This window comes from Martes martes (genome assembly GCF_963455335.1).
Source record: "Martes martes genome assembly, chromosome: 6".
Lineage (NCBI taxonomy): Eukaryota > Metazoa > Chordata > Mammalia > Carnivora > Mustelidae > Martes > Martes martes.
The window spans coordinates 114,961,548-115,065,089 of NC_137893.1; the positions used below are offsets into that span (position 1 = coordinate 114,961,548).

The following is a 103,542-nucleotide window of genomic DNA, read 5'->3' on the forward strand; positions in this document are numbered from 1 at the left end:
CTGAAGGCAGACACTTAACCGACAGAGCCACCCAAGTGCCCTGACTTGTATTTCTATATACTGATGACCAACTTTCACAAAGACATTAGGAAAGCATTGCCACGGACAACTACATCAAGAAAAAAAAAAAAATCTAGGAATAAAGGTAACCAAGAATGAGGAAGACCTGGTATACTGAACACATGGTGGAAAAGGAAGGAAAGATATGTGCGTGTTGGTGGGTGAATGTACAGGCCAAAGATTTGGAAGATGACACAAATAAATGGCAATATACACCATGCTCATTAACTGGAAGAGTTAACATGTACACTGTACGCAAAGCAATCTGGAGAAAGAAGAAGAAGAGAGAGAGAGTCCAAGATGGCAGAGGAGTAGGACACCTTCATTTTATCTGGCACAAGGAATTTAGCTAGATACCTATCAAACCATTCTGAACACCAGCAAATTCAAGCATAGATCCAAGAAAAGGATAGCAGCAATGCTACAAGCAGAAAAGCGACAACTTTCCACAAGGTAGGAAGTAGAGAAAAATGAGTCTAAGCTGATAGATGGGACGATAAACCACAGGGGGAGGGAGCCTTTGTCAGCTGACTACTGCCAAGTGCTAGGGGCAGCAGAGCACAAAATCAGAACTTTTAGAAGTCTGCTCTGGTGAGGGATGTCACTCTGGCAGCTAAGCAGGGGTGGAAACCTCAATGGGACAGTGTAGTCTCAGGACCCTCGGCATCCCAGGAAGACCAGGGATGCTTGAGGGCAGCAGAGCTCCCAGGTATTGAAGCAAGGAAGCCAGCTGCAAAGAGTGAGCCCCGAAGTGGGCTCTAAGCTGGACATTTCCATAAACTGCGATCCACAGAAGATTCTGGCCACTGCTCTTTGAGAAGGGGCCCAAGAAGTGGCACACCTGGACAGAGCCCCCTTCTTCCCCAAGGAGAAGTGGTTCCTGAGCATGCTGCAGGAGTCTGCTGGGTCTGTAGACTCCAAACAGGATCATGTGCCAGAGACAGAAATGCTTGATCCCAGGTCCAGTGAGCACAGAGTGCAGACAGACACCAGGGAGACATGAAGGATTGACCACTTTTCTGTGAGGGCACACTGAGGAGTGGGTCTGCAAGCTCTCAGCTCCAGGGCCAGAGATAGGGAGGCCACATCTTCATCCCATTCCAAAAGATTGGGATCATTCCACGCATATTTTCAGACCACAATGCTTTGAAAATGAAACTCAATTACAAGAGGAAAGTGGAAGGAACTCAAATACATGGAGGCTAGAGAGCATCCTACTAAAGAATGTATGGGTCAACCAGTCAATTCAAGATGAATTATAAAAATTCCTGGAAACACAGGAGAATGAAAACACAACCATTCAATATCTTTGGGATGCAGCAAAGGCGGTCCTCGGAGGGAAGTATATAGCACTACAAGTGTTTCTCAAGAACCAAGAAAGGTCTCAAATACACAAGCTAACCCTACACCTAAAGGAGCTGGAGAAAGAGGAGCACAGAAAACCTAAACCCAGAAGGAGAAGAGAAATAATAAAGATTAGAGCAGAAATCAATGAAGTAGAAACCAAAAGAATAGTAGAACAAATCAACGAAACTAGGAGATGCTTCCTTGAAAGAATTACTAAGATTGATACTCCCCTAATCAGATTCCTCAAAAGGAACACAGAAAGGACCCAAATAAATAAAATCATGAATCAAGGAGAGATCACACCCAACACCAAGGAAATACAAACAATTATAAGAACACAGGATGGCAACACTATGTCAACCAATCAAGCAGTCTTGAAAAAATGGAGGCATTCCCAGAAACATAGAAACGACCAAAACGGAACGGGGAAGAAAAGGAAACCTGAAAAGACTCATAATCAGCAACAAAATTGAAGCAGTCATCACAAATCCTCCAGAAAACAAGAGCCCAGCACCAGATGGCTTCCCAGGGGAATTCTAACAAACATTTAAAGAAGATTTAGCACCTCTTCTGAAACTTCCAAAAAAATAGAACTGGAAGGAAACTTCCAAAACTTTTTGATGAGGCCAGCATTACCTTCCTCCCAAAACCAGACAAAGACCCCACCCAAAAGGAGAATTATGGACCACGACCCAGATGAATATGGATGCAAAAATTCTCACCAACATACTAGCCAATGGGATCCAACAGCCCATTAAAAGGTTGATTCACCACGACCAAATCAAATTTATGCCTGGGCTGCAAGGATGGTTCGACAACTGCAAATCTATCAATGGAACCCACTACCTTAAGAGAAGAAAGAACAAGAACCATAGGATCCTCACGAAAGATGTAGAAAAAGCATTCAACAAATTAATGCATCTCTTCTTGATCAAAACTCTTCACCGTGGAGGGATAGAGGATACCCCCACATCATAAAGGTCATCTATGGGAAACCCACAGAGAATATCACTCCCAATGGGGAAAAACTGAGAGCTTTTCCCTTCAGGTCAGGAACATGACAGGGATACCCATTCTCACCACTATTGTTCGACATAGTACTAGAATTTTTAGCCTCAGCCACCAGAGAACAAAAAGAAATAAAAGGTGTCGGAATCAGCAAAGAAGAGTCAAACTCTCACCCTTTGCAGACAATAGGATACTTTCTGTGGGAAACCCCAAAGACTCCACCCCCAAATTGCTAGAAATCATCCAGGAATTCTGTAAAGTGGTAGGATATAAAATCAATACACAGAAATCACTTGCATTTGTCTGCAGCAACAATGCAACAGAAAAAAAAGAAATTAAGGAGTCCATCCCATGTATAATCACACCCCAAACCATAAGATACTTAGGACTCCATCTAACCAAAAAGGCAAAGGATTTGTACTCAGAAAACTATACCATAGTCATGAACGAAATGGAGGAAGGCACAAAGAAATGGAAAAAAGTTCCATGGTCATGGATTGGAAGAACAAATATTATGAAAATGTCTATGCTACCCAGAACAATCCACAGATTCAATGCAGTCTCTATCAAAATACCATCCACATTTTTCACAGAACTAGAATGAATAGTCCCCAAACCCAAAAGACCCCGAATAGCCAAAGGGATGTTGAAAAAGAAAACGCTGATGGCAACACAACTGCAGACTTCAAGCTCCACTACAAAGCTGTGATATCAAGAGAGTATGGTCCTGGCACAAAAACAGACACACAGATCAATGGAACAGAATAGAGAAACCAGAAATGGACCCTCAGCTCTAGGGTCAACTTATCTTCCTCAAAGCAGGAAAGAATATCCAACAGGAAAAAAAAAAAAGTGTCTTCAATAAATGGTGCTGGGAACACGGGACAGCCACTATGCTGTCTACCATAAAAAAGGAAATATAGATATCCATCATCACAATGGAGAACATCACAAAAGAAGACAATCAGACACAATGTGGTGTCTGGTGGAAGAACAGAATACTACTTAAGTAGTTCTGTCCAAATGTTCAACCTGGTGGGAGCTATAGATCAAGCTACTCATTTACAGAATAATGAAACTGGATCATTTCCTTATATTATACACAAAAAATAGACCCCAAGTGGATGAAAAACCTTAGTGTGAGACAGGAATTCATCCAAATCCTTGAGGAGAACAGAGGCAGCAACCTCTTTGACCTCAACCATAGCAACTTCTTGCTACACACGTCTCCAAAGGTGAGGGAAACAAAAGCAAAAGTTAACTGTTGGGATTTCATTAAGATAGAAAGCTTTTACACAGCAAAGGAAATAGCCAACAAAACCAAAGACAACAAAAAGAATGAGAGAAGATATTTTCAAATGACATATCAGATAAAGGGCTCATATCCAAAATCTAGAAAGAACTTACCAAACTCAACACCCACAGAACAAATAATCCAATCAAGAAATAGGCCAAAGACAGGAACAGACATTTCTCCAAAGAAGACATCCAAATGGCCAATAGACACTTAAAAAAGTGCTCAACAGGGGCACATGGGTGGCTCAGTTGTTAAGCCTCTGCCTTTGGCTCAGGTCATGATCCCAGAGTCCTGGGATGGAACCCCACATCAGGCTGCCTCCTCAGCAGGAAGCCTGCTTCTCTCTCTCCTGCTACCCAGCTTGTATTCCATCTCTCGCTGCCTCTCTCTCTGTCAAATAAATAAAATTGTTTTTTAAAAAGTGCTCAACATCCCTCAATATTAGGAAAATACATATCAAATCCATAATGAGATACCACCTTACACCAGTCAGAATGGCTAAAATGAACAAGTCAGGAAAAGACAGGTGTTGGTGAGGATGTGGAGAAAGGGGAACCCTATATACTGTTGGTGGGAATGCAAGCTGGTGAAGTCACCCTGGAAAACAGTGTGGAGGTTCCTTAAGAAGTTGAAAATAAAGCTACCCTGCAACCCCGCAATTGCACTGCTGAGTATAAGATACCAATGTAGTAATCAGAAGGGTCACCTGCACCCTAATGTCTATAGCAGCAATGCCCACAAGAGCCAAAGTACGCAAAAAGCCCAGAGGTCCATTGACACATGAATGGATATATATGGGTATGTATACCATTGTGTATTATGCAGCCATCAAAAAATGAAATCTTGCCATTTGCAATGACATGGATGGAACTAGAGGGTATTATGCTAAGTGAAATCAGTCCATCAGAGAAGGACAATTATCATATGATCTCACTGATAAGTGGAACTTAAGAAACAAGACAGAGGATCATAAGGGAAAAGGAAAAAATAAAAAAGGAAGCAAGAGGAAGCCAGAGAGGGAGTCAAAGCAATCTCGGGAAACAAACTGAGGGTTTCTGAAGGAGAGGAAGGTGAGGGAATGGGGTGGCTGGTGATGGGCATGAGGAGGGTATGTGCTGTGGTGAGTACTGTGTGGTGTGTGAAACAGAAGGATCCCACCTGTACCCCTGAAACAAATAACGCATTATATGATCATAATAAAAAAGAAGTGAAAGAAAAACGTTTAGAATACAAATGTAAACTACATAAAAATAAATAAATAATCTCACTGATGAGAAAGTAAGCAAGCAAGCAAGCAAAGCAAACAAGTGACTAAGCCACCTGGAGTCACCACACTCCAATTTCAAGCTAGATTACAAAGCTGTTGTCATCAAAACAGTATGGTACTGGCAAGAAACAGACACGCAGGACAATGGAACACAAGAGAAATCTCAGAAACTGATAATAATATTACTTTTGGCAAAGTTTATTCTTTCATATATTAAAGGTATATTTAAACTTAGCTCTGATAGAATTATTAACTCGGAATGGGAATGTATAATATTGATGTCCTGTTCCAACGTTTGCTACTGATAAATGCATTCTTAAAACATGTTGTTTTATATACATATCTATTATAAAATAAGGATGATTTAGAATCCACACTTTTAGGAAAAGTTAAATTCCCTTTCGTAAACCTACCACGGAAAAGGAAACATAGATATGCATCATCACAACGGAGAACATGACAAAAGAAGACAATCAGACACAATCTGGTGTCTGATGGAAGAATAGAATATTACTTAAGTAGTTCTGCCCAAATGTTCAACCTAGTGGGAGCTATAGATCCAGCTACTCATTTACAAAAACACAGATGTCAGAGAGAAGTCCTACCAAAGAGTATGAAGACATCATCAGTGAAGTCCACGCTGCATATATTCTGGCAAGAAAAATATTTTCCCGACAAATACACTGTAAGACAAGAAGGAAGGAAGGAAGGAAGGAAGGAAGGAAGGAAGGAAGGAAGGAAGGAAGGGAGAGATAGAAACCTCAGAAACGAACCCATACATATATTATGACAGAGCAGCAGAAAATATACAATGGGGAAAGGACTGTCCCTTCAGTGAACGGTACTGGGAAATCCGGACACTAAATGCGGAAGAATGTGACTGGATCCCTTTCTTACACCGCACATACAAATCGTGATTGGATGAATGACTTGAACATAAGAACTGAATCCATAAACCTCCAAAAAGAAAACACAGATAGTAAGTTTCTCGGTACTGGTTTTAGGGAAAAGACTTTCACATCAGACACCAAAAGCAAAGGCAACAAAAGCAAAAACAAACAAGTGGAAGGACAGCAAACTGAGATTCCTGCGTGACCAAGGAAACCACCAAACCCTTAAAGGCAACCTCCCCAAGGAGAAAAAATAGCTGCGTATCCTATGTGTGAGAAGAGGCTAATATCCAAAATACACAAAACACTCCTTCAAATCCAAACAAAACTGAATGAAAACCGAGGAGAATATGTGAACAGACACTTTCCAAGGATGGCATACAGGTGGCCTGCAGAACGGGTGAATGTAGCCAAAGGTGTCATGTTTGAGTGATAAAATCCACAAGTCCTGGAATATTCTGTGCAGCATGGAGACGAAAGCTAACCCTGCAGGATGGGGTACAAGCGCCCCCCCCCCCGCTACTTGAAAATTTAATTTTTTTTATTTATTTATTTGAGAGACAGACAGAGTGAGAGAGCATGAGAGGGGAGGTCAGAGGGAGAAGCAGACTTCCCATAGAGCTGGGAGCCTGATGTGGGACTCGATCCCATGACTCCGGGATCATGACCTGAGCTGAAGGCAGTCGCCCAACCAACTGAGCCACCCAGGTGCCCCCCGCTACTTGAAAGTACAGTGTTCCTAGGAAACATTTCCTAGCAGAAGTGGCATAAACGGAAAAGGGCATGACCATTCATTTCTACAGAAAAATGAGTGAGCATGCTCAGACACCAAAAGTTCCTTCCCTGTGGCTCTTCTTAGGCCTCAGGACACAGCATACTCATGGATGCCCAAAATAAATGGAGATAAAGCACAGCAGATGCTCACACACACGATTCAAAGCGCTAGTGGCTGGACACACAGAGCAGTGCCCAGGAAGGAGCTGGTTGGGGTGCTACCGCCTCTGTAGCACAAAACAGGTGCTGAAGGCGATGCCCACTTTTTGAATTTTTTCACAAGAAGGAAATCTTCTTCAGGTTTCTTCCTGCTACTGAAGCTGGGTAATAACAGAGGTCTCTCCAAAAAGTCAAGTGTCTTACCATGAACTTTGAGAAAAGTGGGGAAGACTTTTATGCGAAAGTTGCTGAGGGGGTAGAATTTCAGAGTTCTCCCGGACACAAACATCAGCAGGTCCACTGTGAAAGGCCCCTTCCTCAGCAGGTGGAACACGGAGTACCTCCTTCCCCCAGAAACATCCTCCTTCGCCTCGCTCGGGACAACCCACAAGAGCTGGGAGTTCCCTCAATTCCTCCTTTCTCCCATTCCAATATCAAACCCATTAGTCAATCCTGTGATTTACTGTGACTTACTCAGAATAGTACTAACCCCTCATTCCAAGGCTGCCTGTGTGGTCCACACTGGAGCCCATCTATTGCCCGAGTTCCTGGAAAAGCTTCATCATTGACCTCCCTTGCCCATCCTCAACCCTGTGCCATCTGTTCTTAACACTGGACCCAGAGTCCCATGGGGTCACAGCCCTGCCATGGATTTCTGTCACCCCAATGTCACCTTCCTGAGGTCATATCATAAGCTGTCTCCTGTGGCCACAGGGCTTGTTACTCCTGGACATACCTGGTATGCTCCTGACCCAAGGCCATTGCATAAGCACCACTGTCACCTCCCCTTCAGCACCCACCCCTGTCTCCTGCTTTCTATTTCCAGACCAGTTATCACAGTCACCAGGCCATCTCAGCAAGGGGGAAACGGAGGCCTACTCAGTCGTTTCACCACTGACTCCCTCTGATTTCCTAGTCCAGAGCCCTGGGGGAAAAGGTGACCAGAGCTCTTGCAGAACCAAAATGCCTGGGACAATGGGTCCCCCGCCAGCACCCTGAAGACCATCAGGAAAATGAGCCATAAGAGGAATCCATTTGCACATGAACCTGAAACCAGACACCTTCCTTGATTCCAGGTGAGCACACACACGTCCTCCCCTTGCCTGATGTGCTCATCTGGCATCCCGGAGTCCAAACCTCCCCATGACCAAGGTCGTGGGAAACAGACATCTCTCCTCCCTGCACCAACCACCTGTGACTGATGTCTGGCATCCTCCTGTGCTGGGGCAAAACGGTGCACCTGTCCCTCTTTCCTGGACGTCATCACAAACCAGGCTTTGCTGCACACTTTTCAGGAAGGAACCTGTAGCAGCAGCACCAGCAGCACCAGCAGCAGCAGCAGGCCTCCCAGGTTCCATCTCAGATTTGCACGTCAGGCCCCCTGTGGAACTAGAGCTTCAAGGAGACAGATGTGCCCTGTGGTCTTGGAACCTAATGGTAGGGGTTGCTATTTCAGTATGGAACTGAAATGGAATGAAAACTGGCCTCTTCCGCACAGCACGGGAAAGTGGAGGATTTCTCAGGGGTGTGGCTCCGCAAGAAGTGCTTCTGCCAGCTGAATTCACGGATGCCAGCAGAGGACACCTGAGGTGACTTGTCTGAGGAAGCGAGGGGCACACTGGGCAAGAATCCAGACTGCTGCCTGTGGGCTGCTTCCCACCAAGCCCCCTGCTGAGACGAGGGCTAGAGAACCCAGCAGGAAGCAAGTTTCCTATCACATCTGCAGCAGGAGGGCTGGCTGGGGAGCAGGGCCCTGTCCCTGGAGCAAGCTGACCCGGGCATCGAGAACGAAGGCCCACCGCCGGGGCCTCCCAGTCTCTCAGCTATCTGATATGACCCCACTGCCAGACTCACACCTGCTGACACGGTGACTCCTAACACCCAGAGACTGCTCTCTTCCCCAGCTCAGTGCTGCTCACAGAGAAGCGAACTCCGGTCTCAAAAACGTGTTCGTTGTTAGTTCTGGAATTCCCTGGGTTTGTCCACACTGGCCCACCCAGGTGTCCCTTCCAGATCATTCCTCCAGTGCCCTAGGGTTTCGAGCCACCTTCAAGATGCCCTTCAAAAGGCAGGAACGGGTCCGTATAGACGGGCCAGCCGAGCGACTCTGTGTGTGGGAAACTCTGGCCACATCCTCCCCGAACAGCAACACTTCCAAGTCCAAGCTTCAAACTCTCACTCACGGGGCACGGAGCACCACGTCGGCATGAGCACTGCTCTTTCAGATCTCTTGTCTCCCATTTCTTCAAATCAGACACCAAGCTCCAGTCACCGCTGTTTTCCCTTCAGAGAAGTAAGGAAAGGATAGAACAAAGCACTCCGTGGGCACAGCACACTTCTGTCCAAATAGAATTCCGCGTTCTTTCTCATCCGGGCAGCCATACACTGCCCATACTAATGAGAGGTGCCACAAGTTCAGTCCTCATATATATAGATGACCTTGTGTTTTTCCTTTTGATCTCGAAGTCAATGTCTATATTGTTTGCTTAAAATAACAAGAATAAGAATGACGTGGTCATGGAAAGGTCTGGGTCTCCATAACCAGACAACACGGCTCTGGTACAGATGAGGGTGAAGACACAACCTCTTCCCAGGAAGCAAAGCCCACACCCTACGGGATCCTGACACGCTTCATGGATGATGAGCTCCTTTGCTCCATGGAGTAGTCCGAGTGCTAAGATGCAGGCCCCCTCCAGGGCTCATTCTGTTTTCTTCATCAGTTCCCAAGTTCAAGGCACAAGGGATTCACTGGGTCAGGTTTCAGAGCCCAGGATGAGCCACCAGGTGAGCAGCCACCCCCCACCCCCAGGGAGGGGAGATTTTCTCAGGGAGGACAAGGAGTCCCTCCCTGAGCTACTCAACAACCTACACTCCATCTCCATGTGTCCTCCTCACAAAGGCCACTGTGCCCTGTTAGAGCCCCACACCTGTGCTTTACTACAAAAAAATATTTTCTAATATTGGAATGTGGTTCATGGAAGAGAAAAGCATGAACACCCAAATAGAATTCTTGAAACATTTCAGATTTGTTTCCCGTTGTTTAACTAAAACAGGAAATAAAAATGCACCGATCGCCCCTTCCACTGGCATGTACGATTCACAGTGGTGACTTAAAGGAGAGCAGGAAATCCAAGAGGAACAGATGTTCTGATGACCCGTCATTTCATCATCGAGGTTGTGAAACTCCACAGACAGAGAAAGAACCCAAACCAACGTCTCGGCCTGGCAACGCGGAGAAGTCTGAACCGGAGGGACAGGGACAGACGAGGAGCTCGTGTGTTGGCTGAAGCTGGTGGCACACAAGAAGGGGCCCTGCCGGCTCTCCACCGGGCCTCACCTGTCCTCAGCCAGGAACCTGCTCACAGCCCTGACCTGTCACAACTGTCACACGGGAACACACGGCCACCCCTGGAGCCAGTCCTGCCCACACCCTCCAGCAGATCGCACTCTGTACCCCTCCGGGACCCCTGGCAGCTCTGCCCAGACCTGGAACTGCCCTGTCTGCTGCAAAGCTCTTTTCAAAATGACACTGGCCCAAGGCTTTCATAAATGTGTCGTATTTCTCTCCACTTACCTTCCTACCTGGGCAAACTGACAGTCACATATCAATGGAACGTGAACGTGCTCGGAGATCTGAGTCTCACTGCAGCCTTCTGAGGACTCCTTGTGCAGTAAATACCATGGCCTATGATGGGGTTATGAAACTATTATTTACAGAATAATACAGCCCAAATCACCTCATTTTTAGTTGCTCTTCGTTAGGTCGAAAGTTTCTGTGTAAAAAGCCTTCCCATAGATATTACCTTCCAGCCATTTCATGAGGAGAAACAAACTTTGTGGGATAAGCTGATTGCCCAGCATCAGGCAAGCAGTTCCAGAATTCACCCCAGGGCTCCTGGAGTCTGCCAAGCCCCTTGATGCCACCAGCGCGTGGCCTCTATCCAGGAGAATTTCCAGAGACTCTCCTTCTGACTCCACCACCAAAGAAACTACAGAGAAAATACAGCACGTTGAAATATCTAGAGGATACACTGAGTCAGACTAGAAAGTCAGGCTTTACTTTTAGAAGATTTTTTTTAAGATTTTTTATTAATTTATTTGACAGACAGAGATCACAAGTAGGCAGAGAGGCAGACTGAGAGAGGAGGAAGCAGGCTCCCAGATGAGCAGAGAGCCAGATGTGGGGCTCGATCCCAGGACCCGGGGGTCATGACCTGAGCTGAAGGCAGAGGCTTTAACCCACTGAGCCACCCAGGTGCCCCAGTCAGGCTTTACTTTTAAACGGTAAAAGCCTACTTTGGATCATTTTGAATTTTCCCTCTACCTTAATTGGAACTCTTGTGATGAAAACACTAATCAGTTATGAAACATCCCCTTTGACAAATGACAGGACATCATCCGTGTCTCTATCTGACCACAAAAAGCCACCTAACTCTAGATGGTGGCCTTTCGACCGTACCCCAGGCCCAAGGGAATAAACGCTGTTAGATGAAGGATCCAATTCTATGCTAAAAACGCACTAAATCTCATCTCCCTTCTCTGATACAAGTGACTTTCTAGGAAAGCAGTAAATGAACAGAGAAAGTGGTATTCCCAGCAATGTCCTACCTGCAGGGAAACTAAGTACTTTTGCACCAAATCCAGAATGCGGACAGCTACTTCAGTTTTACTTCGTGGCTCAACAAGAGAAAAGAGAAAAGCCTAGGGGGTTTTGATTAAAAAGTTTTACCTCCAGTCCTGACACATAAGTGACATTGTGCCCAATGTACCTGCTGCTTTCTCGGAACACTTGACGTCCTGTGATGAGCTGCATGACTGACTCAGATGCTGTTGTTCAAAACCTCAGGTCTCGTGGAGCCAGATCAGAGAAGTGTTGTCAGGTGGGGATGAGAAGGCACCTCTGGCCTAAGGCCGGCACACCTGCTTCTGTTCCTGGGAGAAGGGAAAGCACATACTTGTTTCTTTTCTTTTCTCTTCTTTTTCTTTTCTTTTCTTCTCTTTCTGGAAACACATACTAGTTTCTTAAGTAATAATTATCAACACTCTAAAGTAGACCAATGACTTTGTCTTTTTTGGAAAAGTAAAATTATCCTTCCAAATGAACACCATGACTCACCTGTTCCTCATGCAACTTGAGTGGGGTCTGGTTTCCTCCAGCTTCGAGCCCCCCACCTGGAGGATGCTCCTGCAGGATCCTGACAGCCCATTACCACCATTCCTGGGGAACACAGGGCACAATACTGAAGCTGGGGGATGGCTCTGGGGCTTTTTAGGGCCATGCCTGTGCCTGGGGGGGACGGGAACCTGGAGGGCCCTCATGCACAACCCTGACAGCCCATTACCACCAACCCCGCAGACAAGCTGCAAAATGCTGAAGCTGGGGAACTGTTCTGGGGCTTCTACTGCCACACCTGTGGGGGGTATGTAACAGTGGACAAACTTCTGAACTTGGGGTACTGCTCAAGGTCCATTACCTGCACTGTGCCAGGGGACAGAAGGCACCCCAATGAAGTTGGGGATTGTGTGCTGTCTTTACATGCACTTGTCCTAGGGAACATGGGAAACCCTGAAATGTCTCCAACCCATCCCACAAAAGCCTAGGTGAGCAGGCGCCCTGGAATTCAGGGGTGTGGGGGATAGGTCCGGTTGATGGACATCGGGCAGTAGAGCTTTCAAGGGAAAAAGAAAACCCATCTGAGTCCCCACAATGAACTCACTTCATGCGCCCTTCGAGGACCCTACCCCAGCGACTCCCACACCAGCATACAGCCAGCACTCACCAAGCCAGGACCCTGACCCGGGATCTCTCCCATGGACCCTTTGCCTGCCCTGCCTCTGCATCCTAAGGCAGCTCTAGGCCCACCCACAGATGACTTAGCTCCACCCCCACGTGCTGATCAGTGGAGGAGGGTGGTGCCCTGAGCCCTTGGATGCCACACCTGCCTGTACCAGGTGTCCCGCCCTTAGGCCCACACCTCCCTGCTTTTGAAAGGACTCCTAGAGGTGGCGACCCCTCCATCAAGCTCCGTGGGGCAGGCATGGGCAGGTCGTGGGCAGGACTCCCCTTCCCTGAGACATCTGGCCCCTTCTGGGGACCCCCCTAGCTGCAGACCACTGTCAGAGCCCTGCCGCTTCCCTTCCTGAACCAGCCCTGCCTGCGAAGCTGTTTCTGGCTCCTGGCTAGGTCAGCTGCTCTCAGACCTTCCTAGGCTTGGGCTTTAGGAAATGCAATGGTTGGGGTGCCTGCGTGGCTCAGTCCTCAAGCATCTGCCTTCAGCTCAGGTCATGATCCCAGGGTGCTGGGATCAGGCCCCGCATCTGGCTCCCTGCTCAGCAGGATGCCTGCTTCTCCTTCTCACACTCCCCCTGCCTGTGTTCCCTCTCTCACTGTGTCTCTCTCGGTCAAATAATAAATAAAGTCTTAGGGGGGAAAAAAAGGAAATGCAATGGTTTCCCACATTTCCAAGGCTATTTTAAGACACAATAAGTAATGCTCTAAGTGGAAGGAGCTTCATCTTCTGGTCTCAACCATAGAGTTGATAGTGCTTCTTAGGCCTTCCGAGCATCCTTCTAGGATGAGCCCACTTGTGTTGGAAAATATACACATATGCTTGGTTCTGCAGCGAAGCTCCAGGATGAACAAGAACAGCCGCCCTCCTGTGCTGTTGGAGGTGTGAACCAGGAACATGGATTTTTCACTTAAAAAGAAAGCATATTGTTATTGTAGACACTAAAGGAGAAAGCCCTTTTAAATATTTTAGAGAGAAAGGAAGAGAGTTTTACTCAAACCCAAGACAAGACAGCTGTCTGGGAGACATAATCTTCACAAGGAAGGGAGTGCTCCGGGGGAGGAACATTTGGGGCAGGTTTCTATATTCTTTCTGTCTTGTTTTTCATACAGAGTTACACATCATCATGAGGAAGAAAATTCCCGAAAGTTACAGACTTTTTCTTATGTTTTCAGTATGTGCAAGTCAGTATGACTTTAATCTAATGGGAGCAGGAGAGGTTCTTTTGTTTTTCTTATCTTTATGTTTGCAATGGCATTTTTTGGTTATCTTTTTCTTCTCGAAGCAGATGTACAACATGTCCTTGGGGCAGAAATAGGGCCCATGCTCTGAGGTTTTGCCCAGTCATTTTGAGCTTGGTAAAATGTTAAAGGATAGCTTCCCTGGGAGCCCAGGATCCTGGCCCATGGATGGTAAAGGACAAAAATTTCCATTGTCATTCTAATTACTACTAAAGAGAGGAACTTGGGACAAAAGCACCTTTAACAATCCTACTAAGAAATGAAAATGATGCCTACAGAAGGTTACCTGTTCCATGGTCAACACAGGTAAGAGAGGTGTTCACAGAAGCTGAGCTCCTCCCTTTCTCCTGCCCAAATCTCTGAACCACACAGATAATTTAAAGTCGGAATTTTAGAACCTCCTGACATCTTAGAGATGTCTGGTACCATTCCCTTCGACTACAGAATAAAACAGAGTAGCTCATTGTCACAACACTAATTGAAACATGAAGCCCCCCTAATTTGGATACACTGTCCTGGTTCTTTCCCTGAAGATTCTGACTAATGTTACATCATAGTCATACCATATGAACACTACTATGGTTGCAAAATAAGTCATGGTGGGTAAGGGAATACTTTAATAATGTTTATAAACATTGTCTCACTTTGTAGAAGAAGCTGAGTTGAGTGTTTTAAAATACTGTTTCAGACCTCTTACAGCACACTCTGAACATACCAGAGCCTGAATCAATTTTAAAAAGATAGTTCTTCCAGTAACTTTAATATCAGAAAAATATTATAATGTTTCTATTCATAAGTTCTTTGAGTATCTTACTCCAAGGTCCTCCATGCTTAATGGTCGTGATGGGCGGAGGTAAAAACGCCAGCTGAATTCATTCCAGTTGACCGCACAACAAGAAAATCCTGAGACCTGAGATGTTTCCAGATCGAGAAGACCAGGGATAAGAGGGCAATAGAACCATGTATGGAATAACAAGGGATTTGGAGTCAGTTTGGGGATCCCACTTAGGTTTCTGACACTGAAATCCTCTGTGACTCAAATAATCTCTGAGCCCCTGTCTAACCATCTAGAAAATGTGACTGATAATATCTACATCAAAGCCTGGATGTTTAAGAGGGAGAATTCCACAAAGAGCCAGTGTGATGGCTCTCAAGAGCAGGTGCTCAGGAAGCCATGATTACTATTTGGGTCTATTTCTTTTCCAGAAGAAAGAACACTTGTTGAATCTGTATTTCTAATAGATGACTCCCAAGATGATTCCCAACCCTTAAGGAACATCAAGAACCTGCTATTTTGTCATATTTCACTCAGAAAACATGCTGTTGGACTGGTGAGGACAATACAATAGCACTGTTGTCACTAGGGGTATGCAACTTCCCATTTCCATACAGCCATGTTGTCTGCCTTAACTCAGGGCCACCAGAAAGGGCAGCCTGGGCAGGGGGCCCCATTTCATCACTAAAAGTGGGAAGCTTCCCATTTCCACATGGCCATGTTTTCCCCCTTAGCTCAGGGCCACCAGAAAGGGCAGCTCTGGGGGGTGGGGCAGGGACCACAGGACAAGGCTGCCGGGTGTGGCTGGGACAGGCAGAACTCTGACTTAAGGCTCAACTCCTGTCTAGCTAATTACACTGCTCTTCACACATAGAGTGCCATTGTCTGCAAGCTCTGATGTAGGAAAGCTTGAGGATTTCCCTTGTGATTCCCTCTCTGACCCTTAGGATAAGTTACATTTAATTTTCAAACATTGGGGTACTTCCTGGGTTTCTTTTCATTTTGATTATGGCTCAATTCCCCTGTGGTCTAAGAATATAATCTAGTTAATTTCAGGCTTTAAAATGTGTAGACTTGCTTCATGACCCAACATTTTTTCTACTTGGGTAAACGTCCTAGGACCACTTGAAAATAATATATTCTGTACTTAATGGGTAATGTACTTAATGGGTCACATTTGTTACCAATGTTTCATCTGCTTTTTCTATCAGATATTGAGAAAGGTATATTAAAATCTTCAAACAATGCTACTCCAGTCAACATTGTATTGGAGAATCTCCCAAGTGTTATAAAGCAAGAGAAATAAAAAGAATAAGAATCGAGGGGATAATTGTGACTATTCACAGATAATACAAGGGTGTACACAGAAAATATAAAATAGTCTATAAAGATACTATTAGAATTCAAAATGGAAAACTTGCAAATCTTAAAACCAAGAAAGAAATCCAGAAAGCAGCCAAGGGGAAGAGATTTCTTATGGTTGGAGGCAGGAACATCAGAATAATGTCAGACCTGTCCACAGAGACCTGGCAAGCCAGAAAGAGCTGGCAAGACATATTCCGGATAGTAAATGAGAAGAACATGCAGCCAAGGATACTTTATCCAGCAAGGCTGTCATTCACAAAAGAAATAATACCTATTCTTCTGAAGCTGTTTCAAAAAATAGAAACAGAAGGAAAACTTCCAAACTCATTCTATGAGGCCAGCATTACCTTGATCCCCAAACCAGGCAAAGACCCCATCAAAAAGGAGAATTGCAGAACACTATCCCTGATGAACATGGATGCCAAAATACTCGACAAGATCCTAGCCAATAGGATCCAACAGTACATTAAAAGGATTATCCATCCCAACCAGCTGAAATTTATTCCTGGGGTACAAGGGTGGTTCAACATTCGCAAATGAATCAACATGATAGAGCACATTAATAAAAGAGAAGACGAGAACCATAGGATCCTGTCAATTAATGCAGAAAAAGTATTTGACAAAATACAACACCATTTCCTGATTAAAACTCTTCAAAGTGTAGGAATAGAGGGGACATTCCTCAGTTTCATAAAAACCATCTATGAAAAGACCACAGTAAATACCACTCTCAATGGGGAAAAGCTGAGGGCTTTTTCCTTAAGATCAGGAACACAACAGGATGCCCACTCTCACCATTAATGTTCATATAGGACTCGAAGTCCTAGACTCAGCAATCAGACTACAAAAAGAAAGAAAAGGCATTCAAATTGGCAAAGAAGTCAAACTCTCTCTTCACAGATGATATGATACTTTATGTGGAAAACCCAAAAGACTCCACTCCCAAATTACTAGAACTCATACAGCAATTCAGTCATGTGGCAGGATGCAAACTCAATGCACAGAAATCTGTTGGTTTTCTATACACTAACAGTGTAACTGTCAAGAAAGAGAAATTAGGGAACCGATTCCATTTACAGGAGCACCAAAAACTGTAAGATACATTGGAATAAACCTAACCAAAGAGATAAAGGACCTATACTCTAGAAATTACAGAACACTTATGAAAGAAATGGAGGAAGACACAAAAAGATGGAAAACCATTCCATGGTCATGGATTGGAAGAATAAACATGGTTAAAAAGTCTATGCTGCCCAGAGCAATCTACACTTTCAACTCCATCCCTATTAAGATACCATTGGCATTTTTCATTGAGCTGGAACAAACAATCCTAAAACTTGTATGGAACCAGAAAAGACCCCACAAAGCCAGGGACATGTTCAAAAAGAAAACCAAAGCTGGGGCCATCACAATGCCTGACTTCAAGCTATATTACAAAACAGTGACAGCAGTTTTTCACACAAAACAGCAGGTATTCACACAAAAACAGACATATAGATTAATGGAACAGAATAGAGACCCCAGAAATGGTCAACTCATCTTTGACAAAGCAGGAATGAATATCCAATGGAAAAAATACGGTCTCTCCAATTAATGGTGCTGGGGAAATCAGACAGCCACACGCAGAAGATTGAAACTCAACCATTCTCTTAAATCACACATAAAGATAAACTCAAAATGGTTGAAAGACCTCAATGTGAGGCAGGAATCCATCAAAATCCTAGAGGAGAACATAGGCAGTCACTTCTTCGACTTTAGCCACAGCAACTTCTTCCTAGACATATCACCAAAGGCCAGGGAAACAAAAGCAAAAATGAACTATTGGGACTTCATCAAGATAAAACGCTTCTGCATATCAAAGGAAACAGTCAGCAAAACAAAGAGGCAACCCATGGAATGGGAGAAGATGTTTGGAAATGACATTTCATATAAAGGGCTGGTATCCAAGATCTATAAAGAATTTCTCAAACTCAACACCCAGAAATCAAATAACCCAATCAAGACATGGGCAGAAGACATGCAAACGGCTAACAGACACATGGCAAAATGTTCAACATCACTAGCCATCAGGGAAATAACCTTACACCAGTCAGAATGGCCAAAATTAACAATTCAGGAAATGACAGATACTGGCGAGGATGGGGAAAAAGGGGAACCCTCCTACACTATTGGTGGGAAAGCAAGTTGGTGCAGCCACTCTGAAAAACAGTTTGGAGGTTCCTCAAGATGTTAAAAATAGAACTGCCCTACCACCCAGCAATTTCACTACTCAGTACTCCAAAGATACAGACGTAGTAGGTAGAAGGGGATCTGCACCCCAATGTTCATAGCAGCAATGTCCACAATAGCCACACTGTGGAAGGAGCCAAGATGAGCTTCAACACAAGAATGGATAAAGATGTGGTTCATATATGCAAAGGAATATTCCTCAGCCATCAGGAAGGATGAATACCTACCATTTGTATCGATAGGGATGGAACTGGAGGGGATCATGCTGAATGAAAGAAGTCAAGCAGAGAAGGACAATTACCACGTGGTTTCACTCATATGTGGAATGTAAGGAATAGCGTGGAGGACCACAGGGGAAATGAGGGAAAACTGAATGGGAAGAAATCAGAGAGGGAGACAAACCATGAGAGACTCTGGACCCTGGGAGCCAAACTGAGGGTTACAGAAGGGAGGGGGATGGGGTAACAGGGTGATAGGTATTAAGGAGGGCACGTGTTGTGATGAGAACTGGGTGATACACACAACTAATTAATCATTGAACACTACAACGAAAACTAATGTACTGTATGATGGCTAACTGAACATAATAAAATTAATTAATTAATGGATTAGTTAATTAATTAATATGCTTTCTACATGATAAACATATAATAATCGGGGGCGCCGGGGTGGCTCAGTGGGTTAAAGCCTCTGCCTTCGGCTCAGGTCATGATCCCAGGGTCCTGATATCGAGCCGCACATATGGCTCTCTGCTCAGCAGGGAGCCTGCTTCCTCCTCTCTCTGCCTGCTTCTCTGCGATCTCCGTCTGTCAAATAAATAAATAAAATCTTTAAAAAAAAAAAAAGAAACATATAATAATCGGAAAAGAATTTCAGATTTGCATGATGAAATATTATCAAGATATGTTTCACAACAGTGTAAATATAGTTAACACATCCGGACTTTATACTGAAAATGTTTAAAATGGCAAAATCAATGTTAGGATATTTTACAATTTTATAAAAGTACATTGTGTATGACTCCATTTTTGTAAAGATTTTATTAATTTATTTTAGAGGAGAGTGTGGCACGAGAGTGGTGAGAGAGGCAGGAGGGGAAGAGAGGATCGTGAACCCACACTGCACTGAGCACAGACGCTACATGGAGCTCGATCACACACCATGAGATCACTTCCTGAGCCAAAATCAAGAGTCAGTGGCTTAACTGAGTGAGCCACCGTCCATCTCCCTGGGCATTAGCATTTGTGCATTCCCTGCTCTCTCCACCACCTCTGTTCTGAACACTCCTCAAAACGCATCTATGAAAAATTGTGCCAGAGTTTCCTGGGGTGAGTCTGAGTATGAGCACCCGCTAGGTGATGGGTGCCCCTGCAGCCTGGAATGGGAACTGCTCACTGTTCCCTCAGACAGGGGTGCCCATCATCCTTCTCTCCAGGGACCCCCATGTCCTCAGGCACCTGAGGGCCACCCAGCCCAGGAATTTACCTTCTCTAGCAGATGACAGATAGAACTTCTTTCTCTGTCCAGGAATATGAACCCTGATCCTGGGAAAGGAGAGCTCTCCTGGGACTCCTGGCCCAGCCAGGCAGCTGTGGCCACCATGTATGTGACAGAGCCAGAGCAGCTGGGGCTGGGAGGGAATGAGTGCCTCAAACCAGCCTTGTGTGGGGCATGTGGGAGCAGCATCCCCTGCTTCTTGGGGAGTGTGTGCAGAAGTGATGTGCGCAGAAGTCCTGCCTTTCATCCTGAAACCAGCAGGAAGGGAGCTCTGAGGACAGACTCCAGGAAGAGTTCCATCAAGAAAAGGGGCCTGCTGGAGGGCACTGAAGCCACCAGCTCCCGTGGCTGCAGGCCATTTGCACAGGATCACTTCCGGTGCTTCCTTAGCACATTGTCCATGTTTGTGTGTGGACAGTGATTAGCCCACTCAATGCTTGTGCACTTCCAGAGATGGACTAGCAACCCTTCCAGGGCCTGCTTGTGGGCCAGAGGACTCCCTCCCAGAGAAGCAGAGGATGTCCCTCTTCCTCTGGTGCTGGAGAAGGCAGCCACGATCCTGGGACAGGACCTGAGCCAGGCGTGTGTTCTTTCTGAAGTCCCCTCATTACGTGGGCATTGCTGTGCCTGAGAAAGGCCCTCTCGGCCCCAGGATCGGGAGCCATGAGGGGCTGTCTCCCATCCTGATCCAGGATCGTGACCTGAAACGATCCTGTCTTTGAGAGCACGGGTCTCCTTCAGGAGCCAGGGAGGGGCAGGCCCTGCAAGAGCTCTTCATTCGAGGAGGAGTCATGGAGAGAGTGTGTGTCTCCTTCGCCCAGCAAAAAACCAAAACCAAGCCAAACCAAACCAACAAACAAACAGAAAACCCAAAACCCAATCCTCAGATTCTAACAGAAGCAGAATTTCAATGTCCTGTTTGGGGGCAAGCACATCCCCCTCTTACATGGCCTTGGGGGACCCCAGGGAAAGTCTTCTTTGTTCTCGTGCCCTCAGAGGTAGCACCTGGCCCCGTTTTCTGGGGTCCCCACCCTGCCCCACTGCTGATGAGGTGCCACACACACAGGGACCTAGTGTCAGGAGTGTGGTCTCCCAGGGGCCTGGTGGATGCATGGAAGGACTGGGAGTCTTTTGGGGGGAGGGGTGCTCACTGGTGACACGGCTCACCATCCACCACTGCACTCTGCAGTCCAGGCTCTGTGCCCAGCTTAGGTCAGTCACCAGCACCCCACATGCTCCTGCCCTGGGAGCGATCACTCAGCATCATCGCATTGCACAGAAGCAGAGAGCAAGGCCCAGAGAAGGAAGGCAAATGGCTCCAGCGACAGGACCGGTCAGTGGAGGGGCCGGAAGACCACGCCTCTCAAGCCCCCGTTGGCCCAGCTAGGGACTCCCTAAGCCCAGAGCGAGCCCCCCGCCACCTGCCCAGCCACACACTGGCCCCTGAGCTGGATGATGGACTGTTCTTCTTGGTCCTGGGGGTGATGCTGGCTGACTAGGAAAGGGAGTGCAGCTGGCAGGACGGGCTGTAGCTAGGGGACAGACTGACAGGTCTGAGTTAGGAGGAGCCACACTCTGGTTTCCCTCCCAGATCCTGCCTGGGAGCTGGGGTCTGGGTGCCCTAGGGGCCGGCACACAACAGGGCCTGCGCTGACCAGGGAGCCATGGCCCCCAGGGAGAGTCCACTCTGCCTTCTCCCCTCTCCTGCCCCGCATAACCTCTCCTCACTGCGGGAATCCAGGACCCAGAACCAGGCCCCATCGGGCTGGCTTGTCTCCAGCTCATAATGAGTTTGCAGCCTCCGGAGCAGCTGGATTTCCTGGGGCTGGAGGGAGGACTGGATGCAGACAAGGACTGCGCTGGGGGAGATGCGGGGCCTCATGGAGGGTGAAGGATGGGGCAGGGGCCGAATCCTGGGGCCACTGCTCATGTCTAAAAGGGGCTGAAATCCCTGAATGCCCATCGGGTCCCTCACTACAGTAACAACCCTCTCGCACTCGGGCATCCTGGTGGTGGGCCCCTCCTCCCTGGCCTCCATCCCACACCTCTGACTCCAGCCAGGGCTCCAGCCAGGGACAGGCTGGATCTCTGTCCCAGGGTCCTACCAGGAAGATGAGGAAGGAAGAGAAGAGAAGGGGCGTGGGGTGGACTGCTCTCCCTGCCCTGAGTCGGCCTCCACTGCTGCCTCCAGGTCCTCTGGCCCAGCCCTGCACTTAGCTGGACCCTTGGAGGCAGTCTGCATTCCTGGCCAGCTGGGTGGGGGGTATTCAGTGACCTTTGTGTCCCCAGATGTCCAACCTACCTGGCCTTACACCCTGAGGCTTGCATCCCAGGATGGGCATGGTTCCAGTTTTAAGCAGACTTTGGGCCACAGAGCCCTTGGTGGTGGTGAGGAAACACGGGGGACAGGTCCGGTGTGGAGCCATGGGTGTCATGCACATCTGCCGCAGGGCTGGGTCATGGTACAGGTGCTGTGTGCAGGTCCCCTGTGCACATCTGGCCCTCTCAGAAGGGAGGCCTGTGTGCCTGGTGCACCTGTCCTCCACCTACCCCTGGAAGAGTGGCCAAGTTCAAGCATTTCCATGTTCAACCCTCAGGGACAGTTGGGAACCTGGGGTCAAGAGAGGCAGTGACTGGCCCAGGACAAATGTGGGGTACAGAGGCCAAGGAGGGGGGCTGCTCTCCAGTCCTAGGCCAGCCCCAACCCTCCCTTGAGGTTCTCTTTGGGGGTGAGAGCCCCTCAGATCCTCAGGGACAGCTACCCAACCTGTCCCATGTGGGCACATGACTTTGGGCATCCCCAGACAAGTAGAGGCATGTGCGCCTGCACACACACACCACTCTGACTGCCCAGCCCAGGTTCAAAAGGGGTGGACACTCTGGGGGCAAGGTGGGTGACAAGGGGGAAAGAAGAAAGAGGTCAGAGACAGCTGGGCAATGGGGCAGGGACATCAGGACCCCTGGCAAGAACCCAGATCCATAGCATGGGGATGGGAGACAGGACAAGCTGACGGTCAGGGGGTCCCCAAGGAGCCAAGGGGTTGGCCAGGGCACTGGGAGAGGACAGGGTCTGGGTTCTGGTGTCCATCACCATCCTGAGCTACTGGAAGTAGGAAGAGACACCCCCCAAGTCCAGATGGGGCTACAGCACAAAAGACCTCAGCTTACTCTTCTGTCATTTGGGCTACAGAGATGGGGTGTCCCTAGGGTCCCACAGGCTTGTAGAAAATTCTGTTTGCCTTGGATCTCCATCCCTGACCCACTGTGCTCCCATTCCTGGGAAAATGCTTTGTACTCCCTCGAGGTCCTTCTGAGCAGAGTACAGCCTGGGGGATTGGGGGGCTGAGGACCTGGGTTTGCAGAACGTGGCAGACCACTGGGCCACTGGTCTGGGGACCAAGGTCAGGACCCTCCTTGTTGCAGCCTCAGGGTCCCCATTTGGAAGATGTTCCAGAGTCAGTTCTCTGGTCAGGGTGAGGAGGACTTAGGAGGGAACAAAGCACCAGGACAGGAGACGGAAACAGGGAGCAGGTAGGCCTCTGAGGTTTCTTATATCACCCCCAGAGCCTACAGATTCTGCTCCTGGGAGAGACACAGAGACACACAGGTAAGACAGAGACAGAGAATGAACACAGAGAGGGAACCAGGAGAAGTCACAGACTTTGTTCCATCAGGTTGGAAACAATATCCCATCATTGTGCTCCAGTCTATTCCTTAGAGCGCAGTCACACAGGCCATCCACCCTGTAGGGGAGAGAATTCCACAGGGATGTGTGACCAGGATTTGGGAATGCCAGGAGCCACTGTGGGGACTGCCCAGCTCATGCTCACAGATGAGGCCCTGGGACCTGAGCCCAAAACTAATGGGAGCCCCTGGAAGTCTGTGGCACAAGAGGACAAGGCCGGCATCAGTTCACTGCAACCTTCCCACAGGGGCTAGGAGACAAGCAGACAGAGGGTAGCTTTGCCTGCACCCCAGAGCAGACCCAGGCCCTGCTGAGCTGTGTTCTATGCCCCGCCCAGCCTACAGCTCATCCTTGCATTGCCATGTGTGTGTCCCAGGCTCCTGTGATAGCAGGAACGTATGTAGAGGTCCTACCCCTGATGGCGTCCCTAGAAGTAGAAGCCAGAAGACCCCACTGTGCCAACGGGGAGCCTGTGGAGGCCCTGAGAGGCACAGAGTCTGTCCAGGGTCACAGTCCTGGGCATGAACAGGAGCCCAGTCTGAACCCAGCTCTATCCCCTCACCGTGGGAACACTGTCCACACCCAGGCCTCGAAGGGGCTGTGGGTAGGCTGTGTGGGTGTCACTGTATGGACAGGGTATGGGGTAGAGGTGGAGCATTGAGCATCTGGGGGAGGTGGGCCCTCAGGGGGCTCTGGTGTGAGGACGAAGTCAGGTAAGGCATCCCCAGGAAGTGGTGACCTCACTTTCCTGACAACAGAGCCCAACAGAATTTCGAACCTGGGTAACCAGGCACCCACATTCCAGAGACAACCCCCTGCCCAGCTCATTTCTTTGGAGATCCTCGAATGAAGAACATGTTTGTGTGTTGCATCTCAAATTCCAGAGGCTGCAGGCAGAGGAAAGCACACCCTGCGAACACTTTCCCTCGCTGGGGATGTCATATCAGGGCTCCCTGACATCTCTGGTAACTTGGCCAGAAGTACAGAAAGGTGACATCATGAGGCCCAGAGCCAGCCCCCAGCCCCATATGCTCTGATCTGACTGTGCAACCCCAGGCCCCCTTCCCATGCATGTGTGTGTGTGTGTGTGTGTGTGTGTGTGTGTGTGTGTAAAGAAGGCTCATGTGGGATGTGCCCACCCCATTCAAGAGCAGGTTGATGAGGGATCAGATGCCTGGTGAGCAGGTCATGTTCACACCCCAGTTCAAGGCTGGCTGGGTGGGATGGGATGTGGGGGGCTGTGAGCTTCTCCCCAGGGTTTATCCTGTGTCCTGCAGGTATAGGTTCCTGTCCCAGGTGTGGGGCTGTGCATGCACAGGTCCATGTCTGATCTGGGAGCAGCAGGGGGACTGGGCAGGAGGACAGTGAGGATGGCCGGGCAGGGCTGTGATACATCCGGGCCTGCTACCGGTCCCTGTCTTTGCAGGACACCAGGGATGATGAAACAGGAAGGAGGCTGGTGGACACCGGCTCCATCTTCCTGACACAGGGAGGGACTGTAGGGTGCTCTCCGGGAGCAGGGACTGGGGACTGCCTGGGAAGGCCTCTGAAACTGCCAGGCCACTGTCCCTGCTGATACTACACCGGACTGTGGTCCAGAACATGGAGGCCAAGCCCAAGCATGAGAAGGCCGGGGCTGGGTGTATGTGGGTGTCTGGGGATGGGACGGTGCTAGGCCACACAAGCAGGAGACTGCAGAGGCTGGTGTGGGGCCAGGAGCAAGGACTGGGCCCAGAGCACCCAGCAAGTGGACTGCAGTTGGGGAGATGTCCCAATGAGGGTTCCTTCCTGGTTGTAGCTTCTCTGGGAGGCCCTGGGCTGAGCTCTGTCTCTGCAACGACACGTAAGCATGTTCTTCGTTCCAGGATCTCCAGTGAAAGGAGATGGGCAGGGGGCTGTCTCTGGAATGTGGGGGCCTGGATACCTGGGTCTAGCTCTGAAGAGCCAGAGCCGGCCCCAACTTCACCCGCAGCTCCAGAGGGGGTGATGGTGCCTGGAGAGACTTCAGCAGGAGACCAGGAGCCAGCAGGGAACCCGGCACCTGCCCACAGAGAGCCTGACACTGTCCCAGAGGAGCTGGCACCTGCCCCTGCCCCAGCCCCCGCTCCTGCTTCAGTTCCTGCTCCTGTCCCTGCCCCTGCCCCTACCAGAGCCGCTCCCCCTTCCCCTGCCACAGCCTGGCTCCTGTCCCTGCCTCTATCTCAACCCCTGCCCCTACTCCTGCTCCTGCAGGGCCCCCAGAGCCACATCCAGAGCCTGCAGCCCTGCTTGTCAGACAGTTATCCCTTGTTCTATCCCCCGACCCCGACGTCCCGCAGGAATGTTTCATCCCTACCTGTATATTCTTTCTCTCTGGTACTTATTAACTGTTATTTTATCTTTCTATGTTCTGCATATTTTATTATTTGTTTTAAATAAAATGACTTGTTTTCACTTGAACACATCACGAGCGTTAGGCACATTCCCAACGCTGTGCCACCACCCCACAGAACATCGCTGGATACCTCCTTCCCCAAAGGAGACCCTGAACCCAAAGCCCTCCCTGCGCACGTCTCCTCCAGCCCAGCCTCTCATAACCCTTCAGATGATTTCTCCTCTGTTCCTTTACCTGTTCTGGATGTTTCTGTATGTGGAATCACACAACATGTGCCTTTGTGTCTCTCCTATTTTCAAAGGGAACTCTTTTTTTTTTTTCTGTGTTTATGTGACACAGAATTTCCCTTATTCAATATTGAAACCCCTGATGGATTACAGATGAGATGTAATCATAGAGGCCCCTTTAGGTATTATGAGCACAATCTCAGGGTCAAGACCACTGTTCCTGCTGGGACACCACAGCCTGACCCCAGACAGGACACAGCTGGTTCCTCTTGTGGCCCACACAGAAACCAGGGAAATGCAGAAAGTTGGAAGACACACCACAGAGGCAAACACATCGCTCACAACCCAAGACCAGAGAAAAGTTTTGCCTGACTCTGCTCCAGACCAGGCTCCAAGTCACAGGGTTCCACAGGGACAGAGACCAAAGGCATGCAAGTCCAGAAGGGAGGACAGGCACGCGGGGAAGATGTGTCAGAGATGCGGGAGCTCCCTGGGGAAGGGCTCTGGCAAAGGAAACCCTATGAAGGCAGCGCTGGCCACCCTCAGAGTGGCAGGTGTCTGGTCTGGGGGCCGGCAGCCCTGGGAGAATGTGAAGAACCAGAGGTCCAGTGCAGGTCCCCCAGAGCGAAGGGTGACGGGCACCTCTGTTGGGAGAAGAGTGAGCAGCACCCATCCCAGGCTGCAGGTGCACCCATCACCTAGCGGTGCTCGGCCCAGAAATTCTGGCACAATTTTTCACAGATGTATTGTCAGGAGCATTCAGCACAGCGGTGGTGGAGAGAGCAGGGAATGGAACAGTGCTAATGTTCAAGGAGATGGATGGGATCCCCGGTCCCAGTCCTCATGACAGAATGTCCTGTAGCTACTGTCCCAGGGTTGTCCAGGCACAGGATCTGGGAAGCCCCTCCTGAGACCCCCGTCCTGCCACCTTGCTCCTGGGAATATTCAGAATTGTTTGAGGAGGTGGAGAGGATCCAGGATGACAGCAGGGCCAAGGAGAAGGAAGGTCAGCACTGGGAGGACAGAGGGATGTGCCCTAAGCCATCATCCAGGGCCCAGGCTGTGATGCCCTTGGACCTCACCCCAAATAATGGCCCCTGATGTATGGACCGGACTTTGGCTCTTCCACCCTCTCCTTCCCTACCTCATTTATTCACCATCTCATTCATTCCCCCTCTCTGCTTCCCCTCCACCCTCCCTTTCCTCCCCCATCACCCTCCCTGCCTCCCTCTCATCCCTCCTCCCTCCTTCCCCTCACTCCCTCCCTCTCATCCTTCCTCCCTTCTCCTCTCTCCCTTTCATCTTCCCTCCCTCTCTCTCCTCTCTCCCTCCCTCCCATCCTCCTGCCTTCCCACCAATCCGGCCTCCCTCACTCCCACCCTGCCACCCTGCCATCTTCCTTCTCTCCCCTCCCTTCCTCCTCACTCCCTCCTGCCTCCCCCATCCCTCCCTCCCTCCTTCTCCTCCCTTCCTCCTTACCCTTCCTCCCTCATGCCCTCCTTCATTCAGCAGAAGATCTGGGGTCCCTGCTCTGCACTGAGCACTGGGGTTTCATCCGTGAGCACTCCCCCAACCCACGTGGTCATGTCCACTGTGGGAGGTGACAGGGAGTGGTCCTCAGGGCTAGCAGTGGTGATGAGCACCAGGAATCTGCTCCTGAGAACAGAGGCCGGTTGCACAAAGAAAACGATGGAGAGACCCACGCTTAGCACTTCCTCTAGGAAAATCTCATCCCCAAAAGTGATGAGAAGTAAATAGATCCTAGACTTCATGCAACATGAGTGTTAAAGGCCCATACGCCCCGATTCCTAGAAGCAATAAAGAGTAAATCATCCAGTGCTGACTGGTGGTTAGTGACACAACTTTTCTGACCAAATGACAGCATTTCGGCCAACATCACCAGGGCCTCCAAGTTTTCCCAAGGGTCTCTGTGATCCTCTGACTCTTCCATTGACCTCCTTGGGAAGCTCTGTCCTGTTGTCTTCATTGTCTCCTGCTTTTTCTGTGACCCTTCTGTGGTTTGTCCTCCCCCCACCAGGGCCACCCTCACCAGGATTCCCCATGCCCCTTGGCCAGTGGCTTACATCCCACACTGGGCTCCATGAGCCCTATCTTTTGTGCAAGGCCTGTGCGCTCCCTCTGGGGTCACCTGGCTTCTCCGTTGAGGCAGCCTGCATCTTCCTGCACTGGGTCTCCTCTGATGAGTCTGTGAGGCCAGTCTGTGCCCATGTCACAGCCACGGAAGCATGAGTCCAGAAGGCCCAGACGACCCGCTCCCAGTCCCAGTGTGTGGAGCCTGGGCCGAGAGTGGTGCCTAAGCCGAGGAGGAGTTAGGCCCAGGGAGCCTGAGGAAGGACGTGGCACAGTGAGACCGCAGGAGGAGAGTGAGACCTGGCGCTCAGACCTGCTAGGAGACCACGTCCCATCTGCACTGGATGTCCCCAGGGCTGGAGGTCATCGGGGTATCCACCCTCCCAGGCTTCAGGCTGGTAGCAACTGTCAGGGGAGGGGCATGGCTGCTGCAGGAGAGAGCCCTCAGGTAGAGAGGAAGAGGCAGGCCCTCCCCCAGCAGCAGGTGCACTGGGGCAGACTGAGGGGCATCAGCGGACAGCAGTGTCTGCAGCTGGGGTCTCCACACAGGCCCCTTCCTGAGGCTTAGCACAAGCTTGTCTGGATGGCCCATGCCCCCAAACACAAAGTCTGGCCCAAGACTTCCCCTCAAGCTCCTACTCCCAATCCTTTGTACTCAGCTCAAGTGCAAAAAATGGCCAATAGTTTAGGTGGTGTTGGGTGCACAGAAACATGTGATTTTCCAGCCCATGCTGTAACATTGCTGGCATTTGGAAGATCTCAGGGCTTTGATTCAAAAATGGTAGAATGCAGGGCACCTGGGTGATTCAGTGGGCTAAGTCTCTGCCTTCAGCTTAGGTTATGATCTCAGGGTCCTGGGATCGAATCCTGCATTGGGCTCTCTGTTCAGCATGGAGCCCGCTTCCCCCTCTCTCTTTGCCTGCTTTTCTGCCTACTTGTGATCTCTCTCTGTCAAATAAATTAATAAAATCTCTTAAAAAAAAAAAAAAAGGTAGAATGCCAAGGACCCCAGACAGCTTTCTAGAAACCTGCCTCTGTGCCTTGCAGCCCTCCCACCCCACCAGCTCTGCTCCGAACCCCTCCAGGCCACAGGCCTGCAGTCTTGGGTCCTCAGATGGCCCATATGATGTGCCTTCAAAAAGCAATCCAGGTGGGGCAGCAGGACACACTGCGGATTCCAGTAAATCCCCTTCCCAGAAAGTGAGGGTACTACTAGATGAGCTGTCAGAAAACAGTCAGGTCAGGCTGCCAGGAAGACACCAGAGGCACAGGAGTAACTGAGGAGCATCTGAAGGTCAGGTCAGGACAGTGGGAATCTCCTGTAGTTTTGCCTGGGGGCGGCTCCCGTCCCCCTAAACCCTCAGTGTGATGGCTCCACCGTGGGATGGGGGAGGAACCATGCCTGAAGGAACTGTGGCTCCCCTGTCAGAGGTTGCCAACTTGAACTGTGCACAGGTGGGGAAACACGACCACACCCCAAAGAATTACTGGAAACAGTAGCCATCTCAGTGGCAGCCAACCTGGGAGGTCAACCTTCCAGCTGCCCGAGGTGGGATCAAGCCACAGACCAGCACACTAGCCAGACATGGAAGGAGAACCGGTTCTTCATTTCAATAGTTTCTGAGTTACTGGTTTGTTCCTGTGGTTAGTATACTTTGCAAGGCCTTGAAAATATTCTCCTCATGTTCTCTGCTGGAAAGGATCTTGAAAATCTCTGGTTTACAGGTAAAATCATCCAGAATTGATCTTGGTTGGCACAGCCATGCTGGGAAAAATATGGAGTTTCCCCCCAATACTAAAAATAGTACTCCTGTGTGATCCCACTACTGGATCATTTGCAGGAAATGAGGTCAGACATTTGCAGGAAATGAAGTCAGTTTCTCGAAGTACGATCTCACACTCTCACCCAATCTCCCTGAGGAGAGGTGGCCACCCTTAGCGACAGGGCACCCATGTGGGACATTGTAGGCAACCCTCCCCTGGAGGCAGGTGCCTCCCTGGACAATGGGCTGCCCCAGGGCTGGGTGGTCTCCACAGCAGCGCATTCAATGTCCAGGACACTAGGAGGAGACAGAGAACAGCATCAAGCCAATGAGGGTCAGGACACACTGCCCCAAATATGGCACCTTGGCAAGTTAAATATAGAAACTGAAAGAATTTTCCATAGAGCAGAAGCAGGAAGATCCCTCTGATCCCCAGCCATCAGCTCTCCTTCCCTGAAGCAGGTCAGAATACTCCCATGCGGCACCTTGTCTCCCCAGACAGCAAGGAGGACATGCTTGTCACCAGAGTCAAGGAATTTCTGGCCACAAAGGCTAGAGGAACAAACCTGGTTAATCTAATCTTTATCTTCCTAGTTACTTTTTTACCATTTACCAGCCATAGCTCAAACCCTTGTTTCTCTCAATTCTTCAAACATTTATTGCTTCTTTGCCTAAAACATAGAAGAACTATAGGCTTCCATTGCCTCTGCTGGTCTCCATGCTGGTCTCCTCTTGTGAGGTTCCCAGCAAAAAAATCAATACACTTGGCCAGCTTTTCTCCTGTTCATCTGTCTTTGTCAATTTCCAGACCCAGCCAGGGACCTTAAGAGGAGTTGAAGAAAACTTTCCTCTCTTGCAGCCCTGGGCAGGGGTAGGGGTGGTGGCAGGTGGAGTCAGGAAAATCCATCCTGTCTTCCTGACCTTGGTTAAAACAGCCCTCTGCTGGGAAGCAGCATAGGGCTGTGCATGGCTAAGGAAGCCAGGGAGAGGCAGGTGGAACATGTAGGAAGCTACCTGAGCCCCAGCCAGGGGACTTGGCCCCACTGACAGAGGGAGGGGGTGGGGGGATGGGGTAGCTGGGTGACAGGTAGCAATGCGAAGGGCACATGTTGTGATGAGCACTGGGTGTTTCAGGCAACTAATGAATCACTGAACACTACATTAAAATCCACCAATGTACTATATGTTGGCTAATGAATTTAAATTTTAAAAATTAAGTTAAATTTAAAAATAAAAAATAAAACCAAGGTGGAAACCGCACATAACTCAGAGGGCTCCATGCTCTTGGAGGGTGAGCTAGTGGCCACAGCCAAGGCCCCTGGCGGTCAGGGGACTGAAGGTCTGAGAGGAGGCTTGGTGCACCCCTGCCCTGAAGCCCCATGGCCGCGGCAAGGTGCAGGGACTGGGAGGGAAGACTCGACCAGAGGCCATCCTGGCTCCACAGCTGCTGTAGGATCACTCCAACCCCGACCCATCAGTTTCTGTCCAGAACCAGGAAGAAAATCTTTTCCCTTGATTGTCCTTTTCAAAGATGGTTGCTCAGCATGGACACAGAAATCATCCGACGTAAAACTGGAGCCATTCACAGCTGAAAATGACCCAGAAGTTATCAAACTGCAGCGACCACAAAGACAGGACCTTGTGTCCCCAGGCAGGCCTCCTGTGTGTGGGTGCAGCTGGGGCCCTAGAAATGCCTGTGTGGGCAGGGCTGGGCTCCATGGTCTCCCTCGAGGGGACAGAAGTAGGAACCTGCTCTCACAGTTCTGCTCAGGACAGCACCCCCTGATGGACATGGGGACAGGCCCTCATGAGTCCTAGATGTCCTGGTGATTCTTGGGCATGGCCTGAATGTCAGCTTCTTCATGAAGGGTGGGGAGGGCAGCCCAGCCAACATAGGTCCCACAGGTCCTCCAGAGGACAGCCCAGCCACCAGGAGTCCCACAGGTCCCACAGGGATAGCACCTCAGTGGGCTTGTGGTCCAGCAGGTAACTGTTCAAGTGGCTCTTGTCACACCACACAACCTTGATCCCATTGACCAGGTCAACCCCCATCACCAGGTGACAGGCCAAGGTCAGTCAGTGAACCTCCACCACCAACCCCCCCAAAAAGACCCCCATGTAATAAACGTTGCCCTGGTCCCTGGGGATGTGGGCCTGGAACCATGGCTGGTGCTGGTAGCTGAAGTCTTCATGGGACACCCAGAAGAAAATGGGGTGAAAGGTGCCAAAGGAGGGGCAGGATCTCCAGGCCCACATGGTCGCAGAACTTCATGTCCACATCCACACATACACCAGGTCGTCCAACTCACGGAAGAAGTGCGGCTCACAGAAGTGGCTGACCATTGCCATGTGCTACATGGACACATCCTGCCAGTATGGGGTGCTGGAGACCTCGAGGACCACCACCCTCCAGCCCTCCCATGGGGGCACAAGGGCTTGGCAGCCCACTGGTCGGTGATGACCTAGTAGATGAAACTATGTCCCACCATGATGGACTTCTCTGCCCTCTGCAGGGACAGCTCTAAGTAGACCACCTATGTACAGGGATGAGGGACAAGGTGGGAGGAGGGTCAATGTCAGAGGCTGGCAGCAGGACCCCAGAGCTGGGAGCCATGGATGTGTGCACCTTCTTCACGGGGGCAGGCCCTAGGCTGCTTTAAGCTACAGCCACTCTCCCAGCCTGTCCTGAGCAAGTCTGCTTATGGGGCCTCCCTACCTTCTGCTCCCAGAGATGGGGGCCATCAGCACCCCATCATACAAAGGGGAGTCTGAGGCTTCAGAAACGGGAAACCAACCCCACAGCCAGCATGCTGGAGCCAGGAATGCTCCCCCCTGTGCCGAGCTCCCAGGCAAACCCTGCAGGTGCCCTTCCCTGGCCGACCCCCTGCCAGTCCTGTCCCCATATGCCAGGAGTGGAGCACCTTTGGGCACAGCCCTCCTTTCTATGGCCTACAGACTGGATAAAATCAGCAGGGCTGGTCTCCTGCCCCACTTTGCTTTGAGGGGGCTGTTGCTGGCCCCCACAGATCTGTCCTCCCTTGAAGGCTACTGGGCCTCTTGCTGACAAGGTCCATCAGTCAACCACTGCTATTCCTGGGAGCGGTCACCCTTGAACTCCCCCAGATCAGGAATCAGTTCCAACCCACGGGCAGAGAAGGAGAAAGAGGAAGGTTGGAAGAAGACGGGGCTTGCTAAGGCCCCAGCCATGATTCCAAGAATGGAAGCTTCCAGGTCCAGGTCTACATCTCCGGGCTCCAAGAAGTTGGAATTCTTGTCTCTCTGAGGGGACTACTTGTGGGGACAGCAGCTCCCCCATTGTCAGCAAGAGTAGTGAACCCCTTTGAGACAGATTTTTGTTAAGGTTTTATTTATTTGTTTGACAGAGAGAGAGAGACAGCTAGAGAGGGAACCCAGGCTGGGGGAGTGGGAGAGGGAGAATCATGCTCCCCACTGAGGAGGGAGCCCAACATGGCAGGGTTTGATCCCAGGACCCCGGGATCATGAGCGGACCCAAAGGCAGATGCTTAATGACTAAGCCACCCAGGTGGCCTGAGACTGATTTTTTTCACACAGGCACTAAGGCTACTTCCCCATGCCTGCCCCATACCTGGCAGCTTAGTAAATTGCTCACACAGGGAAAGTGGGCACTACATTTAAATAGGGGACAAGGCCACACACAGCCAACAGACACAAGTCAGCTCACTGGGGGGCAAGTCCAGGTCCAGCCAAAAGGGGAACAAGCCAGACATGAAGCAGGGGGAGAGAAGAGTGCTCCTGGCAGAGGGCAGAGAGAATGTAAAGGCCTGGAGTCAGGCCCAAGGCACATGTGGGACAACCACACACCTGGGAGCCCCACAGGGGTGGGGATTATGGTGGAAGAGGAAAGGCTGGAGAGGACAGGCAGCTGGAGAGCAGATCACAGAGAGGCTCAATGGTTATGTTCTGAAAAGATCACTCTGCTGGTTACCAGAGAAGAATGGGCTCTGTACAGCGGAGGACAGAGAGACCTTAAACCTAAACCCTAACCCTAACCCTACCCTAACCCTAATCAAACACTGTGCTCAATTTTGAGGACTGACAGCTCTACTCTGAAATCACAAACAAGTCCACTGTGCTGGCTTTCACTCCTTGCTCAGTATTGCACTGAAAGTTCTACCCAGTACAATAAGGCAAGAAATAAGGAACCCACACGTGAAAGGAAACAGTAGAACTAGGTCTATTCAGAGACCTGAATATAGAGAGCTCCCTAAAGAATCAACAAAAAATGATCACAGCCAGTACCCTAATTCTGCAAAGTTACAGGACAAAATATCAATACACAAAAATCTCTGTTACCTGTATATACTAACAATGAATCATCCAAAAAGGAATTTAAGAAAACAATTCCATCTTAGGGAATATCAACACGGACAAAATACTTAGGAATAGATGAAATCAAGGTATACGTCTAGTACACCAAAAATTACAAAACATTGCTGAAAGTAAGGGAAACCTAAGTAAATCTGAGGACACCCAATGGTGATAAAAAGACATACTATCGATAAGATGGCAACAGTAACAAAGCAATGTGGAAATTCAATACGCTCCCAAGAAATTTCACAAAGGCCTTTGGGAAGAAATGCACAAGCTAATCATAACAGTTATATGGAATTTTAAGGGGCCATAAGTTAGCCAAAACCACCTTGAAAAAGAAAATCAAAGGTGAAAGGTCATACTTCCAAAGTTCAAATCTTAATACTAAGCAACAGTAAATAAAACATTGTGATACTGTTGTAAAGGTAGGCATACAACCTGAAACAAATAATATATTATATGTCAATTAATTGGTTTTAAATTTACAAAAAAAAATTTAAATAAATAAAATGACATTTTTTTAAAAGGATGCATACGGATCAGTATGGGCTCAGATTTAACTGAGAGCCCAGAAATAAACCCCTTTATCTATGGTCCACTGAAATTTAACAAGAGTGGACAACATTACACTGGGGAAAGAGAATGGTCTTTTCAAAAAAAGGGTGCTAGACAATTGACTATCCATGTACAGAGGAATGGAAATGGACCCTTACCTCACACCACATATACGCATTAACTCAAAATAAGTTAAAGGCTTAAATGTAAGAGGTAAAATTATAAACCCTAGAAGAAACAAATGGGGATAAATCTTCATAACCTTGGACTTAGCAATGCTTTTAGATCTGACACAAAAGCATCAGAAGGGAAAGAAAAATAGATAAAATAATATCCTCAAAATTAAAAATCTGTCCTGGGTTCCTAGGTGGCTCAGTTGGTTAGCTGTCTGACTCCTAATTTTGGTTCACATCATGATCTCAAGGTCATGTGACTGAGCCCCACGTCAGGCTCCACATTGAGTGTGGGGCCTGCTTAAGATTGTCTTTCCTTCTCCCTCTGCCCCTATCCACTTGCATACTCTCTCTCACTCACTCTTAAAAAAAGAAATGTAAAAAATTTAAAAATATTTGTACATCAGAAGATACTATCCAGAAAGTGTAAAGACAGCCCCCAGAATGGAAGGAAATATTTGTACATTATTTATCTAATAAGTGTCTGTTGCCCAGAATATGTAAAGAGCTTTTACAACTCAACAAAAAGACAACCCCATTTTTAAAATGGACAAAGGACTTGGATAGACCCTTCTCCAGAGAAATCATACAAATGGTGAAAAGCACATGAATAAATGTTAAACATCATTAGTCTTTATGAAAATGAAGATTTAAACCAGTTAGATGTCCTTTTACACAGGCAGAATCACTATGATCAAGAAAATGAAAAATAACAAAAGGATGTTGAGAGACTGAAACCCTTAAACCTCACTTGTGAAAAATGGTGCAGTCTACATATAAAATAATTTGGCATTTACTCAAATAGATCCAAGCAGAATTACCATTGGGTTCAATAATTGTGTTCCTAGATATATACCCCCAAATTTGAAAACACTGGCTCAAACAAACAAAAATGTACAGGAGGGACACCTGGGTGGCTCAGTTGGTTAAGCCGCTGCCTTCAGCTCAGGTCGTGATCCCGGGGTCCTGGGATCGAGTCCCACATCGGGCTCCTTGCTCAGCAGGGAGCCTGCTTCTCTTGCCGCCTCTGCCTGCCTCTCTGCCTGCTTGTGTGTACTCTCTCTCTGACAAATAAATAAATAAAATCTTTTAAAAAAATGTACAGGAATATTCATAGCAGCTGTGTTCACAACAGGCAAAAACCAGAAATATCCATCCACAGGGAAATGGATGTCCTTTTGTAAATGACATATGCAAATGTCCATCCATGGGGAAAAGGATAAACAAAATGAGGTAGATCCATAAATGGCTATCTTGTTCTGCCCTATGAAGGAATGAAGTGAAATAGTTCATCTGTGGGGAAAAAATATGGTGGTTCCTTAAACTATTAAACACAGAATTCCACTGCAGCCTATATGCCCCCAAAAGTTGAAAGTAGAAGGCCCCATATTCAGAGCAGCATTTCTCACAACAGCCAAAAGGTGGAGACACCCAAGTGTCCACTGACAGATGAATGGATAAACAAAATGCAGTTTATACACCATGGAACATGATTCAGCCTTAAAACAAAGGGAGTTCTGACACAGGCTACAGCATGGGTTGAACATGGAAGTCATTACATTGAGTGAAATCAGCCAGTCACAGAAGGACAGATACTGTGTGATCCCACTTGGATGAGGTGTCTGGGACACAAAGCTGGGTGTGGCTGCAGGGGGCCGAGGGAAAAGGACAATGGCAAGTTGGTGTTTTATGCATACAGGCTCCCTCGGGGAGAACAAGAAAATTCTGGAGAATGATGTACAACCATGGGATCTCAGCTAAGGCCAGAGAATTATGTACCTGAAATGCTTTAAGGGGTCAATGTTCTTATGTTCAGTCACTGTGAAAAAGTGAATGAATGACTGATACATGTCACAATGTGGATGGATGTTGTGTCCACAGAAAACAACCCCAGTGACATAAGCCATACAGAAATACCACTCAGATGGGAAACTTCTGTGCTCCTTAAGTCCATCAAGTTTGCCCAAATAAGAGAAAGTCCTGGAAGAAATTCCAGAAGAATAAAACTGGATCCGAATGGAGAAGACATTTCAGACCATCGGGCAGGTGGTGACAGCTGAAGTGGGCCTGTGGTCTGGGTTCAAATGTGGGAACCATCACGATTTCCTTACTTGGTGTTACGTGGTGGTTCCACGGGACACTGTCCCTGTTTGGGGTAAAATGCACCGAAGTAGCCTGTGTGAAGTGGCAAATGTGGTAAAGAAATGACAACTGGGGAGTCTGAGTGTGGAGATAAAGCATATTTGTGCTGCTGTGACAAGTTACTGCAGATTTGAAATCACCGCAGAGTAAATGACTCTTCGAAACATCCACGTTAGCACCACATCGCAGAAGCAGAGAGGACATCAGACTTCGGGATGGAGGCCAAGCCCTCCCAAATCCCATTCACCCACTGTGGAGAGGCCACTCACCGTTGGAGGAGGCCACCTGTTACCAAGATACTCTTGGGAGGATTAAATCAGATGCCCCCATGTCTTGGGTGAAGTAGAAGCAGTAGGATTCAGAAATCCAATTCTCCACAACACTCCACCACAACCTGGTTAGAACTGTGACAAAGCATGAAGGGAAGCCTCTGTAAAGTGGACTGGGGATACCAGCAGGGGAGGCTGGAAGGGAGTACCTGATGCTCAGTGCCCATTACTGATCCCACATTACAATCCCCCATGGGAGAGACTCATCCGTTCCAGGCCCCACAGGGGCAGCTGGAGGGTTCATCTCCTACAAGAAATCCACCATCCCCACAACTCGGCTGGTGAGAATCCTCCATCTCCCTGAACCCCTGCCTTTCCCCAGGGGACTTTCCTTCCAAGCAACCCTCCCAACTTCTTCCTCCTCCAAGAAATAATGTTCCTCTCCTTTGTTTCTTGCACTTGCCTGTGATGTGCCCATAGCTTGGTCATCCCAGATTGCCATTCTCTGCTATTCCCAAATAAACCCATTCTGCTGGACAAATAACTGGCAGTTTGAGTTTAAGGCAAACAGAACTAATAAATTCAAGAAACTTGCAAGGAACAAAATCAATATACACAAATCAATTGCATTTCTATGTGCTCTGAAGCAACCATCAGAAAGAGACTACGGAGAACAATCTCATTTACTACTGCATCCAAAGGAACAAGATACCTAGAAGTCCCCTGAACCTGACAGACCTGTCCTCTGACAGCTGTGGGACACTGATGACAGACAGGGAGGGAGACACGCAGAGACAGGAAGATACTCTGTGCTCAAGGAAGAACCGACACTGGGAAAATACCTCCTCTCCCCAAAGCTGTCTACACAGTCTGCGTTGTTGCTCCCGAACTTCCAGACTCTGGACGAACCCTGACATGGGTGTGGACATGGGAAGGACCCTGCAGGGCCGAGGCAGGGGGAGCAGGAGCTCTGAGGCTGGAGGCCGCTCCCTGACTGCAGAGTGTCTCAGGAGCCCCAGGAACCGAATCCACATGCACACAAACACAGATGCAAGACCCAGGGTGCACATCCGAGCCCAGAAAGAGGGGACCCCACAGCCCCACAAACAGCACTGCAGGAGGCCACCTCACCACACACAAAGCCACGGAAGCCCCAGTGTCTACACAGCATGCCCTTCTTCCATGGGGTACTGAGACCACGCACCCCCTGGCCAGTCCCTGCTCAGGCGGCTTCTCCTCACCTCCTCCAGCAGTGGGTCCTGAGGGGGCAAGACTGCTGTCAGTGTGGACACAGCCCCACGTCCTCCACAGTGGGTCCTGTCAGTGTGGATGTGGAACTACATCCTCCCCAGCTTGTCCTGTCAGCGTGGGAGTGGCCACACGTCCTCCAGAAGCCTCCAGAACAGCTCCCAAGTAGGCCTGACTCCTGTCCCAGCTGTGGAGGCACAAGCCTGGCTCAGGGTGGGAGCTGGCATCCTGCACCCTCTGCAGGCGGTGGAGGGCACTGCAGGACTAGGGGAGCTCACCCTTCAATGGAAGCACCTGCTCCCTCCCGGGGGTCCAGCTGGAGCCATTTCATTCTGGAAATTCAAGCTGCATGGAATCCAACATTCCCCAACTTCTCCAAAAATAGCTAAGAAACAATGGATTGGAAACAATATGGAATGACAACAGTCCCTGACCCAAACGGCGGCAATGAACATGACCCTGGCCCTGACGCAGACCCACACTCTGATCTGAATTTGCTCTCAATCCTGGCCCTGACCCCAATCCAAGACCCTAGCCCTAGCCCGCAGTGCAAACAGTGTTCACAAGAATCAAAAAGTAGAAACTGCAAATATCCATCAGTGGTGAGTGCATAAACAAAGCATGGTGAAGCGTTTCAACTGGGTTCAAGTTCAGGTTTCAGCCAGAGTTCTAGATCAGGCTTTGGGGATAGCGTCAGGGTGAGGATTTAGAATGAGGGACAAGGGAACAGTTAGAGTTTAGGGCTTTAGGTTTATGATTTAGGGTTTAGGACTCAGGGCTTCTGGGATAAAGTCCAAGGTCAAATTTGGGGTTTGGGTTCATGCTGGGATTTGGGTTCAGGATTAATGGCTCAGAGTTCTGTTTAGGGTTTGGGTTCATGGTTCAGGCTTTGGGTCCAGGGCTCAGGCTCAGAGTTTAGACTTCGGGTTCAATTTCAGGTTTGGGATTCAGGGTTCCAGTTTGGGCTTTAAAGTCAGGTTATGTTTCCCCATTAAAGTTAGGGGTTGGGTTAGGTTTAGAGATGACACATTTTCTTCAGTTGTCATCATGGACACAAAATTCCTATCTGAACTTTCTAAATCTGAAATGCATTTCATCTGGGTGTCAGGAGCTCATTTAGAATTTAAGATCTCAGTAACTACCTACCAACAGCATTCTGATCCCAGGGTCTCCCAGTCACCAAGAATTTGCTTTTGTCTTGGCTCAAACACACCCTTGGCAGAGAAGGGTGAGCAGCTGCCAAAGTTGGGATGATTTCACAATGGTAGAGGTGTGAACCCAAATATTGTGGAACTGTTCATGGAAAATGATACAGGTGACAAATAATTGGTCGACTCCTGATTCTTCCACAAAGACTAAGTCTCAAATAGAATCTGATAATCTTCCCTGGGAAGGCCTATGGTACTCATTACCAGTACTTAAAAAAGGCCCCCTCCCCTGTTTTAAACTAAGAATCACAGCAGGATACATCCTACTTTGTGTCAAAAATAAAATTTTATTAGTTGGCTGTTCCAGTGTACAATTTGTGGAAGCATCGACAACATTTTCCTTTCTCGAATCCTCATCAACACACGAGTAAAATGCAGGCAATGTTGTAATGCACTGCTCATTGGAATACCAAGTACAAGGAGGACTATCAGAAGCAATAAAAAGGTATCGAATATGAAACTCAGAAACAGGACCCTTGATGGGCACTTAATGAGGATCCCTAACCATAAGATCTAGTGTCTCATCCTATGGAATTCACCCATATAAATCATCAATCACAATAGCCTGCTGACCACTGTAACCACCTCACCATTGGCCTCTAGGCTTGTAATACACACTCCAACCACTAGAGACACACTTCTCAGCAGCAGAACAGGACTTGCCCACTTCCGGTGGACCAACTCTTACAGTGAAGCCAAAAAATCCCACCCCTTGGAAATCCCAGCCATCAGGACACAGTCACAGAAACCACATCCAGAACTCAATAAAGGATAGACATCTCATGAAGTGGACGCTACAGATCACCACCACTCCCATGAAGTAACTCTACAGTGGACTCCAGGTCTGTCCCCTGCCCGGGATCACACAGGGCACTGCATTCTTCCAAGATTCCATCCTCAGAACAAAACCATGTCCTCATCAGTCCTATGTGTAGGCTCACAGTGAACCCTGTGAAAGCCAGACACCTTCTTGAGAGCACTCAGCCTCTCATGCCTATCTTAGCAGATGGAGGGTGCTGCTCTCCCTGACTTCCATACAAACTAGAGAATGCTTGGAACGAGTCTTGCCATACTCCATGCAAAGGCATATTCTCCATCTACAAAATAATGGATGCTGAAACACCAAGATTCCTCACACCTTCTTGAACCTAGATAAGCTTGAGCTACAGCTTGGCCAGAGCTATTGTCCCCAACCCTCTACACACACACATACACACACACACACACACACACACACCCTTCCCTTGTGGACTCCAGTTGAGTTTCCATCCATCTTGTTCATTCTCAGCCATTGTCTCTGCAGAGTAGTACAGCAGTACCGAGGTGCTGGGACTGAGGTGCTAGGTGCTAAGACAGCACCTTCAGCCACTTACTATCATAAATTAATATTCATTTTATTAACAGATGCATCACAGAAGATCTTGCCTCCATGGCCATTAGAAAAGTCATTACAACAGAGATCCTAACAACCTGTGCCAATCTCTATGTCTCCACTTCCTGGCTCCAGGAATTAGCTCATAAATGGGCATGTGACCCAGTCCCAGCTGATAAGGATGGAGGAACTTTAAGTCTCAGCCTATAGACCTAATAATCATGGGGTGGACCACCCAGGCCAGTGGCTTATCCATCGCGACTGCACAATGGCCTAGGCCAGGCTGGTGCCAGTGTCACAGAGGGCCCAGGAAGCCAGGTGCTCCATACCATTGCTGAGGGATGAATCAGACTCGTCCTGAAGCCCACACATGCTAGATCCTCTGCTAACTCAGGAGAACCCCAAATGTGCTCGTGGTCTTGGCCTGAATAAGATAAGCATCTCTGTGGTATACAACCTGCAAGATAGACCTGCCAGTCTATCTTAGACAGGGGACAGACTCAGTGAAACAATACCTACATGGAATTCAACCACAGACAAATGTGTTGTGGGAAGCTCGAGACCGACAGAGAAATGGGGGTGGGAGGGAATTCCTGAGGCCTTCATTTTGGCCAATCTCACTATCATCTTTTTTTCCTTTCAAGTGCAGGGGCCGGGGTCAGGCAGGATGGACCCCAGTGTCTTTCTACTCTGTCACTGGAAAAGAAGAGCCCTCTCCCCCATCATCCATCCTGTTGCAGATCTGGGGTGTGGGAAACTACCACCATGGGCCAAATGGAGCTCCTCCCATATTCTCTCAATCAAGTGGTCTGGAACATTAGCTATGGATGGTCTGTGGCTGTTTCAAGCCACAGTGCAAGAGTGCAGTCATCACTGGAGACACCACATGGACTGCAACACCTAACAGAAAATCTTTACAGAAGACTTTCTAGAAAAATCTATGCTGATCCCTGGTCTCAAAGATCCTAGCATCATGTCCCTTCTTTGAGTAGAATGTAGCACCCTCTGGGTCAAATCTAATTTCTTCACCCCCAGAGGCAAGGACTTCCATCCTTTTAGCCAGAACTCCATCTCCATCCTCCTCTCTTGACACCTTGAATGTGACGGCTACAGGTCTCCCACCCAATGGGAATTCACTGTTGTTTCCATGGTTGTGATGCTCAGAAACAGAGGTGTAAGTGTGAACTTGTGAGGATGAGCGTGTGTTTCCTCTTTGGTAGCCACAGTGTGTAAGGAAAATACAATACAGTAGCGCACTTTCTGTCCCACAGGAATGGCCACACACTGTGGTTGCATAGTGATCTCAGAAGGAAGCCATCTTCTTAGAACAAACTTCATCTGGGAGGACTCCCAAGTCCCTTGTCCTAGACACGAGTTTCCACCAAGGCTTGGGCACAGAGAGGGACAGAGACTCCCCCTGCCCATCAGGGTTTTGAGGGACACCTGCTGTTCCAGGACCAAAGATCCCAAAACCATTCATCCACCTGTCATCCAGCCAGGCATCTGTGAGAGAGATCTACTCCAAGCAGAAAGGGTAGACTGAGAGACAACAAATGACAGCTTTGTGTGACAAGTGCCACTACAGGGGACACTCAGGAGGACTGGGGGTGTGCTGGGGGACCAGTAATCCTCCAGGATCGCTTCCAAATGCTGACAAAATTTTCTTCTAGTCAGCCCACTTCAGCATGGGCAATGGGCCTACCATGCCCCTAGGCCCTAACCCTATGCCTGGGTTTGGTTCTCAGGCTTCTGTCCCCAGAGGCCCGGCCCCCAAGTCCTCTTGATAGGGGACCCCTAAGCCACACCCCAGGAGTTTGCCTGCCACCCAGGAGAAATCCATGTCCTTTGGACCAGCAGAGAACCATCAGAGTGGGAGAAACCTACATGTACCCCAGAGGCCACCCCCATACTTAGTGGCCCCCTGGGCCATAATCCCGTATTTGACACCTCATTTGAACCACACTCTCCAATCAGCCCCCCAGCAACCCTGCCTCAGCCCTGGCACATAGAACCTGCCATGCACTGAGCCCTGAACCCTGACTCTACTTTGGGTTGCCAGTCTTCTGTCCCCATATGCTTGACCCCCCAATCCCTCCAGATCGGGGAACCCTGAGCCATATTCCAGGACTCTGCCTGCCATTCAGGAAGAGACTGTGCCATTGGGACCTGTGCTAAAACCCCCAGACTGGGAGAAACCTGCATGCCCCCATCAGGCCATCCCCACCTTCTGCGCCACCCTGCGCTACAAACCCAGATCCCGAGGCTCAGCCTCTCCCCCGCCCTTTACTCTGCCTCCAGGGAGCTCACCTTCCTGGTGGCTGACAGGAAGCCACCTGGACAGGACATGGTCCTACATGTCCCCAAGATGTACCTAGCAAGAAAGCACTCCCAACAGTGGGTGGGCACGTGGCTGGTATAGCCTCACAATGACAGTCAATTCTCACTAGTTTTCTGCCCAAATGAATGCCACATTGGTCAGAAAGCTCATGAGAATTGGTTGGGTACCCAGGCAAACTAGCCTACGGCAGTGGGGTCTTTCAGGGGGGACCTCATCGGCCCTTCGCGGGGTCCCGTGTGGTCGCAGGCCAAAGCTTGCGAGAAAGCCCTCTAAACACCAGGTGCAATCGAGGTGCAGATGGCCTCTGAATGGAGGCCAAGCGTGTCCTCCACTCTGCCCTCTGGGGAGTCTGCCTAATAGCTGGCAGTTGGGGCCTGCCATGACCCTAGGCCTTAATCCTAACCCTGGGTTGGGTTCGCATGCTTTCACCCAAGAGGCCTGGCCCCCAAGCAATCCACATTGTGGACCCCTGAGTCACACCCCCAGGAGTCTGCCTGCCACCCACGAGGAAACCATGGTCCATGGAGATGGGCAGAACCATCAGAGAAGGAGAAACCTGCATCCACCCGAGTCCACCCCCAACTTCGAGGGTCCCCCTAGTGACAAACCCAAAGCCTGACACCCCATCTGAACACTCCCTCCACTTAGACCCCTGATGATCCTGCCTCAGCGCTGGTAGATCGGGCCTGCCATGCTCCTAGACATGAACCCTAACACTAGTTTGGGTTGTCAGGCTTCCATCTCCAGTGGCCTGGCTCCCCTAACCCACCAGACCGGGGAACCCTGATCCAACACTGGGACTCCACCTGCCAGTGAGGAGGAATCCATGCCATTGGGAGCTGCACAAAACCCTCAGAGCTGGAGAAACATGAATGCCCCCTTGAGGCCACTGCCACCATCAGTGGCTCCCTGGCCACAAAGAGCTACCCTGACTCTCAGCCTCACCCCTTCCCTCAACTCTGCCCCCCCGGGAGCTCACCACCGCGGGGGTACTCAGGGGAGCTGTGTGGGCCAGACATGCAGTCCCATACTACCCCAACATGCACCTAGCGAGAAAGCGCTCCCAGGACAGGGTGGGTGTGCAGCCCAAATTGCTGCCCAATGCTGGCTGATTCTAAAGAGTTTTCTGCCCAAATTGACAAGGATTTGGGCAGAAACCTTGTGAGAATCGGCCAAAAAACACCAGCAAACTTGTTTCCAGCTGTCGGGGACTTCAGAGGAGCCTCCAGGCCTGGCTTGTGGTCTTGAGTGGTCACAGCACAAACCCTGCAAGAAGGTGCTCTAAAAGCCATGCGTGCATGTGGCCAAACACTCCGTCTACTCAGCCCCCTGGTGTGCCCGTCTCAGTGCCTGCAGATGGGGCCTCACATGCCCCTAGGACCTAACCAGAACATAGGTTGGGTATTCAGACTTCCACCCCCAGAAGCCTGTCCCCCAAGCTCTCCAGATTGGGGACCCTGGACCCACACCCCAAGAGTCTGCCTGCCACCCAGATGGAAACTGCCATTTGGAGCTGCACAGAACTCTCCGACCAGGAGAAACCTGCATGCCTCCCTGAGGCCACCCCAAATTTAGGCAGCACCCATGGTCACCAACCTGGAGCCTGTCGTGCCCCATGATGCCTGTCCTCAACTCTGCCCCCCAGGGATCCCGCCTCAGCACCAGCATATTGGGCCTGCCATGCCCCTAGTTCTAAGTTGGGTTTTCAGGCTTCTGTCCCAGGAGGCCTGGCCCCCAAGCCCTCCAGATTGGGGACCTCTGAGCCACAACCTAGAACTCCACCTGCCACCCAGGAGGATACCGTGCTATTTCGAGCTGCACAAAACCCTCAGAGCAGGAGAAACCAGCATGACCCCCAGAGGCCACCCCCACCTTCAGCGCCCCACCGGGCCACCAACATGGAGCCTGAGGCTCAGCCTAAGCCCCTCCCTCAACTGTGGCCCTGGAAAGCTCCCCTCAGCTGTGGCCCTCAGGGGAGTCGAGTGGGTCTGGCCTGAGTTCCCAGATGGTCACAACACACATGTAGCGAGAAAGCACTCTAAACAGCAGGCACGGGCATGGCCTGAACCACCGTGCAATGCTTGCCAATTCTGATGAGCTTTCTACCCAAATACTGATTTGGGCAGAATGCTCATGAGGTTTGACCAGAAACCCACGGCCAACTTGCTTCCAGCTGCGTGGGCCTTCAGGGAAGCCTCCTGGGCCTGACAGGTGGTCCCGAGTGGTTTCGGCCTGAACCCTGTGAGAAAGCCTGACGCTCAGCCTCAGCCCCTCCCTCAACTCTGCCCCCAGAAAGCTCCCCTAGGATGGGGCCCTCCCAGGAGCCACGTGTCCCCAGCCCAAGTTCCTGGATGGTTGCGACACACACCTAACCAGAAAGTGCTCTCAACAGTGGGCACGAATGTGGCCAGAATGGCCGCAGAAAGATGGCCAATTCTCACGAGCGTTCTGCCCAAATCAATGTTGATTTGGGGAGAAAGCTCATGAGAATTGGCCAGAAACACCCAGCTGCACGGATCTTCAGGGGAGATGCCTGGGCCTGACCCGAGGTCCTGAATGGTCATGGCCATTTCCCTGTGAGAAAGCGCTCTAAATGCCAGGTGCACGGGTGGCCAAACCCTTCCTCTACTCAGCCCCCTGGTCTCGGTGCTGGCATGTCGAGCCTTCCATGCCCCTAGGCCCTAACCCAAACCCTAGGTTAGGTTTTCAGGTTTCCATCCCCAGGGACCTGTCACCCAAGCCCTCCAGACTGGGGACCCTGAATCCACACCCAAGGAGTCCGCCTGCCACCCACATGGAAACTTCGCCCTTTGGAGCTGTGCAGAACCCTCAGACCTGGAAAAACCTGCATGCCTGCTCAGGCCACCCCCCATCTTCGGCGCCCCCTACTGGCCAAAAACTAAACCTGACGCTCAGTCTCACCTCCTCGCTCAAATCTGTCCCGCCCCACCCCAGCTCTCCTCCGCTGGGGCCCTCAGGGAGCCGCATGGGCCCAGCTAGCACTCCCTCAGGAACCCAACATGCACCTAGCAAGAAAGCACTGACAGCGGGATGCCAGAGCGTGGTCTGAGTTGCAGCCAAGTGCAGGCCAATTCTCATGAGCTTTCTGCCCAACTTGATGCAAATTTGGGCAGAAAGCTGGTGAGAATTAGCTGGGAACTCCTGCCGAACTCGCTTCCGGCGGTGGTGGCCTATGGGAGAGCCACCTGGGCCCGGCCTGGGGTCCTGAGTGCTGTTGCCTGAAGCCTGAGACAAAGCACTCTAAACACTGGTTGCAGCCAGGGCCAGGATGGCCCCCAGTGGCCAATCCCGCCACCCTCTGCTCTACTCTGCCCCCAGGGAGCACGTTCCAACACCAGCAGGTGGGGCCTGCAATGCCCCTAGGCCCAAACCCAAACCTTTGGTTGGGTTCTCAATCTTCTGTCCCCAGGCTTCTGTCCCCAGGCCTGGCCAACCCAAACCCAAACCCTCCAGATAAGGGACCCCTGATCTGCACCCCAGGACTCCACCTGCCACCCAGGAGGAAACTGTCACTGGGAGCTGTGGGAAACACTCAGAGCGGGAGAAACCTGCGTGCACCTCTCAGGCCATCCACACCTTCTGCGCTGTTAGGTCGGTGGCCCCGGGCATGCAGGAGGAACAATAAAAATGGCCGCCCGGCCGTCATCTTCCAGGCCGCCCTCTTCCTTAACCCATGACTCTCCCGCCAGACGGTCGTATGCTAACCCCTGGGTTGGGTTCTCAGGCTTCCCTCCCCAGAGGCCTGGCCCTCAAGCCCTCTGGACTGGGCACCCCTGAGCCATACCATAGGACTCCGCCTGCCACCCAGGAAGAAACCATGTCACTGGGAGCTTCAGGAAACACTCAGAGCGGGAGAAACCTGCACGTTCACCTCAGGTCACCCCCACCTTGGGCACCCCCTCCTGCCAAAAAAAGCCGGAGCCTGAGGCTCAGACTCACACCCTGATTTAAGTCTGCTACCTGGAAGCTCACCTCTGGGGCGGGGGGGGGGGGGGGGGGGGCGCCAGGCGGGTCCAGCGCCCAGTCTCACAGTCTCACACAGCCGCAAAACACACACCTTGCCAGAAAGCACTCTCAGCACACGCCGGCCGCAGCCGGAATTGGCGCCCAATCCTGGCCAATTCTCACGAGCTTTCTGCCCAAATCCATGTGGATTTGGTGTATTTAAAGAAACTTTTATTCTTACTCTTGGAACTCCCTAGCAAGGAGCTCACCAAGCTATACTTTTGTCCGCTGAATGGATTGTCCTTGGGCTGCCACATAGCTTACTTTCTTGTCCTTTTCACTTAAGTAAGTGTTCTTTGTTTTCAAATTGGCCTTGAGTCTCAAAATAGCAACTTCTATTTTGCTATTTAGGATTTTTGAGGGATTTTGATTCAAGGATGTTCCCCCCCCCCCCCAGTCTGGGGATGAAATTTTCCTAGATATAAGGTATGTTTTATGTTTATTATTTTTTTTAAATATTTATTTATTTACTTGGCAGGGGAGGGGCAGGGAGAGAGGGAGAGAGAGTCCCAAACAGACTCTACCCTGAGTGCAGAGCCTAATGTGGGACGTGGTTCTGCAACCCTGAGGTCATAACCTGAGTGGAAACCAAGAGTTGGATGCTTAACCGACTGGGCCACCCAGGTGCCACTAAAATATGTTTTAAAATAGTCTTCCTGTCACTTTTAGGATCTGACATATGTCTTTGGGATTTTTTTCTCCATAGGACTCAGTCCTTCCAGTTTCTAGAAACTGTGCCCCCCCCCCCCAATCCCATCCTTACTGGCCTAGGAGTGGCAAAAGCTCAGACATTACCAGCCTGGGGAAATGCACAATGCCATGTATCCCCCACCTTTGTAGACAGTCTCCTTATTTAACTCTCCCTAAATTGACCTAATCTGAAGTGTGCCATCTGTTTCCTCTGGGACCCTGACTGGTACAATAACACATAGGGAATTTCTCAGTTTGTTAGAAAGAGGGGAGGGAAGCTAACATTAATAAACAATTTCTTCCAGGTACTCTTTGAAAGACTCTGATGTGTTTCATTCGATTCTCCCAATAACTGTATGCATTAGTGGATTAGTATTTCAGGAGGAGGAGTTGAGGTTCAGAGAGATTAGGTAACTGAAGGTTACTGGGCAATTAAGTGGCATATCTAGAATTTACATATATGAGCATCTGACTTGGTGCTCTATACATTTCCTCATCTACCTTCCTGGAAGGAACTTCATTCAATTTTCCTAACTGATATCAACTTTAAAGGGAAACAGTCCTTTAAAGATTCCCAGTTGTTGACAGTGTAGGGGCCTACTTGGCCAGAGCAACTCCATCCCAGTTAAACAGCCATTTTGTTGTTTATGCAGTAAAACTTAAACTGACCCTGCCCTCCACCTCCAAGGAACTTACTTAAAAGCAAGTCTGGGAAACCAGTAAAATATGGTTAACCAATCCCTGATAACAGAGCCCAGAATGCAAGGACGAGTCAGGCCAGGTGGAGACAATCTCATTGGCCAGGCTAAACCACATGGCCTTTGCTCTATAAAAGCTAGTCTGTGAGGCTGGGGGTCGTCTCTCTCTCCGTAAGAGACAGCCCCAGCCCGCCGGTTTGATTCTCGGTGCTGGCACGAAATAAAGCTTTGCTTGACCTTAGCTTTGTATCAGTCTCACTCCTTTGATTACAGACCCCATCAGACAGGACAAAGTCTAAATTTTTTAGCTTGCTACTACTGGTTTACCACTCATCTATTCATTCATTCCACTAATGTTTATTGAGCATCTGCTCTGTGTCAGGATCTGTTTAAGTTCTGGAGATATGACAGAGATTAAAAGAGACAAAACTGGGGTGTCTGGGTGGCTCATTGGGTTAAGCATCTGCCTTCCGCTCAAGTCATGATCCCAGGGGCCAGGGATCGAGCCCCACATTGGGTTCTGTGCTCAGTGGGAAGTCGGCTTCTCCCTCTTCCCTCTGCCCCTCTCCCCGTGTGTGTGCTCCTTCTCCCAAATAAATAAAATCTTTTAAAAATTAAATAAATAAATATAAAAATAAATAAATAATATACTAAATAATAATAAATAAATAAATAAAAATAAATAAATAGAAGAGACAAAACTCCCTGATCTCATGCAGTTGATATTCTAAAAGGGAGACAAACTATAAGCAGACAAATAAACTATATAGCTTATCAGACAGAGGTAAATATTGTGGAGAAAAATAAAGTAAGGGAAGGAGTGAGGAATATGGGGGGATTTAGACTTTGAAGTAGAGGAGGGAAGGTCTTCCTGAGAGGGTGACTTCGGAGCAAAACCTTGATGGAAGTACGGGAGGGAGCGTGGATACCTGCAGGCAGGAGGAAAGCAAAGACTCTGAGGCACGAGCCAATGGCATGTTTGAAGAAGCGCAAGGAGGTAATGTGGCTGAGGCTGAGTAAGGGCAAAGTGGTAAAAAATACAGTCAGAGCAGTTGGTGGGGGCAGGTTAGGCGGGGCCCTGAGGACTGAGGCAGACCCATTGGAGAGCTCCAAGCAGAGCCCCCACCCCACCCCAAAGCTGCTGGGTTGAGAAAAAACCGCAGGAGGAGGTGCAGGGACAGAGACCCATTTGGACTGGACCCTCAGCCTTCTTCTCTTGATGTTCACAAATCAACAGTGGTGTTTCCGTGCTGCTCCGCACCCCTCCTGTGCTCTTTGTCACCTCTAACTTCGCTCATGCCCCCCTGCCTTGCCAACTCACCTAAATCCTATCCTTTCCTCCAACCCCAAAGCAAACATCTTGCTTCTTTGAGAGGACTAAGGAAGGGCTCTGCAAAGCCAGAGGAAGAGGTTTTCAGCCCTGAAAAGAATGTCCCAATTCGCTGATGGCTATTAAGGGGGGAAAAGACATCCAGAGGAAAACTTCCCAAGGCGTCCAGAAGGTGCGGACCTTACAAAACAGACCAAGATATTGTCCTGCTCATATAATTCATAAAGCAGTCCAAGGAACTTGTTTGTGGCATTCATTGAATTAATCTTTTTTTTTTTAAGATTTTTTTTTTGTCAGAGAGAGAGAGAGAGAGTGTGTGTGTGCGCGCGTGCACGCGCTCGCACACACAAGCAGGGGGAGGGGCAGAGGGAGAAGCAGGTTCCCCGCTAAGCACAGACCCCCCCCCCCAAAGCTGGGCTCAATCCCCCCAAGCCTGGGATCACTACCTGAGCAGAAGGCAGACACTTAACTGACTGAGCCACCCAGATGTCCCCCACTGAATTAACCTTAATATTGAATTTCTATCTTTGGGTTATTCTACTGCTGTTTTTTAAAACCTCTCGTGCTCTTTTCTCAAACAGGATCTTCAACAGGAAGTCAGGGAGGCACTGGCTCACTTTGTGTTGCTTTTCTTCAGAGGATTCCATGAGTTGCTGCGCTTTCTCTGGAACAACCACTTGATGTAAAAGGAATGTACCTGCCAACTTCTGCTTTCCTCTGAGAAACCGAGAATCCTCTTGGAACAGAAGGAAGATGACCCTTCCTCTCCCTCTCTTTTTATCCGTCACAGTTGGTTCACGCCCGGTTTGTTGGAGAACGGCGGACTCACTGGCCGTCTGTGCAGAGACACGCTATGAGATGTTAGTGATGCCTCCCGGGAAAGCCCAAGGAGGCCATGCCACTTAGAAAACACCAGTGCCGTGGATGGCCCCAGGGCTCCTTGTAAGGAAATCTTAAGCATTTTCTTCTGTGAGTGAAACTGAATCTCATCCTCAAAGCAGAGGACACAGAAATGGGTGCTTCCTCCTGGCCCTTCCGAGGGTACCGGGCCCTCCTGCCACCTGCTGGCCCCACCCTTGGGGCCTGTGTCCAGATCTGCAGGACCCTGTTCTTTTACCTCTCTGTCTACCTCATCAACCCTCCCCCTTTTTGAAGTATTACAAGTATTAAGAAAGTTATTAAGAATGTATTAAGAAAGTTATAAACTAGAAGTTTTATATATAGATTTTGAGTTCTTTGTAGGAAGAATGTTATTTAAAAATTAATAATTTTAAAAATGAAACAAATATTGTTATTTTTGAGCATGAAACACCAGTGTGTATTTCTTTTTTTTTTTTTTTTTTAGTTTCATTTATTTATTTATTTGAGAGAGAGAAAGAGAGAGAGAGAGCAGGGGGAGGGGCACAGGGAGCAGAGGGGGACAGAAGACTGACAAGCAGACTCTTTGCTGAGTGCAGAGTGGATGCGGGGTTCAATATCATGACCCTGAGATCATGACCTGAGCCAAAATCAAGAGCCAGTCGCCTAACCAGATGTGCCACCCAGGTGCCCCAACACCTGTCATAGTTCTTTGTGAAGGAGGGATTCCACTTATTCCTGCTCATATGGGTTCAAAAGTTTGTAGACTTTGATCATATGAGCATCACCTCTGTCCTTCCAAACGGAAATGGCCTCATTTTTTCAGTTTGTCTCAGGCAATGCCTATACAGTTCCATCATTATTTACGTTTTGGCTTACTGGCATGGAATGAATGCTAAAACATCTTTCTTACTTAATTTTACTCTTTTGATAGGGATTAATCAAAACAATGTTAAAGAGTTTCCAATGAAAACTCCTGCTCTTATTTTCTATCCTTAATCCCCGTTATGTCTAGAAGCTCGCTACATATCCCTTCAGAGCTTCTTTTTATATATATATATGTGTGTGTGTGTGTGTGTATATAAAACATATATATATATATTTACACACAAAAGGTAGCATGTAGTACACATTTTCTGTCTGTACCTCGATTTTTTTGCTTTGCATGGTGATCAGGCACTATTCTAGTTGTCTTACAAATGTTAACTCATTTACTCCTCATCGCAACCTTATGAGACAGGTATTATTGTTAGCTCTGTTTTACTGGAGTTTTTTTTTTAAGATTTCATTTATTGATTTGACACACAGGAAGAGAGAGAGAGAGCAGAAGCAGGGGGAGCAGCAGGCAGAGAGAGAAAGAGAAGCAGACTCCCCACTGAGCAGGGAGCCCAATGCAGGACTTGATCCCAGGATCCTGGGATCATGACCTCAGCCAAAGGCAGCCGCTTAACTGCTTGAGCCACCCAGGTACCCCACTCTGTTTTACTATTAAGGAAACAGAGACAGTTAGTGGAGAGAGGCTATAGAGAGGTTAGCTCATTTATCTAAGGGCACATAACCAGGAAGTGACGTAGCTGGAATTCCAAGACAGCCAGGCTGTCCTCGAGTCTACGTTCTTTTTGTCCCCATTCTTAAAAAGATTTATTTATTTATTTGGGGGGGAGACACAGCAAGAGAGGGAGGAGAATCTCCAGACGACTCTGAGCTGAGCATGGAGCCCAAAGTAGTGGATCTCACCACCATGAGATCACAACCTGAGCAGAAAGGAAGAGTCGAACACTTAACTGAGCCCCCCTGAGGCCCCAGAGTCTAGGTTCTTAACTGCTATGCTATACTGCCCCTGGGAGAGCTTGCCATCATCATGCAGTTCTGTTAAATGGATCTACCGTAATCTATTTCATCAGCCCCTTTTAATGGATGCCCGGATCGCTTCTAATTAGTCATTATCATAAGCCATGCTGGAATAAATAACACGTACGTTTTGGATATGTGCAGGTCGATTTATTGAATACATTTCTGGTAGTGGGATTGCTGGGTGAAGGGATGTGCATTTATAACTTTTGCCAGATCTCGCCTTACTGCCTTCCATGGGGTTATCCAGTGTCCTCTGTTCTCCTCAGCCTCTCCAGCAGATTAAGTTAGTAAACATATGAATTTCTGCCAAAATAACGGGCAAAAAAAAAAAAAAAGATATCTCAAAAACTTTAATTTGCACATCTTATATAAGGAGCGTCTTCTATGTTCCCAGGCCATTCAACATTTTGTTTTATGTGGACTGCCTATTCATATCCTTTGCTCATTTCCTATTGGGTTTCTGGCCCTGTTCTTAACTAGTTTTCAGGAGCCCGTGATACATCAGTGCTAAGCCCTCTTTGTAACAGCATCTATTGCTTCGCAGTTTCCACAGAAGGTTCAGGTTTCCTTCTTTTGTGCTGGTGTGGTGGCTTGTCTGGAGCGGCCAGAGGCCTGGGGAAAGGTTCTAGCCAGGATCCACAGGGTACTAGGGTCGGGAGTCAGGAGGAGTAGCACAGCCTCTCTGACAGTGGGGCGCTGCTGGGATGGTAGGGCGTCCATAGGGCGCAACGGCAGGCCGGGCTGGGGTCAGGGCCAGGAAGGGAAGAGGCACCTGGTCCAGGCGGACAGCCTAAGAGGTCCCCTCCAATCCAAATGCGGCGACACACAGGAATGACATGAAGTTGGTCTGTTGCTGTCCTGACCCAAGGACCAGGGGTTCCCTCGGCTCCCCAGATTGTGCAGAATCTCACCTCCGTGCGCCTGGGAGCCAGGGCCAGGCTGCCGGAGGGGCCGTCCTCTAGCGGGAGGCTGCGAGCGGGACCGACGTCTCCTGGCTGGCGAGGCGAGAGTCCCCGCCGCTGCGCTCCCGCAGGGCCCTCCCCGGAGCCCGCCGGGGCGGCAGTGGAAGCCGGATCCCGCTCTTTCGTTTTCGTTTCCCGGAAGGATAGCGATTACCGGAGCGCTCTGAGACCTTCCTGGCCCGGGGAACCCGAGGCACTTCTCGAAAGAGATTTCCTCCTACGCGACCTTCCAGTTTTGGGGGCCCAGTTAAGGGGCAAGAAAAGGAGGGGCTGAGCGCGCCGAGCAGCCGCGGCCAGGGGAGCGCTCACGACTGACGCCGGGGGGCTCTCTCACCTCCACCTGTAATGCAGGTAAGAACCTGGAGGAGGAACCCTGCCGCGCTCACGCGGAGCCTTCGCCGCCCCCTCCCCCCAATCCCTCCTCCACCACCTCTGTTTCTGTACTCATGTTATCAGAACTTTTTCCTGGCTGGAATCTCACTTTCCAACGCATTCCCAAACCTCACCATCCATCCTTCACCCGCCCTCCCTTCTCACTCACCTCCGGCCTGTCTCTCTTCCGACGCCCCCTCTACCCTCTTCTCCCGCCCGGTGTTATATACTGCTCCTCCTTACCTCCTCCTCGCCCCTACCATCAACCAGTTGTGATGTCCCTGGAAGTTCTTGCGCAAACCAGACCCGAACCACTGGCAAATGCCACCACAGAGGGGCCCCCACTTCTTAGAAGTCCTTCTCCATTTGCCATATTTCCCCCAGCAGCCTCAGAACCGCCCCAGAGCAGGGACCCCTTCCCACCTCCAAAGCCTTTCTCCACCTCCTCTCTCCAAGAAGAAGATTCCAATCCAAATCCATATTTTTATCAGACCTCGCCCTGGCTTTCATGCTGAAGCCCAGAGCTCTCTCAGTAGCTCCTGGGCTGGCATTTCCCAGGCAGTGAAAACCCCAGAACTGGCCAGTCCTCATGCTTGAAAGAGAGTAGAAGGGTCCACAAGGGGCTTCCTCCAAGTGTGAAACCTTAGACCCTTCTCCGACTGGGCATGCGCTGCTCTCAGGCGGCAGCCTCTGAAGCTGGATTACCTGGGATACAGCATTGGGGGGGGGGGTCAGCCAGAAACATGGTGAGAACTACCCCCAAAAGATGTTAAATCCTCCTCTGTTTTGTGGTTCCAGACCCTCAGTCTTTCACTGCAGGCTGCGGTCCTCAGACATCCAGAGATTAATGTAATTCTCTTGAAGATTCTAGTTTGAGAAAATGACTTGCTGGGACTGGTTTCACTTTTACTTTTCACGGGCTGGCACCTGTGGCTGGGCATAAGCCCCAAGGTTACTCCTGTCACTTTTTTCATCCCTCCGTCCTGAAGCATGAACCATATCATCTCTGAGGCTAAGCTGGTGGTAAAATTGTAAAGATACAGGCTTCCCTTGGTGGGACCTTGGGATTCAGAAATGTACCCTTCCTTTTTCTCCCTTGAAAACAGCATTTGCTTTTTGGTTTATTTATTTCTGACTTAAGGTGTCTGTATCCTGGCCCCTCAGGTTCCTTGTGTCCTCTCACCAAGGTCCCAGTGACTATTCCTAGGCTCTTGGGTTTCCAGTGTACAAGTCAAATCTTGGCAGGGAGCCTTCTGGTGGGGTGAGGCACGTGCATGAAGAACTTGAGTCAGAAAAATGAAATTTATCACGTGTCCACTCTGTACAAAATGTTGAAGTTACCAATCTGAAGACAAACATGGTTTCTACCTTGAAATTTTTAAAAATTTCTTATTTATTTACTTGAGCGGGGGGAGCATGAGCACAGGGAGGAGAAACAGAGGGAGAGGGAGAAGCTGACTCCCCGCTGAGCAGGGAGCCCTACATGGGGCTCTATCCCAGGACCTGGCATCATGACCTGACCCAAAGGCAGTCACTTAACTGACTGAGTCACCCAGGTGCCCCCACCTGGTTCCTACCTTTAAGATAGATGCAGAGATGGATGCTCTTTCCCTTTAAGAAAAATTCTTAATACATTTAAGGATGACCGAGCCTTCCCTGAGAAGGCTTGTTTTTGACTGACCTGGTTTTTCCTCTTTCTAGGAGGGAGCACTGGCCAGCTCTTCTGTGAGGCCGGAGGCAGCCACACCACCCCCGGACACCCAGGCCAGATGTGAAGCTAGAATGAACTTGCTGGGTGAAGGGGGAATCTGCAAGCTACCCGGAAGACTCCGTGAGTAGAGAGGAGGAAAAAGGCTGATGTTTTCATTTTATTTTTATTTTTATTTTTGAAGATTTATTTATTTATTTGAGAGAGAGAGCAGAGGAGGGAACGGGCAGAAGGATAGGGGGAGAGAGAGAATCTCAAGCATCTCACTGCCCGCTGAACGTGGAGCCCTATGACTTGGGGCTGGATCTCATGACCTTGAGATCACGACTTGAGCCGAAATCAAGAGTCTGACGCTTAACACACTAATCCCCCCAGGCGGCCCAGGCTGATGTGGTTTTTTGTTTGTTTTCTTTTTAAAGATTTTATTTATTCATTTGACAGACAGAGATCACAAGCAGGCAGAGGGAGAGGAGGAAGCAGTCTCCCCACTGAGCAGAGAGCCCGATGTGGGGCTTGATCCCAGGATCCTGGGATCATGACCTGAGCCGAAGGCAGAGGCTTTAACCCACTGAGCCACCCAGGCGCCCCTGGGCTGATGTTTTTAAAGGACATAGATGTGACCCATGAACTTCTTACTTGAGGAACTACCTTCCCTCCATCTGCTATTTCTTTGCTGGGTTTTCTTTAACTTTTCATTGGTGAGGAAATCAGAAGAGGGAAACGTGAATGCTCACGGTGGGGAATGTGGTTGACATGGCCAAGGGTGAGGGTCGGGCAGGCAGTCTCCTCATTAGTAAGATGAGGGTTGGGATCAAATGAGCTATGGGATCTTTTCTAATCCAAAGACAAGGAGTTGGGGACACTTTTTCCAATGAGGAGGATGGAGTTAAACAGTGAACAAAAATTCTATGTATGTAGAACTTTCTTTTAAATAATTATGTTTAACTGTTATTGTTTCAAAAGTTGCATATGTGTAATGTCAAAAATTGGGAAGTGGGGGGGAAGCATAGGAATACGTAGAACAGGGAGTCTGGGTGGCTCAGTCAGTTCAGCATCTGCCTTTGGCTCAGGCCATGATCCCAGGGTCCTAGGATCGAGTCCCACATGGGGTTCCCTGCTCAACGGGAAGCCTGCTTCTCCCTCTCCCTCTGCCGGCTGCTCACTCTGCTTGTGCTCTCTCCTTCTCTGTCAAATAAATAAATAAAATCTTAAAAAAAAAAAAAAAAGGAATATGTAGAACAATCAAATCAACCCAAAGAGCACCACAAGAAACCGACTGGCTATATCTTTTTATTTCATTTTCCTAAGTTATGCTCTTGCCCGAGGAAGCTCATAACCAGAGAACAGGCCATAGATTCCTGTATTTATGCCTATGTTTCAACTGCCAGAGCTGAGAGGTGGGAGAGCTAAGGCTCAAGAGCACGTGGGCTCTCCATGCTAAGGCCAAACCTTGGTCCTGCTGATAGTCTTCTAAGAGAGTTTTCAACATACTTCCTAAGCCATGGGAATCGTAGGCTAGGCAGCCAGCTGCCTGCCAGTGGGAGGTCTTAATCTGAGTGGGGCTCTTGGGGCAGCATAGGCAGGTACGTGTGATCTGGGCTGGGAAGCATCCAGGCCACTTCTTGCTGGGCTCACACAGTGGCTGGAACACTGCCTAATTGATTTCACATCCTTCTGATATCCTGGCCTTGAGCTGCTTTTTCAGCCACCAGCTGGGTTGAGCAGAATGTTGGGTATGACTTCATAGGCCTTGGGAAGACCAGGTTGCCCCCAAAAGCCTCTGCCTCTCCTCTCCATAGCCTGGCATTCTTTTAATAAGGAACAGAGCCTGTGGGAAGATGGGGACTCATGGCTATGAGAAAGCCACAGAGCGTGAAGGAGGCCCTCATGCCTCAGAACTGTGGTGGAGCGAAGTAGCTGTGGGATCTAGGGAGAGGAGCAAGGAGCTCTACAAAGAACCTCTGTTGCTTTGTTTTGTCCAAATGCCAACCCTGACTGGTAGCTTGAGGCTCAGGGATGTTCCAAGAAGATATCTGGCAATGGTTACATCGGTAGGAAGGTAGGATTTGGGCTCTGTTCCCAACCCAAGCCACGGTGATGAGGGAAAATGGGACTTTGGGGCTGGACCTAAAGACCCTGGGTGTTACTGCTGAGAAGGACATTTGATGTCATCTTATGGCAGCTGAGGACACCAATTCTCAGAGAGGGACAGAATTCTTTGCAGGTCCCACAAGGCCCTCCAGATTACCTCCCATGGCCTCCCCTATATTCAAAGTCTACTTCCATAATTGGCACACCAAGTCCGAGGATGTCAACGCTAATAGAGACCCTAGATGCTGCCTTGAGTAATTCACTCATATTCCAAATAAGGAAATTGAGGGCCAGAAGATTGTGTTCTGCCCAGGTCAGTGACCTCCCTGCCACTAGGTGCCTAGCTCAAGGTTACTGGGTAAGAGGGTACAGGAGGAGGAGTGGGGATTTAGAAAATGTAGTCATCACCTTGGTAAATACAATTATGCCAGCCTTTTAATTTTTTGAAGCCCCCTTTGATGGGGCCCCTCTGAGATGGTTACCAGGCCCTCCTGCCCATTTCTAGTGACAAGAACTTCCTCTCCTCTTCAGCCAGTTGGTTCCCTGGTTACTCAGTTCCGGGAGCAGGGTCATGTGATCTATTTAGAACTCCTTAGGTACTAATCCTATTGTCTTTGATTAGATTTCTTCAGAAGCAGACCCTGAAATACTTCCCCATAGAAGAGAGAAGGAAATCTAATTTAAATTTAAATTGTAGGGGCCCATGGGTGACTCAGTGGGTTGTGTCTGGCTCTTGGTTTCAGCTCAGGTCATGATCTCAGGGTTGTGGGATCTCTGCCCTGTGTTGGGCTCTATGCTCAGGGCAGAGTCTGCCTGGGATTCTCTCCACTTGCAGGCAGGTTCTCAATAAATAAATAAATAAATAATAAAATCTTTTTTTTTTAATAGATTTTATTTATTTATTTGACAGACAGAGATCACAAGTAGGCAGAGAGGCAGGCAGAGAGAGGGGGAAGCAGGCTCCCTGCTGAGCAGAGAGCCCGACGCGGGACTCGATCCCAGGATCTTGGGATCATGACATGAGCCGAAGGCAGAGGCTTTAACCCACTGAGCCACCCAGGTGCCCCTAAAATCTTTTTTAAAAATTTTTAAATTGTAGCACTGCGGGCAACTGGAGCTCACTCCCAATGGGGACCTCTGGGGGGCAGTGAGAGTACACCCTGAGTCCTCCCAGCCCCAGGGTAAGGAAGCAGGTTCTTCATCCGCCCTTGGGTGAAGCTGCTTCCATTGACTCCACTACAAATTGAGAAGACCCCTCCTTTGAGGAGAAGCTGAGCCAAACCCAGTCAGGGCTTGGCTTGGCTTCATCCCCACTTTCCCATTCCTCTCCAGCTTTCCACGTCCCCCTTTGCACTGGCTAAGTCAGGTGCAAAGTCAGGGGCTGACATTCGGCATTTGGTGGCCTTCAGAGAGTAGAGGTGAAAGCCAAGGGCCATGGGCAGGGCCCCAGCAGCATTTTCTATGCTTCTCATCTTGGGTTTCATGAGTCATATTTACTTCTGAAAATATTCAGGCAACCCAGTTCTGGCCCTTAGTAAATACCTGAAAGTCTTAAAAGATAGGGTATATGAAATGATTCATTTTCCTCTCAACAACATCCCAAATAAGCAAACTGCTGACACCTAATGAAGGGTTGCCCTTTCAGATGGCTGGGGTGATGTCATTCCTGTTTCTTGAAATCAGGTTTCCACTGCTGGGCATCTCTCTGACATTTATCCTCAGTTGTCCACCCCATTCCCTCCTCCACCTCTGGCTTCTCTTCTAATCATCAGGGTGATTTGCCTCAGCAGGAAGGTGAACCAACAAAATAAATCTTTTTTTTTTTTTTCCTTCAGTAGCAATATTTACTCATCCAAGCCTCACATTCTTTTTTTAATTTTGTTTTATTAACATATAATGTATTATTAGCATCAGGGGTACAGGTCTGTGATTGGCCAGGTTTACACACTTCATAGCACTCACCATAGCACATACCCTCCCCACAGTCCACAACCCAACCACCCTCTCCCTATCCTCACCCCCCTCACCCCCCCACAACTCTCAGTTTGTTTTGTTAGATCAAGAGTCTCTTATAGTTTGTCTCCATCCCAATCCCATCTTGTTTCATTTTTTCCTTCTTTACCCCCCAAGCCCAAGCCCCCACGTTGCCTCTCAAATTCCTCATATCAGGGAGATCATATGATAATTGTCTTTCTCAGATTGACTTATTTCGCTCAGCATAATACCCTCCAGTTCCATCCACATCATCACAAATGGCAGGGTTTCATTTCTCCAACAAAACAAATCTTGCTTATAGCTTTATGAGCTGGCAATGAGGGGAACACACCAACAATTTCCCTGTAGAGCTTACATTTCCGTGTTTATTTGCCTGACAAACAAAGATGTGCATTAGAGTAGTTCAAAGTCCCCTCTGAGGATGACTGTCCAGTCTTGTCACAGGACGTGGGCTGGGACAGAGGGGCTGGATCCATGAGGCTCCAGCACGGTGCCCTGCACTCACAAGGAGACTCACAATGATGCCTTCTTCTCTGGAAGTGGAGAGCAGAAGAGGATTCACATAGCCCCTCCCCCAAGTCTGCATCCTGGAGGGTTTTCCCAAGGCCAGGATGAGTCAGGAGCTGTGAAGGCAGTCCAGCCCCTAGGACCCCTTGCAGGAGCCGGGCTGAGGTCCCCCAGGGAGGGAGTCTGGGTGGAGATGATGCAACCTCCTGGGACAGCTCAGGGGATTTTGAGAAGAGGCAGTTTAGAGCTGGTCACCAGCGTGTCCGCATTTGATGACAGATGCACTGAGACTCCACATGATAAAGTCATCTGTGCAGCTGATGGCCAGAGGGGCCTCACACCCAGGACATAGATTTTGGTCCTGACTCTCTGCATTTTCCTGGAGCTCATTCCCTGGCCAAAAACAAAAAAAAACAAAAACAAACAAACAAACAAAAAAACCCTCTTGAACTTGAACTTACCACCATTGGATACAGAGGAACTGGTGTCTCTGCCTTTTGAAAGTGATTTTCAAAGCTCCTAGGTGTGAATAAGCCATGGGAAGAGACCATAAAGTGCCACCTGCAATTTTCAGATGTCATGGGCAGAGGGATGACACCTCTCAGCAACTCTCTGGCCATGTCAAACAAGGGAAAAGGCTCTTGGGGGAATTCCAACAGATGAACTTGCTGCTCAAGTTCACACCCTTCACTTACAGAGAGTCCCCGGCACTTTATTTTTCCATGTACATGAGTCTCTTGGGAGCCTTGTTGACATGCAGATTCTGATTCAGTAGCTTGAGGGTGGGGCACAGCCTCTAGTGAGCTCTATCTCTAGTAGACTTCTGGGTGACACTGCTGCTGCTGCTAGAAATACATTTGGGGGATGCCTGGGTGGCTCAGTTGGTTAAGTGTCTGCCTTCGGCTCGGGTCATTACCACAGGGTCCTGGGATCAAGTCCCACATCGGGCTCCTTGCTCAGCCGGGTGCCTGCCTCTGCCTGCCTTTCTCCCTGCTTGTGCTCTCTCTGATAAATAAAGAAAATCTTTAAAAAAAAAAATACATTTGAGGGCTTCATTTTATATAGCTATGTCCTAACAGTGCTTTTCAGTTTTTGGTCAGGACTCACTAAGGAATGAAACCAATTTAGTGGGTCAAAATAAGTATTTTTAAAAAATGAAAAAGAATGTTTCATGAATACTTTGGGCTCTTTTTATATACGTGTGTGGGGGTCATGATATAGAAAGCATTTTTTTTTTTAACTGTGGGTTGAGGTCAGAATGGTCTGAGAAACTCTGCCCTAGGTTGAGGCATATGAAAAGCAGTAAGTTAGATGGATGCAGATGTCAAGAGAGCGGTGGGGTGGGATGAAATGGGGAGGCTGGAGGCTCAAAGGGAATGTTCTGGAAGCTTTGAATATTCACAGTGATGTTGCCACCTGCCAATGAAAGGGAATGTGGCAAACAACACACAGATGGGAGATTCCAAAACCCCATGATCTGGCAACAAAGAACCTCCTTCTTCCTGGAGTCAGGGCTAGACCGTGTACATCTTTGTGCTGATTAAAAAGACCTCTCCTTTCTGAGGAAGCCAAGCCAAAGCCAGCCAGGGCTGGGCTTGGCTTCATCCATACCCTCCCATCCCTTCCCTCCAATGGTGCCTTTGTGCAGGACACAATACAACTGTTTCTACTAGCCCTGGCCCAATGTCTGGTGACCATAAAGCTGAGTGTGATTACCAAGAAAGGCCGTATCAGTTGAGACAGTCAGGCAAAGAATGGGGTGATGGATTTGAAGACCCTGGACAGACAGTGACCCTCAATAAACCAAGGACAAGCTACAGCAATCATGGCATAGAAACAAGCTGCTCCCTCTGTTTTCAGGCAGGCTTCATCAGTGAGGATGTTGGTAATCATAATACATATCATTTGTTGAGTTTTTACTCTTGCCCAGTCATTGTGCTGGGCATATTGTGTTTACTATAGTTAAATACACCTAAATGGGCCTAGAAAGTAGATTCTTATTATCCCTGCCTAACAGATGTGAACACTGGTCTTACAGTGGGGAGAATGATCTTGTCCATAGTCAGCCTCCAGTAAAATGGTGGGGCTGGGATTCAAACTCGGATACCTCAGACCCTACAGCTGTCACTCACTCTGAGCAACAGCCTCCAGTATGGGATGATGGCGACTCCCATTTTTATCAGACTGGCCAAGCATTTTACGGTTTCTTGTATTCTTCCTGCGAACCCTGCCAGGAAGGTAGAAACCAGCTGTTAGTTCTGGATTTGGTTGCTCATGATTGGTCCAGCTCTGTCATTCTAGAGGTCACTCTACCTAGCAAACTGCAAGGGATATGGTGAGGAGTAGCTGGGAAATAGCTTTGCTCAGGAGGGGAGGGGCAGCTTGAGGGGGTCTTAAAATCAAAACAGAGGAGTTTTGACTTGCTGAAGTTCATAGTTGGGAGCCATGTCAGTTTCTTGAGCAAGAGAGTGAAAGGGATGACATGGAAAGAGAGACCTGGTTTGGGTGGGATTGGGAGCTGGTCAGGATGCCTAGAAGTCTTTCAGCTCACTCATTTAGACAGTTTATGTTTATTGAGCATCTGCTATGTGCCGGGCATTGCTGAAGGTGCTGGAGAGACAGCAGTGACTGGGACTGGCAAAGTCTGTGGTCATGGAGCTGACATTCTAGCGGGGGATACAGTGACTGCTTAAGCAAGATGCCCAGTGATAAACACAGCGGAGGGTCATGTGGCCCAGGACAGGGAGGGGAGGCTTTGAGTTCTGCCTTACTCTTGGGGGTGGGTGAGAGGTAGTGCTGACTCTTCAGGGAGATACACAAACCCTCCAACAGTGTCTTGGACCCACAGTCTCTCCAGCTTCCCCAGCTGGGGACTCTGTCCAGACCTGTCCAAAAGCCAGGAAGCAGCTGAGCTGGAAATCCCCAGTGATCATGTGGTTGGAGCTGGGAAAGTAAGGTGATATCAGGCTGGAGTCTTTTTTTTTTTTTTTTAAGATTTTACTTATTTATTTGACAGACAGAGATCACAAGTAGGCAGAGAGACAGGCAGAGAGAGAGGAGGAAGCAGGCTCCCCGCTGAACAGAGAGCCTGACATGGGGCTTGACCCCAGGACCCTGGGATCATGACCCGAGCTGAAGGCAGAGGCTTTAACCCACTGAGCCACCCAGGTACCCCCAGGCTGGAGTCTTGAGACACAAGATGGTTAATGTGAGGAACTGAAAATATCATGGATCACAACCAAGAGAGGAAGGAGCCTAGGCAAAGCCCCTTGAGGGGTGGTCAGACTGGTAAGGGGAGACTCTGTTAGGCTTATCCCAGTAACGGGGTCAGGAAGATGTCTGGGGGGCGGGTAGTGGATGCCTTAGATAACACTTGCCAGCAATTATGGAGCTCTTAGGTGTGGGGGGGGCCATTTGCCAAGCTTTTTACTTGTGTCACCTCGGCTAATGTCAAGAGCTCCACTTGTCTTGGAAGGCGCAGACCACGTGCCAGACACTGGTCTTTACACTGGTTATTCCATAGAATCCCGATGACAGCCCCATGTCGCTGGTACTGTATTCCATCACCACCCTCGATTTGCCGATGAGGACACTGAAACACAGTCGTTTTGCCAGTTTCCAGCTGGCCTGCCACCATCATCGATCCTTTTCGTTGTATGTTTCTCCTTTTCCTTTAGGGATAATTTACATACCGTCATGTGTACAGATCTCAAGTGTACAAATGTGGACACACCTGTACAGCTACTACTGAGATCAGGAACTAGACCATTTCCAGTGCCCCAGCAAGTTCCCTTGTCCCTCTTTCCAGTCCATTCCCCTCCAAGTGGCCAAGGGGGACCGCTCTTCTGATTTCTCCCCCTATATTAGCATCTGTTCTTGACGGCATTTTTACATCTGGCTTCTTTCCTTCAGCAGAGTATCAATGAGCTTTAAGCCATGTGTCCTGAGTAGCAGTGTCTTGTACTCTCTGTTTTCCATTGCATGGAAACATCACAACTTGATTGTCCGTTCTCAGACTGATGGGTATTTGGAATGTTTCCACTTCTTTTCTATTATGACCAGAGCCACTGGGGACATTCGCATACATATCTTCTGGTGGATGCATTCCCACCATGGCTCTTAGGCGATGTTGGATTGCACAGTATGTAACCTGGGCTCCTAACCCCTGCTCCATCCTGCCCCTCAAACAGCACAGCAGCCCCGCCAGGCAGTGAAATGTTATCCCATTTCATAGAGGAGGAAATGGAGGCTCAGAGAGGTTGAATGCTTTGTAGGTGACTTGGCCAGCAAGGGGCTGAGCTGGGGACCCAGACCCTGGGGTTGGAGATTTGGCCCTGAGCTAGGTGGCTGATCCACTGCTTGGAATTTGATCCTTCCCTGGGGGCTCAAATCCTATTGGAAGGCCCTTTATGCCCCTAGTATTCTTTGAAACACGAGGAACGGGAAGGTCCCTTTTCTGTACTTACTGGACTGGAGGTGCTGGCAGCAACAGGATGAAAGGCGAGGATAGGCGTGAACAAGAGGTAGTGAAAGAAAAACTAAATCACACTCTGGGGCAATGACAGGCTTCATTTTCAAGTTCTACTCTGTGATCTCAGAGTCTGTCACAGGCAGCTTGGGACATCCCCAGCCCATGTCTCTGGACTGGGTAGCAGGACCACATCTGTGGTTGATACTGTCTGCCAAGTTTACGGTTTCCTTCTCTTCCTGTAGTTCTAGTGTTTCCCTGGAGGCAGGATGGCTGGGGAGGGTGTGGAATCCATCCCCACCCTCTGGCCAAACAGGCCCATATACTCCTCTGACTCAGGAATCATAGTCTTAAATTTTCAGGCCGACAGCCCCAAATACCATGAAAAAGGCAATGCCACAAAAATGCAATGGCCCATGGGCCCCCGAGCCCCAACAGCCCTGGCTGGCCGAGGGGCCCACCCCTGACACTTCTGAATCTCGCTATCGGGTGGTTTCTAGCTTTGACACCGCTCAGCTTTTGTGTCTCAGGCCCTTCTGCAATCACTGGGCTGATCTCCCACGGAAGCTCTAAATTCCTCTTTCCACCAGCAAGGTGTCCTTTTCCCTGCCTTCCTGCCAGGGTTAGGTGTTATCATTAAAAAAAAACGCTATCTCATTCTCTGATTGTGTCTGTCCCTGACTAGTGAGGTGTCACGTCTTGCCACATGTTTATTGGTGGATCTGTTCTGCTGCAGAGATGCTCAACCGGAGGCAGTTTTGCTCCTCTCCCCTGGGGACACGCGGTGACATCTGCAGACATTTTGGGTCGTCACATCTTATTGGTGTGTGGGTGTGTGTGTGTGTGTGTGTGTGTGTGTGTGTGTGTGTTTGCTGCTCACATCTAGTTCCCAGAGGCCAGAGATGCTGGGGAACATTCCACAAAGCTCAGGACAGCCCCCACAGCAAGGAATGATGGAGGCAAAATGCCAGTAGTTCTGAGACTGAGAAATCCTGCTTCACTGTAAATTGCTGGTAAGACGTTTTGTCTTGGAAAAAAAAAAAAAAAGAATCCATTTGGAGATGCTCTTCACCATGATAGACATTAGCCCTTTATCTGTCATCTATGCTGCAAATATTTCCTTTTATTCTGCCCTCTTTTAGTTTCGTTTATGGTCTCTTACCACACATACAAAACTTAATGTAGTCAAGTCATCTTCCACGTATGTAACAGCCTCTGAGTTTCCTGTCTTGGTTGAGGTTTGAGGTCCCCCACCCGACCCTTGTTTAATGTATGTGGGTTTCCTATTTCCACTCTTTTAAAAAAAGCTTTTATTTTTCTTTTTTTTAACTTTTTATTTATTTATTTGACATAATAAGAGAGAGAGAGAGACAGACAGAGAGAAAGTGAGAGAGTACAAGCAGGGGAGCAGCAGAGGGAGAGGGAGGCTCCCTACTGAGCAGGTAGCCTGACATGAGACTCAATCCCAGGACCCTGGGATCATGCCCTGAGCCCAAGTCAGATGCTTAACGGAATGAGCCACCCAGGCGCCCACGATTTCTGTTGAGGTTTCTATTGTTCTAGTCATTAAGCCTTAATCCCGTCTGGAATTGATTTTTCTAAGTGGAGACAAGTGAAGGTCCAGATATATTTTTTTTTCCAGCTGGAAAAAAAAAAAAAACCAGTTGTGGTTTTAACATAGCTCAAATTCACTATCCTTTTCCACTGAATTAAAACCCCTATCGTGTATTAAATTTACACACACGCACACATAGATGCGTGAGCGCACGCACATACATCCAGGCTCCATCTTTCCCCCTGATATTTGTCAGTCTCCGTAATAGCATCAGATCTTGATTATGTGGCTTTGTGGTATGTAGTACATGAAGGCCAGTTGCCACCTCCATTCTTTTCTTCCCCCTTAAATACTTTATTGGTTAGCTTCAGAAATTTCTTCTTCTTCATTATTCATTCTTAGGTCTCCAAAGAAAGTTAAGGGGAGCCTCTCCTTCCTCCCAAACTGGGCTGTGCTGCTCTGCCTTCTGTGTTTGTAGCTCAGGGTCCTTTCCCTCCATGTGGCTGAGCAGGATTGTCATTAGATAGTCATTGGGTACACCCTCCTGCCAAGCTCACTCTGTGCCGGGTCCCCAGCAGGGGCACAGTGCCTGGCACAAGGCCCATGCTTGTTAGATATTGGCTGAATTGATGACAAAGGGATGATACACTTGTACTTTTTCTTTTCTTTTTTCCTTCTTTCTTTTTTTCTTCCTTTTCCCCTTTCTTCCTCCTTCTCTTCCTCCTCCTCCTCCTCCTCCTCCTCCTCCTCCCCCTCCTCCTCCTCCTCCTCCTCCTTCTTCTTCTTCTTCTTCTTCTTCTTCTTCTTCTTCTTCTTCTTCTTCTTCTTCTTCTTCTTCTTCTTCTTCTTTTGTAAACATGAAAACAAGTTTTATCTCTTGTGCTGACCAAGACAGTCACAAGGTGGTTTAGTCTTTGTCACTGCCAAAGTGTGGCCTTGGACAGGTATCTCCCCTGCCTCAGTTTTGCTACCATTGCACCAGCCCTGATGAGCCCCGACCTCCTCCCACTGTGACACAGGATCCTGACAGGGCTGAAGCGTTCTTGGAAGGAGACACACCACACAAAGCAAAGCACCAGGCCGCCATCACGGTGGGCACAGGGCTGGGGGCCCTAATACTTTTAGGGGCCCACAAAAAAGTTCTGATTTCTTTTGAAGTCAAAAGAAAAAAAACGAACTTTTAGGCAGAAGAAAATGTTTTCACTAGGGAGAGGGTGGTTGGGTTTTGGACATTGGGGAGGGTATGTGCTATGGTGAGTGCTGTGAAATGTGTAAACCTGGCGATTCACAGACCTGTATCCCTGGGGCTAATAATACATTATATGTTATTTAAAAAATAATAAATTAAAAAAAATTTTAAAAAGAAAATGTTTTCATATATAACAATACACTCTCCTTTCTACCAATGCAGTCATAAAATAAAATTTTATTTTATTTTAATAATAAAGGGAGGAAGGGGCCTCTGAAGGCAAGAGTACCAAGGGTCCACGAAAGTCACAAGGTGGCCTGGTTAAACACAACCCACATGAAGGAGGTAAATAATTGGCATTAGGAGCATAAGAGGTCCAAGCAGAGTAGACATGTAAGGAGGAGGAATAAAAGAAAGCAGCTCCTTGTCTGGGTATTGCCAGAGACAAGAACACATAAGCTGGAAATGGGTGCAGGAGACTTCTTTGTCCTCTGGGCTGTTCCCTGAGCAAACCCAGATCTGAGCTGGCACAACAGACCGGAAGAGTGCAGCAGCCAGACAGACCTGGATTCTGGACCTGGCTGTACCTCATGCTGCATGTGTGACCTGGGAGTAGTCAGCCTCTGGGAGCCTCAGCTAACTCACTGGGAAAACAGTGACAATAACACGCCTTCTTCACAGGACTGTTAATCATTTAAACCATCACTCAACATAGATTGAGCACTGCCTGTGGGCCATGCGCTGTCCTTGGTGCTGAACACATACACCAATGTGTCCCCGTGCATCCAGCCTGGTGCCTGGCACGGAATAGTTCAGTAAATATGTGTTGAATTAAGAACTGGAAAACAGGCTGGGGTACCAAAACTAAAATAAGTGAACGCATACATAATGCATAGATAATGATGAACATAAACTTAAACGTATAACTATGTGAAGTGCAATGAAAAGGAAAGTCAGGTGCCAGGAAGGAAAAGAACAGGACATGGTAACCAAGAGGGAGACAGGAGAGGACAGCATTGGTGCAGATTTAGCATTCTGGGTGGGCTTCTCGGAGGAGGTGACATTCCAGAGAGGGCCTGAAGTGGAAGGATGAGTGACTGTTGTAGGGAGAGCTCCTGCCCCTGCCCTGTTCTCTCTCCCAGTCCCTGTCCCTGTGGTTGCAGGCATCCAGCCAGCACTCTGGAGCAGGGAGGACGTGTTGTACTGGCTGCGCTGGGCTGAGCAGGAGTACGCTCTGCAGTGCACTGGGGAGCATGGGTTTGAGATGAACGGCCGAGCCCTCTGCATTCTCACCAAGGATGACTTCCGGCTTCGTGCACCTGGTTCAGGTCAGGGGAACTCACTGGATTCCCTCTAAAATGTTCTGACGGAAACCCAGGTAGGCCCAGGAGAGAGATGGAGGGAGATGGATGCATTGGTGGGAGGAGCATGCTCACCTCTCAGCATGGCAGACGTCCCCCTTTCCATAAATGTTTGCCTGGTCATTCCTTGCAAGAGCAGGCCTGCAGCAAAGGAATCTGTTTGGCTGTTGTTTGCAGAGACCCAGAGGTATGTCCTGCTATCATTTCCCCTCCCCTTCCCCATGGCTTTTGTCTTCTCTACCCACTTCCACTCTGCCACTTCTCATCTCATCAGCATGAAGCTTGTGACTGACCCCAGCCATCGCCCCAGAGTCAGGTGACTGACTTGCTCCCTTCCTCCACTCCTAGGTGACGTCCTCTATGAGCTGCTCCAGTACATCAAGACCCAGAGGCAAGCCCTGGTGTGTGGGCCCTTTTCTGGAGGGGCCTTCAGGCACAAGATGTCTACTCAGTGCTGCCCCTGCCTCCTAGAAGGTGAGGAGCTCTTCTCAGAGCTCTGGGACTCTCCCCCAAGTTGGCCTCATTGGGAAGGATGGCAAGGCTTCCACTAGGCAACCTAAGGGAAGAAGCAGCTGTGTGGGCTGAGCTCTCCCATCTGCACTGCCTCCTTAGCCCTCACCCTGGCCCCTATGACTCTCTCGGCAGCCCTCCTCCTTCTGTCTCCTCATTTCTCTGCTCTCTGCTCCAGCAAAGTATTTCCTCTTCTCCTGATCTCCCTGTGGAAATTGTCCTAATTAGGGATTCTAGCAGCCTGAACATGGGGATGGCCACATCCACCATCAGTCCTTATCTATTATCATGGCCTACAACCCAGTGGGTCATCCCCCCTCCCCTCAAACTCTTCCCTTGGTTTCCAGAACACTCCACAGTCACTCCTTCTCAGTTTCTAGCTTCTCTTTTTCTTCCCTATTTCTCAGTGTTGGGGTACCCCACGGCTTGGGGGGCTTTTCTCTATCTGGACTCAGACCTAGGGTTTTAAATACCGTCTAGTACTAATGATCCCTACATATGTCCAAACCTCTGTGAATTCTAGATTTTCACACCCCACACTGCCTACCCTACACCTCTCCTGGGATGTCTAATGGGCATCTAACCCTAAAAGCTCCTAAAGCAAACACCTGATTCCTGCCCCACCACCCTCCCCACAGCCATGCTTCTCTTCCAGGCTTCCTCATCTCAGCAAACTGCAACATCCTCCCAGTTGCTCTGGCCAAAATGTTGGACATCACCTTTGATTGCTTTCTTTATCTCTCGCTCAAATCCCCACCATCAACAAATCCTATTGGCTGTATCCTCAAAATCTATCCAGAACCCACCCACTTCACACACCTCCACTGCTGCCCATGGCCCAGCCCCTATCACCTCTAGACATCAGCATTGGTGTCCTTGTATTCACTCTTGACCTCCTATCATCTATTCACAATAGAGTAGCTAGAGAGATCCATAAGTCAGATCCTGTCACTTCTATGCTCAAAATCTTTTGATGGATCCCATTGTACTCACAGTCAAAGCCATAGTCCTTACAATGACTTCCTGTCCTCCTCTGTCCTCTCCCACCCCTCGCCCACTTGCTCATGCTAGTCTACCCACAGTGGCCTCCATGTTCATTGAACAAGCCAGAGACACTCTTGCTTCAGGGCCTCTGCTCTCTCTGCCAGGAATTCCCTCCTTTAGATACACACATAGCTCACTTCTCTACTTCCTTCATATGTCTGTTAGATGTTAACCCTTCAATGAGACCTTCCTGTACTATTATGTACCTCTGTCTTTCCCAGGATTTCCCATCCACCTTATAATGTTTTATTCCATCCCCCCTCATATTGTATACTGTTTCTATTTCCTTTTTCATTTTAATCATCTCTTTCCCTTTCCAACCACCGTCCCCCACTGCTACAATACAAGCTCCATGACAGCAGGGGCTCTGTTTTTCAGTTCAGTGGTATGTCCTCAAGGTTTTTTTTTTTTTCCTTAAATTTTATTTATTTATCTGACAGAGAGAGATCACAAGTAGGCAGAAAGGCAGGCAGAGAGAAGTGGGGAAGCAGGCTCCCCACTGAGCAGAGAGCCCGATGTGGGGCTCAATCCCAGGACCCTGGGATCATGACCTGAGCCGAAGGCAGAGGCTTAACCCACTGAGCCTCCCAGGTCCCCTGTCCTCAAGGTTTTTAGAACAATGCCGGCTCACAGAAGGTTCTCAATAAATATTTTTTGGGTGGTTAGAGAGAACATAGGACTGAGATACAAGGCATCTGGATTCTGGACCTGGTTCTGTCATCCCTTGGCTTTGCAAACAATTTTACAGACGAGGGAATAGGTTTGAGAGATTGAGTTACTTGTCTCGGAGCTGGGGTTAGCACCTGGTCTATCTGGCCCTCACCCTCGCCCTCTGTGCTTCCCTGACCTTCCAGCTGGGAACTGGATGGAGGAAGAGCATTAGAAGTGCTGCCCACAGGGCTCCCAGTCATGCCATTGAGGGGTCTGGGCTGGGGCCGGGGGCGGGGAGGCTCTGGACCCACAGAATCAGTGGTACTTACCTGCTTGCAGAGGGGACTGGGACACTTCCGTTGGTCCCCCGAAGCAATCTCCTGCAGCAGCCATCACACCTCAGGCTGGCCAGCTCCTCAAGTTCCCTGGCCAAGTGGCCCCTCAGAAGGGAGGAGTCCCTCAACGTATCACACTGTGCAGAGCTGGGCTGCAGGACTGAGGGAGCCTGCTCCTTCCCGACCATGCCGCAGGCCCCCATCGATGGCAGGATCGCTGGTGAGTAGGAGACCATGTGCCCCTGGCCCAGAGGGAGGTGTGCTGAGGCCAAGTCCCAGGGGTGGGTGGCAGGGAGGAGGGCTGTTTTCAGCTTGAGAATGAGTCTGTGCTGGGTTGTTGGGGGATATAGGGTGACTGTCCCGTATGCCGGCCACAATCTGGCCGCAGCGGGCAGTGCTATCCAGGGTTGCCAAGCCCGCCCTTTCTCCAGGGCAGGGACCGTGAAGCCAGTCATAGTCAGTGAGACTGGCATGGCATATTCCTCTCCTTCAAATTTTTATTTATTTCTTTCTAAATGGTTGGGTGCTTACTGGGTGCTGGGTATGATTCTGAGAACTTTATTTAATCCCACACCAGCTTTTGGAGGTTTGTGTAAGACCCATTTTATAGGAAGGAAAACGAGGCACTGAGAGGTTAAGTGACTCCCCCAGGATCAATCACACAGCAGTAAGTGGCAGAGCTGGGGTGTGACCCCAGGAAGTCTGGCTCCAAAGCCTGAACTCTAAGCAGGTGACACAATTCCACTCTACATTCATCAGTAAAGGGTTGATTAAAGGCCGCCAGACAGACTGACAGATAAACCGCCTGCTTAACCATCGCCAAGGGGTGGTTTTTTCTAAGACACCACAGAAGGGGCAGAAGCCTAGCTTCTGGGTTGGAAATGGCTGCAAATCACTAAAACACAAATATCAGGTCTTTTTAATAATGATGCTTAATATTCTTTGAGCACTTGGGGTGCCTGGGTGGCTCAGTGGGTTAAGCCTCTGCCTTCAGCTCAGGTCATGGTCTCAGGATCCTGGGATGGAGCCCCACATCAGGCTCTCTGCCCAGCAGAGAGCCTGCTTCCCCATCTCTCTCTGCCTACTTGTGATCTCTCTCTCTCTCTCTCTCAAATAAATAAATAAATAAATACATAAAATATTCTTTGAGCACTTACTCTGTACCAGACTCTGGGCCAAGGGCTTTTGGGTTTATGTTACTTAATCCTCATATCACCACCTATAAGGAAACTGTGGCTTGGAAGAGGTTAGGGAACCTCCTGGAAATGACCCAACTGCAAGGCTCAGGGAGGGGGACTAAATCTCTTGCTCCAGGCCCCCTCTGCCACTTGCCCTCCAAGATGGCACATTTGATTTTCTCAAGGCCTCTCCCCAGGGGGCTCAACAGGATAGATTTAATAATCCCAATTTAATGGAGAAGGGCCAAAGGGCAGAGACGGATCTGGAGGCAGGTGCGGGCCTCTGGCCACCCTCTGGCACCCCCACTGCCTGCTCTTGCCACCTGCCCCCACATGAAGGGTATTGGCTAGGTTAGACTCCTTGGTCTGTGTGTCACTAGGAGACTTAGGTGACTGGGGAATCTGTCCATACCTCTCTGAGTCCATTCCATCATCTCTTCCTGGGGATAAAGGTAACCACTTCCTAAGGTTAGGGGGAATAAATGGGGTAGTGAGCCCCCACACGTGACTGCTCCTGTTGAAGCTGTCGTCTTGACCATCCACTGCATGCCTGGGCCCCAGCCTAGACAGCCCCAGAGCACCTTCCTAATGCCTGTCCTCACGGCTCCAGGAAAGCTCTGTCTACACCCTTGTGCTCAATTGCAGACTGCCGGCTGCTGTGGGATTATGTGTACCAGCTGCTCTCTGACCCCAGGTACGAGCCCTACATCCGGTGGGAAGACAAGAACGCCAAGATCTTCAGAGTTGTGGATCCAAACGGGCTTGCCAGACTCTGGGGAAACCATAAGGTAAACCGCAGCCAGCAGGCGGGGTGGCCTCCACACATCCAGAAGGGGACAGAGCAAGGGTTCAGAGTGGACCCGTCAGCACTAGGGGACGGTCCTCAACTGACTGGGGAGGGGAGGGCGTCCCCAGCTTCCCTAGCAGCTCCAGGAGTGTTGGGATCAATTTATTCTGGGAGATCCTGGGGGACAACAGGACATTACTTCTGGAGGATGGGGACTGTCCTGAAACTCAGGGGTCTTGCCATGACGTTACTTCTGGAGGATGGGGACTGTCCCTGAAACTCAGGGGTCTTGCCATCTACTCGCTCAAACTCACTTTTGCTGAGCACTTGAGATTCTCAAAGCATTTTTACTTGAATTGAGCGATAAGTGCTGTGGGGCAGTTGGGCCAGATGAGGAGACGAGTTTCCTGGTTTCCTGGAGAGAGCTGGGGTGGAAACCCAGGTCTCAGGTCTTGTGTGGCTCCGGGCTCTACTCTATTTTAAAGATTGGTTGATTGATGGATGGATGTATTGATTTGTGGCGGGAGGGCCAGAGGGCAAGGGAGAAGGAGAAAAGCAAACTCCCCGCTGAGAAAGGAGCCCCACTTGGGGCTTGATCTCATGACGCCAAGATCACGACCGGGGAGGAAATCAAGAGTTGGGCTCTCAACCAACTGTGCCACCCATGCACCAATACCCATGCATGCAAGCCCCTCAGGGTATTGGTGGCTGGAAGGATGTAAATGATGCGAAGCTGCATGTGTTCGCCTGGTCCAGTCCCCATGTAGTACAGGGAGGGAAACTGAGGCCCAGAGAGCAGCAATTCCATCTAATGAGCATATGCTACATGCCGAGCACTGTGCTAAGTGCTCACAGGGATTAGCTAATTTAGGCCTCACAACACACCTGCAAGATGAATGTTCTTATCCTCATTTGAAGGCCGGGGAAACGGATGCAGAGAGGCAAGGAAGCTTATCCAAGATCCTGCTACTGCCAAATGGCGGAGCTGGGGCTTACGGTGACACTAAAGCCCAGTCTCTTTGCCCTTACTCTGCACTGTTCACCCCTCAGAGAGAGAAAAGATAAAATGACTTACCTAAAGTCACACAGCTCATGGTGATTTCCTCCTACCGCTGTGCTCCCCTTTCCATGCTGTCTCTCTGTGTTTTCAACTAAATATGTATGTATTTGTTGCTACTGGTGACATTTGATATTTAAAAGCAATGCTTGAAGGGTGCTAGGGTGGTTCAGTTGGTTAAGCGTCTGCCTTCGGCTCAGGTCAAGATTTCGAGATACTGGGGCCGAGCCCCGCATCAGGCTCCCTGCTCAGCGTGGAGTTTACTTCTTCCTCTGCCCCCCCTCCTGCTTGTGCTCACTCTCTCTCAAATAAATAAATAAAATCTTTAAACAATTTTTTTTAAAGTAAGAGCAACAGCTGATTTACTCCTGCCCCATGGTTCTCAACCCCGTAGGTAGTGCTCATTATTTCTCCTCCATCCCTTCCCTGCCTTTCTCCTTCCAAACTCAAAAGACTCTTAGAAATGGTCAGAGCAATCTGAACTGGAGGGGTTAAGAAACCACCCAGTTCAATCTGCTCCTTTTTTTCTTTTTCTTTTTCTTTTTTTTAAAGAAATTGGTGGGGGGTGGAGGATGGAAAGCAAGGAGACAGAGACAGATACTTTTTTTGAGAGAGAGTGAGAGTGACCATGGGGCGGGGCAGAAGGAGAGAGAGAGAGAGAATCCCAAGCAGACACCTGGCTGAGTGTGGAGCCCAACGTGGGACTCGATCTCCCAGCCCTGAGAGCATGACCTGAGCTGAAAGCAAAAGTCGATGCTTAACCAACTGAGCCACCCAGGCGTCCCCAACCTGCTCCTTTCCAGGTGTGGAAACTGAGGCTTGGAAGGAGTGGGGTGGGGAGAGGAGGGTGATGTTGGTGATTAACCAACTGAGCCACCCAGGCGTCCTCAACCTGCTCCTTTCCAGGTGCGGAAACTGAGGCTTGGAAGGAGTGGGGTGGGGAGAGGAGGGTGATGTGGGACTGCTTTGCCTTCTAGAACCGGGTGAACATGACCTATGAGAAGATGTCTCGTGCCTTGCGCCACTACTATAAGCTGAATATCATTAAGAAAGAACCCGGGCAGAAACTCCTATTCAGGTGAGTAGCCTAGGGGCCAAAGTGAAAAGGGGAAGTGGTGGTGTTGGGTGGGCTGGAAGCAGCTGGGGCAGGGGCTGATTTGCAACTGGGGCTTGACTTCCAGATTTCTGAAGACACCCAGCAAGGTCAGCCAGGACGAGGACAGCCGCCTGGAGCAGCCAGAGAGCCAGGAGCAGGACAGGAGGGATTTCAAGGAGAAGATGCTGGAAGTCTCTCCATGAGGGTCAGGTGGATTCTGGGCACCAAGCACTGATGGACAGAAACGGAGTCTCCCTTGATGGCAGCTAGCTGCCCAGTTGTCTCTGCCTTCCTCACAGAGCAGCAGGGATCCCCAGTGGGTTTTGCGCTCATAGGATCATCACCGTTGTCTCAGACCTCAAAGCTGTCTGGGCACCTGGGAGGCTGAGAACTGGGAGGTTTTATATTCTGGACACTGTGGGGGGCATTGTTCTTGAGTAAGGCAGCCCTGGGGCTCAGTGGGGCATGGGGAGTGAACTCTCTCCCTGTCCTACCCCTTGCTACCTGCCCAGCTTGGGAGCGGTCTCTGGGCACTGAAAGAGTCTCCAACTCAGCTCTTTCAACTTACAGAAGGTAGTAGAGGCCCCTCACGGAGCCTTAGCTCCTTCCTCTTTTGTAAAAGGGACCCATCAGTCTTAGTAATAACAATCTAACAACGCTAACTGACATTGAAGTGATCCCTGTGTACCTCTTGCTAAGGGTCCTGCCCATATTTTATCTCATTCCATTCACATACCAAACCCCCAAGGTTTAAAGATGGGAAACAGAGGCAAGGCTTACAGAGCTGGGATGTCTCTTCAGAACACAGCGCTGTTCCTTGGATGGTCGGTTGGTGTTAGTGACTCTGCGTGTCTCTGGGGCCTTTAGTGACTCTGCGGCCCTTCTCAAGCCAAGGCCATGGCCCTGCCTCTCTGCCCTCGGCATATCTGCTGAATGGTTCACCTCCCTCGGCCCAACCTTCTTTCCTGTTTTCAGTCCTTTGGTGACGCTATGACTATGACCCAGCTGAGAGTACCACTGCCTCCTGAACCTGTAGTCTCCTACCCACACCTGCCACATGACCTTGGGCAGGTTGTTGCCCCTCTCCGGAACCTCAGGCTTCTCCTCTGTAAAATGCAGATGCTGTTCCCAACCTGACCTCACAGGATTGCTAGAAATCTCCGTAAGACAACATTGGTGACGGGCTTAGCGTGTGCCTGCTCTGTAGGGAGCACTTAGTCTGTGTTCGCCAAAAACACGCCACAAACCCAACTGCCCGAAAGCATGAAAGTGAATCTGTGTTCAGCTTCTCTTCTCTTCTCCCCAACGCCCCAGGAGTGGCTGGGGCCTCGCCAGAGGATCAGAGCCTCTGCCCTGTAACCCTTCCAGTAAGGTTTGTGGGTGAAAGGGAAGGGGATATTTTCACTTCATTGAAGACAGAACTTCTTGGATTCACATCTTCTTTCTCGGCAGGAGGAAACCTCTGCCTCCCGCCCTCCCCCCCTCCCCGGCTCCGGCAGGTCAGGAAATCCCCAGCCTGGTGAGCCTGAGCAGGCTCTGAGTCACTGTGCAGAAGCTGATAAGGATTCCTGGACTTTGGCCCTCAGAGCTGCCACCACGCCTGTGCAGGGCTTCTGTCCTGGCTGAGCCGCACCCCAGGCCCTGGCCAGTTCCACGCCAGAGTGGCCGGGCAGGCGGCCTGGGCATAAAGGCTCACTGTGAAAATCCTTGGTCCCTTTCCTCTCCCTTGAAACCGCTCCATCTCCTTGACTTTGGTCCCCGGTGAACCCTTGCCCCGTAGCTTTTCTCAGCATCTCTAACCCAGAACTCCACAACTGGACGGGGAAAGCCTTTCAAAATCCACTTGTCCAGCCTCTCCTTTTATTGATAAGGCAACTGAGGCCAGAGATGGGGAGGGACGGGCTCAAGGACAAACAGCCCAGCTCGGCCTGGCTGGCTCCTCACATTGCCTCAGAAGTCACTTTTTCCAGGTACGATGTTGGCATTTTCGAGGCATTCGTTCGTGGTTGTCAACAGCAGTGTATCCTGGGGGCTATGTCTTCACCCAGAGTGATGAATCCCACCCAGCGCTGGGCCCATGGGGCCTGGGCTTGGGCAGAATCTACCACCCCAGAGCCAGAATGCCTGGTCTTCCCACTCAACCCCGGGGGAAGCCCACCCTTTCCCCATCTCCCCAGGCACATCAGGCCCAGTTCAGGGATGTCCACCTGGGTGCCAGGAGTAAAAGGATTCATCCAGCCCTTCCCTCCACCAGCATTAATAGAGCACTTGTGTCTACCTAGCACCAGGTGAGGCTCCGGGTTTACAACCATTTTTGGCACAGATTCCTGAAAAGTGATGGGTCACTGAAAACAGGTCAAGATGGACTTCCTCACAGATCATTTTTAAAAAGCAGGAGATAAATTCTCATGATTTGAAAAAGTAGCCAACCATGTTTGTCTCTTATTTTTTTTTTTTGCCATATAATATTAAAGTTGAAAGTAAATAAATCATTTATTTAAAAATGGAATGTGTTAAGAAGTTCGTTAATGAAATAAATGACACAAGTCACGGTCTCCATCCAGTCAAGCCACTTACACATTTACCCAGGAGCATGGGCTCCATGATTCTCCGTTTCTGCTACGTGGATTCTTGCCAACAGTCTTTTTCCCTTACAAGGAAGTTCCACTTCTCCCTGGCTTTACTGAGATGTGATTGACGTATGACACCGCGAAAGTTTGTGGTGACAACTTCTAACACTTCCTTCAATCCTGGTGACCCTGCCATTTCTTGGGCTCTTAGGGGAAACCTGGGCTGATGCTGGTGACCTGTTGTCCCTGTCATGGAGGAGCCTAGCAGTGACCATCGTTCTTGACTTCTTCCTCTGGTCCCTCCCCGTGATGTCAATCCGCATTTTCTACTCAAGTCTTGGCTGGGAAAGTTTTATAGAGATGCACAGAAAACACATACATTTACAGAGCAAGGGCTTGTTACCTCCAAACTATCCAGCCTCTGGAGATACCTGCCAAGGCAATCCTGGCTCAGAAGGAGTCTGGGGACCGACCCGCCCCCTCCTGTGTGCCCACTTGGCCCCTCGATGGGACTTCCAAACTAAGCTGCCACGGGGGGCGGCTCCAAGATTTGCGTGGGGAGTTCAAACCATGCGGTTCTGAAATCAGGATGCGCCCATGTAAAAAAAGATTTTCATCATGAACTTAATTCCTAAATCCTTGTAAGTGAATTGCGGATGTGGGGAGGGGTGGGGCTGGCATCTGAAGGAGGGTGCAGCCCTGCCTTTGGGAAGTTCACTCATCAGTCCTTGTCGCAGTCCTCAGGGAGAGGTGTAAGGAGAGGCATGCCCCCTGGAGACGGTGGGGGACAAGGTGGCGCTGGGAGGTGCCAGAGAGAGCACCCCTAGGAAGGATCATAGAAGCTTCTGCTCTGTTTTCCCCTTCTTTTGGAGGGCCTGGAGGTGTGGCGGGGCTGTGGGCTTCATGATCACGGTGAGTCAACGGTAGGTCAGGGGCTGATGGCAGAGGCCCATCCCTGGGGGGAAGGGGCAAAGGGGTCCCTGAGTTACATGCTTGGGTCAGCCTTGCTAGCAAGGCAGGAGAGTAGACCAGAACTGGGGCTGACACTCCCATAAGGGTGAAGAGCACCTTTGAGAACAGGGAGGGGTCATCCTGTGTCAGACCCTTGAGGACCTACCAGAGAAAACTCCCAACAGCACCCGCCGCACATACCCCACTTCCTGGGGCAGCTGATGCTGGGAGGAAAACACATTATATAGAGCCAGTGCACAAGGAGCCTTCAAGGGGTCACTCAGCAGACTACCAAACTGGGCTCCATGCCAGGGTTTTCTGCCCTGCCTCCCCGGGGCCTGGCCAGCTGCTAGGCCTGGAATGAACTGTTCATTCAAACCATGTCCTTTCCTCAGAACTGAAGTGAAACCAAAAGGAGAAGAGGTGAGAGGAGCAGCTGGGCTGGGACAGGGCTCCACACAGGGCAGGGAGCCCATCTCCCTCGGGGACAACTGAGCCCCGGGCTTCACCACCCAGAGCAGAAGGAAGGCTGGACCAGGAGCCGGAGCCCATTTCAGTGCTTTAGGGGGGGCTGAGCATAATCTAACACTCACCTCAGATGGGGCTGCCCTGGACCACTGAGCTTTCAAATGTCTATGCTTTTGTTCGATGACACAAACCCCATGTGGTTCTGTTGACAGGCGTCGCCCATCGTGGCTTCAATGGGGCCATTGTAAGGGCCTTTGATGATAATAAATGATGCAATCAGGTAATAAACATAATGAGAACATGCATTTCGGTACACAGACTCTTCCAGGATATGATGTCCATGGGGAAAAACACTTTGAGAGAGTTTGTTTTTGTTTTTGTTTTATTGTTGTTGTTGCTTTTTTCTGGGGCTGGTTTCACAGAGGCTCACGTGGAACTGAACCGGGAAGTTTTTGCTCCTGGGCAAAGACAATTCAAGGTCACTCCAATCCCAGGGACTCCAAGCCCTGAGTCCCGCTAATAGTAAATCCTCCCCGTAACCGTGGCCTCTCTGGAGCCTGCCGATGCCTGCCCCGCGCGGAGGCCCCGCCGAGCTCTCACAAACTAATGCAGGCCCCGGTGAAACTGTGAGAGCGTCTACTCTGTCTTGGGGACCCTCGGACTGTGGGCTTCTCCCTGGGAAAGGGCTGCAGTTTGAAGACATGTCCACCAGATGGCGCAAAGCCTCCTTTGTGAGAGTGCAGGAGCCCACTGTCTGCTCACTGCGCCTGCTCTGGGTGGGGGCGAATCTGCCTTCTCCTACCAGGACGTGAATACAGATCTCCAACCCAGGCATACCCCGTAAGCAGACATCCAGCCCTGGCTTAAACACGTCCGGGGACGGGGAGCTCACCAGCCCTGGGGTCAGGGTAAGTAGTGGGGGTTGGGAGAGAGGGCGAGGAGCAACCTATTCAGTGATAATGTCACCCATCCTTTCCCAACATTCGGGCCTCGGGTTCTAAAATCCCTAGCACCAGGCTCTTTGTTGTGAGTAATTTAGTATCTCCATCCCTAAATCTCTTATCACCTTATCTTTGAGTAGTTTATCAAGAGTCTGAACAGTGGCTCAGACAAGATCTTTCACAGTCTGGGACTTGGCCAGGAGCATGTCAAAAGTCACTCTACCTGCCCACTCTCCTGCCCGCCCCCCGGAGCTGGATAAGGAACCCAAAGGACTGAGACTACCTGAGTTCCCTGGTGGCTTTTGTGAAGGCAGCCTCCTGGGCCTCGGTTTCCCTATCTGTAAAGTGACTAACAGCATCCCTTACCCTGACTGCCACATTAAGTTGGTGAGAAATTGCCAATGAAATGATGCATTCGTTTATTTACCAGATATTTATTGAGCACCCACTATAAGGTAGGCACTGTTCTAGAAAGTAGGGAAGATGTAAGTAAACAAGAAATGGCACATCTGATATCAGGCAGTACGGTAAATGCCATGAAGGAAGATACAATGGAGTCAAGGGAAGGGGGGGCATTCTAAATTGAACTGTCAGAGATGTGACAAGCATGTGAAAACAGGAGCAAGTCATCTCCACTGACAGCCATTTCCCCCTGTACTCTGTCTGTCCCCCTTCTCTGTGGCCTGTGGTTCCTACCGTGAAAGTGAGACAGACGGTGTTTCTGAGTGTTGAGAAGGATACTGTTGTTAGTTTCTGTTATGTGCAATCAGAAGCAATCCTAGTAGATATGAATAGTGCAGACGGAAAGGCTGGGAGGGGAGAAAACCAAACTGACCCAGAACTGCTCCTCTCGAGTCCCCTCTTTTCCCCAAGGGGGAACCCCAACCTAGGCCGATGAGATCATCAATTCTCCTGAACAGGCCTCAACTCTCCAGGTCAGGCCCGTCTACACATCTCAACTCAAGAAAGCACTGGTTGCTATTGAAAGCTCTCTGACTGGAAAGCCCCAGGGTTCTAAATGTGGCTCTTGAAATCCCAGCAGTTCTTACCAGGAGGAGATTTCCCTTCAATCACACACTCTGGCCAGTGACATGCTCAGGTTCCTAACCTGTGGCCTCTGGTGGAGGTGCCTATCAGCTTATCAGAGAGCCAATGTCTGGGGGTGGCTGGTACCTGGTGAGTAAATCTCCAGAGAGATTCTGGAGCAGCTGACAAAACACTTTTCTCCCTACCATCCCTTATGAGCAGCATGATCGGACTCTGTTTTAAGGGTAGGACAACTGAAGATCAAAGATATCAGGGGGAGCCCGAGGGTCTGGGACCCTGCCTTTCATTCAGGGCCCTTTTCAAGCTTTGGAACAGACCATCCCAACTCCAGCTTTGCACAAACCGTAATGTGATTTGTGACAAAGAACGTTATGTTTTCATGGCTGAAGAGTGAATAATTCACCAACTTGGGTCTCGATCAGCCACGAAAAGGGAAAAGGATGTTTGACAAAGCAGAAGATCTGAACTAGATCTAACAGTAGAAGATCCCCAAAGAAATAGCAGAAATGAAAGCTGGGTGGCCCGACCTCATCTTTATTTTTAGCCAGATGAAGTGCCTTTCTGATGATGCAAATTCATTCATTTGACTTTGCAGTGAGTTGGATGCGCCCAGATCAAAATCCAGCTCCTGGGTTAGATGGGACAGGGGAAGAGGCATCCATCATTTCTGCCCACATTCCATTGCCAGGACTCAGGGAGGTGACATACAGATATGGTCCTCGGCTCCTTCTGAATGCCTTCCTACCCTTACTCATTCAATTCTCCAGCCTTCCTTATCCTGCTCTGTGGCGAGGAAGCTGACCCATTGGATGGCACCAATGGGCTCCTTTGGTCCTCTGCTTGTAGTTGGCTTGGGTCAAGGAAGCCTCTGGCAGGAAAACTGGAGAGTGTGGCCAAGGTATGTGTTTCCCCCCAGTCTCTCCTTGACTGGGGACTTTCCCCCAGTCCCAAGCAGGTCCATAGGTTGGCTATGTTCTTCTACTAAATGCCACGTTTCTGTTTCCAGATGGTCACTCCATACGGTCGCTCCCTCCAAGTTTTGTTCCTATTCTTTCCACTTGCCCTTTTAGACTGAGGCATGGTAACCACTGCCCACCGTTGGCAGCCCCAGGAAACTGTGCCAACATTTGCTGTTTTCACTACACCCTGTGTGCATCCTTGTAAATGGTATTGTTATTAAACTTTCCACGATTGTCCGGTGTGAGTGGGCCATCTGCTTCCTGCCATCATCCTGACTGCTCCATGTGGACGCACATAGATGCAAGGGGGGCTGGGGAAGGGAGTCCCAGCCTGGGTGTTGCTCCTCATGGTATGGAAAGGACTTTTTGGTGGACAGCTGTCTCTGCCCCACCTGCTCTGACCTTTACGCCTTTTGGCTTTTCTGTGTAGGCTATTAGAAGGTAATGCCTCTTTCCCGCACCCCAGCTTCCTCATCTGTAAAATGAGTGAATGGGCTGGGGAGGAAATCTATTCACCTGACATTGGGTAGCCTCTCCAGCTGTAAATGGTGTCTCTGTTGTCCCGAGCTACTTGGCTCCTTGCCTGTGAACTCAAATGCTGGTTTCTCTTTGTGGCTCCAAAATAAAAGTAATCTCATAATTACTTATACTCATAATGTCACATAGCTTCTAACTTCCTCTTGTAAATGCAGTTGTGCCTCTCCCCAAGACCAGCCAAATTCATTTCTTGAAGCCCTAAACCCCGGTACCTCGGAATGCGACTATATTTGGAGTTAGAGCCTTTAAAGAGGTAATTAAAGTAAAATGAGGCTATTAAGGTGGGCTCCAATCCAATCTGACTGGTGCCTTTCCAAGAAGAGGAGATTAAGACACACAGAGAGACACCAGGAATATGTGCACACAGGGGAGAGATCCTGTGAGGACACAGCGAGAAGGCAGCCATCTGTAAGTCTGTGGTACTCAGGGATGCGGATCTTAGAAAACTAACACATGTCCCACCTTGGGTTCCAGCCATTGAAGGCTGCTGTGTGTTATGGCTCAGTGCTTTGGTAACGTAACCTGTGATGGTAATTCAGTGGAGGTCAGGGAGTCCCTCAAATTTCCCTCAGTAACACATCTCTACTTGAAGCATGACTCTTCATAAGACAGAGCCCCAGAGAGATGAGTAATGAGATAATGTGGGATTCAACCCAGCACCCCTCGTGTCATCCTCCTGGTAATAACTGATTTTACCTCTGGGAGTAGCTTCTCTCCTGCTCCATCACAGTCTTCTGCCCCTGGCCTTGGAGAAAGGCCTGCAACCCAAGCAGGGCCACTGAGAGAAGCTCATTCCCCTGACCACAGTGATTGTTCCAGAGAAGGCCTGTGACCCAGGACAAGCCAGTCAGAGTCCTTCCCTGGCATTTTTCTCACTGGAGCTAGCAGGGAGGTTACCCACCCCACCCCACCCCCCGCTGGTAATGATCATGCCTTCCGCCATGACGGTATGACAGAGAAGCAGAAGATGAGGGGAAGTCCTGACAGGGCCTGCTGTCCATTTCTGATCCTTGGGAGCTCTGAGCTGTCCTGAGCCCCAAAGATCTTCCTTTAATTCTTTGACAACCCCGAAAGCTTCCTAACAAATCTCCTTTCACTTAAGTTGGTTTGAGTTGGGGTTTCTGTCTTATACAATTAAGAATGCTCTAACTCTATTTTGAGGAGGTACGGTCCTTGCCAAAAATTATTTGGCACTCTTCAAGTCTGCTCCCAGGCCTGCCACTTCTCTGTCTTCTAGAAGGTGAGTTCCCTATCACCAGAGGTTTTCATTGAGAGAGGGGGTGTCCTTCGTCTGGGATGAATCAGAGAGAATTGCTGCTTTGGAGCTGAGGAGATTTCACTGGGTGGCATCAAATATTCTCAGTACCAGTCGCTGATTCCATTATGTACCTTGTCTTCCTGCCAGGGATTAGAGAGGTCTACTGCTTGAACACAGCTCTACTTTTGTCCCAAACTCATACATCGAGAGTTTATGGACATCAGTATAATAGACTATATTATTAAAATGGAACACAAAACACATACCATCATCTCAACAGACACAGAAGAATCATTTGGCAAAATCCAACATTCTTTCATGATAAACATACTCATATCTTGGAATAGAATTGAAACTCTCCAACCTGATAAATGTCGTTTATGAAAACCTGTCTGCTACATCACACTTAATGGTAGAAGCTTAGATGCTTTCCCCCTAATGCCAGGAGATTCTAGCCAGGGCAATTAGGCAAGAAAAAGAAATGAAAGGCATTCATATAGGAAAGGGAGAAGTAAAACTCCATCTGTTCATACATGTTATAGTATTGCATATTGAAAAGACCCAAGGAAAAATATATATTAGAATGAATAAGCAAGTTGATTGTAAGATATAAGACCAATCTATAAAAGTCAGCTGTATTTCTATACACCAACAATAAACAGTCTGAAAATGAAATTTAAAAACAATCTTATATACACTAGTATCAGAAAGAATAAAATACTTAAGAGTAAATTCAAATAAAGAACAAGAAGTATATTTTCAAAACTACAAATCCCTGCTGAAAGAAATTAAGGAGGATCTAAATACATGGGGAGATATTCCATGTTCATGGATCGGAAAACTTACTATTGTTAAGATGGCGGTACTCCTCTAACTGACCGACAGATTCAGTGAAATCCTTCTTGAAATTCCAACTGTTTGGGTTTTTTTGACAGAAATATATATGCTTATACTAATATTTATATGGAATGGCAAGTGACCCTGCATAGCCAAAACAATAGCCAAAGTAATCTTGAAGAGGAAAACAAAGTTGGGGGACCCATGTTTCCCAATTTCAAATTTTACTGCAGAGCTACAGTTACCAGAATAGTGTGGCACTGGCATAGGATAGACATGTAGATCAGTGAAATAGGATTGAGAATCCTGAAACACACATTAATGCCAATTAATTGTTGATAAGCATGCCAAGACTGTTCAGTGGGGTAAGAATAGTATCCTCAACAAACAGTGTTCAGACAAGTGGGGATCCACATGCAAAAATGTGAGGCTGTATGCTTGCCTCACACCAATATACAGAATTCAACTCAACACAAAATTCATCTCAATACAAAAATTAACTCAAAAGGAATCAAAGACACACATATAACGGCTAAAACCATAAAACCTTTGGAAGAAAACATAGGAGTAAATCTTCATGACTTGGATTATGTAACAGTTTCTTTTTTTTGTTTGAAGATTTTATTTATTTATTCGTCAGAGAGATAGATAGAGAGAGAACAAGAAGGGGGAGCTGCAGGCAGAGGGAGAAGGAGGCTCCCCATGAGCAAGGGGCATGATGTGGGACTTGATCCCAGGATCTTGGGGATCATGACCTGAGCCAAAGGCAGATATTTAATCAACTGAGCCACCCAGGCACCCCCAGATAACAGTATCTTAGGTGAGACCCCAAAAGCAAAAATAGATACATTGGGCTTCATCAAAATAAGAAGACAGCACAGAAAATGGGAGAAAATATTTCCAAATCGTATACCTGACAAGGGACTTGTGCCCAGGAAATATGAAGAACTCTTACAAACCAATAATAAAAAGAGAAATAACCTAACAAAAGGGGGCAAAAAACTTGAAGAGACCATGAAAAATCACAAAAAAGATATATGAATGGCCAATAGGCACATGAGAAGATGCTCCCCACCATCAATCATTAGGGAAACAGAGACCAAACCACAGTGAGACACTATCTCACGCCTACTAGGATGGTCCTAACAGACAAGTGTGTGGAGAATTTGGAACCCTCATACATTGCTGGTGGCACTGTGAAATGGCGAGGCTGCTATGGAGAACAGTTTAGCCATTTCTCAAAAAGATAATGTAGATTTTCCCTGTGATCCGGCAATTCCATTCCTAAAGACATGTCCAAGAGACCTGAAAACAGAGGGCCACATAAGAATTCATACACAAATGTTCATTGTGACATGCTTCACAATAGCCAGAAAGTAAAAACAACCTAAGTGTCCATCGGCTGATGAATGGATAAACAATATGGGGTATATCTATACAATAGAATATTATTTGGCCATAAGAAGGAATAACGTTCAGATTGTATGATCCCACTTCCACGCAATGTCCATCCAGCTAGGCAAATCGGTAGAGGAAAGAAGTGCTTATGAGCAAACAGACCCCTGTGTGGAGTGACAGCTTCCCCCAAAGACAACAGGTCAGAGGCACTTTCCTAGGTCCCTGAGCGTGGGGCACAGCATAAGGATTACAGCCCAGTCTTTGAATTGTGATGGTTGTGGGCTTGAGCACTCCTTCCACCTCTTACGAGATGTAGAGTGTTGGGAAATGGTTCCTCTGAGCCCTCTCATCTGTAACATGAGAATAATTCTTACTTTGTAGGCTTCTTAGGGGGATTACCTGCTTGGTAGCTTGGAGTGTTCAATAGATGATAGCTAACATCATCATCATCATCATCATCATCATCATTATTGTTGTTGTTAGTGTTATTTTCTCTTGGACAGAGAAGGAAGAGTTTCCTAGAAAGAAATTTTGACCTTGGATGAGAGGTGGAAGGAAAAAAACCCCTGAAAGAAGTAGACAAAAAGATTTTAGGTTGTAGCTAGGGCTAGCAGGGGACAGATGACCCTCTCCGGGAATGGGGGGCAGGAGGGTGAACAGAGAGGGAAAGGGTACAGATACTCAGCCTCCCAGTACTGTCGCCAAGTGGATTAGAGCTAGATGCAGATGGGGTATTTTGTCACATTCTAGAGCTGCAACTTTCCTCCCTTCCTCTTGGGAAGAGGCCAGGAGCTGCTCTGCCATCCCATTGTAGATACTAAGCACGGCACCAAAATCAGCCCAGGCTCCCCTTGGCCGAACCAGTGATTCCAGATACAAATGAATAGCAACAGCTGGCCCATTAGGACTACATCGTTAGTGGCCTGAATGTTTTCTTCTCATCAATATTTGATTCTTGTGCAGTGACAGATGATTTTTATTTTGTTCTTTGGCCTTTTTTATACTTTTCAAATGTTCTACAGGGATAAGGTTTTTTGTTGTTTGTTTTTACTAAAATGCTATTAGGGAATGCATAATAAGCATGACTCGTGACAGCCTTGCCTGTTGTCCATGCTTTTCTTTCTTGGATCTTGCCTGGCTCCGTCAAGATTAGTATTTGTGAGCTCTACCAGTCAGGGTTCAGCTGGGGGATAGAGGAACTATGCCAGCTGATTGTAGTGGGACCGAATCAGGGGCTTACAAAGTCGGTGGAAGGGTGGAGAAGTGGGTTCTGAGCTGTGGCCCCCAGGAATGATCTGGAACACCACCATGAGACCTGTGATCCGGACATCAAGGGCCACTGTCGTTCCGTGAGGGGAGCCCGCAGTGCTGGAATGCTGCTGAAAAAGACAGTTTCTCTTGACCTTGCTTGTCCCCACAGGAAGATGCCCCATCTCACCTGCTCCTCCCAAATCTTGGGCCCCAGGATCTAATGGTTGGATCCGAATTCACATCCAAAAATCTAGGGGCAAAGGAGAGTGGGGAGTGTACTTTTCAGTGTTTCAGCTGTGAGATAAAGGAAGGGACTCTGGCAGAAGGCTGGGATGGAGATGAGTGGGGTCAATCCATCAAGACCAACCTCCTTAAATCAAGATTTTGACATTTCTTTTGGCTTGAAACTTACTTGAGTTAAACAACTGATGATCTCTCTCTTTCTCTCTTTCTTTCTCTTTCTCTTCGCTGTGTAAAATTTATCTTTGCAGCCTGAAATGACTTTTTCCTGTGTGTGCAGTCTATAAATTTACCTCCGAAGCCCTGGAAACCAGGAGAAGTGGTTTCCTGTGGCAAGTCCTCATATCTGACTTCAAGTGCTTTGGGTTTGGCCGCTGCTGGAATGAATCTGCTTTTTCTGCAGGAAGTGGGAAACTCCTGTGCATTATAGGAAGTAAGAGTTTCCACGTATTCTCTTGACAATAATGAGCACTTCCTGGAGGAAACAATATAACTTAATAAATTCAGTTTTTTCAATAAAGAACCGGCTGCTTAAGAACACACTCAGAGGTTAAGACGACTTTGAGACAGCTGCACTTCACGAATAATTAAAAGCAAATCAAAAACAAGAGTAGCTAATCAGATCGGTAACAAGGAACAGCCTTGGTAGTGTCTACTCACGTCCGGTGTTTTTTGCTGTGAGTGTCTTTGCTGTAGACATTTTTGCTGCAAACGTTTTTGTCACAAAACTAATTGGCCATAAGGTGATTTTGCTGTACAAGATAAAATAACTGGTTGACGTTTGGTTTCATTTCTCCATTGACAAAGTTCCCATTTTTGTGTTACATAAATCTTTGCTAGCCCTCATCATGGTCTAGACGGTATTGAATAGAGGTAGTGATCTTAAAATAGTGGGTGATAACAACTATGTGTATCTCCTTGATAGGAAGTTTGGTGACAAAACTTACCAGCAGTGTGACATAGCATGTCAAGCAGACCGCATACTATACTATGCCAGAAAATGATATCTTATCAGTTACAGTGATCACAAAGCTCAGTTATAAATACTTTACAGCATTGGCATTTCTTCCACATTTCCCATAGAACTTGGAAATGTCTGTCAGTAGACAGGTGACCATATGCCAAGAGCGAACAATGGTGTGGAAGGCTTTCACAACACAACACGAAGCTCAGTGACAAATATATCCTACTAGCTGGAAATGGATACCTCTCTTAATGAAAAGAAATTGTATTCTTTTATGTTTGAATTTACCGTAATTTTATTTACTTATTTGCGAGACAGAGAGTGTGCCGGGAGAGGAGCAGAGGGGCGGGAGAGGGACAAGCAGACTCTGCACTGAGCTTGGGAGCCCGACCCTGAGATCACCACCTGAGCCGAAGCCAAGAGTCAGATGCCTAACTGACTGAGCCACCCAGGTGCCCCTGAAAAAGAAATTTTAATGCAAAAAAAAAAAAAAGTAGTGTGATGCAGAATGAAGAGATGAATCAACAGGCAAACTAAAAAAATGCATACTGTAGTCCCCCCCCCTTATCTGTAGTTTCATGTTCCAGAGTTTCAGTTCCCCCTGGTTGGTTTCATTTACCCTAGTCAATCAACACTGGCAAAAGCAGATGATTCTCCTCCTATGTCATCACGTCATCACAAGAGGAAAGGTGAGCACAGCACAGATATTTTGAAAGAGAGGGAGAGACTGCAATTACGTAACTTTTATTACGATACATTGTTATGTTTTATTATTAGCCTTTGTTGTTAATCTCTTACTGTGCCTAATTCATAAATTAAACTTCATCATCGGCATGTACATACAGGAAAAAACTGCATATGTAGAGTGGGTGTGGTTTCAGGCATCTGCTGGGGGGTCTTGGAACATACCCCTTACAGATAAGGGCAGACTACTGTATTACTATGAACGAAAGACTTTGAAGACATGTCCTTAAGAACAATCCACAAAATAAAATCAATTTTTTGTGCAGCGTTAACATGAATCCACATTCTAGATCTTGAACATATTCAAGTAGTTTGTGTTTCCCAATATTTTTAATTCCATTATTCATTTTTCATGTTCCAGTATGTGCTTTTCAATGAATGTTCCTTTTATTTTTCATGGTTTTAGTTTTTATGACAAATTGCCTTCATTTCATAATTTTTTTTTTTAATGTCCCTCTTAGGGGTGCCTGAGTGGCTCAGTGGATTAAAGCCTCTGCCTTCGGCTCAGGTCATGGTCCCAGGGTCCTGGGATCAAGCCCCGCATCGGACTCTCTGCTCAGCAGGGAGCCTGCTTCCCCCTCTCTGTCTCTCTGCCTACTTGTGATCTCTGTCAAATAAATAAATAAAATCTTTTAATAAATAAATAAATAAATAAATAAATGTCCCTCTTGTATTTTGCATTATTTTATCTTTTATGGCAAAATGGACTTTGGTCGACAGTTACACAGTGAAAGACGCTTGCGGTAGAGTAGAGATGTCTATGGCAAAGATGTTTATGGCCGAAGCTACCTAGACTCATGTTCACTGTGAGTATGGATGCAGAGAAGCAGTCACAGCGACCGCTGCTGGCAGGGTAAAAAGGCACAAAGTTTTGGAATGAAATGCAGCAGGGCCTACCAAAAAACTGACTTTATTGGAACTCCTGGGTGGCTCAGTTGGTTTTGGTTAAGTGCCTGCCTTCGGCTCAGGTCGTGATCCTGGGGTCCAGGGATCGTCCCACTCCTTGCTCAGTGGAGAGCCTGCTTCTCCCTTTCCTTCTGCCTCCTGCTCCCCCTGCTTGTGCTCTCTCTCTCTCTCTCTGACAAAGACATAAATAAAATTTTAAAAAACAAAAAACAAAAATCTGAATAGATATTCAGCTGAGTGGATCCCTTGGGACCCAGCCATTCCACTTCTGAGAAAACACCTTTCAGGAATGCCCTCACATACAAACGAAAATATATTTATAGCAATTGTCTTTGAAACGTGGGGTTACAATTGCAAACACTGGGGAAAAGCCAAAAGGCTAGCCGTAGGGCTCAGGTCAATAAATACAATGGAATAATCTCTGGTTCCGCAGGACGCTTGAGATAAATTCTATCTATCAAGGAGTCAGACTGAAAGCATGACTTCCTCCAAGAAGTCACAAGGGTTTTATTTACCTCTCAGTGTTCCCCAGTGAGGAAGGAAAAGTTGAACTTGGGTTTCTGAATTGTTTAACACCTCAGGTTTAAAAGCCGAAGGGGTGCTGCGTTGGAGAGGGAAACAGTGACCTAGCTGCCGACAGACAGATGGCTGATTTAGGTCCATCTCCACATCCCTGCCTGTGTAGGCTGGGGTAGGAAGGAGGGCTCCTTGCTCAACGGGGAGCCTGCTTCTCCCTCTGCCTGCTCTACCTGTCGCTCTCCCAGCTTGCGCTCTCTCGATGACAAATAAATAAATAAAATCTTTTTTTAAAAAAAAAGAAAGAAAAGAAAAAATTTCAAGGAGAAGGGTCCTCAACCAAAGGCTGAGAGGTCAGCCTTTGGGTAAAAGGCAATATTCTTCTAAATATTCTAAAATGCATGGGAAATACAGAGATGTTGCTGCACTCCCCTCCTTCAATATTCATGTTGACTGTCTCTTGGAGTTCTGAAGCTTTGCACTCACTCGGTTAAAAAAAAGAGACCTTTGGGGGCTTGGAAGAAAGAAGGGCGTCTCCCCTGCTCTTTGGCCCCAAACTGCCTTAAGACACTGTTTATTGTGGAACATAAATAAGAAAGGGCGAGTCATGGAACAGTATATACTGAATGTTCCCATCCATGAACACAATAATAACAATATGTAATGCTATGCTGTTTTCCATATTAAAAAGAAAAATCCCAGAAAGTCTTATTCAAAACAATGGCTATGTCCAAATGTGGGGGTGTTATGTGGCCTCTGGTGTTTTAAGTCACACACAGACATGAATTATTCTAGAAGGAAGCTGTTCTGTCCCCAGCCAAGCTGCCCACAGGCTTGCCAGCCTGTTGGTAGGCTCTTGTTCTGATAAGATAAGACCTTCAAAGTCTGTCCTGGATGGCTTGTTTTCCGGTTCCCTGGTAGGAGCAAAGAGATCTTACCTATCAACGGAGGAACAGTCACCTGCTAGGGGAAAGGCCTGCCTCTTCCCCGAAACATGTCTCCTTCCAACTTGGGCCTCCTACCCAAGATCCTGATATCTGATCACATTCCCCACGGAATTCCTAGAGCAGTCAGAAGAGCCTGCTGTCACAAGTGTCACCTTGTGGGTGACATCTGCAGGTGAAAATCTGGACCTCCCTTGGACTTACTGGGAGAGTCAGAGATGCCAAAGAACCTTCTGTCACCAAAGGCAGAAAGACCTGTGAATCATACTCTGCCTTGGCTTCAGTATCTTTGATATCGGTTTTACATTTTTTATTTCAACATCAATCATTTTCTTTTGTATTTTATTTTATTTGCTTATTTCTCAGGGCTATGAAAGGATTGCTTTGGAAGTGGCAGAATATGACCATGTCTTCTGCCTGAGATGCACACTTCTGTTGGATGGCTCAGGGTGCTTCTCGTTCTAGAAGGAAGGAAATATTCCAGTGGTTCCATACCTTTCTCTTAGTTTCCTGGGGTTGCCGGCAACCCTTGGTATTCCTGGGTCTGTAGATGCCTCACTCTGATCTTTGCCTCTGTCTTACACAGCCCTCTTCGTACCTCCATGAGTCTCAAATCTCTGTCTTTCTACGGACATCTGCCATGGGGTTTAGGGCCCACTCTAAATCCAGGATGATCTCATTTGAAGTCTTTAACTTAATTACATCTGTAATTTTTTTCCAAATAAGGCCACATTCCCATGTTTCAAAGGGTTAGGACTTGGTCATATCCTCTTGGGGGTGGTCGTCATTCAACCCGCTACAAAGAGGGGCCCAGCAAGAGTGTAGACGCTGCTGCTCTCATTGTCCTTTGGGCTACTGCAGTTGGTCACGGTATGCTGCAAATATCTGTCCAATAATTTGCATGATCTCATATTTACAAAAGAGCTTCCAGCTCCTGGAGCCTAAATTGCAGCCTTTCATCCAGGTCAGATCTGGCTAGAAGATAGACATAATGGGGCCCTTTTGCAGAAGACACTGAGGTGCTTGATGGAGCAAGGGTCCTGAGCTCCTGAGGAGCAAGGGTCTTCTTGAAACTCCTCCTCCTCTCTGATTGTTGTCATTTCCTGGCCTTGGGTGCCTCCCCTCTCCCATCCCTGCAACCCTCCCAGATAGGAAGGCTTGATTTGGGTTTGTTCAGTGTCCAGAGAGCTAGAACCACTCGTGGCATTGTTTGGGAGCCAGATCATGATGGAGGTCTGACTTGCATTTCTTAGTGAAACTGAGAGACCCAGGGTGATGGATCTGAGGCCCATGTGGACAGGAAGAAAGTTTCCATGGGGACAGCAACTTGGAAGCTGTCCCTGAACAAGATACTCCAGGAATCCTCCCCTCACACCCTTTTTACCAAATAGGTTAGCCAATTCTTTTTTTTTTTTTAAGATTTTATTTATTTTAAAGAGAGAGAGATACTGAGTATGATTGGGGGGTGGGGGGCACAGAGAGGCTGAGTGCAGAGCCTGATGCAGGGCTCGATCTCAGGACCCTGAGATCATGACCTGAACTGAAACCAAGAGTGCGGTGCCCAACCCACAGAGCCACGGTGGTGCCCCTGGGAGGTTAGCCATTTCTACAATTCACCTGGTGGGGAACCAAGCCAGGAAAATACTGTTAACTCATTTTCAAAAATGAAGTATATAAATAATACATGTGTACTATGCAAATTGGGAACATTTGGCAAAAATAAATAAATAAATAAATATCACCTAGAATTCCTTCCGAAATGAAAGTCATTTGAAGTATTTAGGTGATTAAATTTCCATTTTTAAAAACACACTTGCATGCTTTAATACCATTTAGATTCTTCTGCATGAGCAATTTTATATCCCGAGTTTTCTGCTCAAGGCGTCATAACATATATAAATGAAAATAAACTGGGTATGCAAAGTATAGTTGTATATTAACAATGATGTTAAACATGTATTATGTGTTTACTGGTTACTTCTAAGTTTGCATTTATTTTTGCGTCCTTTATAAAATAAGGAGAGTAACCCTTGGCCTGTATTATTTGTTGCAAATAATTATTCCTAGTTTGGTTGTTCACCTTTTAACCTTTGATAGTGTTTTTGATTTGTAGAAGTTTATGATTTTGACTAAGTCAAATCAATCATTTTTTTCTTGTATGACTCTTCTCATTATGTTTTTTTTTTTCTTAAAGTAAGTACTAGGTCCGACGTGGAACTTGAACTCACTACCCTGAGATCTAGAGTCACATACTCTACTGACTGTGCTCCTCATTATGGGTTTTATTCTTATAAGTCCTTTACTCAAATTTAGTTATGTCCCTATTTTTTTTTTAGCTTTTTAAAGTAGTGTTATTACATGTAATGCTTTAATACATCTGCAAATTATTTTATACTCCAGTATAAAGTGTGGGTCTAAATGGGTCCTCCCCACCTTCTAGCCAAGGTCTCCAATACCATTTGCTGTATAACCCACCTCTTCTTGTGGGTTTGTGAGCTTTCTTTCTCATACACAAAATTCATAGATTGCTCGGAATGGTTTCAGAGCTATTTTTTTCTGATTGATTTGTCCATTGATTCTGGTTGATGCAGCCTTGTTTTACTTCTTTACCTTTATAATACATTTGATATCTGGCAGAGAAAATGTCCCTTCTTTATTTGTCTCAATTATTTTTATCTTCCAAAAATATTATGTAACCTTACCTGTCAGTTTTCTAAGGAAATATAGCCAGAGAAAATTTGCCAGTTTCTATATTCAAATTCTGTCAAATTCTTTTTAGTTTTAATCGAAACTGTGATGAACTGTGAATTACTAGCAGAGAATTGAAGGTTTTTTTCTTTTTTAATAAGCTTTCCTTTCAAGAATGTAGATGTTTCTGTATTTTTCTCAAATCTTCTGTACCGCTTGTAGATCTCATATATTTCTTCTTTGGGACAGAGTATTCTCTCTTTCTCTCTCTCTCTCTTTTTTTTGAAAGATTTTATTTATTTATTTGAGAAAGAGAGAGAGCAGGAGAAGGGGGAGGAGCAAAGGAGAGGGAGAAGCAGACCCCCACTGAGCAGGGAGCCCGATGCGGGGCTCGATCCCAGGACCCTGGGATCATGACCTGAGCCAAAGGTAGACGCTTAACTGGCTGAGCCACCCAGGCACCCTTGGACAGAGTATTCTCAAATTGCTTTACGGCTGCCAAATTTCCTGCCATCACACCTTCCACTTGGTTATATAGAAATAAAGTAAATAATAATAGAAAATATTGTAAACAACAGTAAATAGAAAAACTTGACCTTTAATGGTATTTATTAGTTTGCACACAGGCTTTTTTGTGTTATTAATCCTAAAAGTTTTCAACTGATCCTGATTTTCTGGTTGTGTAATTATATATTTTCACCAGTGATAATAATATTGCCTATCTAGATTTATATCATGAAAGGATTTCAATCTAAAATGGAATCAAAGGATACAAAGTAGAGAATCTCATACATGTCCCCTCAGAAAAACAGAACTTAAGAACCAAGAGACTGATTTCCATTAAATGCCTGACTTACAGAAGACAAGACTTATCTACTGATCAATGAACATCTGCCAAGAATCTCTCCCTATCCTCAAACCAATGAACCCGTTGCTTGGACTCTGGCTGGACTTCCCCTCTATGTGCTCCTTGATTGTAAATACAGCCCACCCCAAACCCTCAGCTGATTCCCCTGTAGCTTGCTAAATCTTGTGTTTCTTGCATTGCAGTTTCTCTGCTATTCCTAAATAAATTCAAATTTCTCGTAATTTGAGCTTGCCTCAGTTTACCCCCTTATTCAGGTTGACATTCAATCGTGTCAGAAGTGAGATTGGAAAGAGATCCACACTCCCCCCACCCCAGGGGGGACAGGAAGAGGAGCCACAGAATCAAGCAAGTCGCCTGCACTGAGACCCTTGAGCTCAATGCTTTCATGAGTGACATTCTGCTTCCGGTTTTGTGAGTCTCCTCTTGAATTTCAAGCTCCCTCTTTTGGTTGAGCTCTCTGACTTTTTTTGGGATTTGGATAAGGACAGATTGTCCTTCTGGTGAGTACTCTTTTGGTTTCTGAATTTAGAATGCACTTGGTTTCTGAATTTAGAATGTACTTGGTTTATGAATTAGAATGTGCTTGGTTTAGATGTAAACTTGTGAATTTTCCTGAGACCAAGATTAAAACCAAAGCTGATGGGCATGGGTTGAGCACCTGGATCCTGCTAGAGCACTTGCCACCTTTCTAGGAGAGAGACCCATCTGTGAAGACCAAGACTACTGTGTGAATATAAGGTGATCACGGACCAGGAGGTTTCATGTTAGGTCACTCACCACCAGCAAGAAAATTCTGTGCAATAAGGGACACCGGGTCACAGTTCAGATAAATAAGGCAGAAGCCATCTGTTAGGAAAAAGGAATAAGCTGCAAAAGGCATGCTCTCAAACAAAACTGACATCTCAACCCCAAGCATGATCCCTAGACTACCTAAGAATTTTTTTCTTTGCTCTCAAGAAAACTCCAAAAATGGGATCCTAGTCATCTAAATGCTTTAAGGACGGTCCCCTCCTTAGCACCTGTGGTTGGTTTTATGTTAACGATATGGCCTCTCCTCATGTGCATTGGACCAATCTTACTGAAGACAACATAGAGCAATGACCATGATGAGGATCATTCCAACTGGACAAGATCATTTATTTTAAAAATGCACTCGGAAGCTAGGGTTCCTAAATCAAACAAAATGGGACATCTATTTTAATTGGAATGTAGGAGCCTCCAAAAGGCTTCAAATTTCCCAAATAGTTTCATTGAAATATTCACTGCAAAAGGCTAATGAAGAATTAAAGGCATAAATGCGCCTAAAACAAAAGACCGTGGGGCTGATGTCACTCCTCCTGTCCCCTCCACCCTCCTCTATGTAGGGACTCATGCTACCACTACATGACTGTAAACCGAAAATAAAGACCGCTGTTGGTGGTCTTACAGATGCCCCCATGTCTATCCTCGAAGGGCAGCTGCCCCCCCTCAATGGGTCCCTTCCGGGATTGACAGGATCTGAGGAATTTTCTGGTAAACTCCTACCATTGATTTCCTTGAACAGTCAAGGGAAATCTAAAGTTAATGGAAAATCTCGTCAGGGCCACACTCTGTGCTTTAAACCCTACTTGCTTTGGATTGCAGATGGCATCCTAGGAAAGCGGGCAGTGGCCAGCAAAGGGTGAGAATTCTCACCAGGGTCAGCTCTCCTGATTCTCCGTCTGTAGTGCTCAGGTGAGAGAGGAAGGTAAAATTTCACATTGTCTCTTCCTTTCCGAATCCAAATCCACTGGTTATGGATCTTTTTTTACCCCCGCGCCCCCACCCAGAGTAGCTGTTAATCTCTTGTTTGTCTTGTTTTGTGTCGTAAGAACTTGGCTTGGCAACCATTAGGTTGGGGCCCCCCAAACACAGCCAGACACCAGTGAGGGTTGCAGCCCATTTGCAGGCAGAGTCCATCGCCAGGCCCCCAGAGGACTTGCCTAAAAAGTCTTTCTTTCATTTAGCTATCCCTGGGAGTGGCTCTGAATCTTTGGCAGGTATCAACTTTGGCAGTGTTTGGGGGGATGCCTCTTGGGTCCACGGCACAGTTTAATATTGCCAGGAATATTTACTGTTTGTCCTGGCCGAAACCTGATAAGACACTTGGAAGGATATTTTAAGTAGCTCTATGGTCAGAAGTTGGCTCAGTTGGGAGCCAATAAAATCCGTACCTATATGTATGTGCATCTCTCTCTCTGTATCTATTTCTGTGTATCCATCTCCCTACCGATTTACCTTTTATGCATAACTTTTATTTCTATCTCGGTTCTTAATGCGTGGGTCAGAAGTACCCAGAACAATGTTCACCAATTATGAGATAATTGGCTTTATCTTTTTTTCCAGTTTTCAACTGGAAGTCCTCTGATATTTCACTATTGTGTGATAAGTTTTGCAGATTTAAGAGATTCATGGTCTTCCTGTTTATTTTTGTTTTGTTTGTTTATTTTTTTTTCCTGGACCTCAAGTACAGTTCGTGATATATCATTTGCCTGTGCAAGGCCCCCTCCAGCCCCTCTAGCCTCTATGTGTGTATTTATCCTGGGTGTGTCTCTCTCTCCCCAACTGACCCTGCCAGTATACTGAATGTGTATCTTTTCATCCGTGTTCTTACAAACCCAGCATTGTTGTTTTGCCTGTTCATAATCCTTTTTTTTTTTTTTTTTGAGAAAGAGAGAGAGCATGTGTGCAAGTATGCACACGAGCTTGCACGAGAGTGAAGCTGGGTGGGCAGAGGGAGAGGGAGAGAGAAACAGGTGGGCTCCACGCCCAGTGTGGAGCCAATGAGGGTCTCTATCTCACAACCCTGAGATCAGGACCCCAGCTGCAATCAAGAGTCCCCTGCTTAACACTGAGCCACCCAGGCGTCCCTGCCTGTTTATCTTCTTAATTTACATAATGTTATTTGGTACCTCTCCTTCTGTTTCTCACTTTTTCCCAACAAACACTGCATTTTTAGGATCCTTCCACATTGCTACGTATTCATCCAACCTGATGCCTCTCATGTCAAATAATTCTTCAGGGTGTCCCTCCTCCACAGTTTATTTGTCCTTCTCCAGGATCCTTTAACTCTCCCGTCCCACAAACGGCGCTGCGGGCACTCCTCTTTCTCGTGCCCTTATGGGGTCATGTGAAAACTTCTAGGAGTGGAATTGCTACCTCCCGGGAACACAGACACCAGCCCACACGCTACCCGCCCCCCGCAGAAAATGTCCCCGCGGCCTCATTACCATTCAGCACTTCCTAGTCCTCTACTACATGAAACCTGATTTTTTTTAAAAAGCCCTGTTTTTTTTTTCCCCCCCCAGTGGTTACTTCCATTGATCTAAGTCATATGTTGGATATGACTTAAGATAAATAATTTTTATCATGAAAAACAAATCCCCTCCTACGCCCAGTTTTAAAAAATTCCCATCAGGATTGCATATAGAAATTGTCAAACAGTTTTGTTTAAACCCGTTGACATGGCTCCCTGACAGGAATAGTTTCTTAATCTCAAATTGCCTTTGATTTCTTAAAATATAGTCTAGTGGATGTTATGGCGAAGTCATTTAATGCACTTTCAAGTTTAATTTGTTGCTTGATATTTAAGAAATACTGTGATATTACTGCTCTTAGTGACCCGATGTATTCCTGAGTTTGATCTGGAAAACCCGAAGCATGTGACTTTTTATCAATCTGGGTCAGTAAGCTATGGCTTGTCACCTGTTTTTATATGGCCCAAAAGCCTCAGGGAATGATTTTTACATTTTTAGATGATTGAAAAAAAAAGATTTTTTAGAAGAGTACTATTTCATGGCATGTAAAACTTATATGAAATTCAAATTCAGCGCCCATAAATAAAGTTTTCTTGGAACAGAGCCACTCTCATTTGTTTACGTGTTATGTACGACTGCTTTCTCACTCACTCTGTTCAGAGTTGAATAGTTGCAACAGAGGTCATGCGGCCCACAAAGCTGAAAATATTCCCCATCTGTCTCTTTACATCAAAGCTTTGCCAAACACTGGTAAGCATTATTTAATCAACAAAAGCTTATGGAGACCCTGCTAGGGTAGAACATGCTGTTCTGGTCCCCATGGGCGATCACTGTCCTAACAAGGAGAAGTCGCAAGTAACAGAAGTCACAGGGCGACAACAACTAGGATAAGACAACATGGGGGGCTTGACGGGGATATAGTAGAAATCTCTGAGCCACACTGGAGAGATGAAGGAAGGCTTCTTGGAGGGGGTCACGTGTAGGTAGAGACGTAGAGGGTGAGAAGGAGCTGGCCATCAAAATGGGCGAGGGGAGGCTGGAGGTGGCAGGAAGAATATTCTGGGCAAAGAGAACAGCATGCCCGATAGCCAGAGGGATCGTAGCTTGTTGAAGGAACTCATTTGCGTTATGGGATTGTTCTTGTTAAACCATGTTTAGTTTGCATATGAATAAATAATCGCCTAGGTAGGGCTTTTAGTGATGTAAGCAAAGAAGGGGAAGAGAAAGCATTCATTGATTGGTTCACTCATTCATTCCTTCAATGAGCATTGATTGAGCACTTTCTCAGTGCAAAGCACCTGGCTAAGTTCTGAGGACACAGAGGAAAACCTGAGGAGGTCCCTGTTGTCAAGGTGCTATCGCCTAGGGAGGAAAGCAGATAGAAAAATGATTTCCACAAGTATGGAGACTGCCCATACCGTCATGTCAGGGGGGAACCCATGCCATTTCCTACCCTCCTCTCCCTGGCCACCTAGTCACTTCCCCAGCCTCATTTGCAGCTAGGGACGGACATACAACCAGTTTTGGTCAGCAAGACCAACTACTGAGAAGTGGCTGGGAAAACTCTAAAGATTAAAGGCGAAGCCACACATGACACCATCACTTTGCACCTCTTGCCTACCTTTGAATTTGAATGTGATGGTGTAACAGTGGGATTTGTAGCAGCCATCTTGTGATCATGAGGCAATGGTCCTTGTTAGCATCCTTAAGCTGTTGCACCAAACCTGGAAATACCTACCTTCAGGGACTTCCAATCGGACGAGATCATTTCACGGCATCATTGTTTAAGCCACCGGTTCTTAACCTGGGCATGATTTTGCCCTCTAGGGGCTATTTGGCAATGACTGGGGACATTTTTGTTTTTCACTATTGGAAGGGGGTACTCCTGGCATCTAGTGGGTAGAGGCCAGGATTGGTGCTAATCATCCTACAATATGCAGGACAGCCCACAAAACAAATAATTATCTGCTCCAAAGTGTCAGTACAGCCAAGATGAGAGACCTTGGCATAAATCATTGTTGACTAAGCATGTTCGCTACTGATACAGAGAATGTGAAAGGCGGGCCAGAGCCACAGGAGGGTGAGTGGACCAATACCCAACTTAGGACATGGGAAAAAGGAGTGCAGGGAATTGTCCTAGCTGGCTTCACTCCCAAAGCCCTGTTAGACTTGATGCAAGTTCCATGAGAGAGGAGTGGTCCCCAGCCCCTCAGCTGAGACTTCATTGTGGGCTACACCCAGTTCTGTCATGGCCTGAGTCCCTTACTCTGTGGCCCAGGCTAGTGCTCATGGGAATCGCCTCCTTGAACTTTCCCGCCAATTCTGCCAGATTGGAATCGCTTATTCCCATTGTACAACTATGAAAACTGAAGTTCAGAAGAACAGTGATGTGCCATGGTTAATGGCATGCTTGGAGACTGATGAACAGGTTTTCTTCTCCCATTTAGCCATGTCACTTAAGTATTTTATCTTTTTGGGTGTCACTTTTCAGACCTGTAAAAGAACAGAATCGACTTTATAAACATTATGATGGGGATAAAAATAAATAACACACACAAAAGCTCTTAGCACAAGGTCTGACATATAGGAAACATTTCACAAATGGCCATTGCTGGCATTACTATTCTAGTATGCCCACTGCGGGCGAGGAGCTGGATTGCCCTGCAGCTCTGTCCAAAGCCAGTCGTGTCCTCATGATGGTCACCGAGTTGCCCACTTGCAGTGGGGCCCCAGAAACAACTGAGAGAGGGGAGATTCTGGGAACCACTGGAGGGACAGGAAAAGTCACCGAGGCAGGGGAGCATGGAGACGGATAGAGATTCCCTGAGCACTTAAGGCAGGAGACCCCAACTCAGTCATTTTTGTCCCCAACCCAGAAGAAATTCTGAGACTGCCTTCTGGCCAGGGGATTTCCGTCCTTGGTGCTGACCTGGCTTGGGAAAGGGTGCTGTCCAGAGTTCGGGTACCTGATACCGAGGCGAGAGGAAGCAGAGCTGGGTAAGCGGAAGGTGCAAGCAAACGGGATTGAGGCTGGACTTTGTATTGGCGGATTCCAGGCAGAGGGTGTGGCCCCAGGAAGGAGGGCGTGCCCAGGCACTCTCTCTTCGCCCTTGGACTCACCTTTTTCACAATGCAAATTCTCTCACTGGGATGCAGTTAGATTTCTGGGAATGGGGGTTCCAAGCTCAGACAGATTCTTGAGTGTCTCTTGGGAAAATTCTTCTGTTCAGTATGTCACTACTCCTCCTAGCTCCTGACACGGAGACCTCCCTTCCACCTCCCACCGCCCCTCTTCATTCGATGTCTTCAGTTTCCCTCAAGACTGAGTTTATCTTCTGGTCCCAGTGTTGACTCCACAGGCCACCTGAGAGAGTAAATGGTCCTTCTAAACAAATGTACTGGCTCCGGGGGGGGGGGGGGGGGGGGGAGGATTTCTCCATTTTGTGAATATGCCCCTGTTTTTGTAAGTGTTTGTCTTTGGGACTGATACAAATAGCGCTCGTAGAAGCCGTCTTAGAGCAGGTGCATGCAGTTGAGTTGTGTTTGTATCTAGTAATGGAAGTGCTGGTCTGAGGGTGGATGTCCGCTCAGCTTTAGTGGACAATGCCGCTCAGTTTTCCAAAGGAGCTGCTCCCTCCTGCGACTTAGGAGAGTTCTGGACCTCCCACATCCTCTCTGACCCTTGGCATCGTCAGTCCGAGAACTTAAAACCCTTACAACGGCACTACAGGCCACAGCATGGCTGAGACATGAAAGAGAAAAAAGCCAGCCTTGGAAGAGAACATGCCTTCCTGTTCCCATTTACATGAAACCCACAAGGGGACAAAAGTAATCTACGCTGTTGGAAGTCCCGGTTGGGGTCCCCGTGAAAAGCAGGAGGAAGGCTTCTGGGCTGCTGGGATTGGGCTTCTTGATGTAACTGCTGGGTCCACAAGTTTATTCTCTTTGTGAAAATTCTGTATGGTTATGATTGGTGAACTTCTCTAGTTGTGATACTTAAATGAAACTTTCAAAAACTATTCTCTTTCACTTTCCCCCTCTCCCTTCCTGTCATCTTCCACCAAAGCATTGACTGGGAACTGTCCCCACCAGAGTCCCCTCCATGGCCATGAGACCCTTACAGTGGCTCAGAGCTTGCACTCAGGAAGGCCTGCGATTGGTTTCATGTTCTGCTGTCTCCGTCTTGAAATAATTAGCACTTTTTTTTTCTTAAGGATTTTATTTATTTATTTGAGAGAGAGAGAGAGAGAGGAAGCACGAGCTGGGGAAGGAGCAGAGGGAGAGCGAGAAGCAGACCAAGAGTCAGCCTTTAACAGACTGAGCCACCCAGGCACCCCTACTTAATACTTTTCGAACAAGGGG

General features: G+C 48.3%; 1 protein-coding gene across 1 annotated transcript; it reads left to right on the forward strand.

The window, feature by feature from the left end:
* Positions 1-32,092: 32,092 nt before the first annotated feature.
* On the forward strand, positions 32,093-78,311 carry ETV7 (ETS variant transcription factor 7; the record flags this gene model as incomplete). Its single annotated transcript, XM_080805930.1, has 9 exons — positions 32,093-32,288; positions 54,266-54,354; positions 55,988-56,117; positions 68,963-69,127; positions 69,509-69,634; positions 71,705-71,920; positions 73,524-73,666; positions 75,700-75,800; positions 75,904-78,311. 9 exons carry the CDS (start codon positions 32,093-32,095, stop codon positions 76,019-76,021), a joined length of 1,284 nt encoding a protein of 427 aa, XP_080662056.1. The 3' UTR covers positions 76,022-78,311.
* Between the last annotated feature and the right edge of the window lie 25,231 nt (positions 78,312-103,542).